Source organism: Urtica dioica, chromosome 2 (genome assembly GCF_054948205.1).
Source record: "Urtica dioica subsp. dioica isolate 48M chromosome 2, U.dioica_male_clone48M_v1_H2, whole genome shotgun sequence".
Classification (NCBI taxonomy): domain Eukaryota; kingdom Viridiplantae; phylum Streptophyta; class Magnoliopsida; order Rosales; family Urticaceae; genus Urtica; species Urtica dioica.
Genome location: NC_142757.1, coordinates 48124509 through 48268687, shown reverse-complemented (window position 1 = coordinate 48268687; position 144179 = coordinate 48124509). Strand labels below are relative to the sequence as shown.

The following is a 144179-nucleotide window of genomic DNA, read 5'->3' as shown; positions in this document are numbered from 1 at the left end:
ATGCTCGACAAGGAAAATGGATACCTAGGTCCGATGACTTTATGGTGTGGTTTAACTCGTGGATCCCGAGAGAACGAGAATGGCATATTTGAAACTTTTGAACGGGACGTAAAACTTGGAACTCCTTCGTGCTTGGTGCTCGAAAGATGACTTAAGGGATATTGTCAAGATTCCTAACGTGATGGAAGGGAGGGGTCCGGACGAGCTGTGATGGAATTTCTTCGAGTACGAGACTACGCTGTGCAAAACAAGTACTGCGTGGAGAGCTACTCAAGGCCAGGTGGTATTTCCTCTGACTCGAGGTTGACAGCGAGTTAGTGGGACAACGTCTGAAAATTGAAACTCCCACCGAAGGTACGTATATTTGTGTGGAAGGTTGCGTATGAGTGGATACCTAGGAATGGAAACATTGCTTGTTTAGGGATGGTTGTAGACCCTACCTGTCCAAGGTATAGGACAGGAGAGGAAATCACATTCCACAAGATATAGGGATATCAAAGAGATGTGGAAGCAACATGGTGGAGGAAAGATATCAAAGAGGTGTTTTTCGGTGACGTTATTGCCTTTCTTTTGCTCATGAATTAGTCAAAGTTCTCTTCTGGAAATTTGACGTGTTCATCATATTGATTTGGAATGCTTGGAACCTTCGAAATGACTCACTTCAGTCAGATCGGCTCACGCAAAATCCTTGGTTATGAAGTGTTGTTTAAGTTCTTCACATTTTCGTCAATATAGGTAAGTTTTAGTCATGTATTCAACATATTTTATGCTTTTCGCGTGTTTTGTACAAATTTAAACTTTATTTTGGGTGAAAAAAGTTGTTGTGTTTGTAAAAAACAAAACTCATAGAAACTTTCAAAATGGTAGTCGTATGTCGGAATTTAAATTATGCTTTAGCATATATTTAGAAACTTTGGCACTTAAATAAACCAGTATAAACATTCGAAATAAGAAAAGCTAATTCAACATTTTGAACTAACTTTCAACTTTATTTTGATATTTTATAGTGCATGATTGTATATGTGGGTTTGGTGAATTAGGAAGGGATATGATTGTTTTTTAAAGTATTTTTACATTTCATAGACCCAAAACATTGATTTTTCTAATGTGTTCAAAACGTAAATTGGTTTTTCAATGTTGTGTCTCAACAACATTGGTTTTACAAGTTTCCCTACCCAAACATAGTCACGCTCAAAATTTCATATCCACGGGAATCCCCTCCCTTACCCACAATGACGCTTTCATGGCTAGATGACGAACACGACCACGCTTGGCGTTTCTTCTTCTTCAACCCCTCATTGTCACTCCATCTTCCTCTCCACCCTCTCCGCACGCAGATTTCTCTCCAAACTTCGTCTTCACGCTCAAAATGGTTAGCTTATAGGGGTCACTTTGTTTTCACGCTCGTCTCACTCGGATTTTAACAACTGAAATGGTTAGTTTTGATAATGTCAAGCTTTAGTGAATTGGTTTCAAATTTTTAGGGTTTATTTTGAATATTTTTACATATTATTTCGAGTTTGGGCTAAAATTTCGTAGTTTTCCTCTTGTTTTTCAAACTTTTAGGTATCATTTTGAAGTTTTACATAAGATTTAGAACTTTTGCATGTAAGTTGTGAAATTACTTAACATGATTAAGATGATTGTTCAACTAGTAGGTGAAACAACGGATTGATTTTAACAAGATTAATTCAAAAAAGCAATCAATGAGAAAGCCATAAAGGACACAACCATATTCGGTGATGAAACACCTACTCAGGGGGAATGATACGTCCGGTGGTGAAAAACAATCCACTATCTCAATAGTCAAATGTATATGATTTAGGTTTGTAGACTCCCTCTCAAACACATTCTCTTTGACTTCTCTAATGGATGACAATCTGAGCTCCCCTCAGATCAGAGACTCATTCTCTCTTTCACACAATCATCTCCCGAAGATTGACAACCACATCAATGCAAAACACGCACTTACAAACTCTGCACAAATAAAGATACATCAGTCGCGAGCACTAAGAACTAGTTGTCGATGAAGATCTCCAAGGCATAGAGACTAGTTCAAGGTTTTAAGGCGGCGTGAATTTACCTAACAGAAAAAGTGATTAACCTAATTCGGCTCACAAAGAGCTTTATAAGGTTAATACGCTTTATAATGTTAACACAAAATCTCTCGCGAATATGTTATTCTCAGAAATCAAATATTCGAGAATATCTCATCATTAAGCTCATAACTGGAAACAAGATATTTTCAGTTATATTCACGCGGGAGAAAAGTGACTGTGAGTAACCCGAGTCTTGAACATCTTCTTACATCTTGTCTTGAACAACTTAAACAATATTGTTTTGCCAAACTAAACCATGCCACAAATAATCCAACATGTTGGATATGGTTTCAATGATCTGGAAAGGATTTCGAAGCTTTGGAAAGAGTATTGAGAATTTGGAAATAATGTCGGACTTTTAGGAACGTTTTCAAAGTTGTTTAATTTGTTACCCGCATTGATTTTGTCATGAAGAAGTGAAGGGGTCGGAAGAAGAACTTGGGAGGTGTATATATGTGCGTGGGTAAGGGAATGAGACATTAGGGTTTTTTTTTTTTTTTTTTTTTTTTTTTTTTTTTTTTTATATATACTTTTTCCCTTCCAGAAACCTTGATTTTTCAATGTGCAAAAAATAACCTTGGTTTTCTAATGTGATGTATCATTCGCCTTGGAAAATCAAGGTTCCCTTTTTTAATATGATTTTTTTGGGAATTTTTTAATTTAACATTTGTTGGTAATTAAAAAATAGTTGGTAATTATTTTATGACTTCATTTTTTCGCAGTGGTTTGTGTAGTCTCATATTCTCTACTGTGTAGTATTGTTGTGGGCATAAATCCCAGCAATAGCTCCCCAGTCGGCGTTCATGGCGGCCTCAATTGGTGTGGACGGCGCTTCGGCGGCGGAGCGGGCGTTGCTAAAGCGTAGAGCGAGATTTGGTTTTGGAAAATCGATTTTTTTTTACGGGTAGTGTGGTCGTAGTAACGACTGTCATTCACCACTTTTCAATGGTGGCTCCTGCAGACTTTTACTTGTCTTTGTCTGCAACTATTCGGACGGGAAGATGTCTTTGTTACTCGCATTCTTTAAACTATCATTGATGAACAATGGTCGACCTCTGTTTATCTTTTTATTTTATTTATTGCGTTGTGTTTCTTTATTTTGCATTTTCATTGTACTTTGTATTGAAGATGAAATAATTGTCACAACTTTCCTGTTATGGAAGCACTATAAAATTTTGTCTATATAGATAAATACGTGTCTTCTCCATGGTCAACGGACCGCAGATGTTTAATTCTCTCCATCAACTATTGAAGCTAATTTAAAAGAGCTGAATATGTGCTCAAATTTTAGGGTGTCTCTGTTTCTTTTTCACATGTTAGAGGTGCGCATAAAATTACAATCACTTGTACTTAATATTAAATCTAATTAGAATTTAGATGTTCTCTCCATTTATATTTTTTGAAGTTAAATAGAGATCCGAGACACCTCGTGGTAAATTTTAGAAACTTATGACAATGTCCATATTTTGTTATGAAGTATAGTTAAACATTTATCTGTTTCTTACTTTATTTATATATCTGTTTCTTACTTTATATACATAATACATGTATATAATTCCTTACTGATTTTTCATGAATACAATATGCACATCTACAGATCAGTGTCTTTTGCTTACAAGTTACAACTACAAGTCACAAGTTTGACTAACGAGGTTACTGATACTTATCATTAACGATGCATAAATGATTTAATTATTATTTTTACATCAAACTAATTTAATTGTTGACGTTCATGGAGGCCATATTAAAATCCGGGTCACCGTCAGCGTCGCCGTCACTTCAGTACTTGTTCAACACATGCATTGTTTTTTGTATATATTTTATTAAAACCTTATTAGTTGATAAATTTTATATTTTACAGTAAATTAACGGCTAATTCCTCATTCCTAATGACTTGGTCATACGAGAAAATGAAAATAATAAAGTGTAAGCTTTTTCACATTGTGTGAGAACACGAGCATGAAAAAGAAGAAGTAAAGAAAAAACATGAGACTCTTTCTAGTCAATACTCGTGATTATCAATTAGCTTATTGTTAAAGCTTATTTAGCTATGTGAGAAGGACCTATTTATCTATTGTGTCCAATTAACTAAAATTCACGAGATCAATGAATGAATGAGATTGAAGTTGTCAACTATTGTTTTGGGGTGCCAATAGGACCATCAAATACATTTTAGTCCGAAAAGCATTATTGGCCATTGCCAAAAGTTTTTTTTTTTTTTTTTTTTTTTAATTACGAAAATTCGAAAAGAGTTACTATTGTTCGATGATTTTATAAATTTATGGCCGGTTGGGTATCTAGCCCAAATTGACCACCTCTTTTAAAATTCTGGCTCAACTATTACTTAAATTATGTAATTAGCCAAATCCACTACCAAACAATATTATATTCCTATCTTACCCCTCATCAAGTACACACCAAAATTTTCGGATCCGACTCCAAATCCTTCAATCCTCCGATATTGCCTCCGAACTCTCCGTCGATTTCGAATCCCTCAATCCTCCGATATTGCGTCCGACCTCCTTTTCTGCCACCAATTTTTCTGATTTTGCCACTTCCGAAGCCGACGAAGCGTCTCCGTTTTTAGACTTGAAAAAAATGGTAAGTATATATTTTTTCCAATTCGATTAACCCATAGAACACCATAATCGAAACCTTCCTCTGCATCTCCGATCAATTCTCTGTTAGATTAACTATAAATATGCTTTTTCGAATGGTAAATAATATTTATTATCAGACCATCCGATAGTAAATAATATTTACTATTGGACCATCCAATACTAAATAATATTTACTATCGGACCATTTAATAGTAAATATTATTTACCATTCGAAAAAACAAAATACTTGTCTCCGATTTGACGAACGATTCCATGATTCAAATCTGATGATGAATAACTGGAAAAAATCTAGAATTAACAAACAAGTAAGAACGAAGTTGTAAGAAACTAAAGAACCTAAACCTACACTAGACAAACATAAACTAAGAATGATTAAATGACTAACCTAAACGAACAGATAATATAAGAACAATAGAAGAACATCTACGAAATCAATGATCTTACTATTCCAAATGAGTTGTCGAATATCCTGGTTGCAAATCGCAGGATAATTTTAATGGTAAATAATATTTACAGTCCGGTCATCCGATAGTAAATATTATTTAACATTCGAAAAAACAAAATATATGCCTCCGATTTGGCGAACGATTCCATGATTCAAATCCGATGATGAATAACTGGAAAAAATCTAGAATTAACAAACAAATAAGAACGAAGTTTTATGAAACCAATGACAATTTTGGAAGTACGAGAAATATGAGCTATTTTCCTAAATAAATAGATAGTTGGGCTATAATTTAAAAGTCCCCTCTACAAGTAGGCTAGTTGTTTATAAATCTCTAAATGTCAAAATTTATTTCCTAATTTTTTTTGTCAAACAATATATATAGACCTGTTCTATTCTATGGTGATAACGGGTCATAATATATTTTCAATGTTTTAAACCGATTTTAATCGGTTAAATTTAACCAAGTTTTCTCTTTGGCAAAGAAACTTTTAAGCTCACGTATCTCATTTTTTTTACGTCGGCTAATGTGCCAAAATTGTTTTCCTTTTATCCTCCACTCTTTTTCGTTTAGCTTAGAGTACCATGTCTATTTCTCTTTCCGATCTACCATGAATGACTGCGATGAGCCTAGCATTATACAAATGTACTGTTCGGACTGACTCGGAATTTACCAACACGGTTCAGAAATCCACGTATTAATTGCTTGAGCTTTCCTGTAGTATAATGAGTTTGGATTTGGAATCTGCAGAGACTAAAACAAGACGCGATCGTGTGACCGTAGTCTTTGTGATACAGTATTTTACGTGATCTCTCTTTTCTTCTGGAGAAGTAAGAGGCCAAGAGGACGTCTTTTGTGGCTCATATAAATCTCACTGTCAGATGTTCCAGCTTTATATTAAAGAGATGTTTTTTCTTTTTTGAGTTTGAAATAGATAATACACGTGGTGAAGTGAACTCGAGAGCTTAATACAAAGAAGGAGATATGAAGAAGATATAGACTATATAATAGTATGCCAGTCATTTAATTTTGAGGATTAAATAATGTATTATTCATGATATTCACTCTGAACTCTATATATTGTGAAGGACATCTTGTGGTTGAGTTAGTCTTATCCACAAAGATAAGCGAAGCGGTTGAGGACGTCGCTTTTTGCTTGACTTTGTCTTGCACGTAACTCGTTGCGTACAAAACGCCGAGTTGGGTTTGGCTTGTGGGCTGAGTTTGGTTAGAAGGTCCAAACTCAGCTGGGCTTCCAATGCTAACTTCTTTACACGAGCAAAATGAGATCGGGATTTCGATGCTCGACCATTTTTATTTTATTTTAGGGTGATATAGTTAAATAGCAAATTCAAAGTTATGAATTTATAAAATAGTCAAGGTTTGCCTTAATTTAGTGAAATAGTCAAAATATGCAGTAATCTAATTTAAAAAAAATTACATGACACCAAGATTAATTTTTTTGAAAGTGATAAATTGCTTATAATAATCGTCAAAAATTTTAATTCTGATTGTCAAAAAAATTTGAAAAATGTAAATTTGACTACTTTGTTGAAAAGTTAAAACTTAGACTATTTTACTAATCAATAAGTTTCAAATGGTTATTTCGTACAATTTTTCCTTTTTTTTTATTTTTTTTTTATAGATGAGTGACAAATTCCTACACCAATACTATACTTTTGCCAAGACTATGTCACAACCCTTTCCTATAGAGACACGTATGAAATTACACAGTGTTAATTTGTGACTATTATTTCCCTTAGTAATTAAATTATACACGGCCACTATGGATCAAATCCATTGAGCTTGTCATCTTAATTAATGCTTAGTGAGTCTATATAGGCCCAAATACAATATTTGTCCATAGAATAAAGTTTGGCCCAAAAAGCCATTTTGGTTAAGAAGTAATTTAAGTTCAAAGCTGATTTTGGACGTAGTTCCGGACACATTTTGAACTTCAATTTGTTTTGTGCTAGTTCAACATACATAATACTTTGGTCTAACTCAACAATATACAATTTGTATGTATCAAAGTGACCTATGTGCGCAACCTTTTCCTATGTTGAGCCAAAATTCACAGAAATTCGGATTTATGAAAACTCCTGAGGGCGGTTAAGAAGGTTCCAAAGCAGGGTATCGGAGAGTTCATGAGATACGAGAAACGTTGTAATGGGTCTAAGTAACACTAACTCGTATTTCATTTTTGTCACACTCGATAGTTGAATTCAAATCAAAATCATGAATACCTTTTGCATTGTAAGTCTATAAATTTGTAGTTGAGGCGAACATATTTTTGACATGGCTAATTGATCTCCAAATTTTATCATACTTTTAGGTAACTTCTTGGGTGTGCTTTTGTTTTATTTTTATCACTTGAGGACAAGTGATGGTTCAAGTTTGGGGGTATTTGATAGATGCGTTTCGTAAGCGTTGAACTCCTATTTTTCGCATTGAATTTCACATGTTCTCGAGTGACTTTTAGTGTGTTTGATATTTTTTGAGTAATTTACAGGTTTGAGAGGCCAATCGGGTGTCAATGATGATATTAGAGAATCATGTGACATTACGGAGCAATTTTGAAGTGATTCGAAGACTTTTCGAACAAATTAGACCTGGCTGAACAATACGCGTGTTCTCGTGCCCACCGCGCGCCGCACACTCCAACTGCGCGTTTGGCACCGATTTTTCCCATTTATAGTCTCCAAGATGCTATTTTCCGATTTTGACAAGTTGTGGACCTTTTGATCAGATCTAAGGGCCCAAATAGCTCCGAAAATCACCCAAAACTCTATATCTACTTGTTAAAACTCCTAAAACACAACTTAGGTTTTATTTTAGGTTTTTATTAGTTGTTTGACTAATAGAGAGTTAAGCGGAAACCGGAGAAGAAGACCACCGCTTGTCGACGATTGACAACCGCGATTTAGCATTTTTCTTCTAATCTTATTCCTTGGAACTCCGTTTTATTTCAATTTTATTTTGATATGGTTTTCATGGAGTTTGTTTATTTATTTTCTGTTTCTGTTACTCTAGTTAAGGGTGATGACTTAGCTTTGCTTAAATATGGTTTTGGATTCATTATTTATTGATTGGAGTACTTTTCATGTTCTTCTTCTCTATCGTTTGAATTAATTCCGTGCTTCTTGTTTGTTTGAGATTCATGACCTCAATCATGATTTTTAAGATTGACTTGATGCATGAGAAAGATTAGGTTGATCGTGCATAAGAATTATTTCAGCGTAGTACATTCCTAAGTTAGATGCAGTTAGCCTGCTATAGAGTCGTGTGACACTCTTGATCGTAATTCTTGTCGTATTTTTAGGGTTTGAGATCGAGATATAAAAACCCGGTATCGACATAGGTTGTTAGATGCTCAAGAGAGATTTAGCGCTAATATTATAGGAGTGTGATTAGTGAAGAGAGTTTAACCGAAAAACCGTATGTAACTATAAGAATCCCGACCATAGAAGAGTTTAGCAAAGCCGTTGCCCTTGTCTTCCTCATATCCGTTCACCCATAGTTTAATTTGTGTTTTTATTTATTTTCTGAAATTTAGTTAATAATCATCACCGTTGCTTTTGAGTTCAATTCGGTTCTAGTTAGTTAAGTATCGTTTAAGCATAGTCCTCGTGAGATCAACTCGTACTTACGAAATATACTACTTGAGCGTCAATATGCACTTGCGTACGAAAATATCGCAACACAGCCCGCAATTATTTCATACAATTAGTTTCACTATGTATCTTCTTCTCAATTACAAATGTTGGAACTAGTATATTCAAATGAATTAATTTGCAATCAACGCACTTTATTTAGCTAGTTTATTATTAAATGTAAAATATTGCTTGTTTCATCAAGGAATAATAAAATGTGTCCAATCCGACTATTTTACTACATTTCTCTTATTTTATTGACCACGTTAATTATAAAATTTAAAATACGACTATAGGAAAAATATATTGTTTTAATTTGTCATCATGAAATTAGACACGCCATCAAATCAATCGTACCAAAATTTGTTATAATATGTTATATATTTTTAAATTTTTTGTTTTCATCGACTTAAGAGTTAGTTATAAGACGATGTAAACAAATAACGTAAAACTAACAAAAACATTCTAATAATTTTTAATGTAGAAGGATGAGCTTATTGTATTATGATATGCTTCCTCAATTATTAGCGAAAAGACTGAGTTGGGTATGGCATTCCACTATTCTAAATTATTACTAAAATGCTTCTTTTTAGAAATAAAAAATTATCAGTGGCAAAGCTAGAGTTGGCAATCTAAAATTTTTATATAGTAAAAAAAACGGTCACCAAAAATTACATTCATTCGTCCACACACACCACATCAAAATATATATAGTAATAGATAAGAAGCTGGTGCATGCAGTATTTGACCTGTCAAGCATTGTGGTCACATGTGTCACTATGTAAGAAGCTGTGACACAAAAAAACAAAGTAGGATACCACAAAATAGGACTGAAGATTTACAGATACTGACAGCCATGAAGAAAGAAGCCAATAAATCTATAAAAACTTATGGCTTAGCATCGCTAGTGTTGCCTAATACTGTGTCAGATCCACCTTCTAGACATAAATTCTTCACCAGCTTGCATAAATATCCCCCGAAAGATGTTTCAATAATAGCATCAACTCGTACTTACGAAATATACTACTTGAGCGTCAATATGCACTTGCGTACGAAAATATCGCAACACAACCCGCAATTATTTCATACAATTAGTTTCACTATTTATCTTCTTCTCAATTACAAATGTTGGAACTAGTATATTCAAATGAATTAATTTGCAATCAACGCACTTTATTTAGCTAGTTTATTATTAAATGTAAAATATTGCTTGTTTCGTCAAGGAATAATAAAATGTGTCCAATCCGACTATTTTACTACATTTCTCTTATTTTATTGACCACGTTAATTATAAAATTTAAAATACGACTATAGGAAAAATATCTTGTTTTAATTTGTCATCATGAAATTAGACACGCCATCAAATCGCACCAAAATTTGTTATAATATGTTATATATTTTTAAATTTTTTGTTTTCATCTACTTAAGAGTTAGTTATAAGACGATGTAAACAAATAACGTAAAACTAACAAAAACATTCTAATAATTTTTAATGTAGAAGGATGAGCTTATTGTATTATGATATGCTTCCTCAATTATTAGCGAAAAGACTGAGTTGGGTATGGCATTCCACTATTCTAAATTATTACTAAAATGCTTCTTTTTAGAAATAAAAAATTATCAGTGGCAAAGCTAGAGTTGGCAATCTAAAATTTTTATATAGTAAAAAAAACGGTCACCAAAAATTACATTCATTCGTCCACACACACCACATCAAAATATATATAGTAATAGATAAGAAGCTGGTGCATGCAGTATTTGACCTGTCAAGCATTGTGGTCACATGTGTCACTATGTAAGAAGCTGTGACACAAAAAAACAAAGTAGGATACCACAAAATAGGACTGAAGATTTACAGATACTGACAGCCATGAAGAAAGAAGCCAATAAATCTATAAAAACTTATGGCTTAGCATCGCTAGTGTTGCCTAATACTGTGTCAGATCCACCTTCTAGACATAAATTCTTCACCAGCTTGCATAAATATCCCCCGAAAGATGTTTCAATAATAGCATCAACTCGTACTTACGAAATATACTACTTGAGCGTCAATATGCACTTGCGTACGAAAATATCGCAACACAACCCGCAATTATTTCATACAATTAGTTTCACTATTTATCTTCTTCTCAATTACAAATGTTGGAACTAGTATATTCAAATGAATTAATTTGCAATCAACGCACTTTATTTAGCTAGTTTATTATTAAATGTAAAATATTGCTTGTTTCGTCAAGGAATAATAAAATGTGTCCAATCCGACTATTTTACTACATTTCTCTTATTTTATTGACCACGTTAATTATAAAATTTAAAATACGACTATAGGAAAAATATCTTGTTTTAATTTGTCATCATGAAATTAGACACGCCATCAAATCGCACCAAAATTTGTTATAATATGTTATATATTTTTAAATTTTTTGTTTTCATTTACTTAAGAGTTAGTTATAAGACGATGTAACCAAATAACGTAAAACTAACAAAAACATTCTAATAATTTTTAATGTAGAAGGATGAGCTTATTGTATTATGATATGCTTCCTCAATTATTAGCGAAAAGACTGAGTTGGGTATGGCATTCCACTATTCTAAATTATTACTAAAATGCTTCTTTTTAGAAATAAAAAATTATCAGTGGCAAAGCTAGAGTTGGCAATCTAAAATTTTTATATAGTAAAAAAAACGGTCACCAAAAATTACATTCATTCGTCCACACACACCACATCAAAATATATATAGTAATAGATAAGAAGCTGGTGCATGCAGTATTTGACCTGTCAAGCATTGTGGTCACATGTGTCACTATGTAAGAAGCTGTGACACAAAAAAACAAAGTAGGATACCACAAAATAGGACTGAAGATTTACAGATACTGATAGCCTAGAAGAAAGAAGCTAATAAATCTATAAAAACTTATGGCTTAGCATCGCTAGTGTTGCCTAATACCGTGTCAGATCCACCTTCTAGACAGAAATTCTTCACCAGCTTGCATAAATATCCCCCGAAAGATGTTTCAATAATAGCATCAATTTCCCAATTCTCAAAACTTCATTTGCACTGCGAAAAAAAAAACATTCAACGTCAATTTTAACTTAAATTTAAAATAAAACAAAAAAAATAGAAACTTACTATGGCATAAGTGTCTTTGGTGTTAAGGTGCGAAATTGCATTACGTATGAACCGTAACAATTCCTTGTTCCGAGTATATGCAGTCGTGGCTGAGCAGTCGTACCCCTGGACTCCTTCATATTTGTGATGCATCACCAATCTCAGTGGGTAAATATTCGCACACAATTCTGACGAAGATTTGCAATCTTCGCCATTGACATCGAACTTGATAACACCCAAAGCACTCTGTATAGGATTTTTACTCCGCATAGTATTCTTGCTCTGTTTTTTTTTTCTGACCATTCAATTCGACGTTTTTGTCGATGTCTTGCAATGATCTCAAGAATGGTAACCAATTTTTTGTTGAGAGAACTGAATAATGGGCTCCCATCCAACTTTCTCTTTCTTGGTTATTGTAAAGAGGGTCAAAGGACATAAGATCCACTAGTAACTGATGCAAAGGAGTGGTTGGAGGGAGTCGTAATAGTTTGAATGAGGGAATGAGGGCGTTGCTCAAATTCTTGAAATCTTGGGCAATGTTTATGTTATTTTTTTCTCTCAGATTTATGTTCCAAATCTGCAGGCTGTTTTCTTTGACCATAAGACTTTCATAGGAAAAATATTTAAGGCAATATCCTTTTTTGTGAGTATAAAGAATGAAATCAATAAGGGACTTTATCATTTGGCGGAAATGATTTGTGACGGTGTCAATACGGCCTATTTCTTGAGTTGTTCTAGAGTGTAGGTAATTGTTTTGGGCATGCAAGTGTGGGGATGTAGGGATTTGGAAAGTTTCGATTAGACTTTTTTTGTAATGGTGAACCCAGGTATCGAACGGTAAATCGAACGATACATACCACATAAATTTTGCATGAGAGTTCTCACCCGTTATGGAACCCTGACCTAGATCCGGACCCGTGCCGGGATACCGCGACTTTCAGATAATCTTTATCGTTTTCCTGTTTATATAAATATCTGAAAGTTTCACCATCAATGTAAGTTAAAGGCGAAGTGATCTGAATACAAAAACAAAATAAAAATGTACCAGTAAAGATCTCCGCATTGCAAAATGCGATATCGGCATTAAAAAAAGGATATCCGTTAGGTAAAGATCTCTGCATTGCAAAATACGATATCGGCTTCTCCGCTTGATTTGTCTTGGTTTGATTGTCATATCAGAAGTGTCTTTTCTCTAATATATGTGTATGTTGGACCACGTGGTTTAAAGCCCACCTTAATTTTATTCTAGCTCTAAAAATTATATTAATAATTTCTGATATATATTCTTTGAATATCAAATGGACCAACAAAAAAAAGAAATTTGTATCATATGTACTAACCAATCATTTCCACACACACATTTATATATTTATATTAGGGCAATTGGCGGCATAAATACTTCAATTTTACGAGTTTATACACTTTAATATCACATCTTTTTTTTGCGGCTAAAATACCTAACGTTGATTATTAGCACCATCGTTAAGTTTAAAGCGTGAACTACCGACGTGGACTCTCAAAACTTAATAAATCGACAAAAAAATTGAATTAAAAATTTGAAAATGATGTAAAATAAAAACCCCAAAATAAAACCCCAAATTGAGAACCCCTAATACCTCAACTTTATTTTTCTGTTTCCCTTGCAAGTCCACCAGACTCAATAATGTAACAGTAAAGAGGCAAGGATTTTGCCTCAAGAAAACAAACAACATCGGTCTCTCGAAAGCTGATGGAAATGGCGATTTAGGGTTCGAAATCACGGATTTCTCGATTTCCTGTCTAGTGATGGAGACTCTATTGCCGGTCGGAGGCGTCGCTGTAATGGCGGGGTCAGTGAGCCCGCTCAAAGCTTCGACGTCGCGTTCGCGCGATTCTGATTCATCGTCTCTGGAATCGCCGATCTTCATTTTCCTTCTGTTCCACATAGCCATTCGCGCCAAGCTCGACGGCCTCCATCGCGCCGCTGTTGTGCTCGCCACTGACCACGCCGGAGCCGACGACGACGACTCCAAGCCGTTGAGCGCTGTTTTGCAATGATTTTCAATTGGATTGTTGTTCTGTTCTTCTTTTGACAAATTTGAGACACGGAATTTTGATGAGATTAAGGGTTTATAGCGTAACACACATTCTCTTCTATTTACCTATCTCATAGCAACTTCGTTTCAACAGATTGATTGCATTTGAGAATTCTAGAGAGCATTTACTGATGAACGGATACTCGTCTTCCACTACACCATTTTATGACCAGCAGTCCTATCAATATAGTATTGGTTTAATAGTTGGTGAATCGGTGATAAATAAAATAGAAATTAACTAAAAATGAGGTGCTTGTTAATCGCGTTTTTAGATTAGCACTAAGAACCGTCCGTGGTTCGAACTGGGACCGGATCCTATGATCGCACGTAGGTTGAGTTTGGTGAAGTTCTTCTATTCTCGTCATCCTTGCCTCATCGGAAAGTGGTTTCCACCTTCGTGTTCTTCACGTTCTTAGTGTTCGTCGTGTTCTTCGTGTTCTTAAATCTGAGAATCAAGAAACATGAACTAGGAGACGCAGAAGGTTTTCCCTCGACGCGTGCTCCGACGCTCAACATTAATAGAGGTGGGGGGTCTCATCTCGTCTCTAGAGGGTAGAGAGAGGAAATATTTCTCTAGTGAGAGAGAGAGGCAGATCTTTTTCAAGTCCCCAGAGAACTTACCTTGAGAGACAGTTGAGATGAGTATTTATAGAGGTTTGAGACTTGTCTTGATCATGACTTGAAGGAAATAGAGGTTGGAGGCAAGTTTTGCCTTGTGGCAAGTGGGGTTGGCGACGAGAGGCTTTGGGCAGGTTGGCAACAAGAAACCCTTGGCAGGTTGGCGGCATGGAGCCTTGGGAAGGTTGGCAACATCATAGCTAGATGAGTTGGCGACAACTGCCTCTGGGTGGATTTTTGGGGTTGGCGACAACTGCCTCTAGGTGGATTTTTGGGGTTGGCGACAACCTGGAGTGGACGACATTTTGGGTTGGCGCCGTCAGGTTGGCGTCACCTCAGCTTTGTACCAGCATCAAGTTGGTTGCACCATTAGGTTGGAGCCATCAGGTTTGCGTCACCTCAAGTTGGTGCAACCATCAGGTTGATGGTAAGACAGGTTGGCGTCACCACAAGCTAGTGCCACCATCAGGTTGATGGCATGGCAGGTTGGCGCCATCAAGTTATCGTTTTAGCTCTCGGGGTGTCATTTCTACCTTGCGAGAATCTGACCCAACATTAACCCTTCAGTTTCTTGAGCGACTTGTTGTGCGAGAAATTTAATTTGAATTCCCCGAGAGGTTCGTAGTTGATGTCTTTGGACCGTTTGGTTTTCCATTTGTGATTCCTCGGGGCGGCACGATATGGATATCGGAAGACTCGATCACGGAGATCGAGCGACCCTAAACCACGAGGTCGGGATTTTCGGAGCCACAGGGGCCTTAAGCGACACGATCACAAGGACCGAGCGACCCTAAACCTCGGAGGTCAGAATTTTCAGAGCCACGTGGGCCGTAACCGACACGATCACGGTGACCGAGCGACCCTAAACCTCGAGGGTCGGGATTTTGAGAGCCACGGGGGCTAAGATTGTGCTTTGGAAAACTTAGGGACCCAAGCAAAATCTATGTTGAGTAGTGCAACGACCCAAACTTCTTGTGATTGAGTAGGTCCCTTTTCGTGGCTGTGTTCGATCTCGGAAGATCAGGGTCTCGGGAGACCATGCCTCGTAAGGCGGGCTTTGCTTGGGACCGACTCGAACCACTAGTGGTAATAGGAATCGCACTCATCAATATAGATTTTGTGAAGGTCTTTCTTAGGATTGACTCTTTTTTGAACCGCCATGAGTTTAAGCGAAATAAACTTCGAGTAGCATGACGACTCAATCACTTACGGCCAGGGTCAGTGCCTCTTTGGATTAGGCTCGCTCGTACCCCTTGAGGTCGGGGCTTCGCCCTTCTTGGGACTATCCCAAGCCATATCGGGTCGGAGTCATTATGCCACTCGGGCCCGATCCCACCGTATCTACCCGGGGTCGTATCTTCGAATTGCCAAGGAGGCATTGAGCGACTAGGGTCGCGAGCTAGAGAGGCATTTGAGCGACAAGGGTCTGAGCCAAGGTGGGTTTGAGCGACAATGGTCGCGAAGCCCATGAGGCATTGAGTTACAATGGTCGAAATTTGTTGCGGGAAAAGTATCATGTCACTAAGGCAAGGACCTTTGAGGTAATGCCGGAGGTCGTGGTGGAAAGCTTTCGTGGAGAAAGCTTTGGAGTCAATCTTCGTCGTATTGAAAGTTTTCCGCGGAGGAAAATAATTTGCTGGTGGAGAGCCCGTGGTTGTTCTCGGGAACCCCTCCTTCTAGCGCCAAAATTTTAATCGCGTTTTTGGAGTAGCACTAAGAACCATTCGTGGTTTGTTCCGGGGCCGGACCCTATGACCGCACGTAGGTTGAGTTTGGTGAATTCTCCTATTCTCGTCACCCTTGCCTCATCGGAAAGTGGTTTCCACCTTCGTGTTCTTCACGTTCTTAGTGTTCGTCGTGTTCTTAAATCTGAGAATCAAGAAACATGAACTAGGGGGCGCATAAGGTTTTCCCCCGACGCGCGCTCCGACGCTCAACATTAGTAGAGGTGGGGGGTCTCATCTCATCTCTAGAGGATAGAGAGAGGAAATATTTCTCTAGTGAGAGAGAGAGGCAGAGCTTTTTCAAGTCCCCAGAGAACTTACCTTGAGAGACAGTTGAGATGAGTATTTATAGAGGTTTGAGACTTGTCTTGATCGTGAGTTGAAGGAAATAAAGGTTGGAGGCAAGTTTTGCCTTGTGGCAAGTGGGGTTGGCGACGAGAGGCTTTGGGCAGGTTGGCAACAAGAAACCCTTGGCAGGTTGGCGGCAAGGAGCCTTGGGAAGGTTGGCGACATCATAGCTAGATGAGGTGGCGACAACTGCCTCTGGGTGGATTTTTGGGGTTGGCGACAACTGCCACTAGGTGGATTTTTGGGGTTGGCGACAATCTAGAGTGGACGACATTTTGGGTTGGCGTCACCTCAGCTTTGTGCCAGCATCAAGTTGGCTGCATCATTAGGTAGGAGCCATCAGGTTGACGTCACCTCAAGGCCACCATCAGGTTGATGGCAAGGCAGGTTGGCGTCACCTCAAGCTAGATGGTAGAGAGAGGAAATATTTCTCTAGTGAGAGAGAGGCAGAGCTTTTTCAAGTCCCAAAGACTTGTCTTGATCATGAGTTGAAAGAAATAGAGGTTGGAGGCAAGTTTTGCCTTGTGGAAAGTGGGGTTGGCGACAAGAGGCTTTGGGCAGGTTGGCGGCAAGGAGCCTTGGGAAGGTAGGCGACATCATAGCTAGATGAGTAGGCAACAGCTGCCTCTGGGTGGATTTTTGGGGTTGGCGACAACTGCCTCTAGGTGGATTTTTGGGGTTGGCGACAACCTGGAGTGGACGACATTTTGGGTTGGCGCCGTCAGGTTGGCGTCACCTCAGCTTTGTACCAGCATCAAGTTGGCTGCATCATTAGGTTGGAGCCATCAGGTTTGCGTCACCTCAGGTTGGTGCCACCATCAGGTTGTGGCAAGGCAAGTTGGCGTCACCTCAAGCTAGTGCCACCATCAGGTTGATGGCATGGCAGGTTGGCGCCATCAAGTTGTCGTTTTAGCTCTCGGGGTGTCATTTCTACCTTGCGAGAATCTGACCCAACAGTGCTCTACCAAGAATATATTTTTTTCAAAAATAGGTCTAAACTACGATAAGTTGAGGAGAGAGAAGCAGTTAGGTAAAGATCTCTGCATTGCAAAATGTGATATCGACATTAAGAAGGGAAAAAAAAGATATTAGTTACCAGTGTAGCCATGGCGGGCGGCAAATCTCTCCGCTTGATTTGTCTTGGTTTGGTTGTCTCCAATATCGCAATATCGGAAAAAGGATATCAGAATTCTCTTTTCTCTTAAGTCCTAACGTAGTTCACGTCACGCGTTAGACTACAATTGGCCCTGGTCAAGTTGTAGTGGTTTAAAACCCACCTTCAATTGGACCACGTGGTTTAAAGTCCACCTTAACTTTATTCTAGCTCTAAAAATTATATTAATCATTTATGATATATATTCTTTGAATATCATATGGACCAGCAAAAAAAAAAGAAATTTGTATCATATGCACTAACCAATCATTTCCACACACACATTTATATATTTATATTAAAAAGATTAATTTGAAAGTCAAGGAATATAAAGGGGTGAAATCGGTTCGATTCGGTTCGGTTTTGGACCAATTTGAAAATCGAAACCGAATTTTTGGTTTTGAAAATTTGGACCAATGACCGAAACGAATTGGTCCAAAACCGAAAATCGGTTAACTGAATATTCGGTTAACCAGTTTTGTAAAACCGATAACCGGTTTTATAACCGGTTAACCAGTTTTGAAACCGGTTAACCGAAAAAATCAGTTAACCGATTTCAAAACTGGTTAACCAGTTTAAAAATGTTACAATTATCCAAATCGGTTATCCGGTTCAAATTGGTTTACCAATTAAAATCGGTTATCCGGTTTTAAAACTGGTTATCCAGTTTCAAAACTGGATAAAAAAATCGGTTAAATAACCGATAACCGAATTTTTGGATTTTCAAAACCAATAACCGAACCGCTTCTTAAATTTGGTTTTGGTTAACCGAACCGAATTTTTGGTTTGATGATGTGGCACCGAATTTTGGTTCCGGATCGGTTCGGTTATCGGTTTACCCAATTTTTGGTCAATTTTTGTACACCCCTAGGAATACATATAGATATGAGACTAATAATAATGTCCACTACACCGTTTTATGACCAGCAGTCCTATCTATATAGTATTGATTTAATAGTTGGTGAATCGGTGATAAATAAAATAGAAATTGACTAAAAATGAGGTGCTCTACCAAGAATATATTTTTTTCAAAAATAGGTCTAAACTACGATCAGTTGAGGGAAGAGAAGTTTATTTTTCTTAATCTACTTTTGATACAATTAACAGTTCCATCTTTTAAAAAATAAAAGAAAAAGAACTTTGTCAGCTTTACTAAACAAAAAGTACGATAAAAGGCTGTTAAAATCCGAGCCACGGACATTTGTCTCAAAAACAAAAAAGAAAAGATTCAGGTACAAGAGGCTGTTAAAGTCGGAGCCACGGACGTTTGTTCCAAAATGATAGGGAATAGAAAAAAAAAAGTTGTCATTTTTTCTCAACTGGTTGCTCCTCATTTGGTTCCGAAGAAAGAACAGGGTTTTCAACTTGAAGAGGTTGCGGGTCGGACGAATGAGAGTCGGTCTCTTGGTTTGTCCCTTGGGATGTCTCGGCATCATCTAGGTCGGATACATCCAAACTTGGATTTTTGGCCTTCAAGCGCTCCACAGTCTCCACCCGACCAAGATAATAATACTTGCCAATCTCATCCTGAAATTCTTCGGATGCTTTAAAAGAATCAACGAAATCGTCAATTTTCTTCTGCATAGCAACCTTCGCATCTTTCCACAAGCCCCTCATCTTGGCCCTCGCGTCTTCGGCCACCTTAACTTTGTCTTCGGCTACCATAACTTTACCCTCCCCGTCCTCGGCATTCTTCTTCAAAATTTTGACTTTAGACAAAAGATCCCCATGGCTAGCCTGAACTTTCTTTAAGTCCTCGGACAACTTCTCTCGGTCCAAGAGGCCATTGATTAGTTCCGATGACAAATAAGAGAAATCGGCGACGAAATGTTTTATAACAGTTATTAGTATCTAAATAACTTACTTAAAATTAAAACAAAACAAGGTGCTTACCAAAGAAAGGCAGTCGGTAAGGCGAACTGCTCGGGCAACTTTACTCAGAGAGTCTATGTTAGCCGGATCTTTCATAGTCGGCGCCTTCATCATGAAATTAAAAACCGAAGTCAAATGGTCTGGAGCTGTAACTTCCGGCACTTCTGTTTCTTTCACGAGGGGGATTGGACTTGAGGAGAATCAGTCATCTGAACCTCACAATTAGCCGGATCTTTCATAGTCGGCGCCTTCATCATGAAATTAAAAACCGAAGTCAAATGGTCTGGAGCTGTAACTTCCGGCACTTCTGTTTCTTTCACGAGAGGGATTGGACTTGAGGAAAATCAGTCATCTGAACCTCACAATCTTTCTTCGACCTTTTTGGTAAAGTCTCACTGCTCGGACCTGAGCCTGCACTCCTCTTGTTCGACCGCATGCTCGGAGGCTTGAAACCTTTTGGCAAAGCAAAATTAACCGGCAACACAGGAGTCTTACCCATTTCTACAAAATATATAAAAAAAATAGTCAATATCGACTAAGAGTTCATCATGAAACCACAAAGAAATTACCATATGAACAAGGATTGGCAGGATGAAAAGACCATAAATATCTAGAAATATTATCTTCCGACCATAATGTAATAAACGATCGAGAAGAAGCTGACAGATCCGTGATACAATCTACTTCACCTAAATCAGACCTTGAGTACAGTCGCTCAAAAGTCGAGTATGTGGAAGGAATGGGATATCTAGTTTGTGGTAAATCGGACAACCGAATAGAAAAGAATTTCTCCTTCCATTTCTTGCAACTACTCGGCAGGTCTGGAATCAACTGAAATTTCCTATTTTTGGTGGTCATATTGTACCAACCATTACAACCGGGATTCAACTTGAACTTATAAAAATGTTTTATTACAGCTGGCGAGGGTTCCCGATCCAAATATTTTCTCCACAATATTACCACACATATCATGATCCTATACACATTTGGGTTTAACTGTGTCGGAGCTAAGTTGGAACCCCATAAAACTTTTTCTTTGAAAGGGTGAAGAGGAAGACCGAATATTACCCTCAGAATAGACGGATTAAAAGCTACAAGTCTCTTGGGAGGAGCATGTTGAAATTCGTTTTCCTAAAGGGCTATTAATTCTATTCTCGGATCAATTGATACTTTCTTCCTAAAACTAGTAAGATATTTTTCAGAAGCGACCGAAAAAAGCCATTTAGAGGAAAAGTCTGAAGGTTTCCTTTCCAAGACTTCCTCGGTATAAGTCTCAGAAATCTGGTCGTCCGCCTCGTCGTCCTCGGAGAAAGGAATAATAGGTTCGATAGGAATGGAAGGGTTTTGGTCGACTTTATCTACTGAAAAATCCGAAGAGTCCGAAGAACTAGAATTCAGACTGGAATCCCCGCTAGAAATTTGAATTTGTTCTCGAATTTTAGATGAAACTTCCCCTCAACTTAATTCATTAATATCCGAAGCTGCAGAACCCAAAAAAGAATCAGAACCAGTTGACATGATTTGTCCTACAGGATTCGAGAAGACGAATTAAGTTTTAAAATCCTCACGCATTCGGAAGATTTTCTAAGGCGAGTCGGTATTTTAAGAAATTTACGCGTATAAAGTTACTAACCGAGTGATATAATGCTGAATGCTCCCGAAAAGACCGACTGATTTCTGAAAGAAAAATGACGAGTCAAAGCGTCATAAAAATGTAAAAGTAAAAAAATGAGCGAATTACTTATATATAGTCAGTGAAGTTGAATCGACAGAATTTGAATCGATGCAAGTGAAACGTCTTCAAGAAGTTTTGAAAACCAACGTCGAGGATCGTTCATAAATCAATAAACTAATTGATCTAACGGTCAATTTTGAACTGACAATCCATCAAGGAAAGTTATAAAAAGGGGGGGGGGGGGGGGGGGGGGGGGGGGGGAGGGGCGAAAGAAAAACGCCAACGAATTGAAATGTTTTGAAATTTTCAAACTTCAAATTTTCACAGTTTCCGCGTTTCATAAAATTCTGAATAAAGTTTCTCAATCATTCAAGAATGCTAAGAAACTAGGGGGGAAGTATTATGATCGGAATATCAATAATGCCGAACAGAAAAATAAAATACCGATCTTAGGTATTTTAAACATGAGAAACGCAGTGAAGCATAAGTTAAGCTTCAATGCCGATTAAGTCTAATAAAAACTTCTCGGCACAATAATAGTTGTCAAGATAACACTTACTTGGCCACGTAAGCACAAAAGAAACCGCAAAATAACTGAATGGAAGTTATTTTGCAGTTACTAAATAACTGACATAGAACGTGGGTCTGATCTACCTACGTAGGAAAGATAAAAAGAGGAGAGAAGAGAGCAAAAAGGAAGGCATTCTATACACACAAACAAGATTCTTATTAAAAAACTTCTTGTATTGAGATTCGTCTAGTATAAGAAAAATCCGATCTTTGTATTTAATTTGTTACAAGTTATACAATCATCGAGATAATTGTTGAATATATTTTTAGACATCAACATATCCATAGTTCGCGCAAAGAATGAAAGCATACGATAATATGAAGTTAACTTGTGTTATTATTCAAATCGCGAAGGTATATAGTCATATTACGTGTTTTTAAATAAATAAAAAATTCAAAAAAATTATCTCCTCATCGGTATTTTAAATTACATGTTAGAGTAAATACCGTGTGAAGAATTGACGATAAAAGAATCAAAACATGACCTTGTAAACATTCTTAGCTCTCTTTATCTATTTCGATTTCCTTAACATTTTTTTAATAAATATTGTTCCTTTAACATTTTTGCAAACACAAGAAAGGAAGGAAATAACTAAAATAAAAAGAGTCCATTTTCAAAACCGTTACCCGTTCGTTGAATATATATTGGTTGTAATGTCACGCAATCTTTCTGTCACTCGTTTATCATTTTTTTTTTTCCAAAGCACACTCGTTTATCATTTGCACAATAAAATATATAAATAGATAATGCATGTTGAGATATCAAAATACTAAAATCTTTTGTACATGTGGGCACACGTTTTATTTAATAAATTGAAACATACCCACAAGCTGATCATAACTAGCTAAACAACTCATTCCTTCAATATCCTTATGTGTGTATATATACGTCAATATATATGCCACTTGTTAGTCTTAAGCGATATATCTTAGTTTCTTTCATATATTCTTTCTACTTCTTCAACATGGGAAGATCATTCACTTTCTTGCTCGCATTTGCTCTTTCTATCATAGCTTCTTCTGCTCAATCACCAACTATAGCGAAGCGCTCTTTACACGTAATTTTTTCTAACCCATTTTTTTTTTATCATTATTCTTACTATCTTTAGAACATACATATATATATATATATATATATATATATATACTTCTTATTTTATAGTATTAGGATATACTTTTACTAAAAAAAAAACTATATGAAATTACATTTAGGACATATATACTTCTTAAGCATCATGTCTTTGATAAATATATGTAATTTTATACTATAAGGATACATACTTTTACTAAAGCAAAATTGCATGAAATTAAACCCTAGGTCCTATAGTTATCAATGGTTTTCTAATTAAAGATATTTATATTAATTATATATCCGGAGGTGAAAAATCTAACGGTGAACCACCTGTGCAAAGAACGTGGTAGTTTCAGCAAACGGAACATTGCCAGGGCTGACAATAGAGGTTCGAGAGGGCGACACGCTTGTTGAAGTTTTTCAACGACTCGCCTTACAAATATCACAATACACTGGTAATTCAATTTCTTGATTTTTTTATTCAATTATTATGTACATATTCTAGTTAAACGTGCACTGATTATATTGATTATGATCTCTGTCGTGAGTTTTATTGTTACAAAATCCTCATTGACTATATGGAGCCAAAAAACCCAAAAAGTTGTTTTTGACTTCAACGAATTACGTAATTGGTTACTATTATAGCTGGGGTGGGAAGTTGAAATTATTAACCCTTTTTTTTTAATATAAAGGAGAAAAGATTCAGAAAAATAATACACATGCAAGAAGGCTGTTCTTGTGGCAAATTTGTATGCAATAAAAATTCACGTGTTACAATTTTTTTTTATTTTTGTTAATATATAGTCTATTTTTCAACAATTTGATGTGATAGCTTACAGTATCTTAGCAAATAATATATTAGCATGAATGCATAACTAGGTTAGGTAGCTAGGAAGTGATCATTTTCATTGAGATCTTATATATTTATAAGAATGAATTATCGTTTACCATATACATTTCTTGTTAATATAAGGATTAGCTCCAATAATAATAATTCCTATACGACACCTTATTTTTTTTTACAGGGAGAGTGAGCATGCTAGCCCAATCAGCCCACCAATATTAGAAGAATGACTCAAATTTGAATAAATTAAGTGATTAATTCTATTAATATTTCACTATCTAAATTACCCTCGTATATAAGAGCAAAACTCAATTTTCCCAAACCTACACCTAAACTCGTCCTCGTTCATTTCACGCCACCGATCCACTTCAGGCCGCCGATCCATTTCACGCCGCCGCGTCGTCCCCGATCATCGTTCATCCTCGTTGCCGATCCCTAACGTCGCCGGCCAGATCCGCCATAGACGCCGTCGAGATCTGTCATAGACGCCGTTGATTTCGCGGCGGCGATGCTCGACCTCACTAGAACGAACCAACTCGACCACGGCGCCAAGGAACAAGACGAAGAAGGGAAGGCAATCTGGTGCTTGGCGGCGCAGGGAAGGTATGGTGAGGATCGGCCGGACTGGTGAGGAGAGAGAGTGGTGAGAGATCGGAGGTGGAGAAGAAGAAGAAACAGTTTCGCGAAGAGGTTAATTTAATTAACCAACTGGATTGAGTTAGGTTAATTAGATTAACTTATTGGTTGAAAAAATTAGATTAGTTTGTGATTTAAGTTCAAAGCTGATTTTGGACGCAGTTCCAAGACACATTTTGAACCCAAATTTATGCTAGTTCAACATACATAATACTTTGGTCTAACTCAGCAATTTACAATTTGTATCCGCAACCTTTCCACCTAGTTACCTTGTTAACTCTAGTCGTCAATCCAACATGGTGAAAATTAATGTGAAGTTTTTAGGATTTGCCAAAACACCAACATTCAACAAATAACACCAACATTAATTCAAGTAGAAAAACACTGCAAAAGAATTCTACAATCCCACCATGAACCCGACAAGCTCAAAGAAAATGAATCGTTATAACCCTAAGACCCTAAAAACTCATAAAATAATCCTAAGACATCCCAAAACATGGAATCTCACTGATGGTTCGGGCCCCCCCTCGGAAGGAGGCTTTCTTGGCCTTCCATCTAAGTTTTTGGCGATAAGCCTGTGCTTGTTTAGAGGGATTGTTATAAATGATTAAAGTGTGTTGTTCGCGCGTTCACATAGTCTCAATCAAATATATAGTACTATGAAAACATGATAAAGCATGGGTACAAACAAATAGTATTTGAGTAACAGATTGGCGCGATTTTCTCTCGAGATTGACTCAACAAACCCATTGTTATGGGTATTTTTTTGTAGTGCGTTTTGCTGGTGATTTCGATTGATCTTTGGTCGGCAAGCTCTTCGAATGAGCTTTCGACTTCATTCTCCAACAATTCGTCGATGAATCTTACCCAACTCAAGTTTACTTTAATTTTTTTTTTTTAAATAATAGAAACCTTAAATATTACCATGTTATTTGCTGGAGATGACATGCAATTCGAAAATACAATGCTAGGCTTGACCAGATTGTGACGTGACAATTTCGTGGCTAAAAAATAGACAGTTAAGCGTTTGTCAAAAAAATTCGACCGAGTAATACTCTGTTAAGTCTACGGGAATTCATGTAATTTATCCTAAATACAATGCTAAATTATCTTATGTACGTCTTTATTTTTTAAGAAAATGTGTGAGCAATGGCAAAAATGTATAAAAGTCTTTATCTTATGTGCCAGCTGCTTGCCCAATGCCCCAAACCCGCCATTTTTTATTTATTTAAATTTTTATTACTAATCATGACCAACTTTTGAATTAAAATCCCAGTAAAACGAGAGTTGGCTGTGTAACAGTATAGTGAGACAGATTTTTTGGTCGTTCAGCAAGAATTTCGTTTTTCCATGAAGTTTGTGAGTGACTCTCTAAAAAAAAAAAAAAAAACCATTTCCAATTTCGTTTTTCGCCTAAAACTTTTGCTGATTTTTCTCTTTCTTTCTTTCTTTTTCGACAGACGTGTTTGAGCAAAGGTGGGGATTTCGATTTCCCGGCGTGCCACGTCCTCAACATTTGTGGATTTAGGGTTTTGTTCGACGTCCCGTTGGACCTCTCTGCCCTCACGGTCTTCTCTCCGGTCCCCAACGCTCTCTGCTCTCCGGATTCCGATCTCGTCGCCGGAGATTTAATCCGCTCCGAGCCATGGTACAAAACCCTAACGAGCCTCCAATCGTGGAACGTCTCTTCCATTGACGTCGTGCTTGTATCAAACCCCATGGGCATTCTCGGACTGCCGTTTCTCACCCGAACCGAGGGTTTCTCAGCCGAGGTAAAAATAATTTGTTAGTAGCCACTGAACTTATTGGGAAGTTGCACTTTAGCCCTTGATTTTTTTTTTGTTCTTGGTTTTTGATGCATGTAGTAGCTTATAATTATTTTTGCTTTTTCGAGCTTATAATTATTTTTTAATATGTAGTGTAGTTCTTACCAAAAAAAAAAAACTTTAGTCGAGGAAGGTTATCGATTAGTGAATATTTTTTATTTTTTTTAAAACAGACAAGATTAGTGATATTATTCAAAAATTAATAATTTTGTGTACGAAATGCCCGGTGTAATAGTGATTTTTTATTTATTTATTTATTTTTTTTATTTGACAATGTTAAATTTTAGCCCTTGAAAATTTCTTTGTTCACCTCCACGAAGACTTGATTGTTGACGTATGTAGTGTCCATTTCTGTTTATTACTTGTCTCGAGCTTATGAATAATTCTTAATATGTAGTTTAGCAACGTTATCGATTAGTGGTATTATCCAAATACGAATAATTATGTGTATGGAATGTATGATCATGGAGATATTAATTAACACATTGTATCGGCTTTGGCTCGGTGTGTAATAGTTAGTTCTTGAAATTGAAAATGTGAGTGAAAATGAATAGAGAGGTTATAGATGCAAAAAAAAAAAAAAAAAAAAAAAATACAGAGGTGAACGCAATAGAAAAATTTCAAGGGTTGAAGTCCAAGTACTTACAAATTCATAGGTCACATGCTTTTGTGTCAAATTTCAAATATGTGAAGAGAGAAAAAAAAAAAAAAAAAGCTTTTGGGTTTCCTTGGTTTTGATAATTAGTCAAGTCTCAGATATTCGCAACTGAAGCCACGGCTCAGCTCGGGCGACTTTTGTTAGAGGACCTCGTGTCGATGAATATGGAATTCAGGCAGTTTTACGGTGCCCGGGAGTCTGGCTTTCCTGCTCGGATGAACCGCGAAGATCTCGATTGCCTTCCTTCCCCGTTAAAGAACATAGCTTTGGGCAAAGACGGATCGGATTCGGGATCTTGGATGGCCTTGTACAGGTGAACTAAACTTGACTCTTCGTATTAGTTTGTAAAATAGAAAATCTGTGGTTTCTTCTCAAGGATGGATTTTTTTTTCGGAACTTTTATCAGTGCAGGCGATGTGAAGGAGTGTATCAGAAAGATTAGCTCGCTCAGACACGCCGAAGAGATGTGCTTCAACGGCACGTTGGTGATAAAGGCGTTGTGTTCGGGCCTAGAAATCGGCTCTTGTAACTGGGCTATCAATAGCCTGAAAGGGGATGTCGCTTTCGTATCCGGCTCCGTATTTTCTTCGGGCCACGCGATGAGCTTCGACCACCGTGCTCTCGAAGGGAGAGACTTAATCGTGTTTTCGGATTTCTCGTCATTGCACACCATTGGGGATGCGGAGAATGTCATGAGCCCCGATGGTCCTTCATCACCGAGGTGATTCCGAGCCATTAGTTTCTTTATTAGGACATTGCGATTTATAATAATTAGTAAATAATTAGGCGTTACTATAGAATACGTAAAAATGTATTATTAGTCTTAAATAATAAGATTATGGTACGTGGATTATGATAGAATTGTGGGGGAGAGGAAGGAACATATTTTTTTTTTGGGGGAGGGATTGGACTTCTCGATTCGAAAGTTTGGTAACTATCTTTGTCTTTTGTATATCCTATTTTAATGACTGATGATCTTAATAAATAGATGAATCTGGTGAATTTTGTCCAGATCCTTATATTCTGGGGATGATTATTCAGAGGAAAAGGAAAAGCTGGGTTTTGTATGCTCGTGTGCGATTGATGCTGTTAAAACCGGTGGTTCGGTGCTTGTTCCCATTAATCGAATCGGAACTGTTCTTCAGCTATTGGAACAAATGTCAGCTTTGCTTGAAATTTCAGACTTGAAGGTTCGATATTAAATTCTTTTAATAACAATAAGCACTTGACTATAATAAACCCTTGTAAAAAAAATGTTCTGGTATTGAAAAAAATCTGTAATTGCAGAATCATTTTCTTGCTCTCTGAGTGGTTACAATACAAAGCTACCATATGATTTTTTTAATCACCATCTTTTCAGATTCCTATATACTTCATTTCTTCCACAGCCAAAGAGTTATTGGCTTTCACAAATATCATACCGGAATGGCTGTGCAAAGAGAGGCAAGAGAAGGTGCATTAAAAGGCATTTTTTTATTTGCAGAAGAAATTCCCAATTTGTCTTATTGATCATTCATCATTATAACTGCAAAGAAGTTGAAAATCGTTTAAAATTGGTTACTCAGCTGTTTTCAGGCGAGGCCTCGTTTGCTCATACGGCGCTCATAAAAGAGAAAAAGCTTTACGTCTTTTCGGAGCTTCATTCACCCGAGTTGCTGTATGTTAAAAGACACTTCCATTTCTCTATTTATTTTTTTTGGCTTTTTTGTGCAAATAGTGCCTGAACTATTTTAAGAGTAGCATTTTGGTCTCCAAAGTCTAAATTAATTTCTGGAGAATGGTACTCAAAACTGTTTCTTTTTAAGCAACGTCATCAATTTCAATTTTTTTTTTAATTATTCTTTTTATTTTGTATTTTATGAAATGAATCTAAACAACTTAAACTATATTCACGAGTAATCTATTAAACCAATTAGATTATATTCCGACCCTAAAAACACTGAATAAAACAATTTGGGTTCTTAGAGTAAGATTGTATTTTAATAATACTTTTTAAAATTATAAACTAGTTATGTAAGTTCTTAAATATGTTGTAAATCGTTTGGGCGTTGAATTCAATCAATAAAACTTGTTTATGTTTCTTTCTGTTATCTTTTTGAAAATGACTAAAATCCTACAAAATCAATAGTTCTATGACTATTTTACTCCAAAAATTAAGGACCAACAGTGTCACTCGTATAATATGCCAGGGATTATTTGTGCTAAAAAAAACTTTTTTGTTTCCCCATATCCTGCTCCGACTTCAATGTCATTTGAAAATCTGCTACAAACCCTTTTTCACGATTACCTTTTTACATCGTTTTGGTGTTTGCAGAACTATCTGGCATGAACCATGCATCGTGTTTTCACCTAGCTGGAGTTTACGGCTCGGTCCCGCGGTACATCTACTCCAGCGTTGGTGTGGCGATCCGAACTCTCTCCTTGTACTCGAGGTAACAATTCCCTAAAAAGATTCAATGTTTTATTTATTTTTTTATTTTTTTTTAGTTTCAACTGTCCTATAATATATGTATTTTACTTAGATTTGGAACCTCTTCTCCGTATTGTTGTCCACAGAACGGAATCGATGCCGAGCTTGCTCTTCTTCCATACAAGCCCATGGAAATGAAAGTCCTCCAGTGTTCGTTTCTCTCCGGCATAAAGTACTCTTTCGTAATCAACTTGAATCGTGAGACATTGGAATTGTATTAATTATGTCTGTTACTAATTTCAACATTTTATTTTTCTTTCTTTTCTACTTTTGACTTCAGGATGAAAGATGTTCTACCACTGTTGGAGGCATTGCATCCAAAACAAGTTCTGGTAATGCCCAATCTCATTATCTTCATCCTATTAACGTTTTAATCTAGACTCTCCACAAGTAAAAAATAATAAGTGAGTTCTGGAGGGTAAGAAATAGAAAATAAGGAGAAGTTTGTCTGTAAGTAGAGGTATGAAAGAATAAGAGGCGTCGGTGGTCCGGTCCTATTATAAACCTGTCTTTAAAGCGGACTTGACGATTTTAAAAAGTTTAGAAGCAAATTGAGACTAGATCGGACCAAGAAGAAAAGAAAGAAAAACATTCTTATCAATTAAATAATTTAAATTGGAACTACAAAAAAATAAAAAATAAAAAAATAAAAATTACTCCGTAAAAACATAAGTTGGAACTGGTCTGGTCAGGTATAAATGCGATTTCAGTAGTTGAAATTAAGTCAGACTGTTTTGAGGAACACTCTATTTAGACGGGACGATCGGATCTTTCAAGTTTCAACAGGCAGTACGGTCCGGCTAACAGTTTTTAATTTTTTTTTTGGAGCGCAATTGATTTGACTAAGGCGTCTGGGTCACTCAAAATACCCATTTATCTTGTATTTTATGCTGTCATATCAATGAGTTTCTAAGGATTATAACAATTCTGTCTTTCTTTTTTTTGTTAAAAATAGCTCCCCGGAGATTTCGAGAAGGTTTCATTTCTTCCAAAACCGACGCTAGTTCCGGAATTACACTACTACGAACAAAACAAAACGTTGCGCATAGCTAGGCTGAAGAGCCCAGAAGTCGAGATTCCAATGGACTTGGCCACTCAATTCCGCTTCAAGAAGTTGAAGAATCAAGAGCAAGTCAGCATTGCGAGGCTGAAGGGCGAGCTCGTAATTCGCCACGGGAAGCATGGGTTGGTGTCCGTGGACGAACATACAGACCCGAATTCTCGGCCTCTTCTGTATTGGGGATCGCCGGAGGCTGAGAGCCTTCTTTTGGCGCTGTCGAAAATGGGCATCAAAGGAACTTTGGAAGGTCCTTCGAGAGGGTCTGAATCTGACGGCGTCGCGTTAGTAATAGTGAGTATCCGTGAACCTTTCTTGGCTCAGATACAAATCCGAGCGACTAGTACTATAATTACCACCTCTGACGATGATTTAGCCTTGAAACTCGCTGAGGCTGTTTGTAGTACTCTTGCTTGTATTTAAATATTCCAAAATCTATTGCCTAAAATGTAACTCTTATGAATTTCAATATATATATATATGTATATATATATATACACATATATATATATATATAAATATTATATTATATTATATATATATATATAAAGTAGAAGAAATACCTCTACTCACAAAACACAGTTCAATAAACAGTATTTTTTATTATTTTTTTTTTAAAAGAGAGATTGGACCATAAACTCAAGTAATGTTCATTCGTACTGATTTTTTTTTTATCAGAAAGATAAAAATGTCTCCAAAAAATTTGAAATACATTTTTTTAAAACCTAAATATTTATAGATATGTCTCTACATATTTTTTCATCCACACTAAAATGATTACTCCGCTGCAATACGCGAGGCATACTGCTTATATATATATATGTGTGTGTGTGTGTGTGTGGAAAGTTTTTCTTTAACATGAGATTGGTTCTTCCCGTGCTGCTTCAGACCACGAAACCATGAATTTTTCGAAGGCACTTGGTCAAAGGTAAAATGGACTGAAACACCTTTACAAATATATCGTGTCCCCCGAATCTGAGTGACAAATTTGGGCCTTATTGAAATGAGTTTCCGTTTCAAGGTCCTATTTAGATCGTAAATTTCCACATTTTTAACCAAATGTTCATGTCGGCCTCCACGATCAACACATCTGAATAGACGCAGACAATCACAAGCTCACTTGTATTGAGATTTCAAACTATTTGGCCCGTGAAAGGGGAGTATCGATCAAGAGTGAGTGACACCGATCTCTTGAGGTTTTTGAAGAGAGGAGATTTCCAACTACTACCTATTTGATAACTTTTTCCTATTTTCCACCAAAACCTTAATTTGGACACCAATACCACTAACACCTATGTAAAACTACCCATTTACCCTTCACTTTAAATGATCTTATTTGGCTCTCTTTCTCTCTTCGCGTTAGTCACTAAGTCCCCATAAAGTCTGAGACTCTCTCCTATCTCTCTCTAATCGCGTCAGTGATTTCTTTCTCTCTCTCTCTCTCTCTCTCTCTCTCTCTCTCTCTCTCTCTTCTCTTTCTCGTTCTCTCTTCCCGTCAATCTATCTATCTATCTATCTATCTCTCTCTCTCTTCTCTTTCGCGTTCTCTCTTCCCATTCTATCTCATTCTCTCACTCTCTCGTTCTCTCCGTCCCCTCGTCGGACTGTTTTTTTCCCGATCTCTCTCTCTCTCACTCTTTCTCTTTCTCTTTCTCTTTCTTTACCCCAAACCACCAGACCCAAGAAACACAGGAGCCCGAGAACCAGCTCTCTTTCTCGCACCAACTCTTAATATTTATATTTGTGTATGGGTTTTTATATGACTTGAATGCCTGAAACTTCTTAATATTTACATTTGTGTATGGGTTTTTGTATGACTTGAAAGCTTGAAACTGCTTAATATGTCCATTTACACTATGTTTTATATATCTGTAATGTTGTGAATTGAATGCCTAAGTGAAGAACTAAATTTAAATTCATCCATTAGATGTCAGCAATTGATGTCAACTGTTGACATTAGATGTCAACTGTTGACATCTAATGTCAACAGCTGACGACAATTGTTGACATCTAATGTCAACAGTTGACGACAATTGTTGACATCTAATGTCAACAGTTGACGTCAATTGTTGACATCTAATGTCAACAGTTAACGTCATTGTTGACATCTAATGTCAACAGTTGACGTCAATTGTTGACATCTAATGTCACATCTCGTGGGCGTTTGAGTATTCGAGTTTTAAAGACTGACGGCGAGAAAGAGAGAGTAGGGTTCTCAGGCGGGCGTTTGGGTCATCTGGTTTTAGACCCCGATGGTGAGAAAGAGAGCTGGTGCGAGAAAGAGAGCTGGGGTCAAGAAAGAGAAAGAGAGAGGAATATTGGCGGGAACGAGAGAGAGATAGAGAGAGAGAGAGAGAGGGAGAGAGAGAGAGAGAGAGAAACCACTGACGCGATTAGAGAGAGAGAGATAGGAGATAGTCAGACTTTATGGGGACTTAGTGACTGACGCGAAGAGAGAGAGAGAGAGAGAGAGAGAGAGAGAGAGAGAGAGAGAGAGAGAGAGCCAAATAAGAAAATTTAAAGTAAATGGTAAATGAGTAGTTTTACATAGGTTTTAGTGGCATTGGTGTCCAAATTAAGATTTTGGTGGAAAATAGGAAAAAGTTATCAAATAGATAGTAGTTGAAGCAATTTCCAAATAAGAAATGGGAGATGGACCCTAGAATAGGCCTAGGTTTGAAATATTTTAGAAATGATTGGACTTTTGTGACAACAGGTTATTGATCTGTCTCCCTTTCGGAGTCTCGAGTAAACCATCCATTTTGAAGGAATTTGAATTTTTAAGAAACATAGTGTGAGATTTCTTTAATATTCGTGGAAAATGTTGGTTTTTTGTTGTGGATGACTAAAGTGTTCCAAAATTTGGGAGGGATCACAGAATTAAAAAAAAAAAAGGGAATGCTTATTATATTATTGTGTTTTATTTTTCTTTGGTTTGACTACATCCCCTCAAAGATTAAAATATCGGTACCGAAGTTCTAATTTTACGGATATATCGATGGGTATCCAATAACAATTTCAATAACGACTATTGACAGTACCGATGATATATCGATTACAGATCAATATATCGACAAAAATCCTATAACACAATGTAATTTAAAAATGGATTTTTGTATGAACTAGCCATTTCAAACTCAGTGTTCAGCAAAATAACCAAGGTTCATAAGTTAGTGAATTTTAGCCACTTATAATGTAAAAGTACTAATATACCCTTAATTATTTTCAAAATAATTAATCTACGTTTCCAAAATTTTAATTCACAGCACTTTCTGTATTAATCCACTATTCGATAAATCAGAAGTAGAAAAAGAAGAAGAAGATGTAAAAAAATTTAATCCTGCTTTCAATATATATAATCTACTCTTCGATAAACCAAAAGTAAAATAAGAAAAAAAAGAAAAGACTAAGAAGATGTCAAAATATTTAATCCTGCTTTCAAAAAATTTAAACCATTGTTCGATAACAAAAATATTCAGAACCGAAAACGGACGAAGAAGAGAAGAAGAAAATGCGTGGCAAAATATTTAATTATGCTTTAAAAAAAAATTAATCCATTGTTCGATAACAAAAACTCTAAAAACTGAAAATGAAAGAAGAAGAAGAAGAAGAAGAAGAAGAAGAAGAAGAAGAAGAAGAAGAAGAAGAAGAATAATAATAATAATAATAAAAAAAAGACGACAATGATGGTGGTTGTGATGAAGATCGATAAACGGGGTTATAGAGACCACCAAGCCAATTCACCGCCTAGCTCTTGCACTAAGAATTCCTTTCTCCGACCTCGATTTCCTTCCAAACTTGGTTGTGATGACGATCGACAAACGGGGTTCTAGAGACCACCAAGTCAATTCACCGCCTAGCTCTTGCACTAAGAATTCCTTTCTCCGACCTCGATTTCCTTCCGAACTTCAACATCGCCATCAACGGCACCGACGAGGTCGAAATTCTTTTAGGCTGAGTTCTACGGCGACATCGACAGTGATCCACATAGATGAAAACCAAGTTGCCGGCGAGTGTTAACGCTTGAGATCGAGGGTTGTTTAGGTCACAGATTCGTCGAAGATGAAAAGAGCAATCAACGAAGATTAGAGTTGCGAACGGCGAATATGAGGACGACAATGAGGACGGCGATGACGATCAACGAAGACGAGAACGCTGATTGATAGCGACGGTGAGTCGAATTAGTTTTTGGCGATCAGAAGTTTCAGCGTTTTTTGTCTGGTTGAATGGTTTGAGTGATCTGTTTGGGTCTAAGGGGATTATTGGGTCTAAAGGTATTATTGGGCTTTTTCAAATTTGGACTATTTTGCCTCAATTTGTGAAAAAAAAAAAAAATTGGTTATTTTGCCAAGTTCAAAGTTTCAAATGACTAGTTAGCCATATGACCCTTTAAAAAAATCCAATATATATACATATATATATATATATATATATATATATATATATGTATCCAAATCCAAAATATCAAATAATTTTATTATTTATTATTATGATAAAATAGTTCTCAAATGCTACCTATTCAATAGAACAAATAAACCCAAAATACACACTAAAAATCATAAAATAATATTCAAATGGTATCAATTTTTAATATAAACTCAAATATTATTGACATATAATGAATTAATGATATAATTTATAATATATTTTTAAAATTATTAAAAAGTAAAATTATGATAATTAAATGTGTTTATATATAGGGCAGTGTAGCGAAATAGCCAAAATGAAACTATAAAATTTGTTTTTAGCCTATGTTTCACAATTTTTAGGGAAATAGCCAACAGACTTATGTGGCAATAATTAAGGTCTGATTTACCCTTATTTATTAACAAATTCGTCACTTTCTTTTTCCTATTTTTTCTTACACTTTTTTTTACATAAAAACTTCAAAAAAACCATATCTATCTCATATGAACTCGAAATTGAGTGATTCCAAATCCTACGGATTCGTGACGCCGAGATCTTCAAAAATAGATCCATTGTGTTTGATGAAAAATCATGTTTAATACCATAGATGTAGAAAAATCACGTTACTACTTTAAATATGGAAATAACTGAAAATTTTTGAAATTATCAAAAAAATAAATGGAAACGTAACTATGATGCATTAAACATTATTTTTCATCAAACACAATGGGTCTATTTTTGAAGATCTCGACGCCACGAATTTGTAGGATCTGAAATCACTCAATTTCGAATTCGTATGAGAAAGATACGAAGTTTTGAAGTTTTGATGCAAAAAAAATTATTTGAAAAAAAATAGGAGGAGAAAGTGACGAATTTGTTAATAAATAAGGGCAAATCAGACTTTAATTATTGCCACATAAGCCATTTGGCTATATCACTAAAAATTGTCAAACATAGGCTAGATCCATAATCACATATTTAAAGTGACCTAGTTACTTACAAATCTTATATATATATATATATATATATATATATATATATATATATATATGTTTGATTTTTTTCTTTTACATACAAAAATTATAATTATGATAATTATGTGTATATATACATATATATATATACATATATATATATATATATATATATATACTCAAAACTCGATTTTTTAGTTTACATATAAATAAGTATTGCAATATATATATATATATATATATATATATATATATATTATAAAATATAAATAAGAAAATATTGATAATAGTAAGTAAAATCAATAAGTAAAATATAAAGAATAAAAAATAAGAAATAAAAAATTAAAGAAATAAACAAAAAATTAAAATAAAAACAAATAATGAATTGTTTATTAAAAAATCACATTCGAACGATATTTTGTCGTTATTTTGAATTTTTTTTAACTATCATTGATATTTTAACGATATTTATAAAAAGATAACGATTATATCTGATATTTTATCGTGACTTTATTGATACCGATATATCAATGATATATCTCGATATTTTGATCTTGCATCAACCTTTTTTTTTAACAAGTGGCAATCATAAATAAATGGTTTTTTCCATTAAAAATATAATATAATGGTTACAAACTAAAGTATGTAAGAATTTGGAAGGTATTAGAGAATTCAGAAAATTAATTTTCGGTTTGACTACATCATTCCTTATATATATTAGTGACATTCATCTATATCTTGTGAAATTATTGTTAAAATAGCAGCTATCTAGTAATTGTATTTAATACAATATTTATTGACTCTGATGATATTTACTCCTTGCTGTTAGGGATTAGAATATATATATATATTTTTTTCTTATTTTTCAGAGATTAGATCAAATCATGTTCCTGTTTACTAGGAGTTAGATCAGAATTATATATTTGCTTTTATATACAGAGAGACACTCCTGCTACATAAGGTGTGTATATATTCAGCAAGCAATCTGATGAATAAAATAAGCTTTCACCTCATATTATTATTAGAGCCACCTCTAAGCATTAAGTGAAGATTTCTAGTTCACATAATCTCCACCACCACCTCATATGTCTCAATCGTTCTCTAATCATCACCACCACCTCATTTGTCCCATCTATTGATTGACGATATCTTCTCATGCTCTATGAGTCATGTGCAATCAAATTCCATAGAGCACGAAATTAGTAAAACCTATCACTTCATTCCCACGTATCAAGCAATATGGGAATCAATCTTGGACACTTATTCTAAAATTGGCAATGCTTCCCAATTATTTGAGATTAAAATTCGTATCCGTGTTTTAAACAGGGATTGAAATATCGTTACCGATATCGTACTGGTATACATATTTTGTTGGATTACCGAGAGATACCAATGATTTATTGGGGTATCCAGTGATGATATGTGTAAACTGTACCGATGAAGTTACGGTTACTGACGTGGTTTACCGAAAAATACCGAATTTACCGAGAGGATCCAGTGAACACATCATTATAAAAAAAAGTGTTTTCATACATAAGATAAAAATGTAAATAGTCTACAATATCTTCATTATAATACATCACGTTTTGTAATTTAAGACATCCATTAGAGCAATCAACCCTCTATTATTTGACACACACGATCATGAGTTTAAAATTTCAAAATTTTCAAAAGTTGGAGCCCATGATCATGAGCAATCAACCCTCTATTATTTGACACCCACGATCAGGATAAAAATGTAAATAGTCTGAAATTTTTTAAAATTTTAAAAAATTGGCCCATTTTTTTTTTAAATTAAAAAAAATTGACATGATTTTTGGAATTTTGGTAACCGATCCGATTTTCTTCATTCTCGGTAGCCTAGTTGGAGCACAACTTGTGTGCACTTAGGACATCACCGAAGTCGTCAAACTTTTATGAAAGTTTTTTGAATGGTCAAGTTTGGCAGACCGAATTATGATCTTTAGTTGGTGATGATATTCATTCTGAACAATTGCCACAAAGTTACAAAGAATAATGGCATTTTATAATTTTAGTGGAAGTTTTGATAGAGGGAAGGATAACATCCACTCTCAAAAGGCCAATAAAATTTTGAGCTCATAGTTTTGCAATTTCTTTCCCCTAACTGCATTCCAAATGCTCAATATTCAGATTAAATATCCTTAATCAGATCCAAATCTCAATTTTCTTCCAAGGCATCTTTCTCACATCTTATTAATTACTTATTCCGCACTATGAGAAATCAGTCAGTAGGCTTCCATTTCTTTCTTAAAACGGAAGTTGTTGTTTTTTTTTTTGTTTTTTTGTTTTTTTTTTGCATGATTGTGTCATCGCCTACATTATCAAAATTAAGAATTCTCAAGTATATACCAACTTAGAATTAATAATTAAAATGAGGACAAAACTCTCAAGATCACCGAATCTACCCGGACCAGTCGGATTTTACATACCAAAATTTTATGAGGGCCAATTGCTAAAAGGAATAAATTTTTTTATTATTTTTCTTTTGAATAAAATTTTGTCCTAATTGTGACTCGAACCTATGACCTTAATTTATTGGTGTTCGTGGAGGTACTCGCCATTTGATTGAAAAATATTGTGGTCAATTATACAAAATATCTCAAAATGGGAGCTTTAAAATGTATTATTCACATTTTAGATGTTTAATAAGAAAAAAAAGCTAATGGGATGGATCTAATATATAAATATCGTTTTACACTAGGACAAATACGGTTTTTGGTTGTGACTTTTGTCGCATGCAAAAGCCAAAAAGTTGCATCCATTTTGCCTTTGAATGTGATGAAAGTCGCATCTAATTCTCCGTAGCTAATGCTATTGAATGCGACAAGTCGCATCCAAAAGTCCATGGCTTTTAGATGCTATAATTTGGATGCGATTAGTCACATCCATATTGATTCCGCCAAAACTAAGATGGCGGGAATTGAAGAATTTGGATGTGACTAGAGGCTTTCCTGCCAAAACGCGGGAACTCTTTCGCATTTAATTTATTTATTTATTTTTTAAATTAATATTTATATAAATATATATGATAAAATAAAATAAATACGAAAATATTATAAAATAGAATATAAATTGTTTTATATATACAAAATGTAATAGAAATTGTTTTATATAAAATTTTCATAAAAATTACAATAAAAAGAGCTGCTAAATATAAACATGTTCAGTCGCTAAACACAAAAACTACTACTTGCATGATTTCTCGGCAAACAGCTCCGCTACTCGTCCTCTTGCGCTTCTCGCTCCTCTTGTGTTGCTATTGCTGCTGCCACCTGAATGATTTCGCTAGTGCTCTACAGAAGCTGTCATAGTCAATTTTGCCTTTGGAGATGCTGGCGTATAGTCTGAGCCCTCGCAGCTGGTGGCGTAGTCTGAGGCTGCGGTGTCGTGGCCGGCTGAGGCTGTGGACTCGGTCTCAAGGACTGTGTGAGCTCCCTGATCGCAACTTGAAACTCCTAGATCGTGACTTGCTGGGACTAAATCTGAGTGTGAAACTCGTGGATCTCTGACTTGGACGAATGACTATGGGATGATGAACTAGATCCGGCCCGATCACGAGCTGAAGTGCAGAGCAAATCTTCGCTAGGGATCAAGGGACCTAACCCGATTTCTCAGTCTGGATGCACCCGAGAGCTTCGTTCATCGATGCTTGCTCTACCTCATCGATGTTCAACCCCACACCTTGGTCTGTCGCTTGCTGATGAATGTCGACAACTTATGCGTTGATTCGAACATTTACACATGTGAAAGAAAACAATTAAAATCATCATACAAGCAATAATAAGTAATTGATATAGATAAATGCAAAAGTACAACTTATGTATGCGGTTTTCGCTACTGCCATCGTCCACTGCTCATTTATGTGTTGAGCGCATTAATACTGAAATCCCTAAAAGTTAATAGAGCATTTCACTTAAACTCAAGGGATAGACATGATATTTTCATTTTCTTATTCACAACGAGCTTCCCATGAATTCTATTTGTCTCTCGAATCAAAAGAGAAATATAATTCAAGGGGAAGCTCCTTTTGAAGAAGAAAGGGAAAATATCATGTCTATTGTTGATGTCGTTTTCGAGCCTCAATAATCACGAGAAAACAGCAAAAAAGTGTTTGTGTCGTTTTATATTTAGAGTGTAGGTCCCATAAATTCGTCGTATAGAAACAAGAATAAACTTATAGCCGTAAAGAAAAACTTAAACATAAAAGGGAACAAGAACGATTATATTGAAGATACAATTGAGAAGAAAGAAAGTAAACATTAATATCCAAAAAGGGCGTGCTTTTCACGTGAGACATGAATTTATAGGCTGATGAAGTACGCAATCTTTGTGTACACGTGTTGGTGACTTCATCCTTCATTGCCTCTCGTCCTGCCACATCACGTCGCCAAGTCAAAGGGCTTCGTGGAAATCGTCAACAACTCCGGGTCTCGAGGCGGAATGGCAAACGACAAATCATCGTCGTTACATTATTTCTCGTGTCGTTTGGATCACATGGGCTTTCAAGTATCACGAGGCCGTTTGGGCTCTCTCTCTCTCTCTCTCAATTAACTATTCAATTAACCTAAATTTATGAATTAAAAAATCAAAATGAAATATTTATTGACTTAAAGTAGACAAGTTAAATTCAGTGATCTTTATTACGATATTTAAATTTAATTAAACCTAAATTTATACAATGTAGCTTACAAATTTAAAATTGATTTATGAAATCAATTATAGTAATTTAGTAATTGAGCTAGTAGCAAACATAATGTGTCTAGAGTTTTTAATCTGAAAAACAGTATTATTCAAATTGTAAACAATCATTTTTTGTTCATGGTTTTGTTTTTTAATTTGTATTTTTGCTACAGTCTATAGTTTCATTTATAAGGGAAATGATTTCAAATAAATGTTTGCCGTTTGAAAAAAAAAAACTATTTTTGAAAAAATTAAAAAAAAAAAAAGTACTATTTTAGATATATTACACTTTAAGAACACTATTCCTATGATTTCTCTTTTTTTTTTTTTTTTTCCTATCCTCGTCCAATAAACAGGCCCAATCTTGGCATAATAATGCTTCAAAGTTCAAACCGAATGTTAAAAAATTAACAAAATCCATGCTTTTTCAATCAAAATAACTATATTTTTTTTAATAAACAGATTACCTTAGGATTTTAATGTTCTATCAATATAACCAACTGATATCAAATATTAAACTATCGATACGGATGTTGTGGTTCAAATTTATTAGTATACTGATCACTGATTACAGACTACTAAATCATAGTGATTTTATTTCACTTGAAGTACATTGTACAACCGTACAAGCTACAACAATATTCTAATACCCTATATGCATTAATATGTATTGTTTTTCCTATAAAACCACCGTAGAGCAACTCATAATGAGAGTTTTGCTGGTGTGGTAATTTCCAATATAACCGCCACCGTTTCGTTGTGTGTTATAAACTCTGGTGGCAGGATGTGCACCATTGGAGGTATTTTCTGAAACTACTTGGGTATAGCCTTACGAGCTTAATTATATTGTCCCTTTTGCTCAGCCTTTTTGGCCCGATGTATTATACCCGAAATTGAAAAAGTAAATTCTATGTTTCATTGTTCACCCGAAAGACAAACTTAAAACACTTAAAACTCTAACCTCACCATTGAGCGTGTACCCCTAATTATCGCAAATATTCTATCGAAATTTCGTGACGATCTAATGGTTGGTGAAGGTGAAAATGCATTTTACGGCTGGGCTGATCGGAGTTGGTGGGAAAACAAATTCGCCGTTCACCTCTTCACTCGAAAGACCAACTTCAAATGCTCGGAATATCATCTCCACCGTTCATAATTATTGGAGTATTGGAGTTAGAGTTATAGTAGATTTCTTAGTGTTTAAGTAATCTGCGTTGTTATTGTCGTTTTCTTTTCTTTTTAATGAATCAGCTTGAAACGACTTGTCGTCGTTTAGAACGCTGACTTTGTTTTGTATTCAAGGATTCAAAATCCAATCTTATCAATCAATATTCAGAATCTTTTCATTCTTTCTCTCTAGAATCTTTCTCTCGATCCCAGATTCAATAATAATGGACGAATTAGTTTCACGAACATTCTGTTAAACATTTGTGACCATCTAACGGTTAACGAAAACGAAAATTTAATATTAGAGCTCTGATACCATGATAACCTTGCAAAAGAGAAAAGTGGTTGAGAGAGAATACTTTAGGTTTACATTGTGAAGTTCTTATATAAGAATACTATAAAGAAGAATATAAATAAGCAAGATAATAAAGAGTTAGAGATTAAACCACCCTTACAGAATAATAATAACTACGCTAACAACTCATATTCTAGCTAAAAAATTGCTGCTCTTTAATGAGGTTGTATTTTGGATCTTTTATTTAAAAAAAAAAAAAAAAAAAAGCAACGCAGCCCACACTAAAATTGGCCATTCGTGTCCTTTGGCACCGATGTTTAGCTCTATTTTTTAAAATAAATAATTAAACATCATTAAATTATGATAGGTTAATATAATATATTATACATTCATATTAACTTATTTGTTGCTTAGATCCTATGCGGGATACCTCATTTTTGCGGTTTACTCTTGGGGTAAAGGTTTACAAAGCGACACAACTAACATTACTCAAATTCTGCAATATACCTCATACGACACGCAAGTTAGTTACGAATATACCATAAGCTTTTTAGCTCTTAAACACTATGTACTACACTTACTTGCCGTGGTACAAGTGTACTACACTAGCACTCAATTAAAAACAAATAAAAAAAGGACATCAATTAGTTTTGTAGGGTTTAGGGATGTTCAGCAACACGAGATACGGATGGTATTTTGATCCATAATTGAACATAATGAATTTGTTAAATAGTCAAATTTGTAAAATTTAAAAAATTTATTGGCATTGTTAGGCCATGATATTGGTACTGCTAAACTTTCACTATCTTGCTAAACAAATTTGTGATTTTGGTCATTTTGTTACAAATTTAAAGTCTTGTTTATTTTATAAATTTATTAGTTTTAAATGATTATTTGTGTTTTTTCTTCTAGATATTATATAATTGATAATAATTTCATCATTTAAGTGTGAAAAAAATATTTGCACATAAAAAACATTATATATGTATATTTACTTTAAATACATATTTATCTAATTTAAAAAGAGACAGACCTTAATATGTCTATATTGGTCCCGAGCCAGTCCTATCAACTATACTATGTCAGGCCTTATCGACACTACTACGAATTTCATTTTCTGGTGTGGAAGGGTATTAGGTGCGACATGTCGCACTTAAACGGGCATTGGGTGAGACTTATCGCACCGGATACCCTTCCGCACCAGTAAATGAAATTTGTAGTAGTGTCGATAAGGCCTGACATAGTATAATTGATAGGATTGGCTCTGGACCAACATAGACATATTAAAGTCTCTCTTTTTAAATTAGATAAATATTTATTTAAAGTCTGTCTATATTCCAATTCATCCAGTCATCCATTTTTTGAAGTCGGTCGGGGCGAATCAAAGTCCCACCCCATTAAAGGAGAGCTATGTAAATGGCTACTCTAAGCCTTTTGCACTAAAATTCTAATTTAATTATCTAATAATTAAGAAAATAGTTCAAATTAAAAGAATAAGACATGAACCAATTCTATGTTTAATATTTAATTTTTTTTTTTTTAGAGAAATATTTGAATTGTTAAATTATAATTTTAATGAAAGATAGTCATTCCACTACTTATTATAGTTTTTTCAAATATCTGCAGATTGAGCATTTGTAAATTGTAATGCAGTTAGTGGAAGGAAATTGCAAAAAGCATAAGTGGGGCTGAACGACGATTGTTCTCTTGCTATTTGCTCTTTCTATAAATCCTCCACTTCACTTATAAAATAGACATTATTCATTGAAACTCGGTGGAAATTGTTCAGAATGAATATCATCACCAAGTAAATGTCATAATTTTGTCTGCCAAACTTCCATTTAAAACCCTTTCCATGAAAGTTGGACGACTTTGGTGACGTCCTAAGTGTTTGAATGATTAGATTGATTTTGGGTTTAAATATTAGGCCTTAGTAGTTATAGGCTCATTTATATGGAAAAATTACATAACTACCATAGAACGTGCGTCGTTTTTTATATTTCACTCATGTTTTCAAAATATTTCAACAGTAACCTTTTCATTTTTCTCCAAATAAAAATACCTTTTGTGTTTCAACTCTGGTCAATAGTTATTGAGATCTGGTTTATTGAAATTTGATCAACAATTATTGAAATATGGTTAACATTTTTAGAATTTTGGTTAACTTTTATTGAAATCTAGTTAAAAATATTGATATATTGAAATCTGGTTAATAGTTATTGAAATCTAGTTAACAGTTATTGAAATCTGATCAACATTATTGAAATTTGGTTAATACTTATTAATGACAAAATAGATACTTCAAAAATTTAAACGGTTATTTATGAAAAATAAAAGTTTCTAGAAGCCATTTTTAAAAAAACTCAAGTTTATCATATTTAAGTCTAATTTCCAGAAGCTAATTCTAGATAATTTTATGGAGTTCTCTAGAAGATAATAAGGATAAGATTAAAATTATGAAAAATACTATAAAAAATGATTTATAACCGTAAGATTAAGTTTATGTTGACAAAATTATAATCATTAATTTAAAAATATCATTAGTATAAATAGAGGTTATGTACTTTAGTTTGTATCAAGCAAAAACGTTATAAACACTCAACAATATAAAATACTCTTTCTTTCATGAATTCAATACTCTCTCCCAAATCTTTAAATCCTTCCTCCACCAACTAAAATAATTTCCTTCTACCAATTGCAAAAAAGATGTGGTCCAACTTCAAGTAGCCATATTAAATTCACATCACTTTTCTTAGAAATCTCATTCCCTTCAAAATGGATACATTGCTCGAGGCTCAGAAAGAAGGAAGATTTGAGGTAAAATTCATTAAAGATCACATTGTCAAAGCCTTCAATAATCCCTTGTCACAAAGGCCTAATCATGTCTTAAATCTCTCAAACCTAGACCTACTCTCGGGTCGATTTCCTGTTACATATCTATACTTTTATCGTAATCCAATTGACAACGAAGCCGATCTCATCGAAAACTTCAAGCGATCACTTGCCCTCACTCTCGAGCGATACTATCCTTTCGCGGGCCAGATCGTTCAAAATCCCGACACGGGCGAGCCCATGATTGTCTGCGACAATTCAGGCGCCTTGATCATAGAAGCCAATGCGAACATACCTTTGAAAGCATTGGACTTCTATGATCTAGACAAATCGGTGAAAGGGAAACTTGCTTCAATAAGGCCCGAATTCGCCACGCAGATCCAAGTCACGCGGTACACTTGTAAGAGCATTTCAATCACTTTTTCTTTCGACCATGCCCTCGGAGACGCCAGTGCCTTTGGAAAATTCATTCTCTCGTGGTCCGAAGCAGCACGAGAAAAACCGATATCATGCATCCCAAACCACCATAGAGACACGATATGTCCTCGAATCCCCGCCCGTTATCATCCCTCGTTGGACCAGAGATTTGCCAAATGCACGATCGAAGAGATCATGAGCATCCCGGTTCCAAAAATCCTAATCAAGCGTCTCTACTATATCGACGCTCTATCCATCGACCGGCTACAAAAACTCGCCAACGCGGAGAACGGCGATGCGGAGCACAAGAGGACAAAGATCGAGGCCTTCTCGGCCCACGTGTGGAAGGCCATGGTCAAAGTCGTTGATCGAGAAAAATACGAGACTTGCAAGATGGGTTGGCTCGTGGACGGGCGTTCAAGAATGTCCACCGGCACTCAAAGCTCAATGTCGAGCTACATAGGAAACGTCTTGTCCCTCGCCTTCGGGGAGGCAATGCTCGATGAGCTCGAGAACGGCTCTATCCATGACGTGGCGGAAAAGGTCCACGTGGCGATCTCTGAGGCCGCCAACGGGGCGCACTTTGCGGACCTTGTCGACTGGATCGAGTGTCACCGGCCGGGGATGATGATGTCACGGGCCGTGCTCGGACACGGCGGGCCCACGGTCGTTCTTTCCTCCGGGAGGCGATTTCCGGTGGCCGAGATAGATTTTGGTTTCGGGTCCCCGATTCTTGGGACGGTTTGTTCCACCATCGAGAAGATCGGAGTGGCGTACTTGAACCAAAGGCCGAGCGCCCAAAACGACGGCGCGTGGGTTATCTCTGCCATACTCTGGCCTGAGTTTGCGGCGGCATTGGAATCTGATCCGGTGTTTCAGCCCATGACCGCTAGTCATCTTGGACTCGTATAAATGACATGTCATGTGCGACTTTGGAAATGCTTTTGTTTCACCATGTTGTTGTTATGGATAGTAATAAAAAAATTAATTGTTATATTGACCATTTTTTTAGCAAATTATATTGAGCATTGAAGATTGTTCATGAATATTAAAAAGGTCTGTGTGATGTATCTATAATTTGAGTAAATATGGTGATATTTATTTATAGTACACGTTTTTGTACGTGTATAAAATGTTGTTATGGATAGAAATAAAATAAAAAATTATTATATTGACCATTTTTTTTAGCAAATTATATTGAGCATTGAAGATTGTTCATGAATATTAAAAAGGTCTGTGTGATGTATCTATAATTTGAGTAAATATGGTGATATTTATTTAGTACACGTTTTTGTACGTGTATAAAATGTTGTTATGGATAGTAATAAAAAAAAAAAATTATATTGACCATTTTTTTTAGTAAATTATATTGAGCATTGAAGATTGTTCATGAATATTAAAAAGGTTTGTGTGAGGTATAATGGAATGTATCTATGATTTGAGTAAATATCGTGATATTTATTTAGTACACGTTTTTGTACATGTATAAAAAGTTGGATAGTAATAAAAAAAAATTATTATATTGACCATTTTTATAGAAAATTATATTGAGCATTGAAGATTGTTCATGAATATTAGAAAGGTCTGTGTGATGATGAAATGTATCTATGGTTTGAGTAAATATGGTGATATTTATTTAGTACACGTTTCTTGTACGTGTATAAAATGTTATAAACCGTCAAATTTCAGGGACGCCTTACATTTTGGTTTAACAAGCTTATTTTATTTGATAATTTTTTTTAAGGAAAATTGCCAAAAGTAGGATTAAATTAAGGTCAATTTCCATTTTCCTACTTTTTTCAAAAATTTACCAAATTAGGACCGGTAAAAAAAAAGTCAAATGAGAGATACACAAAATTTTACCTATTATACCATCATACTAATTACCAACCTACAATCTTCCCCAATAAAATCTCTTATTTTTTTTCTCTTTCTTTCTATTTTCCCGCTCAGTCCATCAAGAAAAAGATTTTTTTTTTTTTACAAGTCCTGGTTTAGTAAATTTTTGAAAAAAGTAGGAAAATAGAAATGTCCCTTAATTTAGTCCTAGTTAAGGAAATGTCCCTTTTTTTAAAGCATAAATTAAAGAATTAATTCCTTTTTTACCCCCTGGACTCGTACCTCGATTTCATTTCACCCCTGGACTCGGGATTGTTGCATAACTAATCTCAGAACTTAGACACGTGTTACAACTTGCCACTTCCGTCAGTATTTGGACATTAAATTATAACGGTTTGATGATGTGGCATGATTTTAAAGGCTTTATTGGTGGAATTATGATTTTACCCCTGACTTAGTTTATTTGAAGTGAAAAAGAAATTGAAAACTAAAATCTAAATGAAATAAGCTTGAATAATAAATAGAAGAAATAACTTAAATCGAAAATCCCAAATCAAAACTCATTCACGATTTGGGCTGAACCCTAGATCGCGAAAAAAAAACCTTCTTCCTGAAACAAAACCCTAATCCAAGCTTATTTCTCTGATGTTCGTCAATGGCGTCGTCTTCCACGAGTAATTTCTCTGACGTAGTCGACGATGGCCATTCCGATGACAAGCAGAGGCCGTGGTGTCGATGCAAGATGGCGTGTGTTCTGCGGACGGCATGGAAAGGTGATCATCCTGGTCGGCGTTTTTATGGGTGTTCAAGATACAAGGTAATTCATATTTCCCCTATTCTCGTCTTCGTTGTTGTTTTGGGTTACTGATTTCGTGTCCTTATTTTGTTAGCAGAGTCCCGAAGATAGAGGTTGTGGTATATTGATTTGGGTTGATCCTGAGATGTGTAAAAGGTCAGTTCAAATAATTCCTGGTTTACTTAAAAGGATTAACAATCTTGAAGCTGCTTTGAAACAAGTTGAAGTGTCAAAGAATGATGTTTATGGAGGAGACGAAGACGAGCTGAATAGACTGAGGGAGAAGATAACTACAGAAGCGCAAAAGATCAAGTTTTATATGGTTCTCATCATGCTTGCTCTTGTTTAGGTAATCTGTTTCAAATAAGTATATGTTATGAATTAATTGTGGTTGTTTATTAAGTCTGTGAATATTCTATGTCTGTTAAGTGAGACTGATGTAATTGTCAAATTATGTTGTAATGTATTGGGGATTATGATAATTGAAGTTTGGTCTAAACTTTGTAATCGGTATTTTGTAATGGAATGTGGTATTTTCTAGCTCGGTCTAATACATTGCCAATAAAAAGACATAAATTTGATACATTGTCAATACAAAAAGAACTAGGTTTGATACACATAATTCATACACGTAATTTATTGTTTTTTCATTGAGTTTTGTGAACCCGTCACCCAAAAAAAAAACTGAGTTTTGTGAACTTGTCACCCAAAAAAAGTGCTTGAGTTTTTTCACCCAAAGCCAGTACATCATCCATGTCTACGTGGTCTACGAAGTCAATCCGACCACCAACATAGGTCAAACGCTCATTCACCACTTCCACTCTACCCCCGTGGTGAACTTTGAACGTGAACATACCAGACCCTTTAACTGAAACAATAATCAACCAATTTTTAATTAAAATCAACCACAGCAGTATTAAAATACAACTACTAAACAAATTCAAAAGGACAAAAAACCAATAACAGACAACCACCCACCACTGGTCCCCCCATTTTATTATGTTTTAAAGGTTCTAACGCTCAAAACTAAGGAAACAACAAAACAATGGTGGTCCCTACTCAGATTCTTTACGAAATCGAAACATAACTCAAACCAAAACCAGACAATGTGGTCCCTACACTTTTCAAACCCTAAAAACAGATATAAAAAGGGTTTCTCACCATATACTGGTCTATTATTGACCGACGCGCTCTCTGATGAACTTGTCTCTCGACCAGCTCTTCTTTTCGTCGGAGGCTTGGGGTTTTTTTCTCCGACCCTGTGATTTCTTCTTCGAGTACGCTATCGGAGACTTCGCTGGCACAGTTTTTTTCTTTTTCTGTGCCGGAGACTTCATTCTGAAACCTCCTCCAGTGATGCTAGGGTTCGATTTCGCCGGAGATTTGGATGTCGAAGGTTTCACCATTTTTCGCGAGACAAGAACAAACCCTAAATTTGTGTACGCGGGATTTGTTCTTTCATTTTTTTAAAAAGTATTTATATTTTTGAAACAACTGTAATATTTAATAATTATTCTAATAATTAATATATATGATAATATTTAAACAATAAAAGTAATAAAAGTATTCAATATATGCAAAAGTACACTTATATCCTTTCAGACCCGTTCACGTGCTAAACACGTGACCACTTAACGTCCAAATACTGACGGAAGTGGCAAGTTGTAACACGTGTTTAAGTTTTGAGATTAGTTCTGCAACAATCCCGAGTCCAGGGGGTGAAATGAAATCGAGGTACGAGTTCAGGGGGTAAAAAAAGAATTAATCCTGAAGAAATGAAAAATATCATTAAAACCCTAAAGTTTTACTCATGTGTCTCAATATTCTCATCTGATTGACCTTTGTGATTAAAAGAAGCCTATGTTTATATATATACTAATATTCAGTCTGTTATTATCTAAAGTCTAAACTAGCAGGTTAGCGTGTATTAATATTTATAAACTGACTAAAATACCATATTTTTGGAAGATTAATAACCAAATATATATATATATATATATATATATATATATATATATATATTTATTAAATAATAATAAAAAAACAAGTAGGCTTGGACTCGAGAATCCCCAGTGGCACTATTGAATCACTCTCGTTGCCTCTTGCCACCCTTCTTCTTTTTCAGTCTTAAATTCTTGTTTCATTTTTTATATTTCTTGATTCTTGAGTGGTAAAAGAAAAGGGCAAACACAATTAATGTTGTATACAAAACTTCTTGGGCAGGGCCGGCCCAACCATTGTTGATGCCTTAAGCGAAACATAAAAATGAGACCCTAAAAAAATAAATAAATATAAAATCAAAAGTAATAGTATCAATTTTTTTAACAATTATAACATTGTCTTCTTAAATTGAAAAAAAAAGTGTCTATCAAGATCTTTGTGAGCACGCGTCTTCAACTTGTCCATTTTTCGATCCAAATACCTAACAAATAGATAAACATACAAACAAAAAGTTTAGCAAATAAATATTTATAGAAATTGAACTTTTCTAACCTTTTGTGATGCAAACATATTAATTAGATCTATGAATTCGAGTTCATATAACATATTTTTTTTTCAATTGACAACATAGCTAACTCGTTCAACTGATTTTTTTTTTTTTTTTGCGGAAGCCACGGTTACCGGAATAGTCAGTAATATTCACGCATTTAGAAAAGAATCCATGTTTTTAATATAATCATGTGTCTCTAATTCAGTAATATTCACGCATTTAGAAAAGAATCCATATTTTTAATATAATCATGTGTCTCAATTAGACTACTATTTTTAATATCACTTGAAGTCAATCGATGATTGTCTTTCTCTCTTTTGCTTTTCTCATCTGGTATTCAATGTATTTATTTCTAAGCCTCTCAAATGGTCACTAATGTTGAGAGAAAACTAATTTAGTGATTATGAAAATAATATATAAATAAGTAAAACTCTATCAATAGAAATTTACCTTAAAGATTAAGTGAAGCTCACGTCAAGAAAAAGAAAGAAAAAAAATATTGATTGTCACACTTAGTGATTAACGGCACAAAGAGAAGACCAACGGGAAGTGAGTGAGTGGTCAAACACACTTTCAACATATTCAGCGTTAAGTGAAGACCAATAGACCATTTTTTTTCTTTATTTTAAATGGCAATCAAATACAAAATATGTCCTATAGAATTCGTGATCCTTATATTTAAGTGAGTTGACGGGTCTTTTTTTCTTTATTTCATGGGCCCTATGAAATTCAATTAGGCTATCAGATTTGCCTATTAAATAAAAAAAATTGGGCCTTATTTTTTCTAATTTTCTTGGATCTTAAGCCTTTGCTTATCTGGCTTATCATATGGGCCGGCCCTGTTCTTGGGTATCCCAAACTGGTTAAACTATGGAATTGCAAGGTTTTTTTTTTTTTTTTTTTTTTTTTTTTTTAATCAAGTAAAGAGGTAGTTTATGGTATTTAGAGTTAGATTGAGGTTAACTTTTTTTTTTTTTTTTTTATATATATATATATATATATATATATAAAGTATGTCTTGTTCTTCTTAATTAATAAGGCCTTTTTATTCATTTTATAAATATTAATACACATATATGGCAAGAGAAATTTCATAAAGGGAACTTCAAATTATATTTTCAAAATATCTTAAAACTAGATTTTTGACCAAAAAATGAACAAAAATACATTTTCAGCCTATTTATCCCTCTATTCTCTATGAATCTCATTGTACACCATCATACACCATCGTAAATCTATATGAATTTCCTCGTATACAATCGTACAATATCATATTCCATCGTAATTTTTCCCAAATTCAAAATCATAACTTTATCAAATTCGATCCAAATCATATATGCAATGGAACACGAAATAAACAAGAAATTCATACATTTTTCGTCATTTTAAGGGGATGAGCTCAAATCCATGCGAGAACATCAAAGCCACGTCGAATCCGTCGAAAATCTTCATGAAATTGGGTGAGTGAGAAGGAGAAAGAATGAAAATGAGAGAAAAAAGAAGAAAAAAACAAATGTTTACTTGGTCTGAAGGACATTTTTGTACACTTTTAAGACAAAAATTCATTTTTAGATATTTTGAAAGTAAAAAAGTCTAGCCTTAATATTTTAAAAATTATTAGGCCAACTCTATGAAAATTTTCAATGATAATGTAAAGAATAAGGACTGAATATTTATAAAATAGTAAATATAGGGTTTTTTTTTATCACAAAGATCAAAATACAAGGTTTTATGTGATAATCGAGACATTTGAGTAAAACATGGGGTTTTTTTTAATGTTATTTTCCCTTATTTAAATGTGTGTCGCAAAATTTTTACAAACTTTGTGTTTTAATTAAAAGCGTACAAATTTGTATATTTTTAGAGGACAAAAATTCATTTTTGGATATTTTGAAAGTAAGAGGTTTAGCTTTGATATTTTAAAAATTATAAGGCTCACTTTACGAAATTTCTCAATGGTAATGTAAAGAATAAGGACTGAATATTTATAAAATAATAAATATAGGGTTTTTATTTACCATAAAGATCAAAATACAAGGTTTTCTGTGATAATTGAGACATTTGAGTAAAACATAGGGGTTTTAGTGATATTTTCCCTTAATTAAATGTGTGTCGCACAAATTTTACAAACTTTCTGGTTTAATTGATAAACAAATAAACTTCGGGTAACAGTATAAAATCATGATAATTTAGTACCTAAATAAGAAATAAGGTATTTATGCATCGAAATAGCCCGGGAACGAAATTTCTTTCATTATTGTTCTATTCTGTCTCAAAACGCCCCCAAATTTCTAGGGTTTCGGATTGAGAGTTAAGTCGCAAAACCCCCCAAAATTTCCAGAGCTTCGGATTCAGAGAGAGAAATCAACAATGGCTCGTAACGAAGAGAAAGCCCAGTCTATGCTGAACCGCTTCATCACGATGAAGGCGGAGGAGAAGAAGAAGCCGAAGGAACGCCGTCCATTTCTGGCGTCGGAATGCCGCGACCTCGCCGAGGCCGACAAGTGGCGTCAGCAAATCCTCCGCGAGGTCGGCCGGAAAGTCTCCGAGATCCAGAACGAAGGCCTCGGCGAGCACCGACTCCGAGACCTGAACGACGAGATCAACAAGCTCATCCGCGAGAAGTATCACTGGGAGAAGCGAATCGTCGAGCTCGGAGGTCCGAACTACTCCAGAGGACCGGCGAAGATGACCGACCTGGACGGAAACATCGTCGACGTTCCGAATCCGGGCGGCCGAGGACCGGGGTACCGATACTTCGGCGCCGCGAAGCGCCTCCCCGGAGTCCGAGAGCTCTTCGAGAAGCCGCCGGAGCTTCGGAAGCGGAGAACCAGGTACGATATATACAAGAGGATCGACGCTAGTTACTACGGGTACAGGGACGAAGAGGACGGGGTTTTGGAGAGAGTGGAGGGTCCGGCGGAGCGGAAGATGAGAGCCGAGGCCGCGGAGGAGTGGCGGCGATCGGAGGCGGTGAGATTGGAGGCGAGGAAGGCTGTGATGGGAGGCGGCGGCGGTGATGACGTGGCGGCGGTGGTTCTGGTGGAGGAGGAGGAGGAGGTTGTGGAGGAGGAGAGGCAGGCGGAGAGGGAGAGAGAGAGGGAGGAGAGAGGAGAGGAGTTCGTGGTTCATGTTCCGCTTCCGGACGAGAAGGAGATTGAGAGAATGGTGGTCGAGAAGAAGAAGAAAGAGTTGCTGAGCAAGTACGCGAGCGATGTTCTGATGGTGGAGCAGACCGAGGCCAAGGAGATGCTCAACATTCAGCGTTGAAACCCTTTTTTTTGCTTATTGGGTATGTGTATCTAACGATAGCGATGATATGGTTTTTGAATTGTGTTCGTGTGAAGCAGGGTTCTACCCAATGGTTTTAGGCTTCGTTTTGCGTGATTGAACGAGTTTTTGAACAATGCTATATTTGATTATAGAGTTGGGTTTGGAATCTTTTTTGGTTCGATGGTTTTCATGGATTTTCCTTTGTTTTGATGCTATATATATTTGACGATAGTAATGATATGGTTTTTGAAGTTGTTTTCGAGTGAAGCAGTGCTCTTTCCAATGGTTTTACGGTTCGTTTTGGGTGATTGAAGGAGTTTTTGAACAATGCTATATTTGATCAGAGAGTTGATGGGTGTGGAATCTTTTTTGTTCTGACGGTTCATGGATTTTCCTTTGTTTTGATGCTATACATATATATATATATTTGAAATTACATGGTTTTTGAAGCCTTTTTTTGTGATATATGTTCATGTTTCTTTTGCGGTGCAACTGCATTGTCAATTGTGAACTGTGAAGTGGTGTTCTTTCATTTGGTTTTAGGGTTTGTTTTGTTTTGTTATGCGTGCTTTAGTGATTTAAGGGTTTTCTGAACGGTGCTATAAATGATGAGAGCGTTGCTGGATCTGGATTCTATTTTGTTTTGATGGTTTTTCATGGATTCCCTTTGTGGACTTGGGTAATAGGGTGATCCTGTTTGTGTTTTTTATCGTTCATTATTCGATTTGTCTAAATTTTCTTTTATTCTGTTTTTAAGTTTTGTGCACATTGTTTGTTCATAGTCTTACACTTGTGATGGTTTAGGTCGAATAAGTGACTATAGCGATTGGAATTTCGCACGGGGAGGATAAATATATTGTGCTGTGTATAGGTTTGGAACTTGGAAGTCGATATTTTTACCTACTACTGATGGAAGGTGGTATAATCTAGGGTGATAAGAATCCTGAAAAAAGATAGCTGCTTCGTGAAAAGTACGATATATGGAATAGCATAGCGCTTCTTTGTATACATGAGATGAATCATTCACAATTAGTTATGCTTGCAAATGAATAAATATACAAGCTGGGTTTACCCTGGTGACAAAGTGAAGGATTTAACCATTGATACGTAATCTTGGTCCTTGATAGTTATGAATAGTCAAGGTAGTTTTGTGAAAAGAAAAAAAAAAGGTAAAGCTCTTCGTATACTTTTCGCTTTGGTTACACAATGTTTGACTTAGGGTTTAGCAGATTAAAAAGGTCATGCAGAGTCTGTGACTATATTTCATTGAGAAACTTGTTGAATTAGTTATAAGTAAAAAAAAAAAAAAAAAAAAAAAACAGGGGGAAAGTACCAAATGTATATTAAAAACTCGAATGTGTTCAACACTGACATCAATTTCTTTTTCTTTGTTTTTAATAATAGAATATAGTGCATGAGAAGATGGGCTCTACACCAGAAGCCCTACAACCTCTTGGCAGACTGGGGATTTGTTAAATGAGCTAAAATATGGATGAACGATTACACTATTGTCTTTGTGTCCATAATCCAGACCATTGATTGATCTACTCGTTGGGCCGATAATGCTGGTAGGCAATTGCTGAAAATTTCTTCTGCAGCTAGAACTCTTGCTGTATGTGAAGTTCCTTTTTACTATCATTGCATGGTTTTGTTTCCTTTTGACTATCATTGCCTGATTTTGTAGGTTATTTGATCCTGTTAATGATAGTTTAATTCATGTTTCTCTGTAAAAATGTTTGCTTCTATGTATAATAACTATTAGCAGACTTGTGTTAAATAATGTTTTCTTTTTATGTAACCTTCCGACTTGAAGTTCGAATCTAAAGATAGTTAACATTGGTGAAATTCGATTGGATTCACTGTAATCGAGCTATGGCTTTATTCTCTCGATCTAAATCCTATTTAATTGTTTCTTCTGCTAGCATTCTTATTTCAAAATCCAATCCTTTTGGAGGAGATACTATGTTACGTAATCTTGTCATATGGTTGTTTCTCTTGGCCATTTAGCTCTTGAAAACTCATTTTTCTTGGCTCACACAAGAAACTTCAATGACATTGAGTTGACCTGTGTGTCTCATTTACACATCATACAGTACAAGTAGGACTCCGATATGGTTACCAATGTCATGTCATTTTTTATCCTATCGAAGGTTATGTGGCTTTTTCATTTTTCTTTCTATGTGTACTACTACAAGTAGACTGTCATTCTTACTAGTTACAGAAAATTGCCTTCGAAGCTCAAACCTTTTCGTTGAGGATATCCTAAGATACAAGTACAATACCAAGTAAGGAATTAATACGCCTTACCCAAAGTTGTCACAATAGATTAGTAGAAATACTGTCAACTTTGCTGTTCTCCTTGGTGTTAAATTTCTCAAATCATGGCTAAGTTTTTTTTAGGGTGTAGAGTTTCTACAACTTTGAAGTATCTTCCTTATAATTTGAATACTCCCGCAAACTAATTATGCAAAATAATACTCGGTATTTAATTTGGGGTTGCTTTAGACTATCAAAATTTTAACAAACCAACACGATTGGTTTTGTATGTAATTTGAGCAAGGATTAGCCCGAGATTTTGGTAACAGAATAAATTCGGAAGAAGAAAATCATCTATTTTTTTGTTTTGCTTTATATATTTCTCGCGATTCTGGTTGATTCTCATCGTTGATATCGTTTTTTTTCCAAGACAACATAGAAAAAATCAGTCGTAACTCGTTTTCCGACGTAGCAAAACCAAAAAACCCATCTATTTTTTTCATTTAAATTCGACTATTTTTTCTGAGTTTTTTTTTTTGCTTCTCAAACGCAAATCAAGGAAATAGGATCAACTTTTGTATGGTCTCAGTGACACCCAAGTGGTGAAATGCAAATAGCGGAAATCGGATCAACTTCGGTATGTTCTCAGTGAAACCTAAGTGGTAAACTACAACGTCGAAGATCGCGATATTGAGATTCTTCGAAAGAGAGAAGATGAGTATGTCTCAGATGATGCAAGATTCTCCGGCGATGGTGACGACGTATGCGAATCAGACTTCGATAGCCATTGGAAAATGCAGGCTAGCCAGATTTGAGTGACGAGAGTGCTTGTCCGTGATTCTTCATGACAGCTAGGGTTTGCTTCCATCCAGGACAACAGAGAGTAGTTCTAGATCCAAAAAAAAAAGAAAAAAAGAAGAGCATAACATGGTGTAGTAACAATCATTCAGGAGCCTAGTATAGAAGTGCTACTAAGGAAATTTAAATTATTAGCATCGCTAATGTACCATGACACGAATAAAGACTTCTGTTACAAAAATACATTTTTCTTTTGATTTTGGATTAAATGGCCACACCCAGCTCCATACATGTCATTCAAGTTTAAACCTAACCCTTTTCTCCTCTTTCAAACATTTCATCTCATTTTATCTTCTTAGAAAATTTTGATTTCCACGAGCTTGATAAAACAGTGTACTAGATAGATCTTTATTTTTAATATTTTGTGTAATATATATTAATTTATAAAATATTCGTCGGTTTATTGATGAGTATATATCTCTATATTGATCACTGGACACAGTATATTTCAAACATTCGTCCGTAAATAATATTTCAATACATCATCAATATATTAATTTAATTTTGTTTAAAAAACATCATCAATTTTTTAATCATTGGCTACCTTAGTTGCCGAGGAAACAAAAACCGAATTGGTTTTTATTACTTCTAGTCTAATAGTTTTGCAAGAAGAAACAAAAACCAAATACGTAGCGATAAATAATTAACTACTAATGTGATACCCTACCATTACGAGAAGTGACTCACCAATGTCATGATTCCGGCACTTTACATAGAAGTCGACTTTAGGATATGAAAACCATAGGCATCGACAAAAACCAAAGATACCCCATGTTTTTAGTTAGCCAGATTTTAAAAATAGTTTTTTTGTTTTTTGTTTTGTTTTGTTTTGTTTTGTTTTGTTTTTTTTTTTTTTTTTTGCATTCTCCAAATATCTGAACAAATATATTTGACAAGTTTGTATTAAATAGTAATTGTCAGAATAAAGTGAGATTTGAATAATAAAGATTATTTATTATTCTATGACTTACCGATTTTAGGCAAAGATTAAGATGAGATCCACTCAACAGAATTGGATAATTCAAGCGTATTCTTATTCCTTGCAGAAATGGGTCTAATATCGGTTATTAGTTAGCAAAAATCAAAGCTATACATGAGAAATTGATGTTCAAAATATGATTAAAAAAACACATTAATTGCGGGTAAACACATTAGTAGTGTAGTGTGTAGGTAGTGAAATGCAAGAGTCCCACATGGAATGAAAATGAACGAATGAGTGAGGTTATATAATTAATTTGTTCAAAAGAGTTTGGGTTCATGATGGTGACCCAATATTGTAGAGGGTAAATGTCTTAAGCAAGTCCAAGTCCAACACACGTGCAGCAGCATCCGATTGGGCTAGTCTAGGGCTTTTTTTTTGTAATCCTTTATTTTTTTTATTGCAAAATTCATCTCTGAAAGTTTTAATTCTGATTGTTTTCTGAGAATAAAACTGTGCAATTTAATGTATCAAGTATGTACATGAAGAACAAATGTATGTAATCGTTTGCATGGATGCTATCAGCGTACTAATGAGCTTTAATGCATTTAAAGGCCGTAATAATGAGAAATTGATGTTCAAAATATGACTAAAAAACACATTAATTGCGGGTAAACACATTAGTAATGTAGTGTGTAGGTAGTGAAATGCAAGAGTTCCACATGGAATGAAAATGAACGAATGAGTGAGGTTACATAATTAATTTGTTCAAAAGAGTTTGGGTTCATGATGGTGACCCAATATTGTAGAGGGTAAATGTCTTAAGCAAGTCCAAGTGCAGCAGCATCCGATTGGGCTAGTCTAGGGCTTTTTTTTTTGTAATCCTTTATTTTTTTTATTGCAAAATTCATCTCTGAAAGTTTTAATTCTGATTGTTTTTTGAGAATAAAACTGTGCAATTTAATGTATCAAGTATGTACATGAAGAACAAATGTATGTAATCGTTTGCATGGATGCTATCAGCGTACTAATGAGCTTTAATGCATTTAAAGGCCGTAATAGCTGAACGGTTTTGTGATTCAAATTGTTGTTATCACTCAGACTTTGTTGGCTATAAAAGGAGGCCTTTAGCTCTCATTCTGGATACACCAAACAACAAATTCTTCTCTCAATTTTCCTCTCCGAAATTGCTTTATTTTTCTTTGTAATTGATGGTTGGTTCTGTTACAGCCTTGGTTAGCCGGAGAAGTTCTGTTGGTGCTAGGCTCTTCTCATTCCGCCGTTGTATCTTAAGAGGCAAATTGCTTGTTATTTTTTTAACACATGTGAGAGAGCAATATTGTTTTAAGGAATTAGTCTAACAGTCCTCGGCGTTCTTTTCCCTTTCCTATAATTTTCGTATTTAAGGTTCTTGGTTGTTGTATTTATTTTATGAATATTTATTCTTTTATTTTTTTCTAACAAGGTTGTCTATTATTCCCCCAAAAATAAATATTATTTACTTACGTATTTTTTTATTAGCACGACTCTAATTAGCTAATGTTTATATGGCAGTGTAAATGTTCGATTTGGCTAGTCTTAGTCTTAGAATAACAGTTAACTTTTCTGATTTCTCGGTTATATCATATTGTTTCTCATTAGGCATGATCCAAGACGTTTTCTATCTGGTATCAATGTGTGGCAACTCGGTATAGCGTATTCCATATACAAGAAAAAATATATATTTTTTATTTTTATATGAATATATATACATATTTTGAATATATATACATATTTTGAATATATATATATATATATATATATATATATATATATATATATATATATATATATTAGTAGCTTTTTTAGGCACGTCGCCAACAAATGTGATTTTTTATTTTATTTTATTGTATAAATGAGTAAATCGGATCAAATGCTACACCTACATGGTAGGTTCATTCATACACATGGGCTTTTGCTAAGCATGTCCTAATATATACATAATCAAACTCGCTATCTAAACCTAAATAGACAAAAAACCGTTTTTGTCACATGTGTCAAGCAAGTACCAATCAGCCGGATTCAATTTCGGTGGCTCCTAAATATTTGGTGATTCTAATAATTATTTTCATTATGGAATCGTGATTATTTTTCAACAGAACGCATGTATTGAATAGCGTAGAACCAAAACAGTTTGTTATTTATCGAATCAAAAAAATATTGTAAAATGCTGTGTCGCACTGCTATTTCTCTTGGACCATTGCGATATACAATAACTTTCATAACGTCAACCTTGGATAAAGTGCCTTACAATTCTTCATTTGTCTAAATAATAGCATTATAAAATCTAAATAAATAGTACAATCAATAATATACTATAAATCAAGAAAGTGCAAAAAAAAAAAAAAAGAAAAAAAAAGAGAGAGATAAGAACCCCAAGATCTAGTTTGTGGCACGAGCCGCATGACCCATGTAAAGTCTTCTCTTAAGTGAGGGTGTGAGTTCAATTCACAAAAATGACCGAATGTATTCATTATTAAAATTAAAAAAAAATCTTTATAGTTTGCGTTTAAATATTCAATATAACCAATTATACAATGTATATCTATATATATAGGGTTATATAGCTAAATAGCCACACAAATTATAACTAATTTGGATTTGGCCACCATTTGGTTAATTTCGTGTAAATAGCCAGTCTAATTTATTTACACGTTGAAAAATACCATATCACTCCTTACCTGTTCCCGCCCAGAACATTAATAAAAAAAAACATTAAAATAAGAATATTAGATAATAACTGTCCCTGTAATCGAGGAGCATCATAAGCGTCGGTAATTAATATAGCCGATTCGCAAATCTTTCTCTCAGAAGAAAATAGAAACACGCGAACCCAAATTTGAAACCCAAAAATCTACATGCGTCCTGGTTCGGCGAAAGTTTATCTTCTCAACGTCTGGCAATTTTTGGGCGACATTAACAAAAAAGACAACGAAACCAGCAACCCCGACGGCGAAGAAAGGTATTTCCAGGAAATTTACAATTTTTTTTTTTGGAAAGATGAAATTTTACACTTCTCGAATATTTAAAATCGATCTAACAATATGAAATGAGCAAAGCAGTAAATGTGTAAGAAAAGAGAGATTTCATAAAATTTTCTGTAAAACTTGGATGTAAACCATAATTACACAGACTGGGTATATAGGTTGTGATATAATATAAAAAAAAAAAAAAAAAAATTGTACAGTAAATAGGTCTGCATGTTATCAATTCTGTCCACATCCTCTAATATATCGATATATGTTGAATATCTGTTTTCCAGAACATGAAATTTTGGTATTAAGCAAAACAGAGTGCGATGAATTAACAGATATATGATTTTGTGTCATGATGATTGTCCATGTCTATACACAGATTAGAGAAATGGCGAAGACGTCTCCTATAAAGAAGAAGGTAAATGCCGATAACAAGGAAAAAGAGATCAAATCACCACGTCGAAAGGCAAAAGAACCAAAGGTATGTTATAAATGTTAATTATTTACACTGTTAATCCTAATGATTATATACACTGTTAATTATTTACACTGTTAATCCTAATGACAACAACGCTGCCGATAAAATAGATAATAACATGTGTTAATGAGTTGTAAAGTGTATATGTGCAAGTTTTTGTGTTGAAATTGGGACCTGGTAAATATGTTAATATAAACGTGTAAATAGGGAGTTAATAAGTTAACTGAAACAGTAGAGCACACTAAATAGTAGTAAATAAGTATATGTAAATTGATGTAAATAAATGTAAAGACCTGTATGTAATAAGTGTTTGTAAAGAAGACAATATTAATGGTTGTTACTCTAAGAAAAGGAAAAAAAAATTGTAATAGATATATAAACTGACTCTACTTAAAAGTGCATAGAAATGTAATTAGTTTATGCATTGGATGTTAATTGTTCTATATAGATGACTGACGATAAAACACCTTTTGTAGATTGGGGAACTTATTGTGAAGCCAAAAAATTGGGACTTGAAGCAACGAATAATAGTACATTCATCCTTCAATGTCATTAACAACCTCATGTCCCTACTCGAGACTGAACAACAAATGGAAATTTTCAATCAAGGACCGTTTGCTCATCTTCAACAGCTTAGGGGAGAAGTGTACCAAAAAAAACTAGCACATTTACTTGTGCTTAGTCAGGTGGAGTCTGAGAACAATGAAGAGCTCCATTTCAACATCGGTGGTAACATATTGGTTTTCAATATTTACGATTTCGAAATAATTTCAGGTTAGTTCCAATTAATTTTCAAATATTGTATACGTAAATAATTTGAAATTATTAACTTCAATTAACATATAACATGCATTTCCATTATCATGGTTAAACTGCGATAGGGTACCGCGCATTCAAAATCAGCTACGATCCGACAACATATTGAAAGATGAATATTTCAAAGTAGCCGGGACTCAGCGAGCACCATATTTACTTGGGCTTCTACAAAGTAAATTTGGTGGAAACGATGAGGAAAAGGTTGCACTCATCAATTTGGCTATTTTGGAGACAATGATTCTACCACGTGAAAGGCAGGCAAAAATTCCAGATGAACATTTGAAAATGGCCATTGACGCGAACTTGTTCAAGGATTATCCATGGGGTACACTTAGCTACAATGCATTATGCAAATCTTTAAAAAGATCAAAAAGCTACGCTGCCAAAAGGACGGGTTTCAACATCGACGGATTCCTACATCCGTTAATTGCATGGGCGTATAAAGTCATCCCAGATTTTGAATACCATGGATACACATCAAAATCATCTGGATTTAGCATGCCACGACTGCTTAAATGGAATTTTAGCTGCAGTCCAGAATACGAAGATCTTCTGAAGAATATATTCAACAACAACCAGGTAATTATAAAAGCCATGAAAAGGTTAGAAAATTAAAGTGCATTGTTGTAAATTACTTTTTATTGTATTAGGTACGTATTCAGCCACTGAACGCAACAGAGGAAGAAATAGTAGAAGGGTACATTGAGCGCGTAGACCCTGCCAGTCCAGAGCCAATTAACGAACCAGTTGACAAAGGGAAATGTGTTGCTAGCAGTTCAACACACTCACACGATGATATGCCTAGCCATCCAGAAGAGGACTTGCACCAGAAATTGGATCAAGCTCTCCAAACAATAGAAGTCCTAAAGCACCGTGTGGAAGAAGCTCATAATAAATACGATACGTTAATGGCGTTGTTTCAAGCATACATCCAAAAGGATTCTGATGATGCCACACCTAATGCAGACCGACAAGAGAAGGTAAAAAAGTTAATAATTTGTAAATTAGTCATCACCTAACGACCAATTTACAGGGATCGAAGCAGTCTTCACCAAATGACATAATCAGAGAACCACAGGTCACAGGTGAAACCAACCAAGTAAGCATAACAACATCCAATTACATTAATAATATGAAAATTGGTCAATACTAACCAGTACACTTGAATTATAGGATAGAACACCAATTCTTAATACAACCACATTTGGAGATAGAACAAATGTTCAAGAAACAACACATGTCCAGATCCCAACAAAGAAAGAGGTATTCAGATATAGCTGAAATTGGAATCAATTTTCTAACGCTAACTTGAGAACAATTTACAGGTTCAAGTCGAAAAAAAACAACAAGGCCACAGCCCACTCAAGTAACATTAACAAACATGGTAAGCTTTCATTAAACTCAAATTCATTAACAACCTGATGTTAATAACTAGTTTTCCTATGCAGATGCTACGAAAGAGTAAAGTAAATGTGGGAACAACTGCTTCAGAAGAAGTTTCCATGGTACGATATCAGATTTTACTAAATTCAGATTGTTGTTTACTAAATTTTCACATATCTTCTTATCAGGATATATCACCACTGCTAGGAGAAAAGGCAGCTCATTATAGTCCAGTAAGTATATGTAAATGAAATAATAGAAAAATAATTATTAACTAACCAAAACTTGTGACAGGACGACTTGCAGAAACTTCAAGCTGATTGGGTATTTACCGTAAATGATGTCTTGAGTAGCTTACCTAACAACTACAAATTTGGACAACGTCCACAGGTTGTTCAAGATAAGGGTCCCAGTCCTAAAGATGTACACAGACGCGTCTACAAACGCTTGAGGAAAAATGGCCAACCAGTGGCAATGCCTACACTAAAGAGTGAAGTTCCTAACCAATCCGCTCATACACATTCAACAATAGTGCAAGACATTCCCCAATCCAGTAATGTAGGGAAAGGAAAATCTGAGGTATGTTTAAACACAGTTAATTGTTGAATACTGATGTTTATATCAATGTTAATTGATGTCATTTCACAGGTAAACATTGCTAAGCCACAACCCAAAAAATCTTCACCAAAATTGCCAATTCCACAGCAAGTACCATCAAGACCCAAACGAACATGTAGGAAATCAGTCTTCACAACTTCTCCTTACATCATTGAAACTAAAAAAAAGAGGAACGAAGACGAGATACCTGGTGGAAACAACTTAGTTCACAACACAGACAACACCGATGACGATCCTCTAAGTCTCCCATCTTTTGACTTATGAATTTAGCATATTTACTGTTTTACTATCTTCACACTCGTACTTATGGTATTTTGGGGGTTATTTTAAGTGCTTGAACACTTTTACACTATCTTAACACTAGTACTTATGGTGTTTTGGGGATGTATCTTGAATGCTTTAGCAATTAAACACAAGTTGATACTGCTAATGGTTAATGACTACAGTTCTGTTTGTTGTTAATGCCCACTTAGATAAGCTCACTCATTACAATAGTTGTTGATGATATAAATTGCTGATGATGTTGTCTATTGGTTATTTAGTCATCTTATTTGTTAACAAGTATATTTAACGTGATCATCAATTAACAAAGCAAGAACTATATAAAAAACAATTTACATGTACTCCAGATCTGAATAAAAATCATATAATAATTTTTTAGTAACAACATTAAACTAAATACACAACAATAAACAAATACTGAAATGAAAGTTGTAAATAAAAATCATCCATTGAAAAACATAATCTAACCCAGTTCTTGATCATCCACATCATTAAAAGACATAATCAAATCAAAGTAACAAGTAAATAATCTAATTTTGGCAACCCCTTTTGTTATGACCAATCTGTCCACATTTGCCACAACGATGGTTATACGGGTGAAGTCTTTCAGGCTTCGATCGAAACCTCTTCTCTTTCGGCCGCCCAGCTTGACATTTTTGAATATGAGACTTAATAACAGGAGTATCAACAGGTAGCTCCCAGTCCCCTTCATGAGAAATTGGGAAGACATCTTTCTCATAAGTGGCTGAGAAATATTCCTGTGTATAATAACATGGAACAAAATCAATGGGGCGTAAATTTTTACGGTATAAGGCGGCACACGCATGAGAACATGGAAATTCTTCGAGTTTCCAATAACAGCATGTACAGGTCCTCTGAAAAACATCAACAACACGACGAATAGCCCCGTCGATAACTTCAAACTCATTGTCGTTAATAGCATTAACCTGAAACATGTAATGTAAATAGGTTGTAAATAAACGAGTAATTAACAGAACACAAAAATGTAACTATACTTACATTCATGGACCTCGAAGCTTCAAGCGATTCATAGAGCATCCTAAAACCAGTTCCAGTCAGGCCTGATTGCATCTTTGGAATTAACTCCCTCTTTTTGTTAATCCAATTTTGAATTAAACTTCGATAGCTCAAGACAAGACATGCAACCGGCCAACCTCTAGCTTATCTTAAAACAGCATTCAAACACTCAGATATGTTCGTGGTCATGACATTAAACCTCTTTCCAGGGAATTTACTTCTAGCCCACAACTATGGATTAGCTTGGAGAAGATACCTTTTTTTTTTGTTATTAGAGAGTATATTCAGCCAATATTCAAACTCTCTTACAGTATACGCTTTAGCACATCTGTAAAAAAGAGGCTGGATATATGTTTTTACCAAAATTGGCCTTCACATTACCCCATAGATGTTGCATGCATATAGCAAAACTAGCTTCCGGAAACACCGCATTAACCGCCTTCTGAATTGACTTGTGCCTATCCGATACAAACACCATCTCTTTCCTAACACCATACACAGCTCGAATATGACTCATAAACCAAAACCAAGATTTGTCATTTTCAGAATCCACAATACTAAATGCTAACGGAAATAAATGGTTGTCACCATCTTGAGCCGTAGCCAATAGTAGGGTACCATAAGATTTTCCTTTCAAAAATGTGCCATCCACCGATATTACCGGACGACAATACTGAAACCCATGAACCGAAGCTCCAAATGCAAGGAAAAAAGACTTAAAAGTACCATCAGCTTCGATCTCAGTCACCGTATATGAGCCTGAAAATCGATTTGAACCATTTATAACAGTAAATAATGCATCACAGTGGACATCCAATTAAATGTTCATTGTTAATCGACTGTAAATTAGAAATCAATTAACATAAATGAACAAGGTAAATAACCTGACAAAAATTAACAAAAGCTAAGTAAATACCAGGGTTTTTCTCTCTGATCATTTCTCCAACAAGAGGTAGATGACTGTATGACTCTTCAAAATCACCACGAAGATCCCTCAAAGACTCTTTTCGTCCCTTCCATGCTCTATAATAAGAAACCTCCACATTAAATCTTGACCTCATTATTTCAGCAACACCAGCTGAGGTTATTTGATTTGCCAAAGGTCCCCTAAAATCATCTTTCACACATTGGCTAATAAGAACAGACGAGGCATGTTTATTCTTGTGTATAATTGACTGTCCATAGCACGTGTGTTCTTTAACAAATGACCTTATAACCCACAATCCTGAGTTCCTGCAAACCGACGCATTCATCTTCCAAGGACAGTGAACATTCGCACATCCAATGCAATATCGGGTTTTACTGGATCTAAACACCTTAAACTCGAAATTATTGCGAACATCAGTCATTCCAATAGCTGTCTGTAGAACATCTTTGCGTCTAAAAACATTGTTAACATTTATTTCAAAATTCATTGGAAAATTCTTCAAATCAGATTCATCATACATAATAATTTATGGCGCCGTCATCTCTTCACTAGAATTAGCCAACAATTCACACTTTGATTGATGACATTGCTGCTCAAATAAATTAACTGAAAATAAATAACAAATGATCAACAAATATATGTGATGAATCAATAAATGAGTCCCTGGTGATAAGAAATTTACCAGACTTCATGAGCGTAAAAGAATCACACTCCTCCATGCTGTATAATCAAATGTCGAGTGATAAAAAAAGGACGTTCAATTTCAGTTTTTAAAACATCTTCGCAAACAAAAATTTAAATGATTTAGGCGGCCAAATAACAGTATATATCGCGATTAATGTTAGAAAATAAAGATAATAACTGCTAAATATATTGAATTAAAGTGTATATTCAACTCTGCCACCAAAATAGAAACAACTACTCTAAATAAAACCGATGAGAGTAAACAATTAGATAAACACGTCCACCATAACAGGAATGCAATAACTGCTTTCCAAAACAGTTTATTCCGAGACACGTCCATAAACACTACTTTCCATTTCGGTCCATTTCAAATTTCAAATTAAAACTGCCTCTAATTAATAAAAAAGGCGCAATTAATAAGGGCAATTCGGTCAAGAAATTCGGTAAATATAATGCCACGTAGGCTGATTGGCTATTAACAAAAAATTAACCAAATGTTGGCTAAATCACAACTGCCAACGTTAATGAGGCTTATATGGCCAATTTATATATATATATATATATATATATATATATATATATATGAATAAGAAGCCGTGAATTTGGACCTAAACTCTGGTTTTGATAAAATCTACTTCTTATCCATTTTCATCTGCATGCTTTCATTGAGGTTCAAGCGAGAGTCATGCCTGCACATGCCTTCTTTGATTGAAAAGAGAAGGAAAATATATCCGGTCTGAGGCGTTATAGTCTCGAGTATATTAGTGTTCGTATGTTCAAAGCACTTTGTTAATTAAACAACACATAATAACAAAATCGACGTGAAAAATAATAGATCAAACACAACACAAAAATAACTTCCTACACAAGCAATCTAGGTTCAGATCGATGTGATCATAATCTAGTCACGGCATGAGAACCCTATTGCAATCCACTATCTTCATACTCCTATTGCAATCCACTATCTTCATACTTCAATTACAGGTGAGTATACAAAACTAAGATCTAAAGAATATTTTCCGAAGCTTGATCACAATCCGATCAATGATTGTTCACAAGTCTTAAGTGTTTCCCGATGAACAAGATTCCAATCTTGTTCTTCTCTCTCTGAAATCTCTCTCTTGAAACTCTCAATTATTTTCTCTATTTACAACTCACGAATGAAACAATGACCAAATGTTAGACGAGTTGCTGCAGCATTTATATGCAATTAAGTAGTTATAGTCTTGAATCAATTATATTGCTACTAATAGAATTGTTGACTTGTCAAGTGACTTGTGTCGCGCGTGTGTGATGTGGTTGATCACACACTCCACACATTCACAAGAGCCTCCATTGGAATTGGTTTCAAGGCCTAGTTATATAAACCTTTTCACATCGATTTTCTTTGCCACCCTCTACACTTTTCGAAATGGAGGGTTAGGTCAGATCTAAGTCTTGCTCCTCTAAGAACTCTTCTATATGTTTCTCGGCATCTTCCTTACGTTGAGGTAGTGTCTTCTTCGCAGCTTTCTCATTTCTTTTGTTACTATTCATCGCTTCAATAATAATATCACTTAATATTGATTTCGAGAATCCGAGACAGAGAGAAAAGGAAGAAGATACGAAGAGAATGAAAATGAATTCTGTAATTGATTTGACAGAAAAGATTATGTCTTAAATACACAAAAGTCAGCTGTGTTTTAAATAAAAACGACAGCAAAGAAAGAAAAGAAAAACGACAGTCGCTATTAACAGATAGACGACTTAAAACAACCAAAACGAAATAAAACTTGTAAAACAAGGAAACTGCTAATAACACTAATTACAACCAAAACACTTCTTCATCAGCTTCAATACTCCTCCTCAAGTTGAACTGAAGATGTTCTTCAAGTTCATCTTGGATGTCAGATGAAGTAGAGCTGGAGAAGCCAATGGCTTAGTGAAAATGTCAGCTACTTGATGCTGGGTCCTGATAGGGAACAGCTTTATAGAGCCTTGTTGGAGATGATCACGAACAAAGTGTAAGTCGATCTCAATGTGCTTAGTACGCTCGTGAAATATTGGATTCGAGGCTATGTGGAGGGCAGCCTGATTGTCACAATAAATCACTGAGGTAGCATCTGTCTTGACCTGAAACTCCTTCATCAACTGTTGCAGCCATAACACCTCACTCATAGCAGCTGCCAGTGATCTGTACTCAGCTTCAGCAGAACTCCTGGAAACCGTGGTTTGCTTCTTTGACTTCCAGGTAATAAGAGATTCACCTACAAAGACACAATAGCCAGTAACTGATCTTCTAGTGACAGAGCAAGTTGCCCAATCAGCATCAGAAAAAGCTCTTAGTTGAGTAGAAGATTTAGAAGGATAGAATAAACCAAGACCGAGAGTGGTTTTAATATATCTAAGCAAATGATGAACAGCCTGCAAATGAGCAGTTCTAGGAGAATGAACAAATTGACTCAAACAATGCACAGCGTAGGAAATATCAGGGCGAGTAATAGTTAAGTATAATAGATGACCAATCAGTCTTCTATACAAAGTAGATTCAGGAAGTAAATCTCCATCATACAGAGATAAAGAAATTTTTGGATTCATAGGAGTCTTTACTGGTTTGGATTCAATGAACCCTGCATCCTGCAAAATTTGCAAAGCATATTGTCTTTGACAAATAACAATCCCTGCTTTGGATCTGGCAATTTCAATGCCCAAAAAATATCTCAGATCACCTAAATCCTTCAATTTTAAATTGTTACTCAGCATGACTTTAACATCAGAGATAAGAGTAGCATTAGGGCTGGCTATAATGATGTCATCTACATAGAGGAGAATAGCAATGAAAGTGCTACCAGAACCTCGAGTGTAAATGGAATAATCACACCTGGATTGAGTGAAACCAGCTTGAACCACTGATTCAGTGAACTTTAAATTCCATTGCCTTGAAGCCTGTTTATGTCCATAAATGGACTTATGTAACCTGCAAACAAGTTTCACATTCGAGTCTTTGTGCTCCTCCTGTTTCATCAACTCCCTCTTTTTGAGTATAGCCTTTAGCTACTAATCTTGCTTTTCTTCTTGCTAAGGTTCCATCAGAGTTCATCTTGTTGGTGAAAATCCACCTACATCCAATAGCAGTCTTGTCCTTAGGAAGGGGAACTATGGACCATGTTTTGTTGTTATGCATGGCTTCAATCTCCTCCTGCATAGCATCTCTCCATACTTTCTCTTTGACTGCAATATGGTAATATTGTGGCACACTATGTGCTGAAACAGAAAGTACAAAATTTTTGAAGGGCATAGACAAATTCTCATAATTCAAGACCTTATCAAGACTATGTTTGGAAAGAAAACATTCACCTTTCTTAATGAGATTACAGTGATAGTCTTTCAAGTAACTCGGTTGTGTGTGAGTTCTAGAAGACCTTCTTACTGCCAAGTCTTGAGGTTCATGAACAGAGGTGTCAGCTTCTCTAGTGTCAGATTTGACCTCTTCATTGTGAGTATGATTCTCCAATCCATTATATCCTGGAGTAGGTTCCTCAGAATTCTTATTGCCCTCAACTTCAGAATGAGGATCAGGGATCACATTAGGCACAAAGATATGGATAGGACTGTCTTCAAAAGGATCAGTCCTAGTATCAGGATTGCTGATATTATGAAAAGGGAAATATTTTTCATGGAAAATAACATCTCTTGAAACAAACACTTCCATGGTGTTCATATCAAGGAGCTTGTATCCTTTGACACCTTGTGGATACCCTATCAGGGCACATCTTCTGGCCCTTGGATCAAACTTGGTCCTGTGAGCTTTCAAAGTGGAAGCAAAACATAAACAGCCAAACATACGCATATGACTATACATAGGTTCCTTTTTGTACAAAAGCTCATAAGGACTCTTGTTCAACAATATTTGAGAAGGAATCCTATTTATGATATATGTGGCAGTTAGAACACAATCACCCCAGAACCATAATGGGAAATGAGATTGGAAAAGTAAAGATCTTGCAACATTCAGCAAGTGTTGATGTTTTCTCTCCACAACAGAATTCTGTTGTGGAGTTTCCACACAAGAGTATTGGTGGATGATCCCCTGCTTAGAGAAAAAATCTGTAAAGGTAAGCTCATGAGCATTATCAGATCTAAACATTTTTATACTTGCAGAAAACTGGTTATTGACATAAGCACAAAACCGGGGAATGATAGAATGAACATCAGATTTGTGCTTCATAAGGAAAATCCAACAAATCTAGAGGCATCATCAACAATAGTAAGGAAAAATCTGTGACCTAAACGTGATTGGACCTTATAAGGCCCCCATATATCACAGTGCACAAGATCAAACACAGCCTCAGAAAAGTTGTTATGAGAAGTAAAAGGTAAACGATGTTGCTTAGCCAAGGGGCAAACATTACAAGGTTCATTATCTACATCATTAATGGAACAATCTAACCGGTGTTTTAGAGAATTCAGTCTCTTATTTGACAAGTGTCCTAGTCTTTGATGCCAGGTATGAGGTGAGACTGAAGCTTGATTCACATGGTATGTTGGAGAGTTGAAGAGATTGTTCTTGGAGATGATGTAGAGGTCACCACTACTCTTACCCCTGCCAATCATCCTCAATGTCTTGGAATCCTGTATTAAGTAATAGTTATCATAGAAAGAGACTACTACATTAGATTCTTTTGCCAAGGCCTTCACATAAATCAGATTGTACTTAAAAACAAGGCACATACAAGACATTGTATAACACTAAATTCTCATGCAATTTCACAGTTCCTATCATTTTAACAGAAATACTAGTGTGGTTTGGAAGACAAACTATATAATTTTGCAGAGTTCTAAGATCGGAGAACAAAGATTTCATGGCACATATATGCCTAGTAGCACCAGAGTCCAAGATCCAATATTCACAAGCAAAATTCAAAGTTGAGGAAGAATTGACCAAACCGCAAAAACCTGTGTTGAACGAGGTCATGTTGACTTCTCCAGAAGCTGGTGGATTTGCATTGACTGAGGTGGTGAGTTGGTTTGAGAGATGGTTGATAAGCTGTGGATCTGATCAGCACTCAAATTTTGAGACAAAATGACTGGGACACCATTAGAACGACCACCACTGCCTTGTCCTTCCATCGTGTTTGCTTGGCCTTTGTTCTTGAATTTGTACCCTGGAGGATAGCCATGCACCTTGTAACACTTGTCCACTGTGTGACCAAGAATTTTACAATGAGTACACATTGGTTTCTCTTTTGGCTAGAACTTCTTGGAATCGTCTCTGACGGCCATTGCAAGAGTGTTGGACTGGTCATTGCTTGATTATGATTCAGATCGGACAGATCTCTGTGTTTCTTCTTGGGAAAGCATGTCATAGACCTTGCTGATTGGAGGCATGGGCTCCATAAGGAGAACTTGTCCCCAAGCGTGCGTGTAATTCTCGTTCAATCCCATGAGAAACTGCATGACATACTCCGATTCAGCATATTCAGCCAATTTTGCCTTACCTCTACATGTACAGACACAAGTACATTCCGGCTTGAAATCGCACAAATCTTGATGAACAGACTTGAGTCTTGTGAAGTACACTCCAATCGTCTGTTGATCTTGAGAAAGATTGATGAATTCTCGTCTCAGCTGGAAGATTCTTGGTCCATTACTCTGTTGAAAGCGATCCTTCAAATCATTCCAGATGTCCATTGCGGTTCCTCCGAAGAGAATGCTCGATGCGATCTCCTTTGAGATAGAATTCATAATCCAGGCGATGATAGTGCTGTTGTTGCGACTCCATGGACGTAGAAGCTCTGGATCTTCAGGCGAGGGCTTTGGTATGGATCCATCAATGAATCCGAGCTTGTTCTTGGCTTCAAGAACGATGAGCATCGATCGACTCCATGGCCCTACATATAGTTAGTTCCTGTCAAGACGTTGGAAACGAGACTTCCTCCTGAAGAATCAGAGTGATGAAGGTAGTACGGTGAAGATTGATCTTCAATGGTCGATCTAGGTCGAACAGTTCCGGGAACACCGATAATTGGAAGCTCCGTCAATCTTGATTCAGGTTCTCTCATGGAAGCGGATAGTTACTGAAATCTAAAGATCGGAAAAAGGAGAAGAAAGATCGGAATTCTCAGATGCGGATAAGCTCTGATACCATATTGATTTCGAGAATCCGAGACAGAGAGAAAAGGAAGAAGATACGAAGAGAATGAAAATGAATTCTGTAATTGATTTAACAGAAAAGATTCTGTCTTAAATACACAAAAGTCAGCTGTGTTTTAAATAAAACGACAACAAAGAAAGAAAAGAAAAACGACAGTCGCTATTAACAGATAGACGACTTAAAACAACCAAAACGAAATAAAACTTGTAAAACAAGGAAACTGCTTAACACTAATTACAACCAAAACACTTCTTCATCAGCTTCAATACTTAATGAGAGTATGACAAATCTCACTGAGCATGGACATGGAAAAAAGCGTAGACATTAATCATCATTTCCTGTATGTCAACTTGTTGAGTACAATGTACACTATATATATATATATATATATATATATATATATATATATATATATATATCAACTTGTTGAGTACAATGTACACTATATATATATATATATATATATATATATATATATATATATATATATATATATAATCTCCCCTTTTTTTAATATTCAATCACACTACTATTTAATTTGGTATTGTATCAAAACTTTAAGTTTAACAGTTCAAAAAAAGAAATTACCTAATTTGTCACCAATTTCATAACATTTTTTCATTTTCCACCAAAATACTAATTTTTCCCAAAATGCCACCATCTATGTCAACAATGTTGACATCTATGTTTGTCCTTCACTATTACATGTCAACATTTTTGACATAGATGTCAACATTGTTGACATAGAGGTAGTATTTTAGGAAAAATTAGTTTTTTGGTGGAAAGTGAAAAAATATTATGAAATTAGTAGCAAATTAGGTAATTCCTCAAAATGTGAAAATATTGCATTTTTTTTCCAGTAAATTTACATATAATTGTGGTATAACGATCATTATTTTTCTTGTGATCATAATTATCTCATCATGCACTAATAATTTCTATATTACGAAGCAGATCATTTTTGTTACGTACCAATCTACTTTAGATGTAAAATCAAATTCACCATATAAGTATCTTTTATTAAACAAAAAATTGGCTACGTAAGCCACCTAAACTATAGGAATTGTAAATTAGTCAACCTTTGGTAAATAATTGGTAAATAGCCAACTTGCATACGTGGCAACCTATTAACTACCTAAAATATATATTTGGTTGTGTTAAATAAGACTTTTATTAATTTGTTAATACGTTTACTTGGCTATTTACAAGAAATTAACCAAAAATGAGCTATATCTCAATCCATTATATCCGTGTGGTTATATAACTTAATAACCCTTTATTAAATTGTCAAAATAAAAAAAATCCCCAAACAACCATTTTATATCAAAATGTGGAACGCTTATTGATTTATGGAAAAATAATTACATATGTATCATCTCTGTTTAATCGGCGGCCATTCTCATGATTTCTAAAATATCAGATGTATTCGTTTACATCACTATTTATAATATGTTAATACCTTAAAACTTATATTGAGTCAGATATGACTCTTTTTATGAATTTTAGTCTACTTTTTTGGAAAATTTTATTAAAAAAAGACAACCAAATAAATATATTTTATGAGAAAATCAACAAAATCATAAAAATAATCATATTTAACTCAATAAAGCTTTTTAGGATAGGGTCTAGCGGCTATATAACCAAATAGAACTTAAGCTTTTGCAAAATAGCCATAATTTGCCAACTATAAGCAAACTAGCCAAAGTAAGATTAATCTAGGCTGGATTAAATTTAATCGCAACGAACTATAAAGACAGAATGTAAGCTTTATGAAGGCTGGATTAAAATTAATCGAGGCAGGATTAAAAGTCGTAGTACTCTCAATTGGCTATTTTGCTATACCTAATGAAACTATGGCTATTTTGCAAAAGTCATAGTTTGAATTGGCTATTTCATATCATTTTTCCGTTAGGATATAAACATACTATTAAATAGATATATTTATCTCTCAAAAAAGAAGATATATTTAGTATCTCTAAGAACTGTGAGAATCGTCACTGTATTTTGATTAGGAATACACATGATATTCTCTCTTTATTTCATTTATTTCTCTTTTACAAAATTATAACAAATTAATACTAAATAAAGTTAATAGAATAAATTATACTACTATTGCTACGTTAATATTTTTTTCGCTCTATACATGAATGTACAATTGCATTATTGAGAAAATATCAAATTCCATGATGGTTACACAAACTCGTCAATGTGGTCAAATCAAACGCCTATGCAAATGACCGGTTGGTGACATGCATTTATTTATTTTTTGGCTCACCAGCCAATATGTTTTTGCAAACATACAGACGTTTGAAACCTCCCTTTCAAAAAAACTTAACGTCGGTAATAAATAAAAATATATAGTTGGTAAAGAGTCTAAGGTCAATTTATTTGTACAAGTTTGACAAAATCATATCAGGCACTAGAGGCGCCAATATAAGAGAACTACATTTTATTTAGTGTAGATATGATTTCATCATCGATTTCTCTTCGCGGGTGTGAATATAATAACATAAAATAATGATTTCTTAATCAAATGTCTAGTTGTAAAATTGTATATGGATCCAAAGGAATCGTCAATCCGTCACTAAATAAATATTTGCCCACAATTCTAAAATTTCAGTCAAAAGTAATATTCAAAATTAAAATTATAGTACAAAATAATCGAGACGTATTTCGGATTTCCACGGCCTCCGACAAGAAATCATATTCTTGGCGTTATTGTATGTAAACTTATTCAAATTTTTTGAAACTCACATATAATAAACCAAATCATATTATTGGATAGCTTACCCAAAAAAAAAAAAAACAATGGAAACCTTGGCGGACAATAAAAATGAACGAGCAGTCTTAACAAGATGACGGTGTTTCCTTTTAGCGACGACGTTTTGTCGAGATGATGGTGTTTCCTTTCAGCGGCACCGCTTTGTTGATGTGTCTCTGTACACGAGGTTTGACAATGTTTTACAAACACTACAATCCGAAATATCATGGGAGTTTAAAATGTCCTAAAGCTAATGTAGAAACCAAAAAATGCAAACGAGACTATGAAACATGACCCAACGAGAATGCACACAAATAAACTTTAAATGACAAATGACTCAAACAAAAAGAAGATAAATTCAAACTAGAGGTAGCAACATCCGATACTTTGAGTGCATCCAAGACATATAGTCTCCCCTGCCTACGGCTTGTCCCAATTACCTTATGAGATCGCAAATTTTGAACACAACAAGTGGAAGAAGAAAATGTGACTAAGAAACCAAATTCTTACAATTGATTGACCATAAGATTTATAGCAAGACTAGAAATATAGCAGACATCATGAAGAGCAATATGAGATGTGATAACATAACTAATACCATCCAATGGCATGTGAGTGTCATCGGCGGTCATAATAGGAAGAGATGAATAGCGAGACATGGCATAAAGGATAGAAAGTGAGGAGACATATGGTTGGAAGCACCCCCCGAATCAAGGATCCACAAGGAGGATGATTTACTTGAGGCTGACGACGAGGAAAAACCTTTGGGGGGATGAGGCGAGCATGACATGAGGCTGCGAGGGAAGGAACTACTCAACTATGTACGGATTCACAGATGGGGCAGCAACATCGTTAGTGAACTATGGTGGACGAAGTGCCCACGAAGCCGTCAGGAGTTGCTGAGGTTTTGGTTGACGTTGTTGCTGAGGTGGTCATTGTTGTTGTTGGCTTTGTTTTTGCCCAACAAGATTGGACATTGAGTCTTTCAATGCCTCTTCTGCTTACAAAAGGCACACTCATCCAGAGGGACTTTATAGAGGGTTTAGGCGGACTGCCACAAGACGACCGATGCGGGACAACAAGGACATAGTGTGCCGTGGATGGTGGAGTCTCCTTGTCAATCTTAGACTTGAGACGAACTTCTTCAGCTAGCAACTCGTTGACCGCATAGTCAGCATAAGGAAAAGGACTACGGTAAATAATCGCAACACATAATTCCTCAAAGTCATCAGAAGCGTCATCGAAAACTGAACCAATCGTTATTCTTCATACCGAGAGATGTAAGCATTCACTGCCCTCAATTCAGCTGACTCAGTCAATGCCACCTGATCTCATAACGAGGACATGACATAATATAACTCTTGAATGCTCATACTATTCTACCAAGCGCACGAATATCGGTCTCTAGTTGATATTGTTTGACAAAATTAGATTGTGTATAAATTCTCTCGAGGCAATCCCTGACCAGCTGAGCTCCTATCGAGTGGGTGACAGAGTTGTTAACCTAGGTGATAATTTTCAGATTATCAGGCACCCAAGCATCAATCGAGACCACATAATCAGGGGCTTTCTCATCAGAAGGCTTATCCAAACAATCAGAGAGAAAGCCCCAAAACGAGAATTCAAAAAATGCAACCACAAACGAATCCAAACAACCCCAAATCGATGAACAAACTAACACCCAAGCGATTACGAAATTTACAAATCAAAGAGAAGAATCGAAAATACTAACTTTACGGAGACGAAAAATATAGCTCGACTCGCTGAAAAATTAATGGGTGGAGATGGTGGCTCTAATACTATGAAGAATAAGAGATTCAAAGAGAAAAAAAAAAGAGAGTCTGAATAATAACGTAATAATGAGAAAATACAAAGTCTAGGTAAATAACCTTAATACAATAAAAAAACAAATGAATATTAACTATACTAATAGTGGTTTCAGCCAAAATAAAAGAAAAAGAAAAAAGAATTAGCTAGCTTCATTCCGTGCCATATCACAAGAAAAATGTTTAAAAATTACAAAAAAATTTGTTTTCTTCATATATAAAACTGATAAGTGAACATGCAGAATATGTATTTGAAAGAATCCTAATCGAATAAGATCTCATGCATCTCAAACTCATTCCATTCTAGAGTGAGCTGTGATAAGATAGAATCGAATTGTCTCTACTCCGACTCTATTTTCTACTTTCCTTATAGAGCCGAATGGATATTAAAGCTTCAAATACGTTGTTTCACTAATCATCAAAACTTCGTAATCGAGTAAACATTTCTTATATACTAAACTTATTTGTTTATTTTCAAAACAACCTAGAAATTCACCAAAATTATTCATTTAACATTATTTTAATTAGAATTTGAGGATGAAAAATATTTTTACTATTTAAAATATGATTTTTGTGAGTTTAACGTGATCTATATTTAGATCATCAATCATCGCTACTAATTTTTAGATGCAAAATAAAGAATACTTCTCTATATGCGTCGAAATACTATCTCTACATACTATGTATTTTGCATATACGTCAAAGATTAAGATGGTCTTATATAATTGTTAGTTTAGCTAGGTAACAAGAAAGAATAAACATTATTCACCACAGATAACCTGGCCTAACGGTAGCGGGCCCCGCTACCGTTAGGCACAGTAACGGGAGCGGGACTCCCATTACTGAGACCGGGACGGGACGGGAGTCCCGTTAATGGGACTAACGGGATACGGTGATCCCGTTAGTCTCGGCCGATTTTTTTTTAACCGTTATGAATTTGACCGTTTTAATATAGCCGTTATAGGCAATTTCGGCCACTTTTTTATTTTTTTTTACCCATTTATTTCTAAAATCTACAAATACCCCTCCCCCTCTCCCCCCAAACCCAAAATTTCATTCATTTTCTTCACACATTTCCTTCAAACTCTCTCAAGATTACGTTGCACTTGATCTCGCGAGGATCGTGCAAGCTTTTTATGATCTTTTCAGGGTATACGAGGTGAAACTCCTACCGCAATATCGAGCACAAATCTCAATCACAGACGCAGTATCCAAGAAGACACCAATACACGAATGTCTTCGTCAATGCGCTCGCTTACAACCCATCACCTCAACAACAAGAAGCTGGGACAAGTCAGACGAGGTCGAGCCCAGCCGATGCACGGTCCCATTCGGAGATCCAAGAGTACGATCGGAATGAGTGGGTCAAGCCGGATGACGAAGCCATCGACCTATTGGTTTAGTGGAGACAAAATGTGAGGAGGTTCTCAGTCTTGTCATCTATGGCACAAGACATCCTCACCATCTTTGTTTCAACCGTGTCATCTGAGGCGGCTTTTAGTAGCGCGGGCCACATCATCGACGATAGAAGATGTAGCTTGAAACCGGAGATGGTCGAAGCATTGACGTGTGGTAAGGATTGGAGTCAACATAGAAATCGAGCACAAGAAACATTCATGTGCTTCGATATTCTTGACGATTTTGAAGTTGATTTCGCAAATGTAAACAACAATGGTTAGACTAACTTGTATAACTAAGGGATATCCCGGCCCTTGTTCAGGATAATTTTTCAAATAATTAATGAGGAAATGGGTGCTCTTTTTCCTCGCCGTCGTACTTTTTTAGGGGTCGGTGAGATTTTTTAGGAGGCCCATTTTTAAATTTACATTCTTCTTTATTCCTTTTTTCTACACACTTAGTTTAAAATTCTTTCAATTACATCCTTCTATATAATTATTTATAATCTTTTTAAACATTTTTTTTAATTTTTTTTCTTTTTTTTTAATGCCTAACGGTGTCCGAATCCCGTTAGGCAGTGTCCCCGCTCCCGTCCCGTTACTTAACGGGACGGGACTAACGAGAGTCCGTTGTTGGCAGGAGCGGGAGCGGCGGGATATACCGCCAAGCCACGTTTATTCACAAGCTATTATCACTTCTTGTGATATGGCACAGAATATCGCAATTACGACGTTCTATATTATATCACGATACTATTGGTACATAGAACATGGTACCCTGTAATTATATTATATTAGAGAAATTTCATTAATTGAGCTTAATAAGCCATTAAATATCAAGATTAGATCCTAATGTTTAAAAATATCTAAATATGGACTTTTGGACACATTTTGGACCAAAATATCCCTGATTCAAAAAACCCATATTTTTCTCTCATTCATTTTCATCACAATTCTTTTCATTTTCGAATTGGTTGCGCTAGGATTCTCGACCACCGAAAATTTTAATCCTAGCGCAACCAATTCGAAAATGAAAAGAATTGTGATGAAAATGAATGAGAGAAAAATATGGGTTTTTTGAATCAGGGATATTTTGATCCAAAATGTGTCCAAAAGTCCATATTTAGATATTTTTAAACATTAGGGTATAATCTTGATATTTAATGACTTATTAAGTCTAATTAATGAAATTTCAATATAATATCCTAATATAATATAGAACACCGTACGAAAACTAGAACTGTAATTACGGCGTTCTGTGTAGAATAATTACGGCGTTCCGTGCCACATACTATGTATAATTACCATGTTCTAAATATAAAGAAAGTACGGCGTTCTATATTATATTACGATACTATTGGTCCATGCCTAAGCGTCATCGTGAGATATTCAGTACCTTGTAATGAACTGTCACGTGCCAACAGGTTCGTTCTCCTTCTATACCACCACCCCTTCACTATTTATTTATTTATTTATTTATTATTATTCTAATTTCCTGAATAATTTTAAAACCAATAAAAATTACAAAAGGTCAACATCAACTGAATAGCAAACAAAAACAATTGAAATTAGCGATATTTTGTTGCGTATATATATAAAAGGAGAGGCCACAAAAAATCAACGGTACTATCACTGCCACAAAAACCTTCTCGGGGATTTTGCGTTAGCGTGGGCTTGACCGCAGGGAATCTATCGCCGGAAAAACAAGAACATGGCGGGACAGTCGAGAAAGTGGATGATTCTGGTCGCGACGGTGTGGATTCAGGCCTTCACGGGTACAAATTTCGATTTCTCGGCCTACTCTTCGGCCTTGAAATCCGTGCTTGGAATTTCGCAGGTTTCATTAAAAATAAATAATAAGAATAATAAATAATCTTGGAAGGGAGATAATAAGGTTCTTACGCGTGAAATTATATTCGATTTCAGGTTCAGCTGAATTACTTGGCAGTGGCTTCGGATATGGGAAAAGTGTTTGGATGGTCTTCTGGGTTGGCTCTGATGTATTTACCTTTGTCTGTGGTTTTGTTCATCGCTGCGTTTATGGGTTTCGTTGGGTACGGATTTCAATGGCTCGTCATTACGGAAGTTATTTCTCTCCCGTATTCCCTGGTACGTATATCTTCCATCTCTAACTTACCTTGATTTTTTTTTCCTTATTTGACTCAAGAGTTGGTTTAAATTAGGCGCGGCGCAAAGAAACCAATAAAATCGTAAACCGGACCGAACCGTTGGTTTTAGACCGTTGGTCCGGTTTTAAACGGTTTAAAATTTCACAAGTCCGGTCCGGTCCGGTTTAAAAAGTCAAAACCGTGGTTTAGACTGGACCGGACCGGTATTTAAATAAAAAATATGTCTAAAACGGTCAAGTCTAAGACGGTCCGGTCTAAAAGACAACAGGACCCGTTATTATTTAAGAAAAATATAAATAAAAAATAAGCTAAACTAAAACAGTCCGGTTTAAAATGGTCTAGCGGTCCAAAACGGTTTAAACGGTCTTAAATGGTTTAAATCGGACCAGACCGTTTTAACCGGTTCGGTCCGGTCCAGTTTTTTTTCTTATTTGGTCCGGTTCGGTTTAATTTTTTTAAACCGTTTAAACCGGTTCGGTTTGATTTTTTGACCGATTTTAGTCCGGACCGGACCGTACACACCCCCTTGTTTAAATTTTATCTTTCCAAGTCCTCGTGATTCTTGCTATATATAGAGTTCTTGTCAACTTCTTATGTATGAATCTTTCCCTAACTAATTTCAATTTCTCAACACTCTGAAAGAAAGATTTTATGAATTTTTTTAAGGAAAAATTGTATAAAACAGTTATTTGAAACTTATTGATTAAAAAATATTTAAAATTTCAAGTTTTCAATAAATAGTCAAATTTAAATTTTCAAAAAAAAATTGACAGTCAAAATAAATTTTTTTGACAATCAAGATAATTTTTTTTGACGATTATTATAAATAATTTATCTCTTTCAAAAAAATTAATCTTGAAATCAAAATTTTTTTTGAAAATATATAACTGCACATTTTTGTTATTTCACTAAATTAAAATAAATTTTTGACTATTTTGCAAATTCATAACTTTAAATTAACTATATAGTTACATCACTTTTTTATTATTATTTTATGTAAAAAAATAAATTGAAAATTTCAGTGACCACAGAACACAACACAAGCCATAGTTTTACGTCCTTTGAGTGTAGTAAATACTATTGGGTTCATACTTCATAGAATCTCTCCAACCACAATGCGTCGTACTCAAATATATGGATTTTTTTTTTTTGTTAATATTTCGTAAACAAACATTATTACGTATGTGTTGATCGTTATAAAGGTGACCATTTGTTTATTATTTTTTTATCAGTAAAAGATCTCTAGTGTCCACCTCATAGGGATGGATGGTCACAAAACTACAGAGAATTACCAGCTCAGCCCCTAGAAAGGAATAAAGACACTTAAAAAATTCAATTTAATATTCCCAATAAATTAAGAATGAAAAAATAAGTTTGAAAGGAAAGAAAAAAACAATAGACTAGAGAGTTTCAATTCAACAAGCTTTTTGTTTTGTCGTCGCATTCTGAAAGATCTAAATACGCTTGGAGTTTTCATTATACTGTATTTGTTCTTCTACATTTATAATTGAGATTCATTATAATCGAGTAAAATATCAAACATAGTATAGTATCGATGCAGACAAAACAGAAAACGAAAAAAAAAAAAAAAAAAAAAACCCAGAATGTAGTTTTTCGAATACACGATATTAATTAATAATATATAGAATTCGCAATGTGTTTATGAACGTAGTAGAGTATATAGGATATTCACATTATTATCTATATATAACAAATATAATTATGGGTGTGTACCAATTTGCAGTACTACCATGCCTTATTTACGGCCGGTATGGGTTAGTATTCCTATGAATAAATGAAAACCAGAATTGAATATAAATCTTAAAATTGTTTGTGCTGTTGACTTCATTATTCCTTTTGTTTATGCTGTCATCATGGCGTGTAAATGTTAACTAATGAGATGATACTTTCCTCATTTCCATAGAGATTTTCTTTGGTGATACAGTTTCTCGTTTTTATTCATATTTAAACCGAAATTTAGAAATTTCAAATTAAATGCATCTCACTTGCTAACATATACACACACGTGTGTGTATATATATATATATACATACAGAATTTGAAGCTAATTAAACATATATTTGACCAATACTCACTGATAAAAAGTACATTCAACTTCCCTAAAGTAATAATATTAATAGAAAATTCTAAATTTTCTTTCGTATATAAAGAAACCAAAATTCACAATCTTCATATTAAATACATGACACTTGCTTATTATCATATTTCACCAATCAAATAAATATTGAACTTCCCTTTTAAAAAAAAATTAATAGAAATTTCTATATTTTCGTATAAACAAACAAAAATTTATATATGAGCAACATTTTTTCTTTTAAAATCCGAATAATAGTGTTTTTTTTTATAAACCACGATGAAGTATAAAAAACAATTCATCACTTTATACATACATATATAATTAACATTTATTACTTTTAAAATTAGAACTAACTCGAGTGTTTTTATCAACTATGATTTATAATTAAGAAAAATATACCGTGGTATTAGAAATAAAAAAAAGAGTCTATAATACAACATTGAGAAAATGAGACCAATAGCCTAATAGTACACTTTTTTTTTAAAAAAAGTAGCTCAATTTTCATTATATTAAAAAATAAATCAACATTAATTAATTAATTAACTAAACAATAAATTAATTATTTAATGTTGGTATGGTGGGCTATTATTTTAGGAAATGAATCTTTAATAAGAATCTTAAAAAGAGTTAGGTGAATGACTAGTTGCAATAAATTTTTGTTATAGCATTTGTATTTATTTATATGTATTTAGGTGGTGCTGCTTTGCTTGGTGGCGGGGTGCAGCATCTGCTGGTTCAACACCGTCTGCTTCGTTCTCTGTATCCGAAACTTCCCTTCTTCGACCCGCCCCCTCGCCATCTCCTTGACTGTCAGCTTCAATGGCGTTAGCGCTGCCCTCTACGCCCTCGCCGCATCCTCCCTCAATGACACCTCGGCCCCCTCCTCGTCCTTGTACCCGATCCTGAACGCCCTCGTCCCCGCCCTCGTTTCCGCCGCCGCCCTCATCCCCATCCTCAGGCAACCCTCATCCCTCCTCCTTCTCGACTCTCCCGCCCGTCACGACTCTCTCATCTTCCTCCTCCTCAACGCCCTTGCCGCCCTCACTGGGGTTTACCTCCTCGTGTCCTCCCACGCCGTGTCGTCTATCCCTTCTGTCGCCCTCATCTCTGGGGCACTCTTCCTCCTCGCCCTCCCACTCCTGGTCCCAGGCGTCGTGTATGCCAGGGACTGTTTGCACCGCCATATGGGCGATGCCCTCGAAAATGGCTCCGGGTTCCTCCTTGTCGACGTCGAGCACCTCGAGCTCCACAAGGAGCTCCTCCTCTCGACGTCAGCTAGCAAGCTCGATGGGGACGAGGTTGACGTGGCGTTGATTGGGAAGGATAGGCTGGCGATGCTCGGGGAGGAGCACTCGGCGGGCGGGTTGGTTAGGAGGGTTGACTTTTGGTTATACTATGTGGCGTACTTTTGTGGAGGCACTATAGGTTTGGTGTTCAGCAACAACTTGGGCCAGATCGCGCAGTCGCTCGGCCAGGCCTCGGAGACAACCACACTCTTGACTCTCTACTCCTCGTTTTCCTTCTTCGGACGGCTTCTCTCGGCGGCACCGGACTACATACGCTCGTAAGTACTCTCGTCATTCATATATTTACACTACAATCAAATACAAAATAAATAAATAAATAAATGATGATAATAAAAGAAAAATTGTACAAAATAACCATTTGAAATTTTTTGATTAGCAAAATAGCCAAAGTTTCAACTTCTCAACATAGTAGCCAAATTTACGTTTTCAAAATATTTTTGACAGCCATGATTAAAATTTTTGACGATTATTATAAACAATTTCACTTTCAAAAAACTTAATCTTGAGGTAAAAAAAAATTGTGAAACCAGATTAATGCACATTTTGGCTATTTCACAAAATTAAGACAAACGTTGACTATTTTGCAAATTCATAATTTTAAATTGACTATTTAGCTACATCACCCTAAAACATATGTAATTATCATTTAATATCACAACTATTTATGTCCAAATTCAATGTCTTATTGAGTTGATAATTTGATGAATAATCACACATATGGTGCGTTCCAAAAAAAAAAAAAACACACACACACACACACAAGGTGAGTGATCAATAATTATATCTATACAAATATTATTTATCCTAGTATATTAATATTATTTCTCTTTTAATAAATTAACATTGTACGTATCGCTACAATGAGATATGTTAAAAAAGTGATACGACGACCTCTGGTGAAAAATAGTAAACTTTGTCAATCTATGTAATTAAGAAAGGAAATAGAGAATAAAGTGGAGAAAACTAAGTGTATAAAATAGTCAACTACAACCAAAACGTTTGTTTCAAATCATATCACATCATATTCCTTCTTCTTCTTCTTCTATAGGAAATTTTACGAAGGAAAGAGAGAGAACTAATTTACATTCATTTCTTGATATCATTATCACAATCATTAGGATTGTATATTACCCTATATTTTCTAAGCGTATAAAATAGTAAACATGATAATCGTTCTTCTTCATCAGGAAATTTTACTTTGCGAGGACAGGCTGGCTAGCCATCGCCCTAATCCCAACCCCGATCGCCTTCTTCATTCTAGCAGCTTCCGGAAGCTCTGCCGCGCTCCACACCGGAACGGCCCTGGTGGGGCTGAGCTCCGGCTTCATCTTCGCGGCCGCGGTGTCGGTGACCTCAGAGCTTTTCGGCCCAAACAGCGTCGGAGTGAACCACAACATCCTCGTCACCAACATCCCCATTGGCTCGCTCTTCTACGGCCTCCTCGCCGCACTGGTCTACGACGCCAACGGGTTCTCCGGCGGCGGCGGCGGCGGCCGGGATTACGTCGCCGACACGGTGGTTTGCATGGGAAGGGGTTGCTATTTCTTGACGTTTGTTTTGTGGGGTTGTGTTTCGGTCGTTGGATTGGTCTCCAGCTTTGTGTTGTTCTTCAGGACTAGACACGCTTATGATCATTTTGAGCATAACCGTACTACACAACTTTATTGAGATACATTTTGTTTAATTAAGCTGTAAATAACTAATTTATTTTATTTTTGTGAGCAATTTTACTTGTACTTAGTCTTTTTTTGCTAGAATTTCGAGGCTTGAATTGTATCGGGTATTGAGCATTTACAAGATTTTTTTTTGAAACATAATGTTTATATTTTATAAGCATGTCACGTACGTAATTCTTTGATGATCATACATTTAAAGACTATTTACAAGAATCTCATGAACTCCCGCACGTGTAATCCGATATCTCTTATACTTGAAAATAGTACATAACAAATCTTAAAAACTTGCATTGTATCAATTGTAGTCGTCCACCATTTCAACACGAGTCACCTCCACCTACTCCACATCAAGATCCACCAAATCTCAAAGACCAAGAAAGCCCACAAACTCAACAGCCAAAGAAGAAAAGAAAATCACGTTCCGAAATGTGGAAATACTTCTAGGAGATGCACGATGACGAAGAAAAGAATGGTCTATGCAGCAAATGTGGAAGCTCCTCAAAGCCGACAATACTACTCAAGGGACACTACTACATAAAGCACATTAGAAGACATGGGATTTAAGACGTTCTCTAAAATCCACGACTTTAATAATCTAAATTTCCGTTTGGATTTTCAAGTCATTTAAAAAACGTCTCAAATAAACTTTTGAAGTCAATAAAATAATATCTTCAAAAGATATATAAAAAATATTTTGAGTCATTTAAAAAATGACTTGAAATGCGTATATATATTTTTAAGATGTTTAAACAATGACTTAATAATTTATTTGAAGTTATTTATTAAATGACTTAATAAATTAGATAATATCATTTAAGGCCAGATCTTTCTCATCTCAGATAAATTACCCACGATCCCGTTAAATTTAGAAAAAAAAACTTGTTAAATACATATTTTCTACCAACCAATCATTTTCTCACGTAGAAAGTGCTGCTTTGGTAGATTTGTGCATTATCTAGTTCATGACATTAATATTATTAGAAGAAAAACTCTCCGTAGGCACACTTAGAGCCTGCTTCATGTCTGCTAGGTTTAATGCACCGCTGGCTTCTGATATTTGGTCGGGGAACACCAAAATGAACTACATGAGTGTTGTAGTTCATAACATAGATGAGGCTTGGAATCTAAACAAGAAGATCATAACCTTTAAAAGAATATAGGATAGTCACACATCAGATGTCATACTAGGAATCCTTCTAGATGTTATAGACGAGTGGAACTTTCGTGAAAGAATAATTTTCATAATTATTGATAATGCCACTAACAACGACTCCATGGTGAGAGCTTTATGCCTTAAGATACTCAATCAAGACTTCTCTTTTACACTAAATATGTGCTACCCATGTCATAAACCTTATAGTGTAAGCCGGGGTTAGGCATTTTGACGAGTGCATTAGTAAGATTAGAGAAGTCGTAGATTGGATAAACAGTTCAACTCAGAGAGTAGACGAACTCAATATGCGTTTTTTTATTTAACGGTCTTGATGAGATGACCTTCCACACCGATAATAGGATTAGGTGAAACTCAACATTTGTAATGTTGAATTCCTTCTTGACCAATAGATATGTAAAAGCTACACGTGAATAAGTGAACAGAAACAGATGCCATGATATAACCGAAACAGACATCGCAACGGAAACACTCATTTTTTCACGTTTTTTTACGATGAAACATGTGCATTGTCCGCCCTTTACACACCCAACTCTTATTTAGCAATACATAGTGTTACAAAAAATTTCAAACATATTCACGATTGCAACCATTTTGAAATATTTCAACCACTTGTCACATCTATGAGAGCAAAAAATTATAAATATTGAGGAACTTCAAATATTCTTTACTTATATGGTTTTGCATGCATTCTAGACCCCGAATGAAATTTGGGGGTTATCTTACATTTTTACAGCATTTAAAATGTCATACTGGACAATATTACGTGGCACATGATCATACTAGAGTCGTGGAAGAGTTTTACTCCTTTTTCAGGTTTTACCAACGACAAATTCCAACTTGTCCCAAGCCGAGTCCACCTCGACACTCATCAACAAGTAAATGAATGTTCCGAGATATAGCTCGTTTTGCCCGAGGAGGAACTTCATCTCCAAGATCGTAACCACATCCCCAATCACTCAAGAGACGTCTGAACACGATGAGAGCGCGCTATACACCTTTAAACAATTTGCATCCATGAACCAAGACAACCTCAACTTGCTGGCATGGTGACGGCAACACGAAAACATGTTTGCGATATTGTCCAAGATGGCCCGAGATGTACATTCGATCACGATTTCAACGATGTCGTCCGAGTCCACATTTAGTAGCAGCTCGGATCGCGTTATTGACGATCGAAAGCATAGTTTGAAACCTGAAATGATCGATGCACTCGCCGTTTACAAAGATTGGTGTCAACAAGAATAACGTTCTGAAGAAACATTTGTGAACATTGATCTTGTAGATAATTTTGATATAAACTTTCAAAACATGCACTATTAATGAAATGTAGTCTTATTGTAATCTTTTACTCTTAATCTTATTGTACCGTTTTTTCCTCTTTTTTTAAGTTATTAATAAAGATGCAATTTATTTTACATATTAGTAGCTTCTTTTAAAATTTAACATTTGAGTCCTTTTAATTTACAATTTAAGTTTGATTTTTTAGTTTTTTTTATTACATAACGGAAATGCGAATTTCCATTAAACCTAACGAAATTTCACTTCCGTTAAACAATAGAAGACAAGAAATTACTTAACGGAAATACCACTTCCTTGAAATAATGGAAGACACTAACAGATGTGGTATTTCCGTTTTCTTCCCGTGGCCAAGATGATGCTGGAGTTGGTATGATGGGCTTTTAAAAATGTATGATACTCTTTAGTAAAAATAAAATGTTGATGATCTAAAGTTCTAAACACATGAGTTCGTTAGGGCTCAATTTATACGCGTATTAAGTCTCCAAATTGGATTTTCTATTTTACAAAATTCTAATGATTCGAAATTGTAGTTTGAAACTTGAATATATTTTCAGAACTTACATTGATCATGTATATATCATCCTGGCTTCTCGGTACGGAAGCACACGGAAGGACGGGCTTCCGAGACTTCCCGCGCGCCTACGGAAATTCCGAGTTCCGTGTGGCACGGAACTGGCGAGTTGATTTCCATGGATCGACGGAAGTGGTTGTAGGGGATCGAAGGAAGAGGACGGAAGGCAGGGCCTGCACAGGTTTGTTAATTTTTTTTTTAATCTGGGCCGTTGGATGTAAAATCCAACGACCCAGTTTATTTCCGCCATTAACGCAGGTTGGAGCAGCTCGGAAGGAAGGAGTTCCGTCAAATATTCACTCGGCACGGAAAAATCATTTCCACACCTACGGAATTTCCGTGTGAAACGCGATGGAAAGCTTCCTTTCGGGAGATCGTCGGAATGTCACGACTTCGGTACGGCAGTTCCGATTTCGTCCAATGCCCAGGACCATGTATATGTATTAACATCCTAAGAATTTAAAACAAAGTATCTAATCCTGGTATAATTTGTATAGTATATATAAAAAAAAAAATTGAATTGCCAATAAAAGTATGACTACATAATAAACTAATTAAAGACACTTTTTTTTTTTTTGCATGTTGTCCTTGAATTTTATTGACTTTTAGCATAATGATGCTTACTTTTTTTTTTGGTAATTTAGCAAAATAACCAACTTAAACATTGAAAATTGCTAAATAACCAATGTTTGGTAAATATTAGGTAAATAGTCATTTTTATATATTTACAAACGTAAATATCAAGTAAATAGCCACTGTCATATTAAGCTACGTCATCATTTATATCTATTTACCTAATATTTACCAAACTTTGGCTATTTAGCAATATCAAACGTTTAAATTGGCTATTTTTCTAATTTTTTGTTTTTTTTATACCAAAAATTCCTTTGAGTTTTCTTAACTTGGCACTACTCCTAATCCTTTTGTTTAATTTCAGTAAGATAAGCTAGTTAATACTAAATTGTCTTGTACTAAAATGTTGGTAAATTTGAATTAATAATAATTGAGCATCTATTTGTTTAACATGTTGATTTTTTTTCCACATATCTGCGTGTGGTCTCCACTGTAGTAGTTTTTCAAAGCACTATCAGGTTTCCAGTATGGTAGTTTTTTTTTTCCTACAACTTGTGGTTTTGACTGATTGGATGAAATATGTGTGTTACTTATTAGTTACTCGAAAATGTTCACAAGTGTATGCGTGTGTGATAAGCCTAAAGGCAATCAGTGCCGGCCTTGGGCTAAGACGAGCGGGCCCCCCAAAAAAAAATTATGTATTTAATCCTCTCCGCCTCCGCGACCAAACGAACGACTCTCACTCCGCGCGACCCAAGCGAAGCGACCCTCTCCTCTGCCTCCGCGCGACCCAAACGAACGCCGAACGCTCATCTCCGCGCGACCCAAACGAACGTCGAACGCTCATCTCCGCGCGACCCAAACGAAGGCACCATCTCCTCCGCCTCCGCGCGACCCAAACGAAGGCGCCATCTCCTCCGCGCGCGCGTCAAGTGACCGCAGCACCGAGCGTCCGAGTCCGACCGAGCCCTGCTAAATCAAGGTGAAGGATTAGAAAATTCTCTCCAAATTTTTACTTGAGGTTTTCCTCTTCAGAATTCATATACCTTTTGAGGTTTTTTTTCCTAAATTTCTTATTTCTCTCTCAATTTCTTCAGTAAGGTATGAGAGTGGTTCCCAATCTCTGCTAGTCAGCTTCAGTTCCCTAACAATACGTGAAACGGAAGAGGCCATCAATATTTTCGATCGTTTGACTGTTGTTATTAGTCTCTTGGAAGCGATTGGACTTGATTTTGTATTTCTATTTATATAAGAATTCTAATATGAGAATCTTATTTCTAATTTATTAATTGAAATGTAATCGTGATTGTGTGAAATGAATTGAAATGTTGATATAGAAATGTTGGAATTGTGATTGTGTGAAATTAATTGAAATGTTGATATGAAATTGTTGAAATTTATTGACATGTTTAAATGTAATTTGTTGACATATTAAAATGAAATTGTTAGAGTTTGAAATGAAATCGTTAGAGTTTGAATTTAAAATTGTTACATTTTAAATTGAAATGAAATCGTTAGAGTTTGAATATAAATTGTTACATTTGAATTGAAATGAAATCGTTAGAGTTTGAATTGAAATTGTTAGAGTTTTAATAGTATTTATTGACATGTTGAAATGGAATTTGGTTGACATATTGAAATGAAATTGTTGGAGTTGAACGTAATTTAAAATTAATTGATTTGAAATGAAATGGATTGAAATTTGGACTATATTTACAAATATATATGTATTCGATTTCCAACGAAAACGTCATTTGAAAACGGTATTTTATTTACCATTTTCCACATTCTTTCTGTTCGGTTTTCCATCGACAGCGGAGCTCCGAGAGGTGTTGGAAGAGCTCCGCGAGGCGCCGGTAGAGCTCTGGGAGATGCTAGAAGAGCTCCGGGACGCATCGGCTGTTAGAAAGATGGAGCCTAATTTATAGGAGTAAAAGAAAAGTCCCACATCAGATAGGGATAATAATTTTTGTAAGCTCCTGAGTATATAAAAGGGGTTCCATAGGTAGTATTATCATCATCCCAAAATAAGAAACACTTGTATACTGTAAATATCTCTCTATTGGGTTTATAATGAATATGTGCAGCGGCAAAGTGGATGTAGCTTTCGCATTGAAAGTGAACCACTATAAATTCTTGTATCATTAAAAGTGGGTTTCGACGAAGAAATCCCAACACCGGCGGAGCTCCGAGAGGTGCTGGAGGACCTCCGGCAAGTGCAGGAGAAGCTCCGGGAGGCGCTGGAGGAGCTCCGGGAGGCGCCGACGGAGCTCTGGGAGGGGCTAACCTGGAAGGTCATATTGAGGTCTTTATATGTGACTACTGTCGCATAAATCGGAGATTCCGGCATGTTCTAAGCGAGTGTAGGGCATCTCATACTTTCTTCTCTGTTTTCTGCCAAATTTGCCTCGTTAGGCACGTCAGCCACAGACAAGCTATACATCACCCATGTTATGCAACGCGAACTCGGTTGAACGATCTTGTACCCAGAGTATTAGGTGCGACATATCGAACCTAATACGCTTCCCGCCAACGTGTCGCACCCAATACTCAAATTTCCGCCATTTTAATTTCCCGCCAACTTATTAGATGCGACATGTCGCACTTAATACGTTATTTTAATTAAATATTAAATTTAAAAATTTATAAATTAGAAATCATTCTTAGAATTCTTATACAAATCCTTTTTTTTTTGCCTATCCAACTTAGCGATTGTTGAGTTTCTTCTTCCAAATAAACTTACAATCCAATGTCGTACCATCTCACGTTGTTGCAAGACTTGCAAGGACAACGATATTAGCCATTTTTGTTCAGTCGTCTGCTTGCAAGGCGGATAAACTCGTTAACCCATGTTTTATACTGCAAGCTCAACCGATTGTTTACGGTAATCCAATCTGTACTTGGATTTGACATTTGGCTGAACGAGAGGGTCAAAGACGATTATTATTAAGGGATGGAGAACGGATTTAGTAGAATTACAGAGAGATTATGAAACTAATTAATTCGAAACTCTATCAAAATTTCGGCAGTTTCCCCTATAATACTGAGAAACCAAAAACCTGCAAACACGTTTAAAAAGATATACAAACCATCCATAACTACCATATTAGTAAACTAAACTCTAAGGCAATAACATTTTAACTTAACATTGAAAATTCATTTTTAAATTACAATTATAATTTCATTTTATGTAATTGCAATATAATAATTTAAACTTGTCACAAAATTAATAATTTTAACTTGTCACAAAATTACTTATTACTAACTTGTTGAGGTTTAATGAAGCTATAGTTGATTCTTTGTTGAGTTTTTATTTAATTTAAAATTAGTTGCGATTGAATATTTTGAACGACTCAATTTAAAGATAGATGAAAAAATTGTTACCAAGTAGATGTACCTGTTGAGAGAGAGCGAGAGAGAAACCGAGAGTGTCTTCACGTCGGGGCTCGGCTCGGCTCGGCGGATACGCTGAGAGGGCAGAGAGTGAGTGAGAGCGGCAACAGTCGTCGAGGCTCGTAGGCTCGGCTGAGAGGGCAGCGAGAGTGAGTGAGAGTGACAGTGGCGTTTCACGGTCGTCGAGGCTCGTGGGCTCGGCTGAGAGGGCAGCGAGAGTGAGCGTCGGGCTCAGGCTCGGGGACTGATACATAGCATGAGATAGAGAGAGTCAAAGAGAGAAGGAGAGTGAGAGAGAGAGAGAGAGAGAGCTTACCGTGAAGAACGGGGCTCTGGCTGTGACGAGGCGAGGCCGGCGAGGGCTGAGGTCCGACGAGGGCGAGGGCAAGGCCGGCGAGGGCTGAGGACCATTTCTGGTCGGTGGAGTCCACGACGAGGGCGGGATTGACTCAGCCGAGAGAGCCGAGGATGGGAACATTTCTGGACGGTGGACCCACAATCCTTAGTCCGGCTCATGGGAGACCTTTCGGGGTCAAGTTGTCACGGGATAATTTGGAGGCGAGATGAGCGAGAGAGGATGGAGATGAGAGAGCGCGCGAGCTCCGTGTTCGGCAGAAGATGAGCGGCGAGCTCCGGCGCGGAGGAGGGGCGGCGAGCAGAGGGACACGAGAGAGAGAGAGAGAGAGAGAGAGAGAGAGAGAGAGAGAGAGAGAAAGAAAATGAGAGATAGATAAAGGTTGAGGTCCGGCGACGAGAAGGGGCGGCGCGCGGTGGCCGGGCGAGGTCGTCGCCGGAGAAAGAGAAAGAGAGTGAGATAGACAGAAAGAGAGTGAGATATAGAGAAATATAGTGAGAGTCGCGATATAAAAGATTAGACCAAATTGTTAAATATCATTTCTGTTATTAGTTAAATGCTATCACACTGAATGTACATCCGTCAATGTATACTTTGAAAATTAAAAGTATTATACAAAAAATTAAGTTTTTTTTAGTATATATAGTTTATTTGCAACATTATTTCCGTTCGATTTTCTATCGGCATGTCGGTATTTAATAGAAAACAACATTTGAAAACGGCATATCAGTTACCTTTTTCCACATTTTTTTCTTTTCAATTTTCCGTCGGCGTGTCGATTTTCCGTAAATCAGGAGACTCGAAACGGTGTCGAAAACGGCATTTTGAACATTGATTTCTTTTTTTAAACATAATGTAATTCATTAAAGTTGTTTGAAATGTTGTGATCTATGATATATTTCAGATTTTTTTGACACTTCCGGCGAACCACCATTTTTCCCGACGAACCACCATTTTTTCCGGACTATTTTTTCCGGCGATTTTTTTGTGTGTGTTTTTAGTAAGTTTATGACTGGAATAAAATTGTTTGAATTGTTGATATGAAATTGTTGGAATATTTATTAATTGAAATGTAATCGTGATTGTGTGAAATGAATTGAAATGTTGATATAGAAATGTTGGAATTGTGATTGTGTGAAATTAATTGAATGGTGGATATGAAATTGTTGAAATTTATTGACATGTTTAAATGTAATTTTGTTGACATACTAAAATGAAATCGTTAGAGTTTGAAATGAAATCGTTAGAGTTTGAATTTAAATTGTTACATTTTAAATTGAAATGAAATCGTTAGAGTTTGAATTTAAATTGTTACATTTTAAATTGAAATGAAATCGTTAGAGTTTGAATATAAATTGTTACATTTGAATTGAAATGAAATCGTTAGAGTTTGAATTGAAATTGTTAGAGTTTTAATAGTATTTATTGACATGTTGAAATGTAATTTGGTTGACATATTGAAATGTAATTGTTGGAGTTGAACGTAATTTAAAATAAATTGATTTGAAATTTGAAATAAAATGGATTGAAATTTGGACTATATTTACAAATATATATGTATTCGTTTGTGTCACCACATTATTTCCATTCGGTTTTCTGTCGGTACGTCGGTTTTCCATCGAAAACGTTATTTGAAAACGGCATTTCATTTACCATTTTGCACATTTTTTCCGTTCGGTTTTCTGTCGACATATCGATTTTCCGTAAATCATGAGGTTCGATAGGGGATTGACCCATCCTAGACCTAAGCTGCCTCCGCCTTTGCATATGAGTTGAGTATCAAACTTTTTAAAATTTTTGGAATACGACTCAAGTTCCTACTCAAATTAAGTTATAGTCAAAATTGAAGATATTTTTATGTGAAGGCCTCCTAGATAATAAATAAAACACCATACACATAAAAGTTATGAGAATCTCAATAGAATAGTAGAAATTTCTCGAACATCACTCTGACATGTGACCTCAAAGTTCACTCGGGCCAAGTTGTGTCCTTTATCTAGTGCTTGAGCCTTCGCATGCGACTTACAGCCATAGTATGGGCTCGCCTAGGTTCTCAAGCCAAGATTCCGCACAAAATCTATAATCACAATCTTGCTCCTTACAATTCTGAACCCGATGCCCTGTTTTTGATGGAGAATGGAAGGATCCTGTAAAAAATAAAAGGTTTTCTTGTATTTTACAGGATTTGCTTACTGGATTGCGGAGCTTGGAACATCAATAACAATGGTAGGTTATTTGTAATTTTTAGTAATATCTAATGTTTAGGGTAATTGTTTTTACTGATTTCTTTTTATTTTCTTCATCATAATTGATGGCAAATGTCAAACATTGTAAAATCTGATGTTATTATAAAGAAAAATTTGTGCTCGAACTGTAGTCTTGACATTAAACTCTCTTTTAGTGAACTGGCTGATATACTCAAGACAATTAGAATTTGCGTGTGAGCTTGGCTGCTTGGATTTGAGTTTGAGTATACACAGGACAATTAGAACTGGAGTTTGAGTTTCAGTGTACATAACAGGTAATTATAATTTGTTTTAATCTCGTTCGTCAAGTGAGTATACAACAATTAGAATTTGTATTGTTATCAAAAGACCCCAAAATATTTATTCGCTTAGGGCCCCGGATGAGTTCGGGCCGGCCCTGACTGAAAGACAAAGAAAATAAAGAGTAAAACAAGTATTTGATTTATGATTGTTCAAATTACTCCACGGTTACACTTATCTTTATATAGGCAATCATGTAAAATATTCTACAAAATTTGCTAAAGCATTTTAATCCTATAACAACACTCCCTCCCTTGAAACTCCAGTTGGGTCTGTACAAATTGAATGACCTAGTGGCCCATTAAGGCCCACATTCTCAACACATCATCTTCCTCGTTGAAAACTTGAAATTCGCCCCTGAGAATTCCGATCCGCTTCGACTATCGTGCTCCGCCTCGTCGCCCGCCACTTCCAACGCGATTTGTCGCCGATTCAATACCGCTGAGCTCAGATCCGGTGCCGGAAAGCTTCGATTTGACATAATTTGCTAAAGCATTTTAATCTATAACAGTGTGTGTTTGTAGGTAAGACTGATCGAGTTGGATATTTAGCCCAATTCAGAGAAAACAATGGCTTTGTGAGGTATGTGTTTCTTTGCTTGATTTCTGAGTATTAATTCTTTGGTTTGGGATTGTGAAAGTAATGTGTTTGCTTGCTATATTCTATAGTATTACCTGGAAAGAATAGAGAATTTGATTAAATGGTGTTAAGCCGAGTGAAATGAAATGCAAAACAAACATTTATGTTAGATTAATTTCTAGACGCTAGAATAGTTAATCTTCGTCAAAACACATCGACAACAGTTACTCTGTTCTAATAGATCCCGATTTAAGCCTTAATCTTCTAAATCACCTACAAATAAGAATCTATTCAACTAGACAGATTTATTATTCTATGTTCATAGTTTATTTAAAAGGTCTCATTCATCACTCAAATTACACATGTAATTCTGTTACGGTTTAACATTGTTCTTCGCAATACTTTCATTTACTAAACTCAAGACAAAGGTCTTGAATTTACCATAACTCGACAACACCAAACAAACACGGCAAGACTAGAGAATCTGTAATACACCGAAACATACTACGATTTCATAATCAAGACTACTTATAAAAAGTTAGATAATCAAAGTTGAGCTGGTGCTAACTCATGCTCAATCTAGGCGGTTTGTCTATGTAAATGCGATGCTGTCGATGTAAAAATGAGAAAGGCTCGAGTCTTGTTTGGTTGTTCAGCGGAGAACAACGTGACACTGCTCTTATTAGAATCACCAAACCCTATGCCACCAAAAAACTGAGGTTTTAATGAGCTGTGGAGGTCCTCAAATCTGTACACCGTCGATCTCGAGCAAAGTAAATAGGTGAAGAATTTATCGACATGGCTTGGTGGCGCTTCGTCCGAGCGACGGAGAAATCGATAGGATTTTACGAATCTGCGATGGTCTCTGTCGAAGGTCGGCTATTTTCAAGGAGCGGGGAAAAGGCGATGAAGAGGGCAAGGAAATAAAACTGTTGCAAAGAACAATGTTAAACCGTAACGGAAATGCAAGTGCAAATTTGAGTGATAAGTGAGACATTTTTTTTTTAACAAAGTATAAACAAAGAATAATAAATCTATCTAGTTGAATAGATTGAAATTTGTAGGTGATTTAGAAAATTGAGGCTTAAACCGGGATTTATGAGAACGTAAAAACCGCTATCGAAATTGAGATAAAATGCTGGTTTTTCAAGGAAGTGAAATAAAGGGAAATTATAGTTACGAGTCAGGATTGGCTGAGGCCTGAGGAAAGTTATAAATCCTCTTCAGGAGTTATAAACAGGACTGATCAAGCAATGGGAGTCAGATGGAAAGGAAAGGGCTCGGAAGCAAAAGCTCAAAGCGAACCCATGTCCCAGATAGTCTCACAGCTTCAATCTTCTCTAATCCAATCTCAGGCCCACGGACTGCTTTCCGAGTCCAACGTCCTGGTTTGCCTGGACCCACAAGAAGCCGATTTGCTCAACCGCGCTTGCTTCGGCGTTCCGGTCACAACTTGCGCGAGAGACAAACAGTGGTTCCAACTTGGCCCGGAAGAGGCGTTTTACCTCTGCGCCGCCCTGAAATGCCTAGCCATTGTCGACAACAGAGAGAAGAGCAGCTCGGCGACGTACGACAATATAGCTCTGTGGCGACACATGAAATCAGAGGTGGAGTTTTTCCCTCGTCTATATAAGGCCTACTCTCATCTCCGGCTAAAGAATTGGGTCGTCACGTCCGGGGTAAGGTAGGGCTAAAGGTGGACAAAATGGTCAACAAATTAAAACTTTAATTATAAAAAAAATTAGGTAAATAGCCAACTAAAACGTTTGAAATTGCTATATAGCCAATGTTTCGTAAATTTTAGGTAACTATCCATAAAGATGACGTAGCCTAATAAATGGAAGTGGTTATTTACCTAAGATTTACGTCTGTAAATATATGAAAGTGTCTATTTACCTAAAATTTACGAGACGTTAGCTATTTATCAATGTCAAACTGTAAATGTGGCTATTTACCTAATGGACGTTTAAATTATTTTGAACGCTTAACCGTGTTTCTTTAGAATGGTTAACCAATTACCCGTTAGTTTCATTATTATTATTATTATTACTATAATTTTGTGATTGGTTGACCGCGATTAACTATGAAATAACCTGTTAAAATTAACCGCTTGGTTAATTTTGACCAAAAAGAACGGGTAAAATGCAAATAAATCGACCGATTAATTTTAACCATTCAAAATGCCCACCTTTAGGTACGGTGCGGACTTCGTGGCGTATAGGCACCACCCGGGGCTCGTGCACTCCGAGTTTGCCGTGCTCGTTCTGTCCGAAGGATACGAAAACTCGAGGCTTGGGGTGTGGTCCGACGTTCACTGCGCCGGCCGCCTATGTGGCGGAGTAGCCAAGACCTTGTTGGTCCTTGACGTCATTGAAAATGGCAGAGGCGATAGCTCGCCTTTGTGTTTGGAAGGGTACAACGTTGCGGAGCGGACCATCTCGAGGTGGCTTCCTGAACAATGCCGCGGAGATCGTGAGAGAGTCGAAATGATTAAAAAATAAGTTCTGATAGTTGGGAATTGATAGAGACGGTAAAATCAAGAGTTACAAATTTTTTATTTTCATTTTTTTGCTCAATGTATTCTGTTAGTTAGTGCTAATACAATTGCTAGTTTTGTGAGTAAGTGAAGTGGTAATTTGATTAAGCTTCGAGTTCTTTTTATTTTTTTTTAATTTTATATTATATTTGCGTAGTCATTGTCGTTTTATTTGTGCTATCCATATTTAATAATTAAAAAAAAAATGGTTATGAAGTGTTTGTTATGAAAATCAAATGAATAACTTGAATTGAATACTTTTCAAACACTAATATGGTGAGAATTTAGAAGAGGAGAATATGAAGAGTAGAGAGAAAATGGGAGAGGAATTGTAGGAATTTTAGGGATGGATTTTTCATTCATCATCCTCATGTATTTATAGTGAAAATTTGTGTACATTAGTCAAAAGTTAGGTGTAGGGTAATTAATTATCTACCCCATATTTTTGACTTTATTTACCCTATATTTTTTACCTATATGAGCATATCAATTTATTTACAACACTCCCCCTTTGGGATGCTCATTGATACATTTACATGGTCAGCTGCCTCATTAAAAACCTTACTAGGAAAAACCCAGTGGGATAAAAACCTCAGTAATGAAAAAAGAGTACAGCTATACAAAGCTCCCCCTAATGCAGACGTTGGTGCGGTCTTTCTACAAATCTTGCAATTTACGCATTCCAATGTCATGAACATGTTTTCTGAAAGTTGAAGTGGGGAGCGCTTTTGTGAGGAGATCAGATGAGTTATCACAAGAACGAATATACTGGATGTTGATAACATTGTTCTTCTCTAGTTCTTGGGTGAACGAAAAGAACTTCGGAGGGATGTGTTTTGTTCTGTCGCTCTTGATGAACCCTTCCTTCATTTGAGCAACACATGCGGCATTATCTTCATAAAGTGTGATGGGGTCTTCGATTGTTGGAAGACCACTGGTGGCTCTGATATGTTGCGTCATTGATCTCAGCCATACACATTCACGACTTGCTTCATGTAGTGCTATAATCTCCGCATGATTTGATGATGTAGCAACGAGCGTTTGCTTTTGAGAACGCCAAGAAATTGCAGTCCCTCCATACGTAAACACGTATCCAGTCTGAGATCTCCCTTTGTGTGGATCTGATAAGTAACCTGCATCTGCATAACCAATCAAAGCTGGTTTTGTCTTGTTAGGATAAAATAATCCTAAATCTATCGTTCCTTGAAGATAACGAAGCACATGTTTGACACCATTCCAGTGTCTCTTTGTAGGAGCTGAGCTGAATCTTGCTAATAGATTAACTGCAAAAGCTATATCTGGTCGTGTGCAATTAGCAAGGTACATAAGGGCTCCAATCGCACTGAAATATGGTACTTCAGGACCAAGAATTTGTTCAGATTCCTCACATGGACGAAATGGGTCTTTTACCACATCTAGGGATCTGACAACCATTGGAGTACTTAAAGGATTTGACTTATCCATATGGAAGCGTTTTATCACATTTTTCGTGTAATTTGACTGATGCACAAATATTCCATTTTTCACGTGCTCAATCTGTAAGCCAAGACAATATTTTGTCTTCCCAAGATCTTTCATTTCAAATTCTTGCTTTAAGTAAGAGATTACTTCTTTAATCTCTTCATCAGTCCCAATGATGTTTAAATCATCAACATAAACAGCGATGATCACACATCCGGATGTTGTTTTCTTAATGAATACGCATGGACACAGAGAGTTATTGACATAACCTTTCTGTATTAAATATTCACTTAAGCGATTAAACCACATTCGTCCGGATTGCTTTAACCCATATAAAGATCTTTGTAATTTAATGGAATATTTTTCTCTAGGCTTCGAACTAGATGCTCCAGGCATCTTGAATCCTTCAGGGATCTTCATATATATTTGAGTATCTAGCGATCCGTATAAATAAGCTGTGACAACATCCATGAGATGCATATTTAGTTTCTCATGCACTGCTAGGCTGATCAAGTATCTGAATGTAATTCCATCCATTACAGGGGAATATGTTTCTTCAAAATCAATTCCGGGCCTTTGAGAAAAACCTTGGGCAACAAGTCGAGCCTTGTATCTCACAATCTCGTTTTTCTCATTTCTCTTTCGCACAAATACCCATTTGTATCCAACAGGTCTCACATCTACAGGTGTGAGTACTATAGGTCCAAAGACCTTGCGCTTGTTAAGCGAGTCAAGTTCGGCTTGAATTGCATTTTTCCATTCCCCCCAATCGTGTCTATTTTTACATTCAGTAACAGACCTTGGTTCGGGATCCCCATCATTTTCATTCATGACATCGCATGCCAGACTATATGGAATGCATCATCGATTTCATCATTTCGGTTCCATTGTATACCTGTATTGGCATAATTAATTGAAATTTCTCGATTTTCCTCGTTTTGTATTTCTGGAATACATTCCTCCATTTTGGGGTCATTTTGTCTCTGCTCCTTTTCTTTTCCGAGGATTTTTATCTTTGGAACCAAATGGTCTTCCACGCTTCAGACGTGTTGTGACTTCATGTGTGACTTTATTTTCAACATGTCCTTTTGGAATATCAATTTGCGCAGGAGCATTTGTAGCTGGAATGTATGATTTAGTCACTCTTTTAGTGTCTGTAAACGCATCAGGAAGTTGATTTGCAATACTTTGCAAATGTACAATCATTTCCACTTCTCCTTCACAATCTTTTGTGTAAGGGTCAAGATGCAATAATGTTGGTACAGACCAAGTAATTTCCCTTTCCATCTGTTTTCTTTCTCCCCCTAATACTGGGAAATTTTCCTCATCAAAATGGCAATCAGCAAACCGTGCTGTAAAAACATCACCAGTTTGAGATTCTAGATACCTAACAATAGATGGACTTTCATATCCTACATAAATTTCAAGCCTTCTTTGAGGTGGTGCTATAGGCACATAAACAGCACATACATAAATTCTCAGATGAGATATATTTGGTACTTGGCCAAATGCAAGTTGCAGAAGGGAATATTTATGATATGTACTCGGTCGGATGCGAATTAATGCAGCATCATGTAATATTGCATGACCCCATATTGAAGCAGGGAGCTTTGTTCTCATTATCAATGGTCTAGCAATAAGCTGGAGGCGCTTGATTAGCGATTCAGCTAGACCATTTTGTGTATGTACATGAGCAACAAGATGCTCAACATCAATCCCAACTGACATACAATAATCATCGAATGTTTGGGATGTAAATTCACCGGCATTATCAAGCCTGATTTTCTTAATTGTATAATCAGGAAATTGAGCTCGTAATTTAATTATTTGAGCAAGTAATTTCGCAGATGCCATATTGCGAGTTGATAACAGACAAACATGCGACCATTTGCTAGAGGCATCTATCAATACCATGAAGTATCGAAATGGACCAGATGGTGGGTGAATAGCCCCACATATATCACCTTGAATACGTTCAAGGAACGTAGGTGATTCTGTTTCAACATTTCCCGGTGAAGGCCTTATGATAAGCTTTCCAAGAGAACAAGCTTTACATGGGAAAATATTACCTTGAGGGATCTTCTGGCCCTTCAATGGATGCCCATGTGTATTTTCAATAATTCTTCGCATCATAATAGAACCAGGATGACCCAAACGATTATGCCATGTCGTTAAAATTGAAGACTCAATGACTACCGAATTTGATTCTATCGCATTTATATATGTGTAGTGCAATCCAGTAGGGAGCATAGGTAGTTTTTCTAAAATTTGTTTCTTTCCGAATTTGGATGTCGTAAGACACATATATTTCATGGTGCCTTCAGTTATAGACTGAGTATTAAATCCATGAGAATATATGTCATTAAAACTCAACAAGTTTCGTTTGGATCTCGGTGAAAATAAAGCATTATTTATATTGAATTCTGTTCCATTTGGCAGTGTGAAATTTGCCTTACCAATACCTTCAATCAGATCTACAGGACCTGATATTGTATTCACAAAATTTTTCGTTGGTTTTATCATTGAGAAAAACCTTTTATCATTCAAAATAGTATGCGTTGTTCCACTATCCTGTATGCAAATTTCTCCAGTACCAACCATTTGGTTCGCCTCACAATTTGCTTTTTCCATATGATAACTTCAGATTAAAACAAAAATAAAGTTAATGAGAAAGACGTACTTATATTATATAATACTAATGTGTTACAGAGTCTTGAAAAATATTACACATATTATATTTAAGTAACTAGGTGAAATACTGGACTTTACTTCATTCCCAAACATGGGAAAAACATACATGCATCATTAATCTAGAAGTCTTCTGTGAAAACAGCAGAATCAGCAACAGTGTGAGCAAGATCACCATCGAAGTCGGAAGCATTAAGATGAGTGGAGTCATCTAAAGGTTCTTGGTCAATAAAGTTGACCTCTCTTTCTTTCCCCTTTAAGGATGCTTTATATAGATTGCACAATTGTTGAGGAACACGGCAAAGTCTAGACCAATGTCCTTTTGTGCCACATCTATGACAAACATCTTCACTACCCTTGGAAGTACTTGGGTATTTTCCTTTTTTGTGTGGATAATCGTTATTCTTTTCATCTTGCTGCTTCTTATGATAATCTTTCGTGGTATTGTAAGAATGGTTATGATTATAACCACTTCGACCACGTCCGTATCCACGTCCGCGACCATGACCACGACCACGACCACGACCACGACCTCGACCTCGTCCTCGACTCGGAATATAGTTCCGTTGTTCAGTTTCTTCGGAGTTGACAGCGTTTACTTCAGGTAACGCTTTTGAACCTATCGGACGGGATTGGTGATTCTTTATCAGTAATTTATTATTGTTTTCTGCGACTAGAAGACAAGTAATTAGTTCAGAATATTTCGTAAATCCTTGAACACGATATTGTTGTTGCAAGATTACGTTTGATGCATGGAAAGTGGTGAACGTATTTTCCAGCATGTCATGATCTGTCTTTTGGTCTCCACAAAATCTCAGATGAGATACTATTCGGAACATCGCAGAGTTATATTCGCTGACTTTTTTGAAATCTTGGAACCGTAAAGCGTTCCATTGATCACGGTATACTGGAAGCATGATCTCCTTTTGGTGAAAATATCTGTCCCTCAACTCCTTCCAGAGTAAACTTGGATCTCTGGTGGTGAGGTATTCACTTTTCAATCCCTCGTCAAGATGTCGACGAAGGAAAATTAAAGATTTTGCCTTGTCTATATTTGACGAGATATTTTCTTCAGAAAGTGTTTCCAGTAAACCCAAAGATTCCAGATGCATTTCTACATCCACCTTCCAAGGCATGTAGTTTTGGCCTGTGATGTCTAGAGGACTGAAATCGAGCTTGACGAGATTTGCCATGATGATAACTATTATGAAATATAAAATTTCTTAGATTAATAATTAAAGACATATAAGTCTACAAGAATTGTAAGGAATAAAAATAAATACATGAATCCAAACATTACTACAACGAAATAAAATTCTTTCGGTGGAATTTATATGGTAGAAATATAAGCATTAAACATTACAATAAATATGACAATAAAGACTAGTAGTAAGCGAGACATTTTGAGCTTGTACCGAAAAAAATAGTAGGAGAAGAGAAAAATATGTATGAGGTAGAAAAATTTGAGATTTTTGTGTAGTTAAAAATGAGTTGAATAGATATGTATTTATAAGTTGTTGTAAATAAATTGGTATGCTCGTATAGGTAAAAAAATATAGGGTAAATAAAGTCAAAAATATGGGGTAGATAATTAATTACCCTACACCTAACTTTTGACTAATGTACACAAATTTTCACTATAAATACATGAGGATGGTGAATGAAAAATCCATCCCTAAAATTCCTACAATTCATCTCCCATTTTCTCTCTACTCTTCATATTCTCCTCTTCTAAATTCTCACCATATTAGTGTTTGAAGAGTATTCAATTCAAGTTATTCATTTGGTTTTCATAACACGTTATCAGCACGATCACTCTCGTCAAGATCGATTCGGAGGTATAATACTCTAAACACTAAAACTCGTATAACTATTATTTATTGTATAACGCCAGATTACTATACACAGGAGGCTCTGCCACCTTATGGTAATATGATGTGATTTACAATATTTTAACTTTGTTAATGTATAACATCATAGTACTATACATATGGAAGGCTCTGCCTCCTTATAGTAAAGTGATGTGAACTACATCTTACTTGTAATTAATATCAATTTTCTATATACAGGAGGCTCTGCCACCTTATAGAAAAATGCTATTAATTACAAATTTATTTTAATTGCTCTAATTAATATTTTACTTTGAGTAGCTATATCTTTTCAATACTCGTACATATATATATATTGTTTATTACACATTGTTATGCTTAAATACAATAATTTTTATCACAAAATTAATAAATACCAACGGTAATATAACGGCTATAAACGGCTATATTTTACCTTATAAATACATATCTATTCAACTCATTTTTAACCACACAAAAATCTCAAATTTTTCTACCTCATACATATTTTTCTCTTCTCCTACTATTTTTTTCGGTACAAGCTCAAAATGTCTCGCTTACTACTAGTCTTTATTGCCATATTTATTGTAATGTTTAATGCTTATATTTCTACCATATAAATTCCACCGAAAGAATTTTATTTCGTTGTAGTAATGTTTGGATTCATGTATTTATTTTTATTCCTTACAATTCTTGTAGACTTATATGTCTTTAATTATTAATCTAAGAAATTTTATATTTCATAATAGTTATCATCATGGCAAATCTCGTCAAGCTCGATTTCAGTCCTCTAGACATCACAGGCCAAAACTACATGCCTTGGAAGGTGGATGTAGAAATGCATCTGGAATCTTTGGGTTTACTGGAAACACTTTCTGAAGAAAATACCTCGTCAAATATAGACAAGGCAAAATCTTTAATTTTCCTTCGTCGACATCTTGACGAGGGATTGAAAAGTGAATACCTCACCACCAGAGATCCAAGTTTACTCTGGAAGGAGTTGAGGGACAGATATTTTCACCAAAAGGAGATCATGCTTCCAGTATACCGTGATCAATGGAACGCTTTACGGTTCCAAGATTTCAAAAAAGTCAGCGAATATAACTCTGCGATGTTCCGAATAGTATCTCATCTGAGATTTTGTGGAGACCAAAAGACAGATCATGACATGCTGGAAAAGACGTTCACCACTTTCCATGCATCAAACGTAACCTTGCAACAACAATATCGTGTTCGAGGATTTACGAAATATTCTGAACTAATTACTTGTCTTCTAGTCGCAGAAAAGAATAATGAATTACTGATAAAGAATCACCAATCCCGTCCGATAGGTTCAAAAGCGTGTCAACTCCGAAGAAACTGAACAACGGAACTATATTCCGGGTCGAGGACGAGGTCGAGGTTGTGGTCGTGATCGTGGTCATGGTCGCGGACGTGGTCGAAGTGGTTATAATCATAACCATTCCTACAATACCACGAAAGATTATCATAAGAAGCAGCAAGATGAAAAGAATAACGATTATCCACACAAAAAAGGAAAATACCCAAGTACTTCCAAGGGTAGTGAAGATGTTTGTCATAGATGTGGCACAAAAGGACATTGGTCTAGACTTTGCCGTGTTCCTCAACAATTGTGCAATCTATATAAAGCATCCTTAAAGGGGAAAGAAAGAGAGGTCAACTTTATTGACCAAGAACCTTAAGATGACTCCACTCATCTTAATGCTTCCGACTTCGATGGTGATCTTGCGCACACTGTTGCTGATTCTGCTGTTTTCACAGAAGACTTCTAGATTAATGATGCATGTATGTTTTTCCCATGTTTGGGAATGAAGTAAAGTCCAGTATTTCACCTAGTTACTTAAATATAATATGTGTAATATTTTTCAAGACTCTGTAACACATTAGTATTATATAATATAAGTACGTCTTTCTCATTAACTTTATTTTTGTTTTAATCTGAAGTTATCATATGGAAAAAGCAAATTGTGAGGCGAACCAAATGGTTGGTACTGGAGAAATTTGCATACCGGATAGTGGAACAACGCATACTATTTTGTATGATAAAAGGTTTTTCTCAATGATAAAACCAACGAAAAATTTTGTGAATACAATATCAGGTCCTGTAGATCTGATTGAAGGTATTGGTAAGGCAAATTTCACACTGCCAAATGGAACAGAATTCAATATAAATAATGCTTTATTTTCACCGAGATCCAAACGAAACTTGTTGAGTTTTAATGACATATATTCTCATGGATTTAATACTCAGTCTATAACTGAAGGCACCATGAAATATATGTGTCTTACGACATCCAAATTCGGAAAGAAACAAATTTTAGAAAAACTACCTATGCTCCCTACTGGATTGCACTACACATATAAATGCGATAGAATCAAATTCGGTAGTCATTGAGTCTTCAATTTTAACGACATGGCATAATCGTTTGGGTCATCCTGGTTCTATTATGATGCGAAGAATTATTGAAAATACACATGGGCATCCATTGAAGGGCCAGAAGATCCCTCAAGGTAATATTTTCCCATGTAAAGCTTGTTCTCTTGGAAAGCTTATCATAAGGCCTTCACCGGGAAATGTTGAAACAGAATCACCTACGTTCCTTGAACGTATTCAAGGTGATATATGTGGGGCTATTCACCCACCATCTGGTCCATTTCGATACTTCATGGTATTGATAGATGCCTCTAGCAAATGGTCGCATGTTTGTCTGTTATCAACTCGCAATATAGCATCTGCGAAATTACTTGCTCAAATAATTAAATTACGAGCTCAATTTCCTGATTATACAATTAAGAAAATCAGGCTTGATAATGCCGGTGAATTTACATCCAAAACATTCGATGATTATTGTATGTCAGTTGGGATTGATGTTGAGCATCCTGTTGCTCATGTGCATACACAAAATGGTCTAGCTGAATCGCTAATCAAGCGCCTCCAGCTTATTGCTAGACCATTGATAATGAGAACAAAGCTCCCTGCTTCAATATGGGGTCATGCAATATTACATGATGCTGCATTAATTCGCATCCGACCGAGTACATATCATAAATATTCCCTTCTGCAACTTGCATTTGGCCAAGTACCAAATATATCTCATCTGAGAATTTATGTATGTGCTGTTTATGTGCCTATAGCACCACCTCAAAGAAGGCTTGAAATTTATGTAGGATATGAAAGTCCATCTATTGTTAGGTATCTAGAATCTCAAACTGGTGATGTTTTTACAGCACGGTTTGCTGATTGCCATTTTGATGAGGAAAATTTCCCAGTATTAGGGGGAGAAAGAAAACAGATGGAAAGGGAAATTACTTGGTCTGTACCAACATTATTGCATCTTGACCCTTACACAAAAGATTGTGAAGGAGAAGTGGAAATGATTGTACATTTGCAAAGTATTGCAAATCAACTTCCTGATGCGTTTACAGACACTAAAAGAGTGACTAAATCATACATTCCAGCTGCAAATGCTCTTACGCAAATTGATATTCCAAAAGGACATGTTGAAAATAAAGTCACTCATGAAGTCACAACACGTCTGAAGCGTGGAAGACCATTTGGTTCCAAAGATAAAAATCATCGGAAAAGAAAAGGAGCAGAGACAAAATGACCCCAAAATGGAGGAATGTATTCCAGAAATACAAAACGAGGAAAATCGAGAAATTTCAATTAATTATGCCAATACAGGTATACAATGGAACCGAAATGATGAAATCGATGATGCATTCCATATAGTCTGGCATGCGATGTCATGAATGAAAATGATGGGGATCCCGAACCAAGGTCTGTTACTGAATGTAAAAATAGACACGATTGGGGGGAATGGAAAAATGCAATTCAAGCCGAACTTGACTCGCTTAACAAGCGCAAGGTCTTTGGACCTATAGTACTCACACCTGTAGATGTGAGACCTGTTGGATACAAATGGGTAGTTGTGCGAAAGAGAAATGAGAAAAACGAGATTGTGAGATACAAGGCTCGACTTGTTGCCCAAGGTTTTTCTCAAAGGCCCGGAATTGATTTTGAAGAAACATATTCCCCTGTAATGGATGGAATTACATTCAGATACTTGATCAGCCTAGCAGTGCATGAGAAACTAAATATGCATCTCATGGATGTTGTCACAGCTTATTTATACGGATCGCTAGATACTCAAATATATATGAAGATCCCTGAAGGATTCAAGATGCCTGGAGCATCTAGTTCGAAGCCTAGAGAAAAATATTCCATTAAATTACAAAGATCTTTATATGGGTTAAAGCAATCCGGACGAATGTGGTTTAATCGCTTAAGTGAATATTTAATACAGAAAGGTTATGTCAATAACTCTCTGTGTCCATGCGTATTCATTAAGAAAACAACATCCGGATGTGTGATCATCGCTGTTTATGTTGATGATTTAAACATCATTGGGACTGATGAAGAGATTAAAGAAGTAATCTCTTACTTAAAGCAAGAATTTGAAATGAAAGATCTTGGGCAGACAAAATATTGTCTTGGCTTACAGATTGAGCACGTGAAAAATGGAATATTTGTGCATCAGTCAAATTACACGAAAAATGTGATAAAACGCTTCCATATGGATAAGTCAAATCCTTTAAGTACTCCAATGGTTGTCAGATCCCTAGATGTGGTAAAAGACCCATTTCGTCCATGTGAGGAATCTGAACAGATTCTTGGTCCTGAAGTACCATATTTCAGTGCGATTGGAGCCCTTATGTACCTTGCTAATTGCACACGACCAGATATAGCTTTTGCAGTTAATCTATTAGCAAGATTCAGCTCAGCTCCTACAAAGAGACACTGGAATGGTGTCAAACATGTGCTTCGTTATCTTCAAGGAACGATAGATTTAGGATTATTTTATCCTAACAAGACAAAACCAGCTTTGATTGGTTATGCAGATGCAGGTTACTTATCAGATCCACACAAAGGGAGATCTCAGACTGGATACGTGTTTACGTATGGAGGGACTGCAATTTCTTGGCGTTCTCAAAATCAAACGCTCGTTGCTACATCATCAAATCATGCGGAGATTATAGCACTACATGAAGCAAGTCGTGAATGTGTATGGCTGAGATCAATGACGCAACATATCAGAGCCACCAGTGGTCTTCCAACAATCGAAGACCCCATCACACTTTATGAAGATAATGCCGCATGTGTTGCTCAAATGAAGGAAGGGTTCATCAAGAGCGACAGAACAAAACACATCCCTCCGAAATTCTTTTCGTTCACCCAAGAACTAGAGAAGAACAATGTTATCAACATCCAGTATATTCGTTCTTGTGATAACTCATCTGATCTCCTCACAAAAGCGCTCCACACTTCAACTTTCAGAAAACATGTTCATGACATTGGAATGCGTAAATTGCAAGATTTGTAGAAAGATCGCACCAACGTCTGCATCAGGGGGAGCTTTGCATAGCTGTACTCTTTTTTCCTTACTGAGGTTTTTATCCCACTGGGTTTTTCCTAGTAAGGTTTTTAATGAGGCAGCTGACCATGTAAATGTATCAATGAGCATCCCAAAGGGGGAGTGTTGTACATAAATTGGTATGCTCATATAGGTCAAAAATATAGGGTAAATAAAGTCAAAAATATGGGGTAGATAATTAATTACCCTACACCTAACTTTTGACTAATGTACACAAATTTTCACTATAAATACATGAGGATGATGAATGAAAAATCCATCCCTAAAATTCCTACAATTCCTCTCCCATTTTCTCTCTACTCTTCATATTCTCCTCTTCTAAATTCTCACCATATTAGTGTTTGAAGAGTATTCAATTCAAGTTATTCATTTGGTTTTCATAACATAAGGTAAAATATAGCCGTTTATAGCCGTTATATTACCGTTGGTATTTATTAATTTTGTGATAAAAATTATTGTATTTAAGCATAACAATGTGTAATAAACAATATGTATATGTACGAGTATTGAAAAGATATAGCTAATCAAAGTAAAATATTAATTAGAGCAGTTAAAATAAATTTGCAATTAATAGCATTTTTCTATAAGGTGGCAGAGCCTCCTGTATATAGAAAATTGATATTAATTACAAGTAAGATGTAGTTCACATCATTTTACTATAAGGAGGCATAGCCTTCCATATGTATAGTACTATGATGTTATACATTAACAAAGTTAAAATATTGTAAATCACATCATATTACCATAAGGTGGCAGAGCCTCCTGTGTATAGTAATCTGGCGTTATACAATAAATAATAGTTATACGAGTTTTAGTGTTTAGAGTATTATACCTCCGAATCGATCTTGATGAGAGTGATCGTGCTGATAACGTGTTATGAAAACCAAATGAATAACTTGAATTGAATACTCTTCAAACACTAATATGGTGAGAATTTAGAAGAGGAGAATATGAAGAGTAGAGAGAAAATGGGAGATGAATTGTAGGAATTTTAGGGATGGATTTTTCATTCACCATCCTCATGTATTTATAGTGAAAATTTGTGTACATTAGTCAAAAGTTAGGTGTAGGGTAATTAATTATCTACCCCATATTTTTTACTTTATTAACCCTATATTTTTTACCTATATGAGCATACCAATTTATTTACAACAGTGTTTGATTAGTGATGGCATTTTTCTGTTTATTATCGCTCTATTTATTGGAGATGTAGGTTTGAATATACATTATATTTTTTTTTATATATAATATATAGTTCTGTCACATAGGGAATCAATGGGAGATACATGTAATTATTTATTTATCTGCTTTGTTAAATTAGTACTCAGCCTAGAAGATCTCTTTCAGCAATCTAGATGACCATGGGTTGATGGTAAAAATATAAATTTCTTCAATATATATACTATACGATCCCCCGTATTCAAAAATTTAAATGTGATATAAGCTGGTTCCAGTTTTTACCAAGAGTCTAACAAGTTTTGTCTTCCATATTATTTTGTTTGGTGGTGTAATGTTCATTGAAAATCCGAAAGTCTCGACTTAAGGTGTGTCCAAGGTTCAAAATACCGTCGGTATCTAGCTAAAATCAAAGTGTTGGTATATTTCGTCTATATATCTTGTTTTAATTTATTATTTATTGTTATTTTATCGCGATAATACCGCGATATCTACCATATTACGATATTTTTGATATTGTTACAAAAAGTAAAATATTGAAAACAACTCGCTTAAAACCTACAATTACCAAGGTTATGTGGCTTGACGGGTAATTTTCCGGTCCTTGAAAGGTGGTGGGACTAACTTGAATTTTTTTTTTTTTTTTTAAACTTGATTGAATAACGTTACATTATAAAATAGCTATTCCTAGTTAAAGTTTTAAACGAAACATCATAATTAGCTAATTTATTCACACTTCATTACCTCACCTGAGTTAAACTAATACACTATTAAACGTACCCAAAAATGTTATATTTCTGTCAGTACTATTGCTACCGTATATTTTTCTTTAAAAAAAAAAAGAAAAAGAAAAAAAAAGTCTATGCTTATAATTTACTTAAAAGAGTTAAACAATTGTCCATTGTCCACCAAAATGTTGCGTACAAAAACCGGACACAGTTCCTAGACTCACATGCAACGCACCATTAACTATAACATTAAGTATATTCATAGATAGCTTATGGGAGAATTCTGGATTCGCTTCAAAATAATAATAAATTAAGTATACAATCTGTGACTGTATGTGTATATTATTAATGAATTGTATTTTTTTTTTTAACTATAATAAAGTCAAGAAGAGTAATGACAAAAGGTACTATTCTTGATACACAAAAAGAGCCTCTCGTAGGCCAAACCCATCTTCCTGGCCGTGAACATGGACTGGGCGTATCTCCGGCAAGCCGTCCCTCGCTCCGACAGCCTCTCCGGCCCCTCCGCCGCCGCCCTCTCCACCGCCTCCGACAGAGCCTCCACGTTGGGCGAGAACAGAAACCCTAGCTCCTCCTCCACCAAAATGGTCCCCCGAATGCTCGGAAACCTCGACGCCATCACCGGCTTCCCCGCCATCATCGCCTCCATCAGAGTCAGATCAAGACCCTGAGGCCTCAGCGTAGGGTTTAGGAAAACGTCAATGGCGTTGTAGAATCCCCGGAGCTCGCCGGGACCCATCGACCCCACCACCGCCACGTTATTCCTCATCACGGCGTCCCTGTATGTACTCAAGGACCAAGCCAGAAATTTATTTGAGTTGGAGGGCTAAAATATAAAAAATATTTAGATAATGTGTAATAATGAAAATAGTTTTCTTATGTATAGTATTTAAAAGATTTTACGTAGTTTTTAACAAATTATTCTGAAAAACAATGGGGTTAAATACACTAAATAAGCTATAATTATATTATTTGTTAAATAGTGAAAGTTTGATTAATTATAGTTAATTAATCACTGATTCTATTAGTAATAATTAATTGAAAATTTTATCTAAATAATCTCGTCCATTAGTTATCGATGTGGGCTGGAATTATTTGGATAAAATTGTCAATTAATTATTGTCAATAGAATCAGATTAATTAATTATAATTAATTAGACGTCGGCTATTATACAAATTTAACATTTTCATATGACTAAATAACCTATAAAATCCTTTAAAAAAAAAAAAAAAAAAAAAAAACTTGCCTGTACCGGCTCTCCCACGGCCCCGACCCCGCCACCACCAAGAACACGTCGGTCCGGTTGGCTCGAGCCAGCCTCGAGAAGACCTCGTGGAGTATCGGGTGTCCCTTGTCCTTCACCAGCCTCCCCGCCACGCCGAACACGACAACCGAAGAGCTCGCCGGAGGAATCCCGTGCCTCCGCCGGAATTCCACCCCGAGGGAGGGGTCTGGTGAGAAAGCGGCCTCATCGACGCCGTTGAGGATGACGTGGACGCGGCTCGGAGGGATTTGGTAGTCGTCGCGGAGGACGTCGCCGCACGAGTCGCTGATGGCCACGTGGTGGGCGTAGCTTCGGAAGAATCGGATCTCGTTGAGGATCTTCGGGAGGTCTGCAATGGAGTTACTGGAGGAGCTGTTTCCGGCGAGGTCTTGGGCGATTAACGAGTGGAGGCTTTCGAGGGCGATTCCGTGCCACGAGACGGCGAGGTTCGGGAGCTTTTTTGCGAGCCAGTGAGGGAGAGCCACGCTCTCGGAGTGGACAACGTCGAACGGCGGTTCTCTCTCGAAGAGCTCCCATGCTTTGTTGTATCTCCACCGGCCTCCGTCGCCGGGCTCGCCCTCGTGTGGGTGGATCGTCGGAAAACCCGGTCCGGACGCCGCCGATGAAACTAGACTTATTGGTGGAGGGGGCAAGATGATAACAATTTAATTTAAGAGGACTAAAAATGAAATAAAAGATTTTTTTTTTTTTTGGAATTTGGGAAGCTTAGAAAAGTTTAAGGTTAGCTCTAATTTAAGTAAAGGTTAGTGTGGTTTATTGTTGTAAATAAATTTAATGAAGGAAAATGAATAAAAGATCAAATTAAATTTGGAATGTGGGCTAAAACGTAAGCATAGAAAAGTTTAAGTTTAGCTATAGTTTAAGCAAAGGTTAGTGTGGTTTATTTATATTGTTAATAAATTTAATGAAGGAAAATTTATAATGTATTGGTGATATGATAGAAAATAGAATCTAAGAGGAAAAAAAATGAAATTTGGAACGTGGGATAAATGTAAGATTAGGAAAAAGTTTTAAGTTTAATTATATTTTTGGCAAGGGTTAGTGTGGTTTATATGGTTGTAAATAAATTTAATAAACGCAAATGTAGAACTTTATTTAACAATTTTTACCAGTTAAGTCAAAACTCATTTTGTGTTAAAATATTTAACATTAAGTACATTATGCTTAAGTTGATACAATTCAATATTTTTTAATTCAATTTAAAAAAATATTGAAGACTAAAATGTCTCTTAAGTTAACTTAATCACTATAATTTGTGAAATAGTTTAATTGTAAAATATGGCATGCTAAATATATGAAAATAGAATAAAATACTAATTTAACAATTCTATATATGTATATAAAAAAATTAAGATGTTACAACAAAAATCAATTAAAATTTTTCATTTGTTGTTAATAAAAAAAAATAGAACAAATATTAGGATGGGTTTACCTCCATCCTTGGCGGCGGCGCCGGAGCCGGTGAAGACGTGGACATGGTGGCCACGGCGGGCGAGAGCGGTGTGAAGCGTGTGCGCGTGTCTCTCCATCCCGCCCGGTGCGGACCCCGCCGGCCACTTCCTCGAAAACACGGCGATCCTCAGCCGGACCGGCGGCGGAGACGAGCCATCGTCGAAAGCGAGTCTGTTCCACGCGAACTCCGCCGAGAGGAGGTCGCCGGACCACCTCTTCGGCGGCGGCGGAGCAACGGCGGCGGTGCAGAGGGTGAGAGTGGTGGTGGGAGTGTGGAGGAGGAAAAGAGCCGGGATTGTGAAGAGAACCACGAAGAAGAGGGTCGTGCATAGGCTCGAGTTTGACTTTGATGAAGACGACATTAATCCCTTCTTTTGCTTCGACGGCGATGATGTTGTTGTATTGGTGCTGTGATTATTCATTGACGAGGACGCCATATTGGCTTGTGGTTGGTTTTGTAATTATCAATCTTTATTAGTATTATTATTATCTCTTTTTGTTTGTCTATATGTATGGAAAGTTGGGCAAGAGTTGGGGAGGTAAGCACGCACTGAAGCAAGGCGTTCTTCTGAGTGCGTTTAATTGGGTCCCATATATATATATATATATATGCTTCTTTTCTCTGAGTGCTTTTTTCACGCAACTTTTTTAGGGTTCGGGAAAAAGAGAGAGATAAGCATGTGATCGAGTCGAGATTGGAGCGTTGCGTTATGTATGTTATTGGTTGGCTGCCTGATTTTTTTTTTTTTTTTTTTTTTTGCAAGTGCTGCAAAAGAAAAATAACAGTTATTGACTTGACTTTGCTTGGAAGTTGTATACGCGTTGAGAGAGAGAGCGAGAGAGAGAGAGAGAGATCATGGTTTTGTAGCTAAATATTGTGATAATAAAGAAAACACTAATTTTTGGTGATGATGATCACGTTTCATTATTTGTCTTTTTTAGTTAGATGTTGTATTTTTAGCCTCCTCAACTTAGAGGGGTTTCCAAAATCTTCTCTTTTTTTTTTTTTTTTTATGGATAGTTTATAAAATTAAAAATAAAAGCGATTTGCAAGGAAAATTTCTCTTTTAATTTAGACATTATAATTAGTAACTGTAAAGTTATAAAATTTGAATTTTAAGCGTTTTTTTTAGAAAAACATTTTTATATTTATTTTTAACAATATGAATTTCTTTGAGTTTCATTAGTAGTTATTAAAATTTATTATAATTTATTGGATTTATCGTATTTCATTAGACTCAAAAAATTTGAAAAATATATTTAAAAGGGCAACGACTCTAAATAAACTTGTTGTTATACTTAAATGCTATCGGAAGAAATTCAATGAAATTTCTAAGTCCACAAATGGTGTATATTTATCATTTTCTATTTATGAGATCTACTAAGTTCAAAAAAATGTACTGTAAATGAATCAAAAGGAAATAAATAACTAAAAACACCAAGTCCAAATATTTATTTAGAATGTTTTTACAATTTGATAAAAAAAAAAAAAAAAATAAGTCTAGTATATGGTTCTGCTGTGCGTATTATCAGTTGTGTACTTAGTCTCCAAAAATACAGTAGGAAGACTTAAATCATAACATTGTTGATTCCGATTGAAGATGGGGACATGTCTAAATTAATGTATTGATTTTGTTTATTAAGAGATAAAAGTTGTCACTTGTAACAAAAACTCAAAACCTTTAGGCTCCGTTTGGAACCCGGAAAATAAGAGAGAAAATGAAAATAATAGAGAAAATGAAAATGTGAGAGAAAATAATCGAAAAAGTCAAAATTCTAATTGTGTTTGGAAGTCATGAAAAAAATGAGAGAAAATTAACGGTTAAGTAACGATGAGACCAGGGACGGAGCTAACTCAGGTCCAGGGTGGGCTGGAACCCTCAATTTTTTTATTTACATTTTTTGCCCATTTTTAAAAAGTTTTACAATTTTTACCCTAAAAATTACACTTTTGACCCACTTTTTTAAAAAAAAAATTTCATTTTTACCATGAATTTTTTTTAATTAGCCCCCTTAAATTTTTTTATTTACATTTTTTGTCCATTTTTAAAAAGTTTTACATTTTTACCCTAAAAATTTACAGTTTTGACCCTTTTTTTTAAAAAAAAATTCATTTTTACCATAAATATTTTTAATTAGCCCCTCTTAAATTTTTTATTTACATTTTTTGCCAATTTTTAAAAAGTTTTACATTTTTTACCCTAAAAATTTACACTTTTGACCTTTTTTTAAAAAAAAAATTCATTTTTACCATGAATTTTTTCAATCAGCCCCCCCTCAAGTATTTTTTATTTATATTTTTTGCTCATTTTAAAAAAGTTTTACATCTTTTACCCTAAAAATTTACTCTTTTGACTCTTTTTTTTTATAAAAAAATTTATTTTTACCATGAATTTTTTTTAATTAACCCCTATAAATATTTTTTTTTCAAATAAGCCCCCTATTGAGTTTTTCTGGCTCGGTCCCTGGACGAGACACAAAAATGTGATCCCCCCATAGATAAATTTGGAGAGATTCTCATTTTCCATTTGATTTTCGAAGGAAAATGAAATCCTCATTTTAGTTATACACTTTCCCTTTAATTTTCCATCATATTTTTTTTCCATCCTATTTTTCTCAATCCGAACAAACTAAGTAAAATATGAGGGATTTCCATTTTCTTTTCTCTCATATTTTTCGGGTTCCAAACGGAGCCTTAGTGAAAAATCATGGTTAATAGACGCCATGTTTTGATTGTATAAATTTAGTTTTATAGTGTATTTCTCAAACTTGACCACAACTTTCGCCGGTGAAGATGGAAAAGGCGATGATGGAGTTTGAAGAATTGTCGGTGGCAAGGTCATTAATTACAGAAATTTATCAAGCTCTTTTGCAAAATCATTGAGTTCTCTTGTATGTAAATAGCTATTTGTAACACATATCTTTATCATGTATGTTGTCATATGAAACTTTATTTGAATGTTTTGCTCCAGTCGGTTAGCAAGAATCAGGGTTTTTTTCCACTCTTTCTATTTATTTTTTAGGGCAGCCTTTGAAAAATCATGTAATAAAATTCGGTGAGAGCTAATTGATTAGTGTTCAGTTGCTTGTATGGCGCTAGCTAGCTTACAAATGCCAATCTTTAATGGCGACAGAATTTGTGTTTTATTTAAATTAAGTTATAAATTTTGAAGTTATAATTAGAAATATTAGTTGTAACAAATTTACTTCAATATTGGAAATGGTAGAACGTATAAGTATTATTTTGGTGATTTTAATTAGTATATTTTGCTGCTGTAATTGGTACTATTTAGGTGTTTATGTGCTATTTTTTATTATTTGTTATTTCGGTGAAGGAATTTGGCTACGAATATTTTGAAATTAAAAAAATATAATAGGAGCTTTTATGGCGCTTGGCTACAAAGGGCCATTAAAACAATTGTGACACCTCAGATGTGCTACATGGCAATAACTTTAATGGCGCTCAAAAGTTGAACGTGTGGCAATCCTCGTAGACATATTTAATGACGTTTTTTTTTTATCAAACCCCATTATAATTTTTTAGTGGCGCCTGCTTTCGTAGCACTCAAAAAGCGACACAAAAACTCTTTAATAATGGCGGATTTTGAACGAGCTCTTTTTCTACTAGTGCTTGTTATTATTATGTTGAGGTGAATTTAAGGTTTCAATAAAATAGAATATCTCTAGTCCTATAAATTAATTTTCTCCAAAATCTCCACTTGAACAGAACACTAGAACACTGTAATCTACATGAAAAAAAGAAGAAGAAGAAGAAGAAGAAGAAGAAGAAGAAGAAGAAGAAGAAGAAGAAGAAGAAGAAGAAGAAGAAGAAACTGAAGAAGTGAATATTATATATGCATGATTTGAATCCATTGAAGCTGTTGCTCTCAACCATTTTTATGAGTGTATGGAGTATCTTTAAATTTTGACGTACTCGATTTAATTAATTATTTTTTAGGGAAAAAATATATATATTTAAAAGTAGATCAGATATCATAAAGTACTGCATAACTTCATGGGTCCCTGAGTTTTATTTGTCCTAAAAAAATTATGTACTAATTGGATCTGTGTGGGCAATTAAGTAAAAGTGTAAGAATTGCTTAGATATGAAGTTGACACACATTTACGTATTCCTAATGTTCTCACTTTTCATCTTCTTACTTCATGTTTTAATTTGCCGAATGGGGTTGACTTTTTTTCTTTTATTGTGGACCATTTACCAGTTTATAGAGGAGCTCCCACAACTTTTTGACCTAAAATGGCCAATTTTACAGAAAATGTGAGCTATTGTAAATTTGTAATCACAAATTGAAAAGTAGATTGAATAAAAATAAATCTTAGATTCAACTCGTTCGGGCAATTTGTACTCGATCGACCTAATACTAATAAACTATAATTATACAACTTGTTTATAACACAATATATTATGGTTGTAATAATGTTTGTTGTAACAATTTTTATGGCATTCATGGCACTATGGAGAATGGTTGGGATCCTGATCTGTCTTTTCAGGCTACTTTCCGAAGTCCTTGGAAATCTGTCTTTTCGGTTTCAGAAGATTTTTTTGCTCGAGTTTCTTGGACAATTAGAGACGGCTCCGTAGTGCGTTTTTGGAAAGATCCGTGGCTCTTTGATGATCCTCTTGAGTTTAAATTTTCCGGCCTCGCTCCCATTACCCAATCTGTCTACGCCACCGTCAATCACTTTTCTACGTCTTCCTCCTCTAATCCCGGAGACGTCAGGTGGAATTCGAAACTTGCGAGAAATCTGACCACAAGGGAGACGGAGGAGGCAATCGAGTTGATGCACAAGCTAGATTCAGTTTCCATTTGGCCAAGCATTCGTGATAGGAGGGTGTGGCTCTCAGATTCCGAGGATTTCTCCGTTAAATTCTTGACTGAGGGCCTCTCCGCCCTGGAGTCGGACCAGGTTTCTCCTTTTTACGAGTATATCTGGAAGGCTAAGGTTCCTATCAAAGTCCAATTTTTCAGCTGGCTTCTCTCTTGCGACAAACTCAGCACTGCCGACATTGTCCAACGTCGAAATCCCTACAAGTCGCTCTGCCCTTCCTGTTGTTCTTTATGTCTCGCTGCGTTTGAATCCAGAGATCATATTTTTGTCACATGCCCTGTAGCAAGATCGTTATGGGCCAAAGTGGCTCTCAGTTTGTACTCCGGTTCTGCTCCTCCTGACACTTTCGCAGCTCTGTGTATTTGGTCTAACAGTCCTGGAAAATCTCTTAAATGGAAACAGGTGGCAATAACAGCTTTTTTGGCGAGTTGCTGGGGTATTTTGAATCAGAGAAATTGAAGCATTTTTTTACGACAATGTTTTATCGATCGAGGACCTCTGGGACAGTATCTACAGAAGTATCGGCTTATGGATCTTTACCCTTAATTCGGACTTTTCCAGTTTTAGTCTTTCTAATCTCTCCCGAGATTGGCCTAGCGCTATCTAGCTTGTACTTTGCTTAGTTCTAGACGAAGCTTTCTTTCTTTTCTTTTTAATAAATTTTCGTTTCTCTTAAAAAAAACAATTTTTATTTATTTATATAAAATTGATGTAAATGTTAAGTTACACAAAATAAATAGTTGTAGATACAATGAAAAAAAAAATTGGAAAGATAAAAATATTTAGATACCGTTTACATATTAAAACTTTTTTTTTTTTTTTTTTTACATACATGTTGTAAAAGGCATCTAAATCCTTGCTACCATCAGACATTTAATACTTAAACTGGCAAGAACGGAATAATATTTTAATTAATAACGACAAAAATACTTAATATTTACTCAAACACCCAAACAATATTTATTTACTCATTCTTTTTTTACGCCTACAATAATACCACCTTATGTTAGATTTTAAGTATTATTGTCGGCGAAAAAAATGTATATATAAATATTTCATTTTGAGTAAATATTAGGTATTTTTACAGCTATTAGCTCTAATATTTTTTGTTATAATGCCTAGCTTTTTGGAATATTCTTCCTAAAACCAACTATAACTAGAAAATAATGTCGCTGGCCATAATTTTCTTTTTGTTCCATCCCGTCATGCATTACTATGTATTAGACTTTTTTATTATTATCTTCTATAAATTGAGCATATATAAGGCTTTGATTATTCCAAAACTATATCCATTCAGAAAATATTTTACCGAAATTCATTAACAATTTTATTTCAAAGCTATTGCTTGTATCTTATATAAATGCATTTTTACACTTTTTTTCTTTCTCTCTATTTTTCTCATTTCATTTATTTTCTCTCTCATCACATTAAACCACTCATTTTTACTGTAATACAAAGAAAAGTGGGATCGGGATGTTACAAGTCCTAGAGATGAAAATTTATTGACATCTTAGAATTTATAGACAAGTATGTCAATAAATTTTCAAAAGAATACTCAAATTCTTTGAAGATTTATTGACATCTATAAATTTTTTGACAAACATGCCAATAGTTCTTCAAATTAAATCTCGAATTCTGTATATATGACACTTAGTTTCGCATAATATACATATATATATATATATATATATATAATGTAAATCCCTAGATCCAAAACTAGAAAAAGAAAATAAAATGAATACTAAAATCAACATGAAGAACAATATAAACATGAAGAACGAAAATGAACCCAACATCGCCTCTGTGATGTTTCTCAATTTCGATTGAGAGAGAGAGAGAGAGAGAGAGAGAGAGAGAGAGAGAGAGAGAGAGAGAGATTTAGTTGAGATATATTTTTAAATGAAAAAATGAATATAAAATTATTATTAAAGATGATATTTTTATACTCAACAATTTCTCTTTTTTCTATTATAGTTGATGGTGTAGAACTTCGTCCTTGTTGTTGAAAAATTCAAATGATCATTGAACAAGGAGTTGGGCCTATTAAATGCTAGAAGAATGATTGACAAGAAGCATAGTCAAATGGGTCATGCCCACCACGACTCGAAGCACGAAGTACAAATTCAAACTAATGAAGTTGATAAAGAAGTTACATAATCAAATCATTATACAATGTTAACGCAATTCATTTTGGCTTTCATCCAACAATAACATCGAGCTCCATTCTTCTTATCGTTTCTTTATTCAAATTTCTTCATTTTCGTCGATTCTTTAATCTTATATTCAATCTCAGCAACATATTATTATTCTCTATTGGCAATTTATAAATTCTAAAGACAATAATTCAAACCTTTATTGTATCAAAATTCCATATTTTCATTTTACATAAGTAATTGTTGACCGAGAGAAATTTCACTTTAGCAATAGTCATATTTTGTAATAAATTGATATTGATAAATTTTGGTATAAACTTTTCTTATCGTTTTAGAATAACCTCTATAAGAATAATCCCTATAAGAAGTTCTTATTTATTATGGAAAGGAGAAGCCAAAACCGAAACAAAATTTTGATTTGAACCAATTGCCATGTTTGTGAAGCCAATCAAGACCAAGATTATCTCCCAAAACATAGAAGGTAAGTAAGAAAATATCTATAAATCAGTATCGTATTGTTCTCAGGATTATCTCCCCTCCGACCGCCTCTCGTCAGTATCGTAACTCATACAGCTCTCTTCGTTTTTCGTACTTGACCGTTCCTCTCCACAAAGAAGAAGTTGTTCGCCTGTAACTTGCATTTTCATTTTCATTTTCTTGATTTGAGCCAAGATGGTGTACATGGACCTTATGTTATTATTGATCAGTAGTTCAATTCTTCACCATCTTTTTAAAAAATAGTTAAATTTTCATTTTATTAAAAAAATAGCTCAATAGGCCGAAAATTAAACTATTATTTTTAAAAAAATAGCCAAAATTTCATTTCATTAAAAAATAGCACACTAGGCCGAAGTAAATTAAATTAACTATTAATTAATTTAGTTTACTTCGACAAAGTATGCTATTTTCTTAATAAAATAAAATTTTGGCTATAATTTTTTAAAAAAACAAGAAGATTAGCTAGTTGCAATAAATTTTTCTTTCACATGTTCAAGGAAAGTATTAGCATAAATATTTTTTTTTATTACTCATGAAATATATTTTTTTGACGTACCCAGTATGCATGTATCTATGTTATGCATTAAATTTATAATTTAAAATATCAATAACAATACAATAATAGTATAGTAATTATATTAACATATAGGATTTTAAATATGTTAAATGAAGTAATGAACATATATATAAAAATTGTAAATTATAATAAAATGAAATATGATTAAAATATTATGTAGGTATGTATATAATAATATTTATTTTTTTATATATTTTGTTATACCATATCATATGTTAGTAATATATCAATAAAATACTACCGGTATAATCCATAATAAATATTTATAAGATAACAATTAAAATCAGAATCAATCACAGTAAAAATGCCTTATTATAATGCTAATTGATGTAGCTAAATAGCTAATTTAAAGTTGTGAATTTACAAAATAGTCAAAATTTGTCATAATTTAATAAAATAGCCAAAATATGCTGATTTCAAAAAAAAATTTGACCCAAAAAAAAAAAGCAAAAAAAAAGGTTGCTAAGAGCATCTTTAATGGTTTAGCTAAATGTATTAGCTTTATTTGCCACATAGATTTTTCTAGAGCTAAATAGTCACTACAACAAATACAACATTTACCGACGATTTTTTTCGTCGCTAAAAACCCCATAATCGTCGCTAAATCTCTTTAGCGACGATTTTAGCGACGATAATAATCGTCGCTAAATGTGCGTGCCTAAATATATTTAGCGACGATTTTTTCGTCGCTAAATAATTACCGACGATATTAGCGACAAGAAAGTCGTCCCTAAATGTCGTGACGAGAAGTTTTTTTCCATTTTGAAACAGGAAATTAGCGACGACTAATTCACGCGCGAAAATTTCCCGCGTGAATTAGCGACGACAAAATCGTCGCTAATTTCGTTCATAATTATTTTTTATTTTTTTCGTCGTTAATTATTTTTTTTATGAAATTCTAAAATGAAAAATCAAATAAAAACTAAATTATATTATCCAAATCAAGAAATAAAAACTAAATTATATTATCCAAATCAAGAAATAAAAACTAAATTATATTATCCAAATCAATAAATAAAAACTACTCGCGACGTTTGTTTTGTCGTCCCGCCGCTCGTTTTCCTCCTCCTCGACGTGAAACGCTCTTTTGCTGGCGCTGAAGTTCTGCAGGCTGCGGCGTCGGAGTAGACTGACTTGGTCCGCCGGGCGTCGTCTGCTGGCTGGCGTCGGGAGTCCTTTGATGGCCGCCCGTCGGAGTGTGGACGTCGCCCGTCGGAGTCTGCTGGCTGGCGTCGGGAGTCCTCTGCTGGCCGCCCGTCGGAGTGTGGACGCCGGCCGTCGGAGTCTGCTGGCTGTGGGATGACGGAGCCTGCTGCGAACTCTGCGAAAATTGGGACATGAACGAGCTAAGGTTGAGGCCGGGCACCTGACTCTGTATTGTCTCGGCGAACGCGGCGATGGTCGATGTCAACATCTCCTGCGAGACATATCCTGGTTGCGACGTCCCAACCTCCGAACCGTAGACTTCAGCCGCCATCCGTGCTCCCTGTGGCACCAAACGTCCGACGCCGGTCAAGTGATCAGCCCGCGAACCCATAATATCGCGGATCGCCTGCTGCTCTAGGACGGAAATATCGATGTCCGCTCCTTGTTGCTCAGCCTCCGCTCGCAACGTGTTGAACCTAGCGACCAGTCGATCCTGATATAATTAACTAGTTAGTATCTATTAATCGAAAAATAAGAAAAATAAATGTAAACTTACATAACGTGCGGAGGCTTCAGGAGTCAGCCACTCGGACTTGTCAGACTGATGTTGGCGCTTGTAGTTCGCAAACAAGCTCTCGAAAGCGCCTGTCTCGGCGCTCTTCTGCATGTAAACAAAACTTCAAGTGTTAGATAATTTTAACGATTTGATGTATCATATAAACATAAAACTTACATTCTTCATGCGGTGGGTCGAGAACCCAATCGTCCCCTGTCGAGTCTTCGTCTTCTTCTTCGCGCGATTTGCCTTGTTCTTCGCTTGAATGGCCTGTAATATAAGTAATCGTACACGTAAAGAACAAATCGTTTAATAAAAGGGTAAACACATATTTAACGTAAATGATTTGATTACCTTAAATTCATCGCTCGTATATCGTTGTATCAGCGTCTCCCATTCGGTGTCGAGCTTAACGGTCCTCGGTTTCAGCGACCGCGCCACCTGTATGCTGCTCTTGCAGTCGATGTCGAACCATGACCGCAAGGTATGCCTCCAATCGCGAAGACGAGTCTTCGCGTCTCGAATGATTGCCGCATCGACAATCGCCTTCTTCTTCCCGGTTGCATCACCATCAACTCGAATGTCGTACTTATCTCGAATCGCTGCTCGGATCTCGGCCTCCTTCGCCGGCCCCACGTTCGCATTCATCCACCTTGGGACCGTAGGCGAGATCTTGTCTCGGACGACCAACCCGAGCGTGTTCGCGAACGTCGCGAGATCCGGATCCATCTCGCGCTCTGGCTGCAAGAACAACTGAAACTCCTCGTTATAAACGACGACTTCCTTCACCCCGGGGCGCCGTGCACGCTCAGATCGAAGGCCGACCATCGGCCCACGCACGGCCGGTTCGATATGCTCGTCTTCTTCTTCGACGCCATCACGTACGGGCGCCGACTGGCAATAATTCGGGAGACGGGCTAAGAAGTCATCCCCGCCTCCGCTGCCTCCAGCTCCTGTAGCCGCAGCCATCTGAAATTCAAAACAAAATACGATCCTACCGAAATTTCGGCAGAACCTCCCCTATAAACTTAACAACCCGGCATCAGCCTTTAACTTTAAAACCTGCATAGAAACATCCTAAAACTAACAATAAATCCAACCTCAGTGGTTCGATCATTTTTAAATCTATAAACAACTAATTAATTTCACATTTTTAGTCATTTCTAACAAAAATTAAATCCAATTTCAATTTCAATCCATAACCAATTAATTAATTTCACATAAACTACCTAATTTTCGTTAAACTAATTCATTAATTTAAGTTTGTTACCTTTAGAGAATCGGTTAGTAATTACCTTTAAACTAATTCGTTAAATTACCTTTAATTCATTAATTCATACATAAACTACACAAACTTAAACCATTTTAAATTTTCTAATCGTAATTAACAAAATTACATTTCCTAATTTATTAATCTCTAATCTACTATACTTATATACATAATTAATCTCTAATCCTAATTTACAATTTTAAATTATCAAACATCCTAAATTATATCGTAATTAAATCCTAAATTATGTAATAATATAAAATATAACTTATATATATATATATAAATATTTATAACACCAAAATAAGCATAATATCACAATTTTTATAACTAATTTAACTAATTTATATTACCTAATATAACTAATTTTTATAACTAATTTTTATACATAATTTAAATTACCTAAATTTCATACAATTCCATTTATTTATAACTAATTTAAATAATTTAAATTACCTAATATAAATAACTATATACTAATTAATACAATTCCATTTATTTATATAAAGTTATATATATATATATATATAAATAACTAATATATATAACTAATATATTAATTATATAAATAACTAATAAATATATATATATATAAAGTTATAAAAAAAAAAAAAAAAAAAAAAAAAAAACTTACCGGCGGGGATCGTGTGGACGACGAGGACGGTGGACGAGGACGAGGAAGAGCAGCGCTAGCTGCCGGACCGGGGCGGACGAGGACGAGGACGGCGTCGGTGGTGGAGCGGCGACGGCGTCGGCGGCGGAGCTGCAGACATGAGAAACTGTGAGGAGAGAAAGAGATGTGAGGAGAGAGAAGTGAGGAGAGAGAGACTTACCGGGGCGTCGACTGCGTCGGGGCGGCACACGGCGGAGGAGAGAGAGAGAGAGAGAGAAGTGAGGATTTTAGGGTTTGGGAGCGAATGAGGGGTCTCGGTCGCGATCTGGTATTTAAAGACATTTAGCGACGATGTAATCGTCGCTAAATGTCTTTAAATTTCGTAGCTAAATCAACTTAAATTTTCAGTTCATAAACCAGGAATTTAGCGACGATTTTCTCATCGCTAATTGATTTTTACACATTTAGCGACGATACAATCGTCGCTAAATCATTTCATTTAAATTATTTTGGGGGGATTTTTCCCTCTTTGAATTTCGTTAAAATTCGATATTAATTCGAAACTATTAGCGACGATAATACCGTCGCTAATTGTTTCCCCGCGAACTTAGCGACGAATATAAATAATTAGCGACGATTAATTCGTCGCTAATTATTTTTGCCGCCAACCTTTAGAAGTTTTGGCACCAAATAATTAGCGACGGCTTTATCGCCGCTAAAAGGGTGATTAGCGACGACAAATTAGCGACGATAAAGTCGTCGCTAATAACTCCGTCGCTAAATGTCATATTTCTAGTAGTGAGTTAAGCAACTAACTTAATAGAGCTAATTTGCTTAGATTTGTTTAGCTAAATCAATAGCCAATACGTGGATGAAGTGTGGTGATAAGAATACGACCTTTTTTCATCGCAAGGCATCTGCGAGAAGGAATAGGAACTCTATTCAGGGGCTTCTGGACGAGGAGGGGACGTGGATAGAAGGTATGCATGGTATTGAAAAAATTATTTCTTCTTACTTTTCGTCTATTTTCTCGTCTATGCAGCCCTCGATCGAGGCCTTGGAAGAGGTGGGCGACACTGTTTCACCTACCATCACCTCTGACATGAACGAGGGGCTTCTCCGGGCCTTCATGAGTGAGGAGGTGAAACAGGTGGTGTTTGATATGGACGCGATTAAAGCGCCGGGGGCGGATGGCTTTCCGGCTCTCTTCTACCAGAGGTACTGGAATGTGGTGGGTGACTTGGTGGTGAAGTTCTGCTTAGCGATTCTGAACAAGGGAAAGTCCGTGAAAGACATCAACAACACGATCATCACTCTTATCCCGAAAATTGATAAGCCCAAAAAGGTTCGAGACTTCAGACCCATCAGCCTATGCAACGTGCTTTACAAGGTAATATCTAAATGTTTGGTTGATCGCCTCAAAAGTACTATGAGTGTATCCATTTCGAAGAACCAAAGTGCTTTTGTGGGGGGTCGCCAGATTTTCGATAACGTTATGATTTGTTATGAGGCTATTCATACTATGTCCCGAGGGAGGTTTGGTAATGGTGCTTGTGCAGCTCTTAAGATCGATATGGCGAAAGCTTATGACAGAGTAGAGTGGCCTTTCTTAGATTTCATGATGTCGAAGCTTGGGTTTGATAGACGCTGGATTGACAAGGTGATGAACTGCGTGTCCTCCGTCAGTTTTTCCTTTAACGTCAACGGCGAGGTTCGTGGCCAGGTCGTGCCGGAAAGGGGTCTACGCCAAGGAGATCCCATGTCGCCTTTCTTGTTCCTGTTTTGCTCGGAAGGCCTCTCGAGTCTCTCCGGAATCGAGAAAGCCGCCGTCTTATTAGCGGGGCTCGTTTCGGTAGAGGAGACCTGGTCGTTTCTTATCTCTTTTTTGCAGATGACAGTATTCTGTTCTTCAGAGCTAATAAGGAGGAATGCGAGGAGGTGTCTGGTTGTCTTACGACTTACTCGGCGGCGTCAGGTCAGTTAATTAATTATGATAAATCTGACATTTGTTTTGGCTCGGATGTGGATGAAGGGTTAGGGGCGGAGCTCGGAGACTTCTTGCAGGTCTCAGTCACCTCTTGCCACCATCGCTATTTGGGGCTACCTACGGCTGTGGGTAGGAGGAAAGCCGACATTTTCGCTTTTATTCGTGAGAGGGTGTGGGAGAGACTCAACTCGTGGAGGGGACTCCTCTTCTCGTACGCTGGAAAAGAAACCCTCATTAAGGCGGTGCTCCAGGCCATACCCAGCTATATTGCGAGCTGTTTTCGCCTACCTCAATGCCTGGTGGACGGGATCCATAAGGCTATTGCTAGTTTATGGTGGGGAGACATGGGCCAAAGGAAGAAAATACACTGGTGCAAATGGTCGGAGCTTACGAGACACAAGTCCGATGGAGGCCTGGGGTTCCGAGACATGGGCATTTTCAATCAGGCCTTGCTTGCTAAAAGTGTGTGGAATATTTACAGACGACCGGAGAGTCTTGTGGGAAGAGTGCTCCAGCAAAGTTACTACCCTGACAGTGATATCCTCGAGGCTAAGTACGGATCCACGGGGTCGTATATTTGGATAAGCCTTTGTTGGGGCAAAGAGATTATCATTAAGGGCTCGAGGTGGAGGATTGGTGATGGGGAAACGACGTCTGTCGTCGCTGACCGGTGGATTCCTCGACCCCCGACTTTCTTGCTCAGGGATGCGCCTACTATTCCTGCGGAGATGCGGGTCTCTGAGCTCAGAGACGTCAGGGGAGCTTGGAATATACTGCTCATCTCAGCGATGTTTTCCCCGGATGATGTGGAGGCTATCCTTAGTATTCCGGAAAACAGAGGTGGTGGACCGGACATACTTAGGTGGCACTTCACAAAGGATGGGGAGTACTCAGTGAAGAGTGGTTATAGAGCCGCGATGGATTCGACTATTTCGGTGGGGCCGTCCTCGCCTTCTGGTAATAAGGTCTGGTGGAGTAAACTTTGGGGCCTTAAGATCCCTCCGAAGGTGAAACATTTTGTGTGGCGGGTTTGTCAAGGACGGATCCCGACTCGAGTTGTTCTTCGCCAACGTCATGTCATTGCCGATGCACAGTGCCCGGTTTGTGTTTCAGAGGTGGAGACTACCTTCCACGCGATGTGGGGCTGCCCTTGGGCTAAGAAGATGTGGAAGTTTGGAGGATTCAAGGACATTGTTAAGAAGCTCTTGGCCAATGATATTATTGGATCGCTTCTTCTTGCCTCAACGGAGCTAAAGGTATGTGATTTTGAATTTTTCCTTATTGTTATGTGGGAACTTTGGAATCACAGGAATAATGTGTGCGCGGGGAGAAAGGTGGGGACACCTAGAGGACTCATTGAATGGGCCGGGAATTTCATTCATGAATATCGGGAAGCATGCTGTGGGGCTAAAGACGGGACTCGCCATGCTCAACCTAAACTCTGGGAGCCTCCTCCGGTCGATGTGGTGGCCATCTCGGTAGATGCGGCTGTTCGTGCAGAAGAGAGACGGATAGGCCTCGGCATTGTAGCGATGGATGATAAAGGGGAGATCCTCGGCGCGGAGATTAAGGTTATTCATCTAGGGCTCTCCCCCCAAATATCGGAAGCGTCGGCTATTCTCCAAGGTATGCTCTTCGCCTTGGATATGGAGTGGTCTCGCATTATTATTCAATCAGACTGTCTTGAAGTGATCTCGAATATCCAAAGATCGGAGGCTACTACTACGGAACTAGGTATGGTTATTAATGATAGTCTTTTACTCTCACCTAGATTTGATAATTTGACCTTTGTGTTCCACCCCCGTGGTTGTAATAAGGCAGCTCATGTGCTGGCTAGTTATGCGCTTAATTTTAATTCGGGCGCCCGATGGTTGGGATCGGCCCCTCCTTGTGTTTGTCAGGAGGCCGTGGATGACCTTCGTGGTATTAGCTCCTAATGTAACCACGGTATTCCTCCGCCATTTAAGTGAGGGCTTTTATATATTTTTTTCGTGGTACTGCCCACGGTTTTTCAAAAAAAAAATCAATAGCCAATATGCAAAACAATGATTAAGCAACTAGCTAAACATTTTTTATATTTACAAGTAAATCCCTACAATTGTTTAACAATAAACCATTAAAGATGCTCTAATGCTAATTTTCATCCATATGGGTCCCACGTGTTGAAAACACCAGTCTCGTGAATTAGCCGTTAGACACATCACTAACACACAAACCAGCTCCAGTAGAACGAAAAAAAAAAAAAAATCAAAACACCCAAAATAAGGACAGAGGATAACATTTGCCCTGAAGAAAAACGCAAAATTCGTTGCACACCCATTCCCAGCAAAACGAAACGTTTCTCTGTCTCTCTCTCTCTCTCCATCTTCACCCCAAAAAAGATGCCAAACTTCTCACTCCTCTCCGACACAGACTCCGACTCCGAATCCGCCGCGGCGGTGAACGATCTCCTCTCCCAGACGAAGGACCTATGCGTCCTCGAACAAGTCTCCGCCATAAACTGCGCTTCCTTCTCCGACGACTCAATCCTCGCCTCCGATCTCGAGTCTCGCTTCGCCAGGCTCAAATCCTTCCCAGCCGCCAAACCCTCCCTCCCGGCGACCACCTCCTCGTTCCGCCGCGTCGAACCAAAAAGCCAAACAAACCCCGTTCCTCAGAAACGTTTCGTTGCAAGCAGCGAAACGTCTTCCATGGCGTCCTCCAACTCTTCCCCGTCGAAACCGCCGACCGCGAAGACGAAGCGATCGCAACCAAAGAGCCCGACGTCATCGGGATCGTCGCCGGCGATTTCCGAGGGTAAGCGTTTCGGAGGCAAAAGAGAAACGGCGGCGAAAAACGATTCTCCTTCGATCGGGTGTACTTTCTGGTGCTCTCCGAAGAAGAGTTCTTCTTCTTCTTCTTGGGGAAGGAAAAAGGAGATCAGAGAAGTGGACTGGGCTCGCCGGGGAAGCGATTACGGTTGGAGCAGGAACGAGGAGCTCTTGGAGGATTTGGGGAGCTTCAGCGTGGAAGAGCAGAGGAAGATTCTGAGGAAGGCCATGGCTGAGCAGAAGAAGATCAGCAGCGAAGCTAGGAAGATCGTCAAGATGGGAAAGAAAGCTTCGGTTGGAAAGGGTTTTGGTGGGCATCATGATGACGATGAAGATGAACTTCACAGTGATTAAGAAATGTTGTGAAAAAAAAAAAAAAAAAAAAAGCGATTTTTTGTTTGTTCTGTTCTCTTTGAAATGGAGTGTTGTTTGTCATGTAACTAACTATACATAATATTACTTGAATTTTCTCGTCTCGCCCTTTTGTTTTTAGCATTTATACTTTGTTTAGAACAAATTATTGATTTAGAAATGGTTAGTTTGATACATGCCTGCTTCAAATCTCGACGCGAAGCAACTCTGCCGAGTTCCAAGTCCTCAAAACACCAAATCCACGGCCTTATGAGAGATCTTCGGAACCAAAGGATCTCCAAGTCTTTAAACGCTTAATCCTTGGCCTCAAGTCCTCACAAAGGCCAATTCTTGGTCTCAAGAGATTCCCGGCTTCATGTCCTCGTTTGCCCTTTTGTGAGGACCTCTATTCAAAATTTCATGGATCTAATTTTGAAAGATTTGCATCAAAGTCACAAATTCGGCTCCAAATTGCAAATGAGTCACGACGAAAAAAAGTGCTGTATAGATGTCACTTTGATAAAAAAAATAGGACCAAAATACCCTTACGCAGATTTCAAAGTAGACTCGCAGTCAAATATTTCGAAAAAAAAAGTAGACTCACAGAAGAAATTACAAAAAGTAGACTCGCAGTCAAATATTTCGAAAAAAAATAGACTCACAGAATAAATTACAAAAAGTAGACTCGCAGTCAAATATTTCAAAAAAAAAAAAAGTAGACTCCTTTCGAACACGAGACCGCCGTCGCTGCTTCCGAGCAGGACGTCCATCGCCATCGCGTTCCCGGCCAGCATCACACTCGCCGCCGCCGCCGCCACTCCGACGTCCCTCAGGGACGCCTTCACGGCCGAGCACGGCTTCGTCGCCGCCTCCTCCTCGCGATTCTTAGATCTAGATCTAAGAATCGCGCCGGATTCCGGGTTCACGCTCGACGAGGTCGCACGGTTCTGCAGATCCACTCAATCTCCGATCGCCGCCGCCTTCGCTCGCACCCCTGGACGCTCCGGCGCGACTCGGCCGCCAGCCTCCTTCTCCGGCGGGCTGGTCTGCGCGGTCTGCAGAATCCGCTCCACCATCCTCGTGAGTTGAGCGAATTTTACGTTCGAATCGCGCTGAATCTCATCGAATCTCCGCCGGAACCAGCCTCTTTTGTAGGTGAGGGTAATTTAGACTTTCTATAGGTGACAAAAATGCAAATAAGTGATACGGATGCAATTTGAGCAAATAAGTGACACAAATGCAAGAAATGGTTGAAGTTGTGACTTCAGCCGCAAATGCCACTCTAATTTTTGCCTCTTTCAACCGAATGTCTCCAAGGCCCACTACTAGGTTTTACCTCATTGCACGCAAGATAAGTTCTCTCTCTCTCTCTCTCTCTCTCTCTCTCTCTCTATATATATATATATATATATATATATATACACACACACTCTCGAGACGAGACTCAGACCCGCACCTCACTCATTAGAAAAAAAAAAAAAAATTAATTTCGCACGTGTTCGTTGGAGATTGTCGAAGGTCGGAGGAAGAGTGATAATCGAGAGATTTAGAGAGATATAGAAGTGAGGAAATTATTTGGAGGGGTATTTTTTTTAAATGTGATAAAAGTCCAGTTTTAGATAAATACATATAACGAGCTGGTTAATCTTGGTATAGAGCTAATTTTTAGGTCTATAAGACAAAATTTCTCTCCTTAAAAAGTCAATAAACATTGTTATAACTGGCTTGGTTTAGTAGTAATCTCACACATACCTCGACGGAGAAGTTTTGAGTTTGAATCATCTGGGCTGCAGAAATGCATGACTCTTTAGAATTTATCAGAAATTATGCATTATTAATCAATAGTGGCACATGCGCTTTGTACTGCTAAACAAATATGTATTGTGATTAACATGTTGTGAAGCCCTCGCATATGGAACTCAAACACTCATAGCGAATTCATAATTCAAAATCTGGGCATATTCATCTTTGTGAACATACTTGTTCTAGCTTTGCCAAATAAGAAGCACATGGTCATAAACAACTCTCTTTCTTATTTTGAAGTTTAGCCATTGCTCAACCACTCCATTAATTTGATTGCGAGCAAGCAAGTGTGGGATGCCCAATTATTTTTCTTTGACGCCGAGCATTGAAGACACAAAGAGTTTAGAGTATCATCAACATTCGACCTTCAAGCTGAATGTTGTGATACTCTGTGCACTGCCTGCTCAAGGGGAGGACAAGTGGGGCCATTGCCCAAGGCCCCTCTCCCAAATAAGGCTCAATTATTTTTTTAATAAATATATGAATACATCTAAAATTAGTATATAATTTAATTTGTAGTTATAATTTACTAAATTAATTAATTTGTAATTATAATTTTAATAAATTTGTCTTAATCTGTAATATTAATTTACAATTATTAAAAATTCAAATTTTTTGTAGCTATTAATAATTTATATGATAATAAAATTATTTAAAAAAAAATTGACGCCCCTTTAATGAATTTTTTCCCAAGGCCCCGGATATTGTCGAGCCGCCTCTGACTCTGTGTAGTAATATTATATATATATATATATATATATATATATATATAAAGTTATAGTAATATTTTGTACATAAATTTAACATAAATCATTTTATTAAAAATTCACATTAAAAGAAAAAATTAAATTTATTTTCACTAATTAATTTAAGAATAATTATCTAATTGCTTATAACAGACTGCGATTTTGTTTTCGAATTTTCTTAAATATATGAGAATTGAATTCCTAAACATTTCTTTTTATGTTTTCTTGTAATATATGGACAATTCTATTCCTTGATCAATCAATGAGCGGGCGGGCATGCAGAAAGTTAGATTCCTCCGTCTTTAATTTGGAATTAAATTAATAATTGATACACGTCCGATAAAATAGCAGCCACTTGATTCTAAACGATTAAATGTATCAAAAATAAATCCCTTAATCAATCATCATGATCATTTGGTTCGGATTCCATAGTTCGTTTTTTGTTCATCTCTCAAGACACATATAAATTTATCCCTTAATCAAAACGCCAATATTAGTAATTATTATCACACAATCCGGATAATAATAATAAGTTAATAACACGATTAATTGAATGTTGTTTACCATCTCGCCAATCACCCATGTAATGAGATTATACACTTAATTTCTTAAGCATAAATGTTATTTATCAATTATCATCAGAATCCGTTTCATATTCTCAAACTTATCCCTTTGTCCAAATTATATATCAATAAATATTCTTACCGCAATATTCCCTCATAAAAGCTCATTAAAATAAAGATGAACAACAAGAGAATCTCTTCACCTTCCAAAAAAAAAAACACTCAACTCACCTATATAAACACCACAAAATAACAGAGTAAAACCACACAATTCTAATTCATATTTTTCTCCTCACTACGATACATAATCACATCACGACCAAAACAAAACAAAAAAAAATGAAGTCACGTAATAGCAACAACGTTGCATGTATATTATTCCTCACTGTAATTACCACTCTCTCGCTCTTCAACCCAATTCTAAGCGCCATAACAATCTCTCCCACCTCAACAAGCACCAAAATAGGCTTCTCGGCCCAACTCATCCACCGCGACTCTCTCTTATCTCCGATCTCCATCGCCGGAGTAGGAAAATACGACCGTCTCCACCGTTCTTTCCTCCGATCAACCCACCGAGCCAGAACCACCGCCTTAGCCACCTCAGCTCCAGGCCAAGGTATTAAATATCCCTCAACGTTTATAGGTCTATATATATAATTAAATATCATACTCATAATTTTAATTTATGGATATTACTAGCTATAGATTATATATTTTTTTCGTAACAAAATAAAAAAAAATCTTTAGTCTTTTGCATATAGTTATGAATTATAAATAAAATTCTTAAACCTTATTTGTAATTTAATTTTAGTTTTCCGCCATCTATATATTATTTTTTTTCCCTCTTTATTCATTGATTTCAATAACTCTAAATTACTTATTATTTTGTAAAGCTATAAGCAAAGTTAAGCAAAATTAAATTATCCTTATTTATTTTCATATAGAACCTTATTTTTAATCAAATATCCCGCTCTCTATACATTTTTTTTGTCCATCTCTCAACTACAAATTAAATTAATTTTGAATTTGATTTTCCACTCTTTTTTTTTTCTTCCCTAAGCCATTCCGAACCGGGACAGGAGCGGCGACGCACCTTCACCATCTACTCCGGTGGAGTCGGAGATCGTTTTGGAGAGAGGAGAGTACTTGATGAACGTGACCATCGGGTCTCCTCCGGTGACTTTCATGGGGATCGCCGACACGGGGAGCGACCTGATCTGGACTCAGTGCAAGCCATGCAAGCGCTGCTTCAAGCAGAATCTGCCGATGTTTGATCCGGCCGAGTCTTCGAGCTACGAGGCCGTCAAGTGCGGCGCCGAGGAGTGCGCGGAGCTCGGGAAATCTTCCGGCTGCCTCGCCACCAACGAGTGCGGGTACAGATACGGGTACGGAGACAAATCCTACACCGTTGGAACCCTCGCCACCGAGACTATCACCATCGGAGATTACGCGCTCAGCGGTGCTCTTTTCGGCTGCGGTCATAGCAACGCTGGTTCTTTCCGTGAAGAAGGTACGTTCCGACGGGACTGCATGCAGTGACCGGATCTACAAGGGGTCCAAGGGGTCACGTGACCCCCCTCGATTTTTTTTTAATTTTTTTTATTTTTTTTTTTTACATTTTTAGCTAATTTTTTAAAATATTTTAAAAATATTACTCTAAAAATTTATAAATTAGCCCCACTTGAATTTTTTTTTCAAATGAGTCCCTCTTGATTTTGTTTTGTCAAATTTGCCCCTGATAAGTTTTTCTAGATCCGTCTGTCACGTTCTCTTGTTTTCATGCATGCTATATATATAGTTGCTGTTGCCTCACCAAGCCAGTATAGGCGCAAAATTGTTTTGAACTTTTTTGCTTTTTTTTTTTTGTTATCCTAAAAGTTTTACAAATCAACCGCTAAACCAATTCGTCCCTGGTTACGTAATGACATATTTTATGACCTTCGTGTACCATGGTTTGTTTTCATAATCACCACCAAGACGTTTTAACCAACGACGTATGTAGCTATTATTAGTAATAACGGTGATTTTATTTTTCATGACATATATTTGATATCCCACCATTTTTTTTTTTTGAATGAATGGATATCTCACCATTAAATGATTTATAAAACTAAATAAATTAAATATATATGTATATATAAAAAAAAAACTATTTTTCTTTATATCTTATTTGATATCATATCATTGCAAGATTTATTAGAGAAATATTTACATATGAATAGTAAAAAAAAAAGAATTTTGTTACATTTATATTAAATTCTTAATTTTCGCCTTTTTTTTAATTAATATTTTCCGTGTCGATTCACAGCAACCGGATTGATTGGGCTTGGCGGTGGCCCAGTTTCCCTGGTGTCGCAACTCGGATCCGCCGGCGCCGGAAAATTCTCATACTGCCTTGTCCCTCTCTCAGAAGAGTCCGGCGTCGGAAGCAAGATCACCTTCGGCGACGCCGCCGTGGTCTCCGGCCGAGGCACGGTCTCAACTCCGATCGTCGCCAAAGAACAAAACACGTTCTATTTCGTAACCCTAAAAGCCGTCTCAGTCGGAAACAAGAAGATCCTCTACAATCCCCTCTCGAAACCGTCGTCGCTCCTCGCCGCCGAGGAAGGCAACATCATCGTCGACTCCGGGACGACTCTGACTTACCTTCCGGCGGAGTTTCACGACGAGCTCGTGTCGGCGATGAGCGACGCCGTGGAAGGAGCCGAGAGGATCAGAGATCCGAGTGGACTGTTGAGTCTCTGTTACAGGGATTCCGGAGAAGGAGAGGGGCTCAAAGTGCCGTTGGTGACGATGCACTTCGCCGGGAAAGCTGACGTGGTTCTTCCGCCGATGAACACGTTCGTGAGGACCGAGGAGGACGTGGTTTGCCTCACCTTCGTGCCGTCGAAAGATGTGGCGATATACGGGAACTTGGCTCAGATGAACTTCCTTGTGGGTTACGACACCGAAGCCAAGGCCGTGTCGTTTAAGCCCGTCGACTGTACCAAGTAGACGCACACGAGATTTGATTGTCGTTTCTTTCAGTTACTTGTCGTTTTTGTTTTTTGTTTTTAGTCTTTCCCTTCCTCTCTTGTTGTCTTGTGTGATGGTTGTGTGTTCGAAGCTGAAGTCAGTCATTTGTTACGATGGAAATGGAAAAAACTCGAGTTTGTTGTTTTATTTTGTATCGCGAGATTTGATTGACGTTTCTTTCAGTTTTTATGTAGTTTTCGGTGTTCTGTTTTCAATTTTCTCGTCGTCTTTGTGTGATGAAATGACCTAATGTCCCAAATTTTTTGGGAAAAAAAGCCCAAAAAATGTTCAAAATTTTACAAAAATTATTATTATTTATTTATGTTTTAAAAAATCCTAATTTTTTCACTCTTACTTAAGACCACATAATAACTTGGGCCAACCTTGGTGTGAGTATTTGAAATTGAAGTCGTTTGTTATGAATTTATGAATGTTTTGTAGAAATGGAAAAATTCTCTCATTAATTCATATTTAATATTTTTCCAAACTTGCTCATACGAACTGATACTATTTTCTTTTGTATCATGAGATTTGATTGTCGTTTCTTTCAGTTTTTGTCGGTTTTGGTTTTCTCTTTTCAGAAAACTCCTTTCCTTTTTCTCTCTTGTCGTCATGTGTGATGATAAAATGGGGATTGGATTGTCCTATTTTTCTTTTTTTTTTTGAGCCGTAGGCATTTATACTTTATATCACATTTGTTTTTTTAATCAATATCTTTTTTTCTTTTTTAATGTAAAATTTGACATTAAAGCCTACATTCTCTTAATAGCAGCCTGTAATGTCATTACCTCGATGAAGTGTTTTGGTATTTGAAGTCGGTCGTTTGTTATGAATTTATGATGTTTCTTAGAAATGGAAAAATTCTGAATTTGTTTTGTTCTATAATCTCATTAATTCGCATTAACTACTTTCCGAAACTGGCTCATATTAACTTATTATTGTTATTATTATTATTAAATGGTTGTCTGCTTACATGTGTTGTGTGATGGTGAAATGGTTGAAATTAAAATCAATGGTAATTACTATTATAAGGAAAATTGAATTATTTCAATGATTATGATTGAATTATTCAGTCAGAAACAGTTATTTTGTGTTGTTCAGACCAGATTATCTCGTAATATCAATAATTTTTATTTGAGTCTGACAACCAGATTGACTTTGACAGATTTCACTTTGCGGACATAAATGTTAGCAATATTATAGTAATATTGACGTAAATAAAAGACAAATTGCATGCATGGGAAGTACACGTAAAATAGATTACAAAAAACCCGGTTACACCTTTATACTAAGAACCGGAAAACAAAAATAGGTCGGAAAGTCGAGGCCCGTTGGACGGTCTCCTTGAAGCTTTTTATCGCTCTCCCACAGGTGCTGGAATTCGTGAGCGAAAGCCTCCCAGGATACAACGACTTCAGAGGCAAGGTGAGCACCAAACACTTGACTCTCTCGGCGAACTAGAACCTGTGTGAACCTATCACCACGACAATGCAAAAGAAATTTTCTTGGGAGGAGGAGTGATTCGGGAACAGTGGGGAAAGAATGGATTTCATTCGTATCCTGAATGAGAGCTCAAGACCCCTTATATAGGCCAAGGCAGAGAGGTTATGCGAATTTGAACCAGCCAGAAAACGCTCGCGTTTAATGCTCCTAATGAGGCCATTAACGCTCGGTTACAAGAAGCAAACGTTCGCCCATTAACGTCATGCCTTCATGGCGCATTGATGCACGGTTTCATGTTTAATTCCCAACCATAACGCGCATCATGAGGAATTAAATCAATAAGAAGTGAAATTTGTAGTAAAAAGAAAGCCCGAGACCGAGACAATTCCCGAAACCCGAAACCCGAGCCCGAGCCCGAGCCCGGCCCGGCCCGGCCCGGCTCGGCCCGGCTCGGCGGCGGCGGCGGCGGCGCGCGTGTGTGTGTGTGTGCGCGCGCGCGAGGGGTTAAGAGATAACCCACCCACACTCTCCTCTCTTGCACTTGCTTGACCACTAAAGAGAGAGGATAGTATATAAACACTACCACAACACACATCCCCAACCAATGTGGGACTCTTGGGTTTTCACTTCCACAACACAACAACAATTGTGTTTCTTTAGCCTACTTTGAGCATCAATTTCTCATTCATCTTAGGTCCGATTTTGGCAAACAAATATTCGATTTTATAGCCCTCGTTACGAGGAATCCGTATCACTTGGAATTATTCAATTCCGATGAGTGGGACCCACTCAACTTGTTGCCACAAATCAGCCATCCACATGATAATAAATAAAATTTATTAACCACATTCCAACAATCCCCCACATGAATGAAATTGAGACGACAATTATAAAGACACGACTCGATGTGGTGATAGATTCTACGGTCAATACCAGTATAGGATAGGTAGGCAAAGCCTTTGAACCTTCCCTCGGTAAGATATGCCATCTTTACTGACTACTCAGTAGACACGTTGTCCTTGAACTGTTAGCCGTTTTGTATAAACGATAAACATATCCCCCACTGATATCTCCCTGACACAGGTTCTGTTCTCATGGTTATGTTCATTTTGGCCCTGAACATCAGCCTGGTTCTGCAAGAGTTTCTAAAGAATTAAGCCCAATTAATTCTCCTTTGAAGCGGCCCCACTTCTCTCTCACATAGGTGATTCTTTTATTCAGAGTAATCCCGCATTGCTCATTCGGAATCTCAACGATCCGATTTCACAGAATCATTAAAAGCTCTAAGCTTAACCTCGTACGGGAGTCACTGTTTAATACTTAGGAATAGGATTAGGGGTTTTCCCCCACAGTTACCTCACAAAGCCTTTGACAATTAGGTTGTCCCTTTGAACCAAGATCTTGGGATCTCCAGTCATCATGGTTGGGTTTCCTTTGCCTTGGCTTTATTAGCCATGGGCTTTAGCCCCATTCCTTTGGTTGTCTTCTCTACTTGGTCCCTATTTAACCCTTTGGTTAGCGGATCCGCAATGTTCTCTTTGGACCTAATATAGTCAATACTAATGATTCCAGATGAGAGAAGTTGTCTAATGGTATTATGTCGTCGACGGATATGTCTAGACTTACCATTATACATCACACTATGTGCCCTACCAATAGCAGATTGGTTATCACAATATACACATATTGCAGGCATTGGTTTTGTCCAATTAGGAATATCCTCCACAAAGTTCCTTAGCCATTCGGCTTCTTCCCCACATTTATCCAATGCAACAAACTCAGATTCCATCGTGGATCTCGTTATCACAGTTTGTTTGGAGGATTTCCAAGATATGGCTGCACCTCCCAGAGTGAATACATAACCACTCGTGGCCTTTGAATCTTGAATATCAGATATCCAACTTGCATCAGTGTAACCTTCAATTACCTCGGGATATCTCGTATAGTGTAGACCATAATCACGAGTGAATCGTAGATATCTCAATACTCTTACGATTGCTTTCCAGTGTTCAGCACTTGGATTACTCGTATAACGAGCTAGTCTACTCACGGTGTAGGCTAAATCCGGTCTCGTGCAACTCATCAAGTACATGAGACTGCCTATCACTCTAGCATATTCAATTTGAGAGATGCTTTCACCTTTATTCTTAGACAAGTGTTGACTAATGTCTATGGGAGTTCTCGAGACTCCAGAATCGTTATTCCCAAACTTGTCTAGAATTTTATCAACGTAGTGTGTTTGATCCAGTACAATCCCATTGGGTGTTCGGGTAATTTTGATCCCCAGAATTACATCAGCAATTCCCAGATCTTTCATATCGAACCTTGAGTTCAATATATCTTTTGTGGATTGTACCATACGATCATTACTTCCCACTATGAGCATGTCATCTACATATAAACACAGAATCACATACCCATGTTCAGTGGTTTTAATGTACACACATTTGTCACACTCGTTGATCTTAAATCCATTTGACATCATGACGTTGTCAAATTTCTCATGCCATTGCTTTGGGGCTTGTTTAAGGCCATAAAGCGACTTGACAAGTTTACAGACTTTCTTTTCTTGTCCAGGTGCAATACAACCCTCAGGTTGATTCATATAGATCTCTTCTTCGAGATCCCCATTAAGAAAGGCTGTTTTTACATCCATTTGATGAATTTCAAGATTGCGTAATGCAGCAACGGCAATTATCAATCTAATAGAAGTTATTCTCGTCACGGGAGAATAAGTATCAAAGTAATCAACACCCTCTTGTTGTTTATACCCTTTGATTACCAGTCGTGCTTTGTATTTATCAATTGAGCCATCGACTTTCATCTTCCTCGTAAAGATCCACCTAGATCCAAGTGTTTTACTACCAGGAGGAAGGTCAACCAACTCCCAAGTGTGATTTTGCATGATTGAGTCTATTTCACTTCTTATGGCTTCTTTCCATAAGTGACCCTCAACAGAATTCACGGCCTCTTTATAATTTAGAGGTGGACCCTCCAACATATAGGTGAAATAATCAGAACCAAATGATTTTTCGACCCTTGCTCGCTTACTTCGTCTAAGTCCCTCAGATTCTATCTCTTCTTCGGACTCTTCATCATTATCTTGAGTTATTTCCTCAATATCCTCAAGAGAATGGTTTGATGAACTTGGTTCATTTTCCTTAGACTTATAAGGAAATACATGTTCAAAGAACGAAGCATTTTTAGATTCCATAATCGAATCATTGTGTATATCGGGGTTTTTCGAGTCATACACAAGGAATCTATATGCATTACTATGTTGTGCATATCCAATGAAGATACAATCTACAGTTTTTGGTCCTATCTTCATTTTCTTAGGAGCGGGAGCCATTACTTTGGCCAAGCACCCCCACATTCGCAAATATTTATAGGAAGGTCTCTTTCCTATAAATAGCTCAGACGGAGACTTATCCTCCTTCTTTCGGGGTATCTTGTTCAGAAGATAATTTGCAGACAAGATCGCTTCCCCCCACATTTCTTGGGGTAACCCAGAACTTAACAACATTGCATTCATCATCTCCTTGAGAGTGCGATTCTTACGTTCGGCAACGCCATTTGATTGAGGAGAATAAGGTGGAGTGACTTCGTGAATAATTCCATGTTGTGCACAAAAAGTACCAAATGGTTCAACATATTCACCTCCTCGATCACTTCGCACTTTCTTAATCTTCTTATTGAGTTGATTCTCAACTTCCAATTTGTATATGACAAATTTCTCAATTGCTTCATCTTTGCTTTTAAGCAAATATACGTAACAATATTTTGTACAATCGTCAATAAAAGTCACAAAATATTTATTACCACCTCTCGTGGGCATGAACTTTAAATCACATAAATCGGTATGGATTAAATCGAGAGGTTCATTACTTCTTTCAATACTATGAAAGGATGTTCTTGTTAATTTGGCTTCAACACAAATTTCACATTTATGATTTGAGTCAATATTAAACTTTGGAATACACTCCAAATTAATCAATTTTCTCAGTGTGTCATAATTCACATGACCTAGTCTACCATGCCATAAATTAGACGACACAATCATATAAGAGGAAGAAGAAGCTTTATTAATATCTTTTGCCTTGATGGCCATTACATTCATTTTGACCATGCCATTCTTGACATAGCCCTTGCCCACATACATACCATTCTTAGACAATACAAGCTTTTGAGACTCTAAAACCATCCTAAACCCATGGTTATCCAGCACAGTCCCAGAAATCAGATTCTTCCTCATATCAGGCACGTAGAGCACCTTAGTGAGCTTCAGTTCCTTCCCAGAGGTCATCTTCAAGAAGACTTCACCTTCCCCCTTGA

General features: G+C 36.2%; 12 protein-coding genes across 14 annotated transcripts; 8 read left to right on the top strand and 4 right to left on the bottom strand.

The window, feature by feature from the left end:
• The first annotated feature begins 25784 nt into the window (after positions 1 to 25784).
• LOC149405172 (integrator complex subunit) lies at positions 25785 to 31102 on the top strand. Its single transcript, XM_089607868.1, has 11 exons — positions 25785 to 25876; positions 25978 to 26289; positions 27100 to 27314; positions 27408 to 27722; positions 28014 to 28191; positions 28362 to 28454; positions 28567 to 28658; positions 29316 to 29433; positions 29558 to 29643; positions 29752 to 29803; positions 30427 to 31102. Exons 1-11 carry the CDS (start codon positions 25868 to 25870, stop codon positions 30949 to 30951), a joined length of 1995 nt encoding a protein of 664 aa, XP_089463994.1. The 5' UTR covers positions 25785 to 25867; the 3' UTR covers positions 30952 to 31102.
• A 13601-nt stretch (positions 31103 to 44703) lies between these two features.
• Positions 44704 to 46323, top strand: LOC149405171 (HXXXD-type acyl-transferase family protein). Its single transcript, XM_089605893.1, has one exon. It carries the CDS (start codon positions 44848 to 44850, stop codon positions 46231 to 46233), a length of 1386 nt encoding a protein of 461 aa, XP_089462019.1. The 5' UTR covers positions 44704 to 44847; the 3' UTR covers positions 46234 to 46323.
• Positions 46324 to 52663: 6340 nt separating this feature from the next.
• LOC149405170 (pre-mRNA-splicing factor ISY1-like protein) lies at positions 52664 to 55565 on the top strand. Its single transcript, XM_089606900.1, has 2 exons — positions 52664 to 53739; positions 55125 to 55565. The coding sequence occupies exon 1, from the start codon at positions 52818 to 52820 to the stop codon at positions 53715 to 53717; it is 900 nt and encodes a 299-aa protein (XP_089463026.1). The 5' UTR covers positions 52664 to 52817; the 3' UTR covers positions 53718 to 53739; positions 55125 to 55565.
• Positions 55566 to 72286: 16721 nt separating this feature from the next.
• Positions 72287 to 72847, bottom strand: LOC149405169 (uncharacterized). Its single transcript, XM_089607782.1, has one exon. The coding sequence runs from the start codon at positions 72845 to 72847 to the stop codon at positions 72287 to 72289; it is 561 nt and encodes a 186-aa protein (XP_089463908.1).
• Positions 72848 to 80736: 7889 nt separating this feature from the next.
• On the top strand, positions 80737 to 86497 carry LOC149405168 (protein NUCLEAR FUSION DEFECTIVE 4-like). 2 transcript variants are annotated; one of them, XM_089604845.1, is made up of 4 exons: positions 80737 to 80886; positions 81038 to 81220; positions 84031 to 84902; positions 85833 to 86497. In XM_089604845.1, exons 2-4 carry the CDS (start codon positions 81071 to 81073, stop codon positions 86311 to 86313), a joined length of 1503 nt encoding a protein of 500 aa, XP_089460971.1. In that variant the 5' UTR covers positions 80737 to 80886; positions 81038 to 81070; the 3' UTR covers positions 86314 to 86497. The 2 variants fall into 2 exon arrangements, with proteins under 2 accessions (XP_089460971.1, XP_089460966.1); XM_089604840.1 differs by having other exon boundaries at positions 80737 to 80948.
• Positions 86498 to 96502: 10005 nt separating this feature from the next.
• On the top strand, positions 96503 to 99499 carry LOC149405167 (tRNA-splicing endonuclease subunit Sen2-1-like). 2 transcript variants are annotated; one of them, XM_089607235.1, is made up of 4 exons: positions 96503 to 96688; positions 96757 to 96814; positions 98039 to 98495; positions 99006 to 99499. In XM_089607235.1, exons 3-4 carry the CDS (start codon positions 98065 to 98067, stop codon positions 99310 to 99312), a joined length of 738 nt encoding a protein of 245 aa, XP_089463361.1. In that variant the 5' UTR covers positions 96503 to 96688; positions 96757 to 96814; positions 98039 to 98064; the 3' UTR covers positions 99313 to 99499. The 2 variants fall into 2 exon arrangements, with proteins under 2 accessions (XP_089463361.1, XP_089463360.1); XM_089607234.1 differs by having other exon boundaries at positions 96503 to 96814; positions 99006 to 99498.
• Positions 99500 to 103618: 4119 nt separating this feature from the next.
• Positions 103619 to 104801, bottom strand: LOC149405166 (uncharacterized). Its single transcript, XM_089607781.1, has one exon. It carries the CDS (start codon positions 104687 to 104689, stop codon positions 103619 to 103621), a length of 1071 nt encoding a protein of 356 aa, XP_089463907.1. The 5' UTR covers positions 104690 to 104801.
• Positions 104802 to 105197: 396 nt separating this feature from the next.
• On the top strand, positions 105198 to 106706 carry LOC149405165 (uncharacterized). Its single transcript, XM_089607780.1, has 2 exons — positions 105198 to 105334; positions 106093 to 106706. Exon 2 carries the CDS (start codon positions 106101 to 106103, stop codon positions 106704 to 106706), a length of 606 nt encoding a protein of 201 aa, XP_089463906.1. The 5' UTR covers positions 105198 to 105334; positions 106093 to 106100.
• Positions 106707 to 113082: 6376 nt separating this feature from the next.
• LOC149405164 (UDP-Glycosyltransferase superfamily protein) lies at positions 113083 to 116026 on the bottom strand. Its single transcript, XM_089606898.1, has 3 exons — positions 115443 to 116026; positions 113972 to 114617; positions 113083 to 113503 (listed from the first exon to the last, which is right to left on the bottom strand). Exons 1-3 carry the CDS (start codon positions 115897 to 115899, stop codon positions 113086 to 113088), a joined length of 1521 nt encoding a protein of 506 aa, XP_089463024.1. The 5' UTR covers positions 115900 to 116026; the 3' UTR covers positions 113083 to 113085.
• Positions 116027 to 120781: 4755 nt separating this feature from the next.
• On the bottom strand, positions 120782 to 128218 carry LOC149405163 (uncharacterized). Its single transcript, XM_089607779.1, has 7 exons — positions 128142 to 128218; positions 126539 to 126545; positions 125598 to 125864; positions 125421 to 125513; positions 125244 to 125348; positions 124992 to 125180; positions 120782 to 120823 (listed from the first exon to the last, which is right to left on the bottom strand). Exons 1-7 carry the CDS (start codon positions 128216 to 128218, stop codon positions 120782 to 120784), a joined length of 780 nt encoding a protein of 259 aa, XP_089463905.1.
• Positions 128219 to 131489: 3271 nt separating this feature from the next.
• LOC149405162 (vitellogenin-2 protein) lies at positions 131490 to 132339 on the top strand. The gene has a single exon (XM_089605997.1). It carries the CDS (start codon positions 131495 to 131497, stop codon positions 132275 to 132277), a length of 783 nt encoding a protein of 260 aa, XP_089462123.1. The 5' UTR covers positions 131490 to 131494; the 3' UTR covers positions 132278 to 132339.
• A 3386-nt stretch (positions 132340 to 135725) lies between these two features.
• Positions 135726 to 138435, top strand: LOC149405161 (Eukaryotic aspartyl protease family protein). Its single transcript, XM_089607777.1, has 3 exons — positions 135726 to 136002; positions 136447 to 136896; positions 137695 to 138435. The coding sequence occupies exons 1-3, from the start codon at positions 135726 to 135728 to the stop codon at positions 138378 to 138380; spliced, it is 1413 nt and encodes a 470-aa protein (XP_089463903.1). The 3' UTR covers positions 138381 to 138435.
• Positions 138436 to 144179: the final 5744 nt, after the last annotated feature.

Coding starts and splice junctions, on each gene's coding strand:
- LOC149405165 (XM_089607780.1), top strand. CDS start 106,101: ATGGCAAATCTCGTCAAGCTCGATTTCAGTCCTCTAGACATCACAGGC.
- LOC149405161 (XM_089607777.1), top strand. CDS start 135,726: ATGAAGTCACGTAATAGCAACAACGTTGCATGTATATTATTCCTCACT. Junction 136,003..136,446: donor CACCTCAGCTCCAGGCCAAG/GTATTAAATATC, acceptor TTCTTCCCTAAG/CCATTCCGAACCGGGACAGG. Junction 136,897..137,694: donor TGGTTCTTTCCGTGAAGAAG/GTACGTTCCGAC, acceptor GTCGATTCACAG/CAACCGGATTGATTGGGCTT.
- LOC149405170 (XM_089606900.1), top strand. CDS start 52,818: ATGGCTCGTAACGAAGAGAAAGCCCAGTCTATGCTGAACCGCTTCATC.
- LOC149405172 (XM_089607868.1), top strand. Junction 26,290..27,099: donor CCGAGGGTTTCTCAGCCGAG/GTAAAAATAATT, acceptor GTCAAGTCTCAG/ATATTCGCAACTGAAGCCAC. Junction 28,192..28,361: donor TTGAAATTTCAGACTTGAAG/GTTCGATATTAA, acceptor CCATCTTTTCAG/ATTCCTATATACTTCATTTC.
- LOC149405162 (XM_089605997.1), top strand. CDS start 131,495: ATGCCAAACTTCTCACTCCTCTCCGACACAGACTCCGACTCCGAATCC.
- LOC149405169 (XM_089607782.1), bottom strand. CDS start 72,847: ATGCTCATCGTTCTTGAAGCCAAGAACAAGCTCGGATTCATTGATGGA.
- LOC149405164 (XM_089606898.1), bottom strand. CDS start 115,899: ATGGCGTCCTCGTCAATGAATAATCACAGCACCAATACAACAACATCA. Junction 114,618..115,442: donor CGCCGCCGCCAAGGATGGAG/GTAAACCCATCC, acceptor CAATAAGTCTAG/TTTCATCGGCGGCGTCCGGA. Junction 113,504..113,971: donor CCGTGGGAGAGCCGGTACAG/GCAAGTTTTTTT, acceptor GAGTACATACAG/GGACGCCGTGATGAGGAATA.
- LOC149405167 (XM_089607235.1), top strand. CDS start 98,065: ATGGGAGTCAGATGGAAAGGAAAGGGCTCGGAAGCAAAAGCTCAAAGC. Junction 98,496..99,005: donor GTCGTCACGTCCGGGGTAAG/GTAGGGCTAAAG, acceptor GCCCACCTTTAG/GTACGGTGCGGACTTCGTGG.
- LOC149405163 (XM_089607779.1), bottom strand. CDS start 128,218: ATGGTAGGTGAAACAGTGTCGCCCACCTCTTCCAAGGCCTCGATCGAG. Junction 125,514..125,597: donor ATACGAGCGATGAATTTAAG/GTAATCAAATCA, acceptor CTTATATTACAG/GCCATTCAAGCGAAGAACAA. Junction 125,349..125,420: donor CGACCCACCGCATGAAGAAT/GTAAGTTTTATG, acceptor GTTTACATGCAG/AAGAGCGCCGAGACAGGCGC.
- LOC149405166 (XM_089607781.1), bottom strand. CDS start 104,689: ATGGCAAATCTCGTCAAGCTCGATTTCAGTCCTCTAGACATCACAGGC.
- LOC149405168 (XM_089604840.1), top strand. CDS start 80,823: ATGGCGGGACAGTCGAGAAAGTGGATGATTCTGGTCGCGACGGTGTGG. Junction 80,949..81,037: donor CCGTGCTTGGAATTTCGCAG/GTTTCATTAAAA, acceptor ATTCGATTTCAG/GTTCAGCTGAATTACTTGGC. Junction 81,221..84,030: donor TTTCTCTCCCGTATTCCCTG/GTACGTATATCT, acceptor ATATGTATTTAG/GTGGTGCTGCTTTGCTTGGT.
- LOC149405171 (XM_089605893.1), top strand. CDS start 44,848: ATGGATACATTGCTCGAGGCTCAGAAAGAAGGAAGATTTGAGGTAAAA.